Consider the following 144,179-nt stretch of genomic DNA (forward strand, 5'->3'; position numbering starts at 1 on the left):
TTCTTGTCGCAATACTGAGGCTCATCGAGTAGTTCCACCAAAATTTGATATCACTAAAAATATGAAAAGCCTTACCTAATGTTGTAACTCAACAGACGTCTGGGAAAAAACAATTTAACTTAGTTCATATCAAATAAACCACTGAGTACCGATTCAAGACTTCAATAAGATATTAATATGACTTGATAGAAGCAAGACAAAGGAAACAAAAAATTATTCATGCAAGTGAATGTTGAAGGAAACAAAAGCTTCAATTCCAAAAGTATCACCCCAAAACTCTTGATAAGGATAGTCAAATTTGTTAGATACAAGACAATAGCATAATTGTGTTAGTGAAATGGATTGATGTTGTTGGTAAATGGTGGTGAACTGTTCAATAATTAGAGATTGTTGAAGGTGTTTTAATGGTGGGTCTAGTGATTGATTGAGGATTCAAAGTTATATGTTTATCTATGGAAGTTTCCTTCATGATTTGAACATGCAAATTGAATGAATTATGAATCATTCAGGACATGCAAGTTGTGCTAGAATTATGGATAATGACTTGTCCTTGATTTAAACATCATGTCTCTTTGGATTGTATGGATATAGAATTTTGCATAAGTGTTGAGTAGGTTTTTAAGAGCATGAGAAAGAATCTTAACAAGGTTTGGATGGAGCAGTGAAGAACTTGAGCTACGTTAAGCCCTAGTCACACAGAGGAAGCATCATCATGGTTGGTGAAATCTTCTAGCCACATCGAAGGCTCATTCACAGGGCAGTCACAGCCAAAAATACTATCCACTATCCATGTGACCATTCCTATAGGTGAAAATAAATAAAAACAATCAACAAAACCAAGGTTTTTCCCATGGATTTGTGTGCATAGAATGGGTTTGATATGTTCAAACACCCTGTAAATTAATACTTTGGGTTTTTCCTAAGGTATTGAGGAGCTCGAGTGAGTATCAGAGGAATAACGAGATAGAGAAATTGGGTGTGGATCTAGATAAGCTCTCTGTAGTGATTTTTCTTGGAACTTATGTGCACTATGGTGATAGGAGTCTCATATCTGAGAGATATTGACATGCTTTGAAGAGGTAATGATTATATATTTTTGTAGGTGTAATGGAGGATCAACAAAGCTAATTTTTAATTTAAATTTCATGACAGGTTATGAAATAATTTTGCAGTGTTTCCATAATGGTTTTTACATGGATGCCCACGGGGCTTTGGATTGACAGTGAATGGGTGCATTGTTAAGGCAGTCCTTGCGATAGGTCACCAGTTCAAATCCCCGTGGGTGCTTAGGAAGTATTATATAGAAAAAAAAAATGGTTTTTACATGGAAACAGAGAAATCTTGAATTCCATGACTCACCTTATATGCAAGGATCTTGTTATGTAGTGAGGTTAATTTGACAATGTTGTGAATGGATTGTTATTTTAAATTACAAAAGGTATATATGTGTTCATTTTTTACTATCAATTAGACAATGTGTAAGAAAAGTTATAGTTGGAATTGAATAACAATATGTATGGAAAGAACTTGTTATGATGACTAGATGGTTATTAATTTTTTAGCACAGTAATTGAACGTGATCTAATCCATAACCAGTGCAGTTGCAGCCATGAAATTTTCATTGTTTGCAAGGTATACACACACACACACACAAAGAGAGAGATAGAGAGAGAGAATCGATAGTGATACTCTCTTCCTTGATGACATTATATGGTGAATCTTATTTTGATAACTACTTGAGGATGTGTTCATGGTTCATTTTTAGGATTTTTTTGCAAAAAAAGTTATGGACTTGATTAAGTTTCTAGAATGACTTTCTTGTTGATGGATGACTTTAGATATGCCATGAAGATGAATGGAAAATTCATAGGAGTTAGTGTCTTAATGTATTGAAATGTATTCACCTCTCTCATATGGCCTTATGTTTTGAGAAACAAGTTCATTACTATATTAATTTGTTGGACTAAGATCATTGTAGTATTATAAATTTGTATGCGAAGTGTAGCATTCAAATGATTTATGAGGAGAACATATATTAACAGTATATGAAAATAATTGTATGGTGATATCATTTCAAGCAGAGATTAGTTTTTCAGTGATTCTTGTATGTATTTTGTGACTCGTATGGTGACTGAGTTGAGAGTCATGTTGACAACTTCCTTTTGTTCACAAAGTTCAACATATGCAAATATTTATGACAGTATGCAAAGATTATTTTGATGTCACAATAATGTCTATATGAAAGGGTTAATGTGTACTATGAATGGATTGACCTCTTTTCACTTGACTTGTAGATGATGACACATCTATATGGAAAAAACTTATATGGTTGATAATGCTAATATGTAGTGATGTTACATGTTCAAATAGATAACAATTCTTGTTGTGTTCTATCTTCAGACATTGGTTGGAAGTAGTAATATGAAGGATCTCGTGAATGACGAATCCTTTATTGTTTATTTTCAATTATATGATATTGATATTATTTATGGTTGATCTGAGTATTGTGTTTTGCTTGGCATCTAATATCTAGTTGAAGATTGACATGTGAATTGAATATTTTACTACCTTTGCATCTGGTAGTGTTTATGATAGATTTACTTCACATGGTGATTATGATGGATGTTTTATCATCTTAGAATTTGATAGTGTTTGCCAGTTTTTGATTCACAAGCATAAGATTTGATTAGGCTTGGTACCTGAAAATGTTGATTTGGCTTGGTATGACTTGACAATATCGTGGGATGGTTGGCATGGTATTGCCAATATTTTTGAGAGGATTTTATTTGGTATATTGGTTTTATTTTGTGGTTTATTTATAGATTCAATGATTTATATTATTGGTATTCAATGATTTAGTATATTGACATTCAGTTTGGTATCTTGGTTTTGAGCATGCTCTTAGGTTTGGAGGGGATACATGGAGTGAAATCATTTTACTCGAAAAATTTAGGGTGAAGATCAAGAATGTCTTGATGATGGATCCGTGTTGGGATTTGAGACATTGACGAAGAATGTTTTTTATTGTGGTTCTCGAGTTACTAAATTAGAAGATATAAATCATAGTTGTCTTAAATCTTGAATCATTTCCCTATGCGGAGGGGATACATGGAGTGAAATCATTTTAATGAAAAAATTTAGGGTGAAGATCAAGAATGTCCTGATGATGGATCCCTGTTGGGATTTGAAATGTTGACGAAGAAAGGTTTTTACTATGGGTTCTCCGGTTACTAAATTAGTAGATATAAACCACATATGTCTTCAATATAGAATCATTTCCCTATGCGGAGGGGATACATGGAGTGAAATCATTTTACTCGAAAAATTTAGGGTGAAGATCAAGAATGTCCTGATGATGGATCCCTGTTGGGATTTGAAACGTTGACGAAGAATGGTTTTTATTGTGGGTTCTCCGGTTACTAAATTAGAAGATATAAACCACAGATGTCTTAAATCCAAAATCATTTCCCTATGCGGAGGGGATACATGGAGTGAAATCATTTTACTCGAAAAATTTAGGGTGAAGATCAAGAATGTCCTGATGATGGATCCCTGTGGGGGTTTGAAACATTGACGGAGAATGGTTTTTACTGTGGGTTCTCCGATTACTAAATTAGAAGATATAAACCACAGATGTCTTAAATCCAGAATAATTTCTCTATGTGGAGGGGATACATGGAGTGAAATCATTTTACTTGAAAATTTTAGGGTGAAGATCAAGAATGTCCTGATGATGGATCCCTATTGGGATTTGAAAAGTTGACGAAGAATGGTTTTTACTGTGGATTCTATGGTTACTAAATTAGAAGATATAAACCACAGATGTCTTAAATCCATATTCATTTCCCTCTGTTTTGGGGATACATGGAGTGAAATCATTTTACTCGAAAAATTTAGGGTGAAGATCAAGAATGTGCTGATGATGGATCCTTGTTGGGATTTGAAACGTTGACAAAGAATGGTTTTTATTGTGGGTTCTCCAGTTACTAAATTAGAAGATATAAACCACAGATGTCTTAAATCCAGAATCATTTCCCTAGGTGGAGGGGATACATGGAGTGAAATAATTTTACTCAAAATATTTAGGGTGGAGATCAAGAATGTCCTAATGATGGATCCCTGTTGGGATTTGAAACATTGATGAAGAATAGTTTTTACTGTGGGTTCTCTGGTTACTAAGTTAGAAGATAAAAAACGCAGATGTCTTAAATCCATAATCATTTCCCTATGTGGAGGGGATACATGGAGTGAAATCATTTTACCCGAAAAATTTAGGGTGAAGATCAAGAATGTCCCGATGATGGAGCCATGTTGGGATTTGAAACGTTGACGAAGAATGGTTTTTACTGTGGGTTCTTCGGTTACTAAATTATAAGATATAAACTACAGATATCCTAAATCCAGAATCATTTCACTATGTGGAGGGGATACATGGAGTGAAATCATTTTACTCAAAAAATTTAGGGTGAGGATAAAGAATGTCCTGGTGATGGATCCCTGTTGGGATTTGAAATGTCTACGAAGAATGGTTTTTACTGTGGGTTCTCTGGTTACTAAATTAGAAGGTGTGGGTCTATGACGCAGGATCATCAGAACTAGCCAGAAATGTGGAAAATTGTCCACATGTTGTGGCTTGACAGGGTGAAATTCATTGCTGTGTGTAAAAATCCAGTTTGCTAAGGAGGTAGATTTCACAAATAATTAGTTATTATTGTAATAAGTGTGTCTATATTATTGATAAGGTTTGTTATAACAGGTGTGTGTGAGCACTAATAGATAGGAGTTTTATTTGTTAGAATTTTTTTAGTGTGTGATTTGTAGAGCGAAAGCTCAGAGGGAATAAAGGATGGTGTTTCTGTTGTAGATTATGTGTTTTATGTCACTTTCAGCGCTGTTGAACTTGGTGAGATCGAAATACGTTAATACAGGAACCCGGAGTTGAGTTAAGTTCAGTTTTGAACTGAATCGACGAGAAAGTCTGTATTGGCGTTGTGTAAACCGGCAGCAATCAAGGGAAGATATATCGTGTTAGTTGTAATGGTTCGGCGTAATTGACATTGGAGCGGAAGTAACAACATGTCCCATCCTATCGCAATAAAACCGGAGGTAAGATTACATTAAGTTTGAAATAAATGCAGTTCCAAAATTATTGCATCGGTGATGTAATTTCTACGAGGGATGAATGACATGTCACTCCAGTGAATCGGCGATCCCAAATGGTGCATGCATTGGTGTTATCGAAAAAAAAAATCATTGGTGAGTCGTGACAATGGGATATCGCGTCCAAGATCAGTAAAAAAAGGAAAAAACGCAGATCTCTTATGATATACAGAAATCTCCCAGGTTGCAATTAGTTTCAAGGTCACGTCAAAATTTATGGGCATTGATATATGGTATAAGAGCGTGTTAACGCAGACGAATAAAAGGAGGGGTTGTTATTTGTCAATTGTGTTGTGAATGCACCATGTGTATACCGCAAACGTTTTTTGTTAAAGCAATGGTTTGTCTCCGTATATGGTCACCATATGTATACCGCAAATGTTTTTTGTTTAAGCAATGGTTTGTACATGGTTTTAAAAGAACTGTATGGCTGCTCCCTGTATGAATAACATTAAACATATCATTTACAACCTTAATTTCTCTGTATATGGTTTTAAAAGAACTGTATGGCTGTGCCCTGTATGAATGAAGAGAGGAGTTCAGTTCCTGTGTTTTAGTTTGAAACAAGATTGCTATTTCGGCATTCTGGCATTTTAGAAGCCAACACGATTTATTTGTTTTGTATACTGATAGCCATTGCTTGCAATAAAAGAAGAGTGCGATCGGAGTTCAGGGGCATCATTTTGGTATCAGATCCAAATTAGACAGGTGGTTGCAGCAAAGATGCTGCCAAGGAGAGGAATTGGTCGAGGGAGACCAGAACCAAATGCATTTTTGATAAAAGAAGTGCGGAGATTGCGTGAACGAATGGAGACAATGGAGACAACCCAAAGAAGAGCGCCTGACGAGGGAGCTGAGAGTTCTTCAAAAGAATCTGATGGAGATGTGGAAGCAGAAGAAGAGAATGACAACGTCAAAATCATCAAGATGCTGGCAAAGGTTGGAAACAAACCCAAAATGGAGATTCCTATGTATGAAGGGAGTCTGAATGCCGAGGAGCTCATGGTTTGGATCAGATCCATAGATCAGTACTTCGATTATGAAGACATTGAAGAAAATAAAAGGGTAAAATTTGCAGTGACTAGATTGAGAGGTCATGCAGCCATCTGGTGGGACGAGTTACAGACATCAAGAACGAGAAAGGGGAAATCTAAGATCAAGCAGTGGGATAAAATGGTAAGCAAACTAAAAGCCAAGTTTTTTACTAAAGACTATCATTTGAATATTTTTAAGCAGATGAAAAATTTGAAGCAGAAAGGAATGTCTGTTAAAGAATATACTGAAGAATTTTACAGGTTAAGCATCAGAACAGGGCATGTAGAAGATGATCTGGAGAAGTTAGCCAGATATGTTAATGGGCTAAGGTATGAGATCCAAGATGAGATTAGTCTGTTAAGTTTGAAAAATGTTGAGGATGCCTATCAAGTGAGTTTTAAAGCAGAGGAGAAAATACTGCGGAAATAGAGTCAAAGAAATAAAGGAAAGAGCTCAGCAAGAGGTAGAGGATTAGCCAGGTCCAGAGGAACACAACATCAGTTCGAAGTAGGAAGTTCAAGCAGTAGATCACCATAGATGGTTGAATCTAGTAGAGGGAGATTCGCACCCAGAGGAAGAGGGTGAGGAAGAGATGTTAGGTGTTATACCTATGGAGAATGGGGACATATGTCGCGGGACTGTCCTCATAACAAATCAGCAAGCCAGAGGGGTGCAAATGTGGCTGAGGCGGGGCCGGAACCACCTCGACTTGTAGAGAAGGAAGAACCACCAGAAGAAGGTGAATCATTGTTGTTCAGAAGAATTTTGCTGAGATCAGAAAAGGAGATTGGAGAACCTGTGCAAAGAAAGAACTTGTTCAGGACTACATGCAAATCAAAGGGTAAGTGCTATAAGGTTATAATTGATAGCGGGAGTACTGGCAATCTTGTGTCTACAGATATGGTGGAAAAGCTTGGGTTAACAAGGAAAGCGCATCCTGCACCTTACAAAGTATCTTGGCTTTAGAAGGGTCATCAACTCATTGTGATAGAACAGTGTAATGTGGAAATGTAGATTGGAACATATAGAGATGTGATTTTATGTGACATAATGCCCATGGATGTATGTCACCTGTTATTGGGGAGACCATGGAAATTTGACCGAAAGGCAATTCATGATGGAAGAAGAAATACATACACCATAGAAAAGGATGGGGTTAAGCATACGTTGCTGCCAATGAAGAATGATGCTGATAAAGAGCTGCCTGAAAATAGTATTATGTTGGTGAGTTGTAAGGAACTGGTACAGGAGGTTGATAAAAGCGAAGAGGTGCATTTTGCTATCGTGGGAAGGCCAAAGGAAATTTTAACCTCCACAAATTTAAATGATTTTCCTAAAGAAATTAAATCTTTGTAAAATAGTTACATGGATATCATTGTGGATGAATTGTCGAATGAATTACCACCGGTTAGAAGTATAAGTCACCATATCGACTTAATACTAGGAGCAAGTCTGTCTAATAAAGCTGCGTATAGATTAACTCCTTAGGAAAACACAGAAGTTGCAAGACAGGTTCAAGAGCTGATGGACAAGGGACTGACTCGAGAAAGTCCGAGTCCGTGTGCTGTGCCAATGGTGCTTAGTCTGAAAAAGGGAGGAGAATGGCGCATGTGCACTGATTCCAGAGATATCAACAAGATAACAGTCAAGTATAGATTTCCTTTGCCCAGGATGGATGATTTAATGGATTGTATAAGTGGATCCAGGTACTTTACTAAGATAGATCTAAAAAGCGGGTATCATCAGATCAGAATTCGGGAAGGCGATGAGTGGAAAACATATTTCAAAACCAACAGTGGACTGTATGAGTGGTTAGTGATGCCTTTTGGGCTCACTAATGTGCCCATCACATTCATGAGACTAATGAACGAGGTTCTGAAAGAATATGCAGGTAAATTTGTTGTTGTTTACCTTGATGATATTCTAGTTTTCAGCAAAAGTAAAGAGGAGCATTTGGAACACTTGAAGTTTGTTTTGAAAACTCTACAGAAAGAAAAACTACTAATCAATCTGAAAAAATGTAGTTTCATGAAAGAGGAGCTGGTATATTTCACATTTGTGATTTCCAGAGATGGTTTGAAAATGGATCCAGAGAAGGTACAAGCAATCAGAAAGTGGCCTACTCCTAGGAGTGTGTTCAAGGTAAGAAGTTTACATGGACTTGCTAGTTTCTACCAAAAATTTATAAAGGGATTTAGTCAAGTTTGTGCACTAATCCTTGAGACAATCAAGGAGGTCAATCAGCCATTTTGATGGACAAAAGCAGCTGATAGGAATTTTAATTTGCTGAAAAAGAAGATAATAGAAAAGCCTATTCTAGCATTACCAAATTTCGAGAAAGTATTTCAAGTGGAAACTGATGCAAGTGGAGAAGTAGTTGGTGCAGTGCTAAGCCAAGAGCAAAGGCCGATAGCATATTTCAGCGAGAAGTTAAATGGTGCAAAGAAAAAATACTCTTCCTAAGACAAAGAATTTTACACTATTTTGCAGGCATTGAAAAAGTTGAGGCATTACTTGTTGCCGAAGGAGTTCATCTTATATTCAGACAACCACGCTTTGGAGTTTATTAATAATATCGCGAAAGCTAAATCAGAAGCATGCTAAGTGGGTGGAATTTCTGCAAAGTTTCACTTTTTTAATAAAGCATAGAAGTGGTAAGTCTAATAAAGTGGCAGATGCATTAAGCAAGGTAAGTTTTCTTTTGCAAGAATTTAAAGTGGTTGTTGTAGGTTTTGATGAAATGATAGAAATGTACAAGGATGATGAGGATTTTAAAGACATCTACACTAGAGTGCAGAATCCAATGAGCCATAATAGAAGTCAATGGGTGGATTACCTTATTCAAGGAGGCATGTTATTTAAAAGAAACAAATTATGTATTCCTAAATATTCAAGGAGAGAAAACATCATTAAAGAGAAGCATAGTGGAGGATTGTCTGGCCATTTTGGACAAGACAAAACTTTCGCTTAGGTGAATGCTTTTTATTATTGGCCTAAAATGCAAACTGATATTAAAAAGTTTGTTGAGAAATGCAGGGTATGTCAGTATGCCAAAGGAAGGAGTCTGAATATAGGTCTATATCAGCCATTGCCCATACCAGATCGACCATGGGATGCAGTGAGTATGGACTTTGTTCTGGGTTTACCAAAAACTCAGAGAGGAAATGATTCTATTTATGTTGTTGTAGACAAATTTTCAAAAATGGCCCATTTTATTTCTTGTAAGAAGACTAATGATTCCACACACATAGCCAATTTATTCTTTTCTGAGATTGTAAGACTGCATGGTTTACCTGTGAGCATTGTATCAGATCGAGATACTAAATTTGTAGGGCATTTCTGGAGGACACTTTGGAAGAAGCTGGGAACTAAACTTAGTTTTAGTTCAGCCTACCATCCTCAGACGGATGGACAAATTGAAGTTGTGAACAGAAGCTTGGGAAATATACTAAGAAGTATGGTACATCAAAATCCCAAACAGTGGGATTTGGCATTAGCTCAAGCTGAATTTGCATACAATGGCACACGAAATCGAAGCACAAGAATGAGTCCATTCCAAATCATCTTTGTAATGCATCCGAGAGGAGTATATGAGCTAAGGGACTTGGGGAAACAACAAGCCAGAAGTGCAAGTGTTGAAGATTTTGTCAAACAAATGCAGAAGCTACAAGAAGAGGTTAAAGGTAAACTACAGGAAAGTAGCAAGAGATACAAGCACAGAGCAGATTTGAGAAGGAGAGAAAAAGACTTTCAGGTAGGAGATTCAGTCATGGCATATTTGAGGAAAGAGAGATTTCCTACAACGACTTATAATAAGCTAAAACTGAAGAAGATAGGACCCTGTAAAATCAAAAGGAAATTTTCAGCCAATACATATGAAATTGAGTTGCTGGAAGGGATTGGAATATCCCCCATTTTTAATATTGCAGACTTATATCCATTCAAAGAGGCAGAAATAGAATTACAGACTGAAGCTACAGGTAATGAGGTTCAAACTGTGGATTGGGAAGAACAGGTACCAAAAACATCCAAGAAAGAAGTTGAAGCTATTTTAGATCAGAGGATATCCAAGAAAACTCGAGGACAAACATATTTTTAGTATCTTGTCAAGTGGAAAGAGTAGCCAATGGAAGATTCCAGTTGGTTGACAGCAACTGAATTGCAGAAATACGGCATAAATCCTGAAAGTTTAAAGAACCAATCTTTTCTTCTCCGGGAGTTTGATGCAGGAGCATTGGAACTGGCCAGCAATGTGGAAAATTGTCCACATGTTGTGGCTTGAAAGGGTGAAATTCATTGCTGTATGTTAAAATCCAGTTTGCTAAGGAGGTCGATTTCACAAATAATTAGTTATTATTGTAATAAGTGTGTCTATCTTATTGATAAGGTTTGTTATAACAGGTGTGTGTGAGTGCTAGTAGATAGGAGTTTTATTTGTTAGAATTATTTTAGTGTGTGATTTGTACAGCGAAAGCTCAAAGGGAATAAAGGGTGGTGTTTCTGTTGTAGATTATGTGTTTTATGTCACTTTCAACACTGTTGAACTTGGTGAGATCGAAAGACGTTAATACAGGAACCCGAAGTTGAGTTTAGTTTAGTTTTGAATTGTATCGGCGAGAAAGTCTGTATTGGCGTTGTGTAAACCAGCAGCAATCAAGGGAAGATATATCGTGTTAGTTGTAATGGTTCAGTGTAATTGACATTGGAGCGAAAGTAACAACATGTCCCATCCTATCATAATAAAACCGGAGGTAAGATTACATTCAGTTTGAAATAAATGCAGTTCCAAAATTATCGCATCGGTGATGTAATTTCTACGAGGGATGAATGACATGTCACTCTAGTGAATCGGTGATCCAAAATGGTGTGTGCATTGGTGTTATCGACAAAAAAAATCATTGGTGAGTCGTGACAACGGGATATCGCGTCCAAGATCAGTAAAAAAGGAAAAAACGCAGATCTCTTATGATATACAGAAATTTCCCAGGTTGCAATTAGTTTCAAGGTCACGTCAAAATTTCTGGGCGTTGATATATGGTATAAGAGCGTGTTAACGCAGACGAATAAAAGGAGGGGTTGTTATTTGTCAATTGCTGTGAATGCACCATATGTATACCGCAAATGTTTTTTGTTAAAGCAATGGTTTGTCTCCGTATATGGTCACCATATGTATACTGCAAATGTTTTTGTTTAAGAAATGGTTTGTATATGGTTTTAAAAGAACTGTATGGCTGCGCCCTGTATGAATGATATTAAACATATTATTTACAACCTTAATTTCTCTGTATATGGTTTTAAAAGAACTGTATGGTTGCGTCCTGTATGAATGAAGAGAGGAGTTCAGTTCCTGTGTATTAGTTTGAAACATGATTGCTATTTTCGCATTCTGGCATTTTAGAAGCCAACACAATTTATTTGTTTTGTATACTGATAGCCATTGCTTGCAATAAAATAAGAGTGCGATCGGAGTTCAGGAGCATCAGTCTACTTCGCAAATTGTTGGAAGGTGTCATGTATTTTTGATGGTTGATTGAGATAGGTGGAACTAATATAAAAATTTTGAAATATGATCCACGAGGGTGCTAAGGGTTGTATCCTTGAGTGAGGTACTAGGAGCATCCTTCCAGTAGGAGTTGGTAAACTTGATTAGAGAGTAAGAGCTTCCTTCCAGTAGGTGTTGTGGAATTTGTGGAGGTTGTAGCCTCTTTCATGTAGGAGAGTGTGTCCTGGAAAGAGTCTACGCCAATACAAAATATAAGAATACTTTCTTTATAATAAAATAAGAATAAAAAGTGAGAGTGGCTGTGATTTTCTCCCACATTGGGTTTCTACCTAAAATCTGGTGCCCTCATGTATTAATTGATGTTTTTTGAATTCTTATAGTTTGCATGCTTTGATAATGAATAGTCCACATGGCGTATAAAAAATACTCCACTAATGAAGTGATTGTTCAAGTTAACTTTTAAATGAATGAATAACTTAAGGAAATTTAAATTGGGCATGAACTATTGGTTCTGCCCCCAGTATTTCTAACAATTGGAATCAGAGTAGGTCCCTCAGAAGAAGCTTGATCACTAAATGGGGATATAACAAGATGAGAAGTCAAGATGGATTATATTCTACCATGACACACTTGTTTAATGTAGCTAAAATTATGTTTTGGAATTTTGGAATAAGATCGTATTTGTAGTCACTAGGAGATGATGTATGGGGAAATTTTGAAGTTGGATACCAATATCTAGACTCCATTTTCACATATGAAGAAGGAAATAAGTGGCATGAGATCAATGCAAAGGCATTAAATTCAATGTTGGGAGGTCTAGTAGAATCTAAAGTCATGAAATTCATGTAGTTGAACACTAGAAAAGTAATATGGGATAAGATTTTCTGGAGTTATAAAGGTGATACTAAGGTAAAAAGTGATAAACTTAAATGATATAGAATTCGGTATGAGTCTCTTAGAATGCATGGTGATGAAAGCATTGTAAACTATTTTGTTAAAGTGGATGAAATTATTACCACAATGAGAGGTCTTGGCGATTAGATTGAGGATGTAATGATTATCAAAAATATTTTGAGATTCGTAAACCCAAATTTTGATGCGAATGCTTTTTCCATTAAAGCAATGGGAGATTTGAATAGTCTTACTCTAGAACAACTCCAAGGGATCTTGACATCATATGAGATGAGAACAAAAGGGAATACATTGGAGATGAGATAATATTCATTCAAGGCCACATATAAAGGAAAACAAAAGGTTCAGCCCAAATATTCTAGTTACATCTTAGATGAAGAAGAGGCTAAATTTGTAAAGAAGTTGCAAGTAGGATCTGGAAAATTCAAAGGAAAAATTCCTTTTAAGTTTTTTCTTGTCGAAGAGTATGCCACTATATAGCTAAATGTCCATATAAAGAAAATGATGATAAGAAAGGAGAAGGAAAGGAAGCATCCAAGAAATAAATCAAGAATAAATTCCCTTTAAAGAAAATCCTTTACTCTAATGAAGACAATGAAGACACATCTGATGATTAGGTAGACTCAAAACCTAATTCCAACACTAGCTACAACATACTTATGTCTCTTTAACGTCAGTTGACTAGTGAATAATAGAATTGTGAAGAAGATTAGTTAATGAAATAATTAAGAGTAATGGATAGACTAAAAAATGAAAACAAAGAACTCGAAACTAAAGAAAGTAGTGTTGTGAAAGAAATAAACTTGTTAAAGTCTCATCTAAAAGAACCCAATAGAAGAGGGGAAGTCTAAATGAAACTAACTCAAGAAAAGGAGAGGCATTGTGAAAAATTATAATAAAAAAGGGAAGATTATGAGGAAAAAAATTCACAATCATATTGTAATATTAAATAGGTTAAATCATCTGAATAAATAAATAAAATTATTAATGAAAAATATTCTCCTATAATTAATACACGTCGTGGATACAAGATTTCAGATCCATAAGGTAATGAAAAGGACTAGCATAAGGTTGTTTAAAGGAAAACCAAATGAAGTCACTCATCAGGAAGGAAAACATCAAGATCAAAGACAAGATCAGTCCCCATGTATAAACTATGGTTTTATAGATATTGTTTTACTTGTAGCTCATTTGGGCATGAGGACACTAATTGTATGTCAAGTAGATGGAATGGAAGTAGACAAGATTATGGTTACATGAGATGGTATCACAACTTTGGACACATGATAAATAATTGCAACAAGATTTGGAGGAGGAAGGAGAAACAACCAAAGACATAGGGAATAGAACCCCTATTATAGTCCATTTGAATTAGAATACTTCTAACGATGATTTCATAACTAAATGTGAGGTACATAGACTCATGGAAAGAAAAGGATGATAATCAAGTCCATAGGATCAATGCTGCATGATGTTAAGGGTAGCCTTGCATTGATGATAATTTCATATGTTGTTGATGATTTATGATACTAATTTCAAACCTCTCATGTAAAGGATAATACATGAAATGTTTAGCGGGCACTACACATTGGCTATATTAACTCATTGTCGGAATTATCGTTTTGACATAGGCTTATTACATAGTGTTGTTCCGATGTTTGAGTATGATGAGTAATGCATCTTTTGGGATTAGGATTGGTGATGAGGAATTGGCATGTGTTCAGGGGGGATTCTCTTATCACTACAAGAAAAAAGCTCATTGGTGAGGGTCATGCTTATGACAGACCTTTAAGGTCCGTCACAAATGTCGTATATGGTGACGGTCCTTAAGAAAGTGTTGTTGTAAGTGCTTATAGTGATGGTCCTTTAAGGTTTGTCACCAAAGCCATTTTCAATGACACTTTTGGTGAGGGTCGTTAAAGGCCCACCACTAATTCTCTCTTTGGTGACACTTCTAGTGACGATCTTTTATTGACCCTCACCAATGCTCTTTTTGGTCATGGTCAAAAAAATTTCATCATCATCGATCATTCCAATGAGTTTTTTATGGCGCTATGTACTTGTTACTATATATTTTGTCTAATGATTTAAGACCATTGTTGTGGATTACTTTTCATTATGTGTCCAAGGCCATAGTGGTTAGAATAAGTCAAATTGTTAAGAAGTAATTAATGTGTATCATTTCCCTCAAGCCATAAGGATATAGTTTTCCTATGAGTCAACACATGATTCATCTCTATTAGGTTTATTATCTACAAAATTCCATTTAGATAAAGTTCCACTAGTGTGTGTAGTAACTATATTATTTAATACACAATCAAGCTTTGTCAATTCTATTAATTAGAGAGACGTAACAATCCTCAACACTCATGGCACACCTTAAAATGATTTGGAACACACTAACATTCCTGGGCACCTCTCATGTTTTCGAACATTTTTGTACCTGGAACATCTTTGTACCTTGAACATCTTGCCATGAGTAGGACGCCCAAGCACATGTTGGCATGCCCTAGGATATCATAGAACTACCCTAGCATGTGTTGGCATGCCTTGTAGTCCGTAGCACACCCTGGAATACCTTGGAATAATGTTTCACTGACATACATTAGCACTTGGCACACATTGGCACTTGGCATGTATTGGAACATATTATTAGTGTGCATAACATGCCCCTTTTGAAAAACATAAAGTCCCAACTTATTAACCGTCTTATATGTTCATTTCCTTTCGTTTTAGCTTGGTTAATATTCCTTTCGTTGCCTTGAAACTCCTTGATGCATATTGGCATACTCTGAAACCCTACACATCCTAGCATGTCTTAGCACCTGGCATGCTTTGGCATGCCTTGGCACTATTTGGAACATGTTAGCATAACTCAGAACTACTTATCGCACTCTATCACTTCTTGAGATGCCATGATATTCCCTGGCATGCCTTATCTATGCTTAGCATACCTTGTCACTCCCTCCTTGGCATGAAAAATAGAACTCATTCACACTCCCTGACACACCCTCATTTTCATTCACTTCCATGCATTTTGACCGAGTGCTCCCTTGTATTTTCATAGTACTCCCTAAAAATCCTCAACATGCATTAGTACTCTCTAGCACACTTTAGCACTCTTCGACGTGTTATTCCACTTCATAGCACGCATCACACTCCCTGGCACACATTGGCACTTGGAAAGTTTTAGCATGTTTGGCGTGCGTTGAGATGACTTGGTATACTTTGACATGGTTCAATATTATAGTTATTTGAGATCAATTATTGGAAATTATATGAGAAGCAATAGAGGAATATTTGCCACTTAGAATGCACCAACCCTTGGAACTTAGCACCTAGTGTTGTTGTGCCTAGTATTCCCCTCATGGAAAAGGTAAATTGATGACTTATTAACACTATTATGTGTTCATTTCCTTGTAGTTTAACTTGTTCCGCCCTTTTGTTTCCTTGACAGCCCCTGACATGCATTTTCACACCCTTGCACATCTTGGTAGGCCTGAGCACTTGGCACATCTTAGCTTGTTTGACATGCCTTTGTACTATCTAGCACATGTTCGCATGCCCTAGCATTCCTTAACACACCTTGGAAGTCATGCCCTCATAGCTAGTATTACATTTTTCCATGACTTGGGAACCTATTGCTACCTATAAAACCATAGCACCAACATTGCGGGATAACCACCCGGTCCAGACCTTTGTACATCTCATTTTATGTTTCGGATGGTGGCTCTGCATGGGGGTTATGGGACCAGTTGTCCAATCATGTGTGGTTTGATGAATTAATGTTTTAATGTATATCAGAGATGGTAAGTGGTTTAATCTATGACTTTAAAATATACAAATATTCCTACATAACCTGGGTAATCTAATAACAATGTGATTCTTGATAATTCTTAACAGATAAACAATCATATAGATGCTTTACTTATCTATAGAAAGGTGTATTTAAATAATGATTTCTTTATTTAAGAAATTAAACAAAGTAATTATGAAAACATATCACATGACATCGTAATACTAATCGCTGATATATATCTCTAATTGTAACAATTCTAAATCATTCAGAAATGACTGAATATAGAATTATTTGAAGCATATGAATACATCAACAATAGAAAACTTAAATGAAATGCTAATTAAATCAAGACAAAAAGAACAATGATAGAAATATCACATTCATTTGAGTCTTGATCTGTAAATAACATTCTGGTTCCACCTCTTTATTCTAGAACCTTCTAGGAGATACAAAAGTAGAGGTCTTGAAAAATTTCTTTGACAAAAATCTGAAACCTTGACCCATTGCTTATAAAAAAAAAGTTTAGAAGTGCAGAAGTGCAACTTCTCAAGTCTAGTTTTTTGTACAACTCGAGGACCCCTTCTGTGATACATTGAAAGGGTTTATATCATAGAACTAAAAAAAACTGTCAACATAAATCCTTAGAGTTTTTGGAATGGTAAATATGCGAATCTGGGATTTTTATTGCAAAAATAGTAGTGCGATTGCCTTCAAAAAGGATTCATTGTATCTATTTCTTCTCATGTATCCACAACTAACAAATTGAGAGCATGTTTTGAATTTCCGGAGGATGACTCATACTTGAGTGTAGTTGTTGTCTTGTCAATTTAGTGTCCTAAATTGCTCTAGATAAATTATCAATTTGGATATCGAAAATTGATGAAGTGTGGTGCACCATATGTGCTTATTTAACCCTTTTTCTTGCTTTGTTGTTTTATAGTTTATGTTGTTTTTGGGGATTTTGTTTCTTATTCTTAAGGAAAGCCGACAAAATGTCTATGAAATGAAAACAAAAATGATAACAACTAAATGAAATCCAAGAAAGAAAAAATAAGACTACTGCAATTAAACTAAAGGCAAAAGTAAAACTTGAAACTACTTTTAAACTAATGGTTAGCCAATAATCTCATCCATAACCATAACATTTCGCCAGTTAACTTCTAAATAAGTCATAAGCTAAAGGCTCTGGAAATATCATCATATGGCATGAAAGAAATGACATTAAACTATCTAATTTCACACTAATGAAAAGCAAAACCAATAATCTCACCTATAGTTATAATATTTTGCCAATTAACTTCTAAATCATTCTTAAGCTAAAGGCTCCAGAAATATCATCATATAGCATGAAAGAATGACATTAAACTATCTAACTTTACACTAATGAAAAGCAAAGCCAATAATCATAGCTATAATCATAATATTTCGCCAATTAACTTCTAAATCATTCTGAAGCTAAAGGCTCCAGAAATATCATGATATAACATGAGAGACTAATCTAATAAGCAAATACAAAAAACATGTAAAGAAAAACTAATCTACAATCAAGCAGTTGAACACACTTGCATGAATCAAAATTGCATGAATGGAAAATATAATCTATCAAACTTGAAGGCAACCAAATGACATACTTGAATGAAATCAAAGCAAAACTGCAAAACAAAATCTACTCTACTTTACGTTCTAATATGATCCATGACATCTACTTCACATCTCCTTCCATGTTGAGAACATCAAAGTTTTATTCAAATTCTTCAAAATTACAAAGTACAACAAAGCTCTCCAAAGCTTTCCAAAGCCATCAAAGAAGAACTACAAAATCCAAGCTAAAGAGCTACCAAAAGCTACAAGCTTAAGAACTAAAAATGAAGGAGATAGATCTCCTATTTATACATAAAGATGAGAAGTCATCTCATTAATGAGAGTCCATGAATCTCTCCCTCTACCTCTAGAGTCATAATCAAAGTAGGCACTGATAAGACACATGTCTTCTTAGAGTTTCAATACAATTAGGAAATGTGACACATATATCTGAAAGTTTGGGTACCATGTGATTAACAGCGTTGGTAAGGCATTTGATGGTCATCTGTCGATTGTGCAGCTTGACCAAAAAGGGCCAAAATGCATCCCAAGTAAGGCTTTGTACTCTGCTGAGTTGTCCTTCTTTGGTGGTTAAATCCTGCTTCCATTGATTTTCTAACATTTTCGCTTTCGGGAGCTTTCCATGGGAACTGTCAAAAATCAAATTAACTCCATTTAAATTATCTTCTACCAGCTCTATCACATTGTTCATTATAGCTATCATCCTCAAAATAGCCGTTTCTATCTTTCTTAACTGTGTTTCCCATTCTGAAAACAATACTTCTTCATGTGACTCTTTAATTTTTGGTAGGTTAGCAGCTCTGCCTTCCGCTGTGCTTTGTCATTTGAGGAAATTTGAGACCTTTTCATCTGCGTCCTCAAATTCTAATCTAGTATCAACGGCCTGATCAATCAGTGATGCAGTTATGATGTATAATGGGTCGATAAGTGATATTTTATGGAAAAGGAGATTCAGCTATTGCGCTCAGGCCTTATTAGCTTCCAGAGCTTCCTTCTAGAATTCCTCGAACTTAGGATAATATTTGAACTATTCTGCATATAGTTGAAGCTGTGAGATTTCCTCCTCTTTTGCCTTCATTCCTTGTTGATGTGTCAATTGAAGTTGTCCGAGCTGCTGGGACAACTATTGTTGTTTCTAGATGGCATGTTGTTCAATATTTTGTTTCTCTAGGTTTAATTGAACTTTGAGCTGCTAGTTCCCCTATTTTTATTCGACCAACTGTTCCTCAAGCTGATTAATCTTCTATTTTTCTGTTGTTGTTTGCACTTCAAGCTAGGCAATCCTTTGATCTTTTTCTTTGATTAATAGATTAACCTCAGTGGCCTTATCAATTGTGGCAGTTATGTAAGCACATACATATCGGGATAGCTTAGTCAAATCCTCAGAAGGGTTGATCTCCAAATCCTTCCACACAACATTCATAAATTTTGATTAAGGAGCTATGGATGATGTTTGGCCAATTTACCTATTTTTCCTCTGTTTCCTAACTACATCCCTGTGCTTAGGACTGTAAAATACATGCAAAGGTGGTATCTCCTCAATATTTAATTTAATTTCACCCGAAGGATTTTCAGGGATTATTTCAACTTCTTTCTAAGCTATGTCTCTACTACGTGTCCCTCCAATCATGCTCTCAGTAATGATGGGCTATTGAGTTGTAGGTGATCCTGATGCAATATTGTTTTGGGGGTCGCTCTAGCTTTGACCTGTTGATCAAATTGTTCCCATTCTATTATCAAGATTGGGTCAATATTAACATCTGTGACAAGGTGTTCACTAGTCTTTTCAAAATTTTCCCCTTTTCGGGAAATCTCTTCAATATTCTACTACCTGTTGTGTTCTTCTTGCTGAATAGTAGGGGTAGTATTTAATAAATCTAGGGGCAATATCTATAACCTCCTTGTCTTGTATTCCATGAATTCATCCATCTTTGCAGCTCCTAGTTTGAATCTTGCTGGATGAGTTACTTGTGAAATAACTCTGCAGAAATGAATAAATCATCAAACTCATCCTCCTCATGTATAAATTTAGAAATTTTCACCTAACTGGTGAATTGTAAGTGACCTTGTTTGGATCATACTATCCCTTAGGAATTACTACTAGACTCAAGTCTTTTGTTTTCTCTACCTCTTTCTCAACATGTTTAAAGTCATGCAGTGTGTCAGTGCCATAGTAGAAAGGAAATGGAGGCCACACCAGTTAGTTAGAGTCTTTGAGGTTTCTAGTCATTCCCTTCTCCACTATTTGGTATGTTGTTTCCCTAGATAATAGCTTTTCTGGGATATAGAGTGGAAGGACATGAGGGTTTGTTATACTCCCAAAAACCCTAATATAGGTGAAATTTTCCTCCTCAAACCAATTGCTAATGGAAGTTAAGTCAATGCTGACTTCGTCAGGGACCCGAGGAGCAAGTTTGTTAAAGATGGCTTGATGAACAGGTAAAACAAAACCATGACAAATTTTGTATATGTCATTCTTATATTCAGACTTCCATAGATACTTATGATAAATATGAATGGGTGTTTGACCTTGAACAATCCATTTCCAACCGAGAATAAGAAAGTCAGAATTGAAACATATACTGTCCATTATCTAGGCGCTCATATAAAATGGGGGCACGACTCTGGTCGTGACAAATCTATTTCTTCTATAATCTAATATTTGACTAGCCATTTTATCTGATAGAATAGTTTCCCAATACATAATATAAGAGTTGACGGTTGCTTCTATTAGTGGGACCATTTCTATAGAAAACCTAGCAGAATCTGAGCTTCCAAAGAGCCTACATACCATTGCAGCACCATAACAATAGAGAGATGCTAAGGAGTCCACATAGTACAGACCAGAGGATTTGTGCTTATTATTGTTTGGAAAATGTTTACAATGTTTGATAGGGTCTAACTCTAGGTCACTCTCTTTAGCGAAAGCTTCTAGAAATGCCTTATTGTAGTGCCAGTGGGGATCCAAAAAATGGTACATCTTCTTAAAATCTTCAGGCTTGAATGTCTCGAACATATTCCCATCAGTTGTGAAGAAGGTTCTTTCCATTATATTAATACTTTCGATCACCCATCTCATTAGATCATTATATAGTAAAACTTTGTCTCGGGCTGCTATTTTATGGAGGAAGGAGTTGGCCAAGTCATTGAGCGTGCTCTCTGTTTTATCAGTTCCATCCGCTGTTGCTTCTTCCACTACAACAAGGGCCTCTACCTTCCAATATTTCTTAGACATCTTGCCTGATTGTGTGATTTTTAGTAAGCTCTGCAAAATGAGAAAGAGGAGCGTGACAGTCGAAAAAATCGAACAGACATAATACAAATTACAAACCAAACATAGTTAAGCACATTAGGTGTATGAGATGTTATGTTGTACCTAGCTATCTCGGATGAAATCTTCAAAGGATGTACCCATAACTGCTCCTTAATGTTTTGTTGTAACTTCCAATGTGAAACTTTAATGCTTAAACCATATGTTACATCGCAAGTCTTCTAACAGTCTTTTGTAGAATAAGTGTTGTGACTCCGCAATTTGCGATCAGCGATGGTGTTATTTTAATATTTGCGTAATAATTGTGTATTGGAAATCGGGAGTTACAAGTGCCATACTCAAAATATTTGTTTGCATAGTTGTGATTGTGATGAGTGCTAAGCTGGCATTGGGAGACAATGGATTTTAATCTTGGCAAATCACGTTATTTCTTTGTTTATCAATTTATCCCTTTACTACATGTATTTATAATATTTATCACTTTATGTTTATCGAGAGCATGCCATATGATAATTAAACCGCATCACAATTCTTAGTGCAGTATATTGGATGTTTCTTTATGAATCAGTGATATGCAATTTGTGATAGCCTTATTGCATCGCAAAGTTTCAATCCCGCTTTAAGTCATCCCGTGGGATTAACATTGTGCGAGGTGTGAGAGTTTTATTACATCATGTGTATAAAACCCTTACCTTGATAAAAATTTGCAATGAGGATTTTATTATGACTATGATCACATCACAAGCTCTTCAAATGGATTTTCATGATTTCTAAAGAAATGTGGTTTGCGATGAGCAGTTCTAACTATTCTAAAAGCAATTTTCATATGACTTCTATGGAAAATTTATTTTATTCAAAATTTTATTTGTTTTATCTATATTCAAAAGGGGACCCATTTCTTATTTAGCATTTGAACACTAAGAGTTCTAATTGGAAATGGGGGTGTTGTTGCATAGCACAACATTTGGCGATTCACTGGGAGAACCAGTTATCTCTGAAAAATAATGAAATTTGTAAAACTTTCTTATTTAGAATCAATGGAGGAAAAGATAACTATCTAATAATTGGTTAGATAAAACTTTACTCTAAAATAAATATATATGAATTTTGCAACCTCTTGTACAAACCCTTATGATAAAATAACATTTTTTTGTTTTCTTCAAGCTTTGATTGGTTGTTAAAGATAAAATAGGGGGCTCCTCCAACTTAGCCTTTTAAATTTACTCTTTTGTCACAGGTAGTGCCTCTACTACCAGCGAAAATCTATAGTCTCGACAGGGTTACATTTTAACCATCACTCATTCATTCTCCCATCGATATAAGAGTATCCCTTTTTTGAAGATAAATCCAAAAGATATGTTTACATGTATTTTTCATTTTTTTCTTTTTTATTATTTTTGGAATAAAAATGATTCGAATCAGATCCACAATCGACTATCGAAGAACCATGACTGTATCTGGACGAAACAAATCCTTGAAGAATCCAAAACAACAATCGAAAAAACACTAAACCAGTGGCCATGGCAGCTGGCATGGAATGATGAGGACATCAGTCAAAGCGCGCTGACCAAGGCCCATGGAGACTACGCAGGAGGTCGATGTAGCCCCTGTGAGTGCTGGAATGGGAAAAGGAGCATCACTGGCCGAAATGGAAGAGCCTTAAGCACTCGGTAACGTTGGGAGCTAGAGGACCATGGGCCGAGAAATGAAAAGCGCCAACGTACGATAGTGGGACCCACGGCCTGGAAACAGGCGGTTTAATCGGGGTGCCCTTGAACGGTAAGAGGTTTTGGAGGAGAGCGGAGCAATCCCACTCAGCGATCGACGCGTGGCAGGGGAGGTGAGAGAAAAACCACTGTGATTGTGCGTTATCAGTCGAGCAAGTCAACCGCGCTTGACGAGCGTATGACGTTGGATCTGGAGGAGCCCAGATTGGACGGCTGAGATTGTGCCTGATAGATAGAAGTAGAATCGGTAGCGAATTAAGTCGCGATTTAAGGGGATTTGGAATCCGTTGACCGCCACGATGGAGAAAGAAACGAATCAACGAACAAGCTGGCACTGTTTCGATGGAGACACGTAATTGCTTCCTGACCGTTAATGCTAATGCCGAATAGGGAAATCCAAGCACACAAGCGGTAAGCGAATTGACGTAGGCAAGAGAGGAATCAAACGGGCATGGAGATCGAATGGCTAAAGCCATGGATAGAGACAGAGGAATGAGAGATTTAGAGATAGAGACGTGTCCAAGCGACCAAGAGAGATCGTGAACAGTGAACCCTGAGAGGAGGACTGAGCACACAGAGCAGTAAAGTCAAGCAGAGGAGACAGAGGGCCGAGCTGACCATAGGCAACATCGAGCGCTAGAGAGCTTGAAGATTCAAGCCTTCCCATAGAGGAATCTATCCGGATTGAACACCATAGTTGGCTCTTTCCACCATAGACCAAGGGTCACATAATTGGTAGGAAGAACGAGAGTGTGTGCTCCGAGTGTCTTCGGGAATCCAAGAACTACCCTGCCAAGAAAAATCTGCTTCAGGAGAACTCATATTGAGTCCCTGCATTTTAATTTCTCTGTTGAAAGATACAATAAAACAAGGCCACCATTGAAGCTAGACCAGATACGTAGCCCTGGAGAATAGGGTGAAATCCTTATTAAAAATTGTTTGTGTCTTTATGTTGCTTACTGTATTTCTCTATTTTATTTCCATTTATTTTATGTTTATTGGCAATCTAATCGATTCGTTGTTTCAATAACATAGAACATACACACACACCAGCACATGGGTCTGTAATACCTTTTGTTTAATAGATATTCAACTGAGGTCACTCATAGGGTGATTATCATATCAAGTGGTATCAGAGCTCTAGGCTGTAAGGTTAGACAAGCTTGTGTTGGTTTAGCTGTGAATGCTCACTAGATCAAAGCTCAAATTAGGAGAAGGAGAGTTGGTGGAAACTAATCGTGAAATTGGGAGAGTCTATTCTTGAAAGGCAATGTCAGAAGAAGGTTCTATAGGGCCAGACCCTCAATTCATAGAAATTTTCCTAGCTATAAAGTCTATGGTAGAAGAAATGTATAGGGACTTTAGAAAGCATAAGGGTGAAGATTCATCGGGCTCTAAGCAAGATAAAGAAGAAGATGAATATCATTCCCATGACCAATCAAAAGGAGAGTGAAAAGAAGAAAGCTTCCCTACACCTCCTAGTAGCCCTGTGCATAATAAGAAAACATGTTTGATTAAGTTAGATGTTAAATTTGATTTGCCTATATATGATGGAGAGCTAAATGCTGAAACGTTGGACAATTGAATTAGACAAATTGATTTGTATTGCAGAGTACAAAATATAAACTCAGACAAGAGTAAGATTCAGCTGGAAATCCTTCGCTTAGGGGGCACTGCCTTGGTTTTGTGGGAAGGTTGAACCCGGGCTGATATGAGGAAGCATGGTAAGACCATCTCTGTCTAGAGTGAATTTGTTACTGCAATTAAAAAGAAGTTCTATCTATTGGCCTACATGCAACAAGCCATGATGATTTGGCAAACTCTTCAGCAGTTGAAAGGGAAAAGTATACAAGGGTATACTGAAGAGTTCAGAAAGAGATCATTGATGTTGGGTATCTCATTAGACTCACCAGAAACTCTTTTGAAGTACATTGGTGGTCTACACAGCTACATGAGGCATACCATCCTCATGTTTAATCCCACTAGTATAGATGAGGTATCGGTACAAGCTACTCATCTAGAAGCTAGAGGAAAGAATGGAAATCCAGAAGTTGGGGGACCGTCCCAACCCACTATAAGCAAGAGCAAGTAGAAAAGAAAGGAGAAGTGGAAAGCAAGGAAGGCTAACACTGCACAAAAGGAAAAGTTTCATGCAATCACTGTAAAAAGGAGGGGTATGATGATGAGCACTGTTGGACTCTGCATCCAGAGATGAGACCTAAGAAGTCTGAGGGCAAGAAGAAGAATACTGCTACAGTTATTCAGAAAGATTTGGGGTCAGACTCGGGAGATGAAATGATCATTACAGCCACAGGTATTAAAGGTAATAATTCTAAAGCATCTACTAGTAATTCTACTCAATCTGTCATTGATGAAGAACATGAGAGTAAAAGACATGAGCTTTTCCATATTCGAGTTGTTTCCAAAAATCAAAAGATTGATACTTTGTTTGATAGCGGCTCACAAGTAAATCTCATTTCTGAGGCAATTGTAAAGAAATTGGGATTAGCAACTACACCTCATAAGAAGCCATACCCATTAGGATGGTTGAATGATAAAGCACAACTACAAGTGACTAGACGGGGCAAACTCAAGTTTTCTTTTGGGTCTGCATTTGTAGATGAGGTTGAGTTAGATACAATTCTTTTGGATATATGTGGAATTGTTTTAGGAAGTCCTTACTTGTATGATAGAAAGGCTATTTTCTATAGAGCCAAGAACAAGTATCTACTTGTTAAAGATGGAATCGAATACTTTGTAAGATCTCATAAGCTCAAGAATAATTATACTCTCATAAACTCAGGACAGATGAAAAGAATGATAAATTCATGCAAACAATTCTTACTAATGGTTGTAAAGGAAAAGAAAAATGATAAAACCAATGTATTTGAGGGTTGTAATTCTGATCAGCAAGCTAATATAGAAAAGATTGTTTCAGAGTATGATGTCTTATTTCAAGAACCTCAAGGTCTGCCACCCAAAAAGGTAATAGTACATGATATTATTTTGCAGCAAGATGTTACTTTTCCTAACATTGGGATGTACAAGTTATTTACTTCAGAGAATGTTGAGATCAAGAAGCAGGTGCAAGAGTTGCTGAAGAAAGGGTTCATCAGACCTAGCAAATCACCATGTGGGTCACCAATCGTTTTGGTGAGAAAGAAAGATGGCTCGTGGTGAATGTGCATTGATTATCGAGCACTGAATAAAATAATGATAAAAAATCGTTATTCCCTTCCTCGTGTAGAGGATCTTTTAGATCAATTGAAGGAAGTTGTTTATTTTGCCAAGCTGGATTTGCACAGTGGATACCATCAGGTCAGAGTTGCAGAGCAGGATGCGTGGAATACTTCTTTCAGAACAAAGCAGGGATTGTATGAATGGCTAGTTATGCCTTTTAGCTTGACCAATTCCCCTGCTACTTTCATGAGATTAATGAATGATGTACTCAGACCTTTTCTTGATGATTTTGTTATTGCGTATCTGGATGACTTTCTGATTTTTAGTAAAACTTGGGAAGAACATTTAAAGCATGTTAAGCAGACATTAGATGTTTTGAGAAGAGAAAAACTTTATGTTAAACTCTCCAAATGTGAATTTGGCAAAACCTCTATAAATTATTTGGGTCATATAGTATGGGGAGGTGAATTGAAAATAGATCCCTTTAAAGTGGCAGTCATTGTAAACTAGCCTAAACCCAAGTCTGCTATAGAAGTGAGAAGCTTCTTAGGAGCAACACAGTATTGGAGGAAGTTCATTGCAAATTTTTCCTCAATTACAGCTCCCTTACATGCTTTGACAGGATTGAATAAGGTGTTTCAGTGGGGAGGCAAGCAGGAGAAAGGCTTCAATACCTTGAAAGAGAAAATTAGTACAACACCTGTACTAGCACTGCCAAATCTACAAAGACCATTTGAGATCCAAACTGATGCTAGTGACTATGCCATGGGAGCAGTGTTGACACAGCATGGTAAACCTATATGTTATCATTCTAAGACATTTAATCCTACAGTAGTCAACTATCCTACATATGATAAAGAATTGTATGCATTAGTTCAGAGTGTGAAAAAGTGGAAACATTACTTAATGGGCAAAGAAATAGTAATGCATACTAATCATCAGCCACTTCAATATCTACACTCCCAAACTAAGTTGCAACATTCAAGACATTACATATGGATGGGTTTTCTACAACTGTTTCATTTAGTCATCAGATATAAAAAGGGCATACATAACAAGGTTGCAGACATGTTATCTAGACCCATTATAAATGCATCTACCATACTTAAGCATAATTTTGTGCTGCATGAAAGCTACATAGAACAGTATGCTCAGGACATGGACTTTAAAGATGTATATGCAACTTTGAGTCAAGGCAAAAGAGTAGAAGAATTGGACTATCATGTGAAGGACCGACTCTTATATCATTGTGGAAAACTCTGCATTCCACAAACTGAGAGAGCAAAGATAATTAGGGAAGCACACACTTCTCTGATATCAGGTCACTTTGGGGTAAGTAAAACAGTTGCACAGCTGCAAAGGTTCTGCTATTGGCCAAGAATGAGTGAGACAGTTTCTAGATATGTAAAGGGGTGTGCTATGTGTTCTAAAAGAAAGCCCAACAACAAAAAACTAGGCTTATACACTCCCTTGCCAGTTCCTTCTCACCCTTGGGAAAGCATTTCCATGGATTTCATGGGAGGACTACCTAAATCTAGGAAAGGTCATGATTATCTATATGTTGTTGTGGATAGGTTCAGCAAAATGTGCATTTTGATACCCTGTAGTAAACAGATTACAGCTGAACAAACTGCAAAATTATTCTTTGAACATATATGGGTTCATTTTTTATTACCCACTTCTATTATATCTGATCGAGACACCCGATTTGTGGGAAAGTTTTGTTCCAGACTGTGGGAACTGATGGACACCAAATTAAAGAAAACCACAGCCTTTCATCTACAAACAGATGGCCAAACAGAACTAGTTAACAGGACAATGATCCAATTACTGAGAGGATACTACAGAAAACACCCTAAGCTTTGGGATGAACACTTGTGTTATGTGTAGCATGCTTACAATAGAGCCAAACACTCTTCTACCCAGACATCTCCTTTTGGGACCTGCTTTGGTTTCATACCAGTGTCTCCCTTGGATTTTTTCTTTGGTAAAGATACCATGGTTGATAGACACAGTGATGTCAATAGGGCAACTAGGTTCATTGAACAGATCCAGGAGATCCACCAGGCAGTATAGGAACAGCTGGAAAAGAGACAGGCCAAGTACAAGGCTATGCATGATAAGCATCAGATGGAGCATAGTTTTCAAGTTGGAGACCAAGCCTGGTTGTATACCAGCAAGGACAAGATGCAAGGCGAAGGTAAGAAGCTAAAACCTATCAAGTATGGACCCTTCAGGATACTTGAGAAGATTGGTGAAAATGCTTTTCACCTTGATCTGCCAGCTTCCATGCACATCTACTCAATCGTAAACGCAGATTGCTTGATGTTGTTTGAACCTTCAATGAATGAGGACCCTGAAGAGCAGAGTCAATTGCCTTCTATTGATGACCTGCTACCTGAATATCTTAATGAGTTGCAGGAAGACATAGTGCTGGAAAGGAAGGTAAGGACGACGTGCAGTGGATAGGTGGAATACCTCAGGATTGGGCTTAAAGGTTCGAAGTCGAGCAGTGCGAAGTGGATTGAGATTGGACAAGTGAGACAACAATTTCCTCACTTAGTCAATGCTTGAAGAAAACCAACTTTTGGTGCTCCAAAAGCTTTTTAGTAGGGAGTTCGTGATCCAAATCGGATCCATAATTGACTGTTGAAGAACCATGACTGTATCGGGATGAAACAAATCCTTGAAGAATCCAAAACAGTAATCAAAAACACCCTGAACTAGTGGCCATGGCAGTCAACGTGGAACGACAAGGACCTCGGTAAAAGCACACTGATCGAGGCCCATGGAGACTACGCAGGAGGTTGATGTAGCCCCTGGGAGCCCCGAAATGGGAAAAGGAGCTGATTTTCGATGTGCGATTAGCGTCTAGCGCTAATCACGCATCACTAGGCGAATAGGGCTGAAATGGAAGAGCCTTAAGCACTTGGTCACATTGGGAGCCAGAGGACCATGGGTGGAGAAACGAAAAGCGCAAATGTAGATGGTGGGACCCACGACCTGGAAACTGGCGGTTTGATTTGGGTGCCCTTGAAGGGTAAGAGGTTTTGGAGGAGAACAGAGCGATCCCACTCAACGATCGATGCATGGCAGTGGAGGTGCGAGAAAAACCACCGTGATCCCTCATTATCGGTCGAGCCAGTCAACCGCGCTCGACTTGCATATGACGTTGGATCTGGAGGAGCCCCTATGGGACGGCTGAGATTGTGCCCGATAGATAGAAGCAGAATCGGTAGGGAATTAAGCCGTGATTTAAGGGGATTTGGAATCCGTTGACTGCCACGATGGAGAAAGAATTGAATCGATGAATAGGCTGGCGCTGTTCTGATGGAGACACGTGGCTGCTTCCTGAGCATTCATGCTAATGCCGAACAGGGAACTCCAAGCACACAGGTAGTAAGAAAATCGACGTAGGCAGGAGAGGAATCGAACAGGCATGGAGATCGAATGGCTAAAGCCATGAACAGAGACAAAGGAATGAGAGATTCAGAGATAGAGAAGAGTCCAAGCGACCAAGAGAGACCATGAACAATGAACACTAAGAGGAGGACTGAGCAGAGAGAGTAGTAAAGCCAAGCAGAAGAGACAAAGGGTCGAGCTAACCACAGTCAGCATCGAGCACGAGAGACCTTGAAGATTCAAGCCTTCCCATAGAGGAAACTGTCCAGACTGAGCACCATAGTTGGCTCTTTCCACTGTTGATCAAGGGTCATAGAGCTGGTAGGAAGAATGAGAGTCTGTGTCCTCTGTGTGGCTTGGGGAATCTAAGAACCACCCTGTAAGCAAAATCTGCTTCAGGAGAACTCATGTTGAGTCCCTGCATTGTAATTTCTCTGTTGAAAGACACAATAAAGCAAGGCCACCACTGAGGCTAGACCGGAGACGTAGCCCTAGAGAATAGGGTGAACTCCTTATTAAAAATTGTTTGTGTCTTTGTGTTGCTTACTGTATTTCTCTGCTATCTTTCCATTTATTTTCTGTGTATTGGCAATCAGATCGATCTGTTGTTTCAATAACACAAAACGCACACACACCAGCATATGGGTCTGTAATACCTTTTGTTTAATAAATCTTCAACTAAGGTCACTCATAGGGTGATTATCAGATCAAAAAGTCATTGTCCTGGTTTGGGAGCCAGATGATGACAATGCCATTCACAGGTTGTAATTGAATTGAATAAGCCCGCCCGTAATGAGACCCCTTGTCTTATGATTATAAGACATTACCCTGTTTTGATATGCACTATTCGTAATTTCAGTTTATTATTTACTATGATCGTGGTAAGCAGGCTCATCATGAGAGCTCTTATCTATTAAATCAGATATATTTGAGAATTAGACTCTGAAAAATCATAAACCTAGTGTATGGGGTGAATGAATTACAACTTAAGAGTTTGTGGATGACAATTTAAGAGTTGTGGATTGTTATATGGAGAAAGTCTTTACCTCTTTATAAATAACATTTCTTAACTTTATAAAAATTCAAAATGATTTACTATATTTTCAAGGTTTTCAACAAAATTAAAGTGGTTTTCAGAGTTTCATGTTATATCTAATTTCCAAACTATAATCATTTCCTTAAAAGGCTCTATTTTTGAAAGAAAGTTTTCACATTATTCTTTCAAAGAGATTTTCAATAGTGAAAAGCCAATGGGAGAGTATTTGAAAAAATATTTCCTAAAAGAAACTAGCTTGCATAAAGAATATCTACAGGTAAGAAGGGGTTACCTTCGTAGGAGAAGAATTTCTTTAAGATAAGCCCATTCACAGGAAGAGAATTTGTGTTTCTTGATAAATCTTGCAGTAGAAACATTGATGAGCCTACCTTTTCAACGATTTGAAATGGTCCAAACCACATATTTTAAAATTTGGTATGCTTACCTTTGTTTTCATGTGCTTTATCCTATTTCAAAACGAGATCACTTGTCTGTAATGATTTTGAGCCAACAAAACTTGCATCAAAAGAGGATTTAATGATTTTTTGATGTTTATAATGAGTAATTCTGGCCTTTTCTCTTTCCTCATCTAATTTAAGGATTTTATAAAACCTCAATTGAATAGAGGAAGAATGGATTTATTTAATAAATTGCACTAGGGATAGAGATGGGAGTGGTAAATTTGGAGGTATTACAGCTTCTTTCCCATACACTAAATAAAAAGGAGAAGTACCTATCGAGGCCTTCTAAGTTATGCGATCTACCCATAATGCAAATATCAAATATTTATGCCAATTCTTTTGGTTTTGATCAACAATTATTTTGATAATCTTGATGATATTCTTGTTAGTTGACTCTGCTAAGCCATTTCCTTGAGGGTAGTAATTTGCAGAGTATTTTAACTGAAAACCTCTCTTAAGAGCAAATTCAACTATGCTATCTCCAGAAAAATAAGATGCATTGTAAAAAATAAGCGCATTAGAAAAACCAAACCTTGTAATGATGAATTGATCAATAAATTCAATAATTATATTAGAATTGGCTACATTTAGAGGAATTGCTTCTACCCACTTTGTGAAGTAATCAGTGGTTGTAAGGATGTATCTGTGTTGCTTGGAAGAATGTGGGAGCATTTCTCCTATAATATCAAGTCCCCATTTTTCAAATGGTTGATCAATGTTTACTAGTTGTAGAGGAAAGGTTGGTCTCCTTTGTCTTCCGCTAGCAGTTTGTCATATCTTGCATTTCCTTACATATTCATGGGCATCTTTAAACAAAGTTGGCCAATAATATCCAGCATGTAGTATTTCGTGAGTTGTAGTGTCTCCTCCAAAGTGTCCACCTACTAGGCCATCATGTGATTCCTGTCAAATAGTATGCACTTCAGCTTTTCAAGGCATCTTAATAAAATTGAACCATAATGTTTCCTGAATAGCACATTATCAATGATTTCAAAGTGTTAGGCTTTTAATCTTAAGGAACGTTTGTCTTTGTAATTTAGTTTAGGGGGAACATATCCATTTTTCAAGTAAAATATGAGATCGGTGTATTGAGATTCTAAATTAGTGATACTTATCTCATTTACTTGTGCAGTATTATCTGAATATTCATGATATGGATTATTGGAAGCTCCTACCAGTAAACTGCAAAAACCTTGCCCTCTAACAATTTTCGCTGGTTTAATATCAATATCATATTCTAGTAAAGCAGTGACCCAGTTGGCTCTCTTCTCTCCTACTTCCCTTTGAACTAGCAATTGTCTCACTGTAGAGAATTGGACTATTACTTTAGTGTGTGTTTTTACGAGATATGGTCTAAAGTGTTTGATAGATTTAAATACAACAAAATATTGTTTTTCAACTTCTGAATAATTGAGGTTAGTAGCTTGCAAATTATAAATAAAGAAATATATGGGTGATTCTACTTGCTGGTCATTGGTTTGTGTTAAAACAACAATGTAACATGTTTCAGTGGCTAGAGTATACAAAATAAAATGACTAGAAAAATCTAGAGTATTCAATGCAGGAGCATTAATGATTGCTTTTTTGATTGAATCAAAAGATTATTTCTCATTATGTCCCCATTTGAAAACTGAATTTTTCTTAATCATAGATTGCCAAGGTAAAATTGTCTGAGAAAAATCAGGAACGAATCTTTTCACAAAATTTATCTGCCCCAAACATGATTGAATAGATTTCTTGTTATGTGGCAAAGGAATATCAGAGATATCTTTTATCCTGTCAGGATCAATGCATATGCCATCTTTGGATACAATAAAACCTAAGAGATTACCTTCATTAAGAGCAAAGAATGATTTCTTGGGATTTAAAGAAATCCCATATTTTTTACAACGTTCAAAGATCTGTTTTAAATCAAGTAGATGACTGGTCCTTTTCTTAGAATAAATAGTTATGTCATCTAAGTAAATAAGGACTGTTCTATTGAACAAACCTTTGAAGGCTATATCCATGGCTCAATCGAAAGTAGCTCCAACATTTATCAAACCAAAAGGCATTTTCTGATAAGCATATATTCCCCATTTAGTTCTGAATGTAGTCTTTAACCTATCATCTAGATGTACTAGTATCTAATTATATCCTGAAAAACCATCAAGAAAAGACATTAACTCTGAGCCAACAACTAATTGAAGTATCTGTTCCATGGTTGGCAATGGGAAATTATCTTTCAAACATGCTTTGTTGATATTTCTAAAATCTATGCAAATTCTAATCTGACCGTTCTTTTTCCTTACAGGCACTAAGTTTGAAACCAATTTAGAATGTCTAATACGAAAAATTATTTTAGCCTTAAGGATTTTATTCAGCTCTGCTTTGATTTGACTTCCAAGATTTGGGTGAATTTTCCTTATCTTATTTGTATAGGTTTCTCGTCAGAAATCATTGGAATTGTGTGTTGAATGATAGAGGTATCATAAGTTTCAGATCTTCGTAATTCCAAGTGAACACATTCTTGTAGTTCTTTAATAACCTGATGAAAGCAAATATTTCCTCTGATGTAAGTCCAAGTCCTAGATTAACATTCTAGTGTTTGGCTTCAGTGCCAAGATTTACTAATTCAAACTTTAAAGTAGAATTTTGAAGTTTTTCATTAGTGACCTTTTTGAATCTATCCTTAATATCATAAATTTCTTCTAGCTTGACCTACGAATAGGATTTTCAGTGAGTCTTTGCTTTAATTGAAGATCATGATCACTTTCATTGATAATCTACTCATCATAAGATGCTTCAAAAGTTGGGAAATTTAATATATCGTCATCGTGATTAAACACACACCAATTGGTGACATTATCTGGGACAGATGGTCAAAAAATTAATTCAATTGAAAATCTATGTGGACTATAATCCTCAGATGGAACAAGATTAGAAGCCACATTCGCCAAAAGGTCAACTGTTGCATTCTGTGATCTAGGAATATGAGATATATCAAATGTTAGAAAATGAGTTATCAGATCTTGAACAAGCGATTGATAATGTTTGAGATGACTGGAGAGACAATGGATAGTATTTCTTACTTGCTTAATAACAATCTTAGAATCACCAAATACTTGCAGATATTGGATATTCAGGCCTATTGCTTTATAGATCCCTTCAATCAATGCTTCATATTATAGAGTGTTATTGGTACACTCAAATTCCAATCTACATGATAACATGGTTTTTTCTCCCTCTGGACTAACTAAGATACATCTTGCTCCTGCACCATCATTGGATTTTGATCCATCGAAATACAAAGACCAAAATAGAGGCTTATTTACAGGATTATTTACAAGTTCATTTACAACACTAACACACTTTGAGGTATCAGTATGAGAGAAATTTTCAATTTGCGATATGACACTATTAACAAGAAAAGGAGATTGCTGAGCATTAAAATTCCGAAAAAATGACTCAGCCGAATAGCTTCCAAGAATATTATTATTGAAGGCTACAAGTTGATTCTATTTTTCAAACTCAGTTACTCTATGAGTCAAATGCTTTTCGTGATCTATTCTAATTTGATTTGGCTTCCCATTATAGGGAAGCCACATGTGAGACCAATCAGTTGAAATATAATTGTGGAGTTTTTCAGACCAATCTCTGCTCCAAATCAAACCATTAAACTTAGTGATGTCAGTGATTAATATATCAATTCTTTGGACAACCCTGGGATCTGCTACTAATATGATAGTAACTGGATTTATCTCTCCTAAAATTTGTAGCTTAGTTCGATCTAATTGAACAATGTGAACCGCGGACTTCATGCGCTCAATATTTAATTTGGAGCAAATTGAGGCTGGCATAATATTTGATAAAGCCCCTAAATCAATTAAGCAGTTATGAAAATTTCTATTGTAGATCTCACAACTTAAGAGAAAAGGAGTAGTATGAGAATTCGACCTATCACCAATTAAAAGAACATCAGTGGCATCTACCTTATCAGATGGTGGCTTACCTGATCCTTTAGTAGCCTTGGACAGTATACTAGTTGGAAGAGCAGAAGAAGGTATAGAATTTAATTCTTTGAGAAAAAACTTATGTTGATGATTGAGCTTGTTATGTTCATGAAAAGAAGTATTTGCTCGAGTCTTCTTCATATCTTCCACAATGTTATAACCCATGGAGTCTGAAACTACTATCATTTTGGATGATCAGGGAGGATTGGAAGATGATGGTTGATTGTGAGGACATGCAACTGGAGTTTTCTTTATGGGAGTTTTGTCTTTAGTAATAGGACTTGAGTTTTTCTTCTTAGAAATTACTTGATTAGGTTGAGCTATACTTTTGCTTCTGGTATTTGCTGGGAGAGCTTCATTTTCACTTTCATTATAAGTATTGGGTAAGATAAAGTCCCACATTCCATGACATTCAACTGTTTCATCTTCATCCATTTCTTTAGCTGATAAAACTGTGTCTTAATCATCATCATATTCCAGATTAGCTTTGGCATTAGATATCGCATTAGGTGGTTTAGGATCAGTCGACTGATTTCTTTTAAAACTCCTAAAAGCTTTTTTGGTAGAAGTTTCAACAACCCTTTTTTTTATTTCAACCATTTCATTAGACATAGTTTTAAGAACTTTTTGTAAACCTTCCATGTCATATGGATCCTTGACTGCTTTCTTCTTTGAATCATCTCTTAAGGAAACTTTTTTGTTTTTCCTTTCTTCTATAGCATCTTTATTTTCCAAAGCTATGATACGTTTTTCAATAGTGATTGCTTCCTTCATATTTTCTATTAATGTTTGTTTAGTATCTCTATCAACCAAAATGGCTATGTTTGAAGGCAAGGCAGAGATATACCATTCTTTTTGGACTTCCTCACTAGGCTTGGATGTGGCATGAGTTTTATTCAATAGCTTATTGAAGTGTTAGTTGAAGTCTTTGATGGTTTCCTTTGATTTGGATTTGAGATTGGAGAGATCATTGATCAAAGTCGCTATAGACTTATCATCTCCAAACTTGGTTAGAAATTGTTGCTGAAAAGCATGCCAACTATTGATAGAACTTGGTGGTAATGAAAAGTACCATGATCCTATTGCTCCTTGTAGAGTGTATGGAAATAGTCTAACAACAACATCTTCTTCAGTTACTCCATTCAAGTTGATGGATAACATGAAATTATTTATATGTTCTTCTGCCAACAGGCCAATGTCAGGGTTAAATTTTGGTAACCATTTTTCAGGATGAGCTAGCAATTGGCTTAAAGGTGCAGGCATTCTGACCACTCCTGGATTGGTCCATGGCCTTGGTTGAGGTTGATTATATATCATTATGGAGCTAACAATAGAAGAGGGTGATGAAGGGGTAGAAAGTGATTGGGTAGAGGATGGTGAAGTTCCTATACCTGTTTGGAATATGATTTGAAGTTGGGAAAGGGATGAATGATCTTGTAATGGTACGGATGGAATAGATGGCGATGATGACAGATTCTCACTGTTAGATTCAGATGGTGTTTTCCTAGCCCTTTTTCGACTTGGTAGAGGAAATTCAATTGGTGGAATACCAAGTTTTTCACTTTTCGATCTAGTAAGTTGATGCGATGGGATATATTGTGAGGTTACACTGCCTTGGGATAACTCGGATTGTTCTTAAGATTGGAAATCCTTGTAGTTTATGGATCAAAGACTATAATTTAGGGGGTTGAGGAGAAGAATTATGTGATGTGTTTAGGATTTCAATAGTGGGTGTTGTATTATATTTTTCAACTTCTCGCTTAGGAATAGGAGATTTCGAATGCAAAGGAGAAGTGGGAGGAGATGGTGAGGGAGTTTTACTCTTAGAATGGCCTATGGATTGAGATTTACTCGCCATTCACAGTTAGGCCATCCTTCTAGCACAAAAAATGTTGATGCCTCTAAAATCGTAGCAGCAACATTGGGGGATAACCACCCAGTCCAATCCTTAGTACAACTCCTTTTTCGTTTGGGATGGTGGCTTCGACTCGAGGGTATGGGACTAGTTTCCCAATAATGTGTGGTTTGATGAATGAATGTTTTAATGTATATAGGATATGGTAAGTGGTTTAATATATGACTTTAAAATATACAAATATTCCTACATAACCCGAGGAATCTAATAACAATGCGATTCTTGATAATTCCTAATAGACAAAAAATCACATATATGATTTACTTATCTATAGAAAGGTGTATTTAAATAATGATTTCTTTGTTTCAGAAATTAAACAATGTAATTATGAAAACTTATTGCATGACATCATAATATTTATCGCTGATATATATCTCCAATTGTAACAATTCTAAATCATTCGGAAATGACTCAATATAGAATTATTTGAAGCGTATGAATACATCAACAATAGCAAAATTAAATGAAATGCCAATTAAATCAAGACAAAAAGAACAATGATAGAAATACCACATGCATTTGAGTCTTGACTTGTAAATAATATTTTGGCTCCACCTCTTTATTCTAGAACCTTCTAGGAGATACAAAAGTGTAGGTCTTGAAAGATTTCTTTCACAAAAATCTAAAACCTTGATCCACTACTTATAAAAAAAAAATTTACAGCCGCAGAAGTGCAACTTCTCAAGTCTAGTTTTTTTTACAAATTGAGGACCCCTTCTGTGATACATTGAAAGGGTTTATATAATAGAACTAAAAAAAATTGTCAACATAAATCACTTAGAGTTGTTGGAACTGTAAATATGAAAATCTAGGATTTGCATTGCAAAAATAGTAGTTTGATTTCCTTCGAAAAGGATTCATTGTATCTATTTGTACTCGTGTATCCATAACTGACAAACTAAGAGCATGTTTTAAATTTCCAGAGGATGACTCATCCTTGAGTATAGTTTTCCCGTGTACATGGCATCTGAAAGTTCAGGTGCCATGTGATCAACAACGTCGGTAAGGAATTTGATGGTCATCTGTTGATTGTGCGGCTTGACCAAAAAGGACCAAAATGAATACCATGTAAGGCTTTGTACTCTGTTGGGTTGTTCTTCTTTGGTGGCCAAATCCTACTTTCATTGATTTTATGTCATTTTCGCTTTCGGGAGCTTTCTATCATTTACGAGTTCTATCACATTGTTCATTATAGCTCTCGCCCTTAAAGTTGCCCTTTCTGCCTTTATTAACCATGTTTCCCATTCCGAAAACAATACTTCTTTATGCGACTCTTGAATTTTTTGTAGGTTAGCAGCTTTGCCTCCCGCTGTGCTTTTCCATTTGAGGAAATTTGAGACCTTATCATCTACGTCCTCAAATTCTAATCTGGTATTAACTACCTGATTGATTAATGATGGAGTTATGATGCATAATGGGTCGATAAGCGATTTTTTATGGAAAAGGAGATTGAGCTATTGCACTAAGGCCTTATTTTCTCCTAGAGATTCCTTCTTGAATTCCTCAACCTTAGGATAATCTCTGAACTGTTCTGTATATAGTTGAAGCTGTGAGATTTCCTCATCGTTTGCCTTCATTCCTTGTTGATGTGTCAATTGAAGTTGTTTGAGCTGTTGTTGTTGTTTCTGGATGGCATGCTGGTCAATCTTTTGTTTCTCCAGTTTTAATTTAACTTTGAGCTACTCATTCCCCTATTTTTCTTTGGCCAATTGTTCCTCAAGCCAATCAATCTTCACTTTTTCTGCTATTGTTTTCTCTTCAAGTTGAGGAATCCTTTGATCTTTTTCTTTGATTAATACATTAACCTCAGTGGCCTTATCAATTGTGGCAGCTATGTAAGCACCTGCATATTGGGATAGCTTAGTCAAATCCTCAGAAGGATTGATATCTAAATCCTTCCATATAACATTCATAAATTCTAATTGAGGAGCTATGGATGATGTCTGGTCAATTTTCCACTTTTTCCTTTGTTTCCTAACTACAACCCTGTGCTTAGGACTGTAAAAGATATCCAAAGGTGGTATCTCCTCAATATTTAATGTAATTTCACATGAAGGATTTTCAGAGATTATTTCAACTTCTTTCTGAGCAATGTTTGTACTGGGTGTGCCTTCAATAGCACTCTCAGTAGTGATGGGATGTTTAGTTGTGGGTGATGTTGATGCAATACTGTTTTGGGAGTCGCTCTGGCTTTTTATCTGCTGATCAAATTGTTCGCATTCTTTTATCAAGATGGGGTTGATGTTAACATATATACTAAGGGATTCACTGGTCTTTTCAACCATTTCCCCTGTCTCGGAAATCTCTCCAATAGTTTGCTCCCCACCATGTTCTTCTTGTTGAACAATAGCGATAGTATTTAATAAATCTAGAGGAAATGAATGTAACCTCCTTGTCCTATATTCCATGAATTCATCCATATTTGTGGCTCCTAGTTTGAATCTTTCTAGATGAGTTACTTGCGAAAATAACTCTGTAGAAGTGAATAAATCATCAAACTCATCCTCCTCGTGTATAAATTTAGAAATTTTAACCTAACAAGTGAAATTGTAAGCGACCTTGTTTGGATCATACAATCTCTTAGGAATTATTGCTAGACTTAGGTCCTTAGTTTTCTATTCCTCTTTCTGAGTATGTTTAAATTCATGCAATTTGTAAGTGCCACAACAGAGGGGAAATGGAGGCCACACTTGTTTTTCAGAGTCTTTAAGGTTTCTAATCATTCCCTTCTCGACTATCTGGTATGCTATTTTCCTAGTTAATAGCCTGTCTGGGATATAGAGTGGACATACATGAGGGTCTGCTATACTCCCAAAATCCCTAATATAGGTGAAACTTTCCTCCTCGAACCAACTATCGATGGAATTTAAGTCAATGCTAGCTTTGTTAGAGACCCGAGCAATTTTGTTAAAGATGGCTTGATGAATAGCTAAAATAAAACCATGGAAAATTTTGTATATGTGATTCTTATATTCAGACTTCCATAGATACTTATGATAAATATGAATGGGGGTTGGATATTCAATACTCCATTTCCAGCCCAGAATAGGAAATTCAGAATTGAAACAGATAATGTCCATTATGTAGGTGCTCATATAAAATGGCGGCACGACTTTGGTGGTGACAAATTTGTTTCTTCTATAATCTAATATTTCAGTAGCCATTTTATCTGATAGAATAGTTGGCTAATCCATAATAAAAGAGTTCACTGCAACTTCTATTAATGGGACCATTTCTATAGAAAACCTAGTAGAATTTGGGCTTCCAAAGAGCCTACATACCATTGCAGCACCATAACAATATGGAGATGCTAAGGAGTCCACAAAGTACATACCAGAGGATTCGTGATTATGCTTGTTTGGAAAATGTCTCCATTGTTTAATAGGGTCTGACTCTAGGTCATTCTCTTTAGAGAAAGCTTCCAGAAATTCCTTTTTGTAGTGCTACTGGGGATTCAGAAAATGGTACATCTTCTTAACATCTTCAGGCTTGAATGTTCTGAACATCTTCCCATCGGCTACGAAGAAGGCTCGTTTTGTTATATTAATACTTTCTATCACCCATCTCACTAGATCATTATATGATAAAACTTTGGCTTGAGCTGCTATTTTATGGAGGAAGGAGTTGGCCAAGTCATTGAGCCTACTCTCTATTTTATCGGTTCCATCCGCTATTTCTTCTACCACTACAACAAGGGCCTCTTCCTTCCGAGATTTGTTTGACATCTTTTTGGAGCATAACAGTCGAAAAACCTAAATTGAGATAATACAAATTAGAGACCAAACATATAAGTGAATTAGGTGTATGAGATGTTATGTCGTACTTAGCTATCTCGGATGAAATCTTCAAATGACGTACCCATAACTGCTCCTTAATGTTTTTCCATAACTTCCAACGTGAAACTTTAATGCTAAAACCATATGTTGCATCAAAAGTCTTGTAACGGTCTTCTATAGAATAGGTGTCGTCACTCCATGATTTGCGATCAGTGATTGTGTTATTTTAATATATGTGTAATAATCGTGTGTCACAAATCGGTAATTACAAGTGCCATACTCAAAATATTTGTTTTCATAGTTGTGATTGCGATGAGTGTTCAGCTCGCATAGGGAGACAACGGGTTTTAATCTTGAAAAATCATGTTATTTATTTGTTTATCAATTTATCCCTTTACTACATGTATTTATAATATTTATCACTTTATTTTTATCAATATCACATCATACAATAATTAAACAACATCATGATTCTTTAATGCGGTATATTGGATATTTCTTTATGAATCAGTGATATGTGATTTGCAATAGCCTTATCGCATCACAAGATTTCAATGGAGTTTTATGGACACTTCATTATGAATCAGCGATATGTGATTTGCAATAGCCTTATCGCATCACAAAGATTCAATGCCACTTTAAGTCATCTCGTGGGATTAACGTTGTGTGAGATGTGATAGTTTTATTACATTATGCGTATAAAAGGCTTACCTTGATAAAACTTTGCAATGAGGGTTTTATTATGACTATGATCGAATTGCAAGCTCTTCAAATGGATTTTCATAGTTTCTAAAGAAATGTGGTTTGTGATGAGTGGTTCTAACTATTCTAAAAGCAATTTTCATATGACTTCTATGGAAAATTTATTTTATTCAAAATTTTATTTCTTTTATCTATATTCAAAAGGGGAACCATTTCTTATTTAGCATTTTAAGACTACGAGTTTAAATTTGAAATGGGGGGGTTGTTGCATAGCACAACAGAACCTTACATTCCCTAGAACACCTTGGCACTCCATAGTTGTCATTCCCTCATAGATAGCCTTAGCTTTTTTGCCACTTGGGAACCCAACCAATTCATTAGCAAAACAATATTGTGCCCAACACAAGTCTCCTTTTTTCTGAATTTGTTTTGTCCATACCTTATCACAATCATAGGATTGCCTCCTGCAAGTCCTATTCTGAACTTCTCCAAAACACTTCATCCTTGGGACACATGGAATTCACTAACACTCCTTAGCACACACACATCTTATTCCTTCATTTCCAAGCATTCTGACCTAGTTCTCCCTTGTGTTCCTCTGACACTCCCTAACAAGTTCCTCAACATCCATTGACATTTTATTCCATGTGTTAGCACACCTTTTCATTCCTTGGCATGCCCTGACACTACTTATCTCTCGTGCGCTAAGAACTACCCTTACTTTTTTGAAGACTTGGGAACCCAACCAAGTCTAGCCTCGACTACAAAAACTTAACCAAGTTATAGTTACTACAATTAGACTATGTCATGTTCACCTAAGAACTACCTATAACACATCTTAGGTTACTCATTCCCAATCTCAACACATCCCACTTAACAAGTTACCAATTCAAGGCTCGCATCCAACCATGGCCATAAAACAACTGAGAAACATTGTTTACATCTTGACATGCCATAACACTAGGCACACATAACAATCCCTTATCCCTATGTAGCGCGTGTTACCATCCCCTACATTTCATCACATGCTTTTCACTCCCTATCGCACCCTAGCACTCCCGGACATGCCCTGGCAGTCTAACATGACTTAGTACTGCCTAACATATAACCTTGTCACTCCCTCCTTAGAAGACTTGGAACTCATTGACACCCCCTATCACACACTCTTATCTCTTCATTTTCATGCATTTCGAACTAGTTCTCCCTTATGCTTCTGTGGCACTCCTTAACATTCATTGTCATGCATTGGCACACCCTGGCACCTGACACATCTTGGCATGTTTCCCTAGCACTCTAGCATTCCTTGGCACTACCTAATGTATATTGTGACTCCCTCCTTACCACACCTATAACTCACTAACACTCCTTATAAAACACTCTTATTCATTCATTTCCATGTATTAGAAAATAGTGATCCCCTTTGCTTCCTTGGCACTCCATAACACTCCTTGGCATGCATTGGCACACCCTAGCACCTGGCACATCTTGGCATGTTACCCTAGCCTCTAACATGCCTTGCCTTGTTACTTTGTCAGCACACTTGTATCTCACTGACACTTCCTGTCACAAACTCTCTTTTTTTCATTTGCATGCATTAATTTAACCTAATGATTTTTGTGTTTCACTGGCACTCCCTAACACTTCCTACCACATGTTGACACACCCTGGCACTTGGCACATCTTGGCTGCACGTCTCCGTAGCAATCGTGCATGACTTAGCATAGCCTAGCAAACCACATCACTCTCTCCTTAGCACACTTGGAATGTGTTGAAACTCCTTGTCAAACACTCTTATTCATTCATTTTCATGCATTTTGACCTAGTTATCCCTTCTATTTGCCTGGAACTCCCTAACACTCCTGAGCACACATTGGCATACCTTGGTGCTTGGCATATCTTAGTATGCTTCCCTAGCACTCTAGGATGCCTTGGCATTGCATAACATACCTTTTCACTCCCTCCTTAGCACACCTGGAACTTGTTGACAATTCATTTCCATGCATTTTAAACTAGTGTTCCCTTCTTTTCCTTGGAACTTTGCCCTAACACTCCCTAGCATGCAGTCATGCCACACCCTGGCACCTGTCACATGCACATCTTGGCATGCCTTAGCAGTTGGCTTGTCTTAACATGCCTGACATGTTGGGTCCCTATAATACTAGCGATTACCCCATTACTATTTTTGTTGTACCCCTTATTAATATTGTTGTGCCCTATTATCCCCATATTGTTATTACTATGCCCCAAAGAATCCCTCTATTGTTATTTTTTGTGGCTTTATATTATTATTGTTAGTTCGGCTGGGTTATATTGTGACTCCTTAGGCTCCTATAAATAGAAAGGATGTTTTGTCATTTGAATCATCGAAGAATTGGTCATTTATGTAATGTAAAGGAGGTTTCCCCCTTAAAGAGGCTGAATTATAAGGCGTTGATCTATCTTTTCTATCTTTTTCTTGAGCTGGTTTCATAACATTTGGTATGAGAGCTTTGGATTCTAGGGTTTCGCTACTCCAAATAGGTCATCGTGGCATTTTCACTATAAATTTTTTTCTGCGACATTTCAGAGGTTGAAAAAAACCCATTTGAGAAGAAATCGCGCTGAACATTGGGTACGAATTTTAGAGTTGTTCACACTATATTTTCGGAGATATGATCTGAGGAAGTTGATCTTTTTGCAGACTCTAGAATTACATTCCAAACAGGTGACCTGGGGAAAAGCATCATAACTTTCTCTCTGGGGATCATATTGAAATTTTGTAAGAAGGTACAGAAAGAGGACGGACTATAGCTTCTTGTATGTATTTTTCAGATCCAAAGGTCGAAATAGTGACCCGTGGAAAGTCGTACAAGTTCGCTCTACCGAACTAGCCTATAATCAAGTCACTGTGGGAGATTTCGCCTAACTCTTCCTTGGAGAATCCAATTTGGGTCACACTTGTGGCATTGGAAAGAGGACACAGAGGGCTACTACAAATTAGAAATTCAAATATAGATGATTGGAAAGTACAGAGATACATCAGAGGCAACATCTAGCTCCTACAAAGTGAAAAAAGGCGTGTAGATTTTCTTAAATTTTTGCTTAAGCTTGGTTTGAAAATTTATTTTGAAGGAATTCAAAGGGCATAGTAGAGCATTATTATTGGTAACTAATGCCCCGAGGAAAGAAAATGCAAACACCTAGTAAGGAACCTAAAAGCTCTAGCATGACTCATGAAGAAGAGGAAGAAATGCAACATGATATATCAAAATTACAAGACCAAGTGCAACAACTGTCCCTTGCAGAAAAAGGAACAGAATCTAAGATGGATGGTTTAAAGAAAGGCATAGAAGATAAGATGGATTGTTTAAAGAAAGGTGTAGTAGCTAAGATGAATGACGTGGAAGCTAAGATGGATTATTTGAAGATAGATTTGAAGACAGACATGGAAGAATTGAAGATAAATATGAATAAGTTGCTACAAGAAAGGGTCACTAATGGTGAAAGGGTAGTAAAGGAAACTCATGATGAGAATAAAAGAAATGTTAATCATGATTCCATAGACTCTAATGTTGGATCAAAGACCCACCATATTCCAAAAATCGATATGAGGAAGTTTGATGGCGAGGATCCCACAACATGGATATTACAGATGGAGCAATTTTTCGATCTCAATAATGTGAAAAACACACAAAAGGTACGTACTGCAACTTTATATTTGGAACCAAATCAATTTGTATGGTATCAATGACTTTTCTCTTGTAAACAATTTATCAGTCGGGCAATTTTTACGAAAGAATTGATAGCACATTATGAGGATACAAAAAGAAACACTTTTTTTAACCAATTGATAAGTCTCAAACAAAAGGGTTCAATAATGGAGCACATTGAGGAGTTCCAAAAATTGAACATAAGGGTAAAAGATATGCCAGAGGAGCATAGTATTGATGTGTTCATAGGGTCTTTAAAGGATAATATCCAACATGATGTTCGCCTTTGGAAACCTGATTCGTTAGAGAAGGCATTCAGGTTAGCAAGAAAAATGGAAAGAAAAATTATGGCAACCAGGAAGCATACCATTCACAACTAGTCTTCCACAACCTATAAGGTTGAAACCACAACAATTGGAAGAAAAAAGAGCAAAAGGGCTTTTTTACAGTTGTGATAGCAAATGCACTAAAGGTCATAAGTGTGCTGAGAAGAAATTATACTACATAGATTCTGAAGAGGAAGAAGAAAAGGAGCAAGAAAGGTCAAAAGAAGAGGATATACTCCAGGAACAAAGCATAGATAAAGAAGAAATGAATCCAACCATATCTTGTAATGCATTGGCAGGAATTACCACTCCTCAAACCATCAAGATAGAAGGAGAAATCAAGAAGAAAAAGGTAATAGTGTTGATTGATTCAGGAAGTACCCACAATTTTATTCATTGTAAGGTAGCAAGAGAATTGAATTGCTTCTTATATCCAGCAACAGAGTGTCAAGTGATGGTTGCAAATGGAGGAACAATAAATTGCTCAGGAATGTGCCATAATATCAAGCTATCCATGGGAGAATATGTATTGACTAGCCCAATGCTTTCCATTCCAATGGGAGGTGTTGATGTTGTACTAGGAGTCCAATGGCTACAATCGTTGGGTACAATAGCTTTTAATTTTCAAGAACTTTTCATGAAATTTTCTGTGGAAGGAAAGGAAGTTGAATTAAGGGGTATTGCAGGGAAACCGGGAAAGATAATCAGCTCTAACGGTATGACAAAGCTTCTAAAAAAGGAACAAAGAGGTGTAATTGCACAATTATGTTCGCTAGATGTGTCCACAGTGGAATCATCTATTTCTACAGATCTCCAAAAAGTCTTGGAAAATCATTCCAAGGTATTTGAGACTCCCAAAGGTCTCCCACCTATTCGTGATCATGATCATGCTATTCATCTAATTCCAGGAAGTGTTCCTCCAAACATCAGGCCGTACAAATATCCCTATGCCCAAAAGAGTGAAATTGAACGTATGGTTGCAGAAATGCTAGAGGCTGGTATAATTCAACCAAGTCAAAGTTCTTTCTCTGCTCCAGTCGTATTGGTGCACAAGAAGGATGGATCATGGCGCATGTGTCCGAATTATAGGGAGCTCAACAAGCTCACTATTAAAGATAAGTTTCCCATTCCTGTCATTGATGAATTACTGGATGAATTGCATGGATCAATTTACTTCACCAAGTTGGATCTTCGTTCGGGATATCATCAAATCAGAATGAAGACTGAAGACATTCCGAAAACAGCATTTAGAACTCATGAGGGTCATTATGAATTTTTGGTCATGCCTTTTGGCCTTACCAATGCACCTTCAACATTTCAAGGTTTGATGAATTCAATTTTCAAACCATTCCTTAGAAAATTTGTGTTAGTATTTTTTGATGATATACTAATCTACAGCAAGTCTTGGAAGGATCATGTTGAACATGTTGACAGGGTGCTACAACTATTGAAGGAGAAACAATTATATGCAAAAAGATCCAAATGTTTCTTTGGAGTACAAGAGGTGGAATATCTTGGTCATATTGTATCTCATGAAGGAGTTAAGGTAGACACTAGCAAAATTAAAGCCATTAAGGAATGGAAAATTCCCACATCCATAAAGCATCTACGAGTATTTCTCGAGTTGACAGGGTATTATCTCAAGTTTGTTAAGAATTATGGGAAAATAGCAGAACCTCTAACAACATTATTGAAGAAAGATGCATTTTCATGGACTCCAAAACAACAAAGGCATTCGAACATTTTAAAGAGGCAATGTGCCAAGCACCGGTCTTAGCTACACCGGACTTCACAAAAACCTTTATTATGGAATGTGATGTTTCAGGAAATGGAATTGGTGTTGTTTTAATGCAAGATGAAAGATCCATTGCCTTTGAAAGTCATCCAATCAAGGGAAAGTTTTTAGACAAAGCTATTTATGAGAAGGAAATGTTGGCAATACTGCATGCACTAAAGAAATGGCGACCCTACCTAATGGGAAGACACTTCAAGGTAAAAGCGGATCATGATAGCCTTAAATACTTTTTAGAACAAATATTATCCTTTGAAGAGCAACAAAAGTGGGTCAAAAAGATGTTGGGTTATGACTTTGAAATCATCTACAAAAAAGGGAAGCAAAATGTGGTGGCAGATGCACTCTCAAGAAAGGATGAGGATGTGGAAGCATTGTTGTGTGCCATTTCTATTATCCAACTAGATTGGATAAACGAAGCATGGGAGGAATGGAAGAATGACGAAGAAGTGTGGGAACGTATTCAAATTTTACAACAAGATTCTAGTATGTCTGATACATTTAGCTGGAAAAATGATTCGTTATGGTACAAATATCGCTTATACCTCTGTAAGAATTCCCAGCTAAACAAAAGATTCTTATGGAATTGCACACTTCTCCCATAGGAGGGCACTCAGGATTTTTACAAACTTACCACAGGGTTAAGAAGGAATTTTTTTGGGATGGCCTTAAAGCATATATTCAAAATTTTATGGCGGAATGTTTGGTTTGCCAACAAAATAAAGTTGAAACAATTAAGACACCAGGTCTATTACAACCTTTATCCATTCCAAGCCAATGTTGGGAGGAGGTTTCAATGGATTTTATCACAGGTTTACCCAAGTCTGAGGGAAAGAGTGTCATCATGGTGGTAGTTGACAGACTTACCAAGTATGCACACTTTTGTGCATTATCACATCCATTTAAAGCCAGTACAGTTTCTATTGCATTTATGGAAACAATTCAAAAGCTACATGGAAACCCAAAGATTATTGTAAGTGACAGAGATCCCATTTTCGCTGGAAATTTTTGGACAGAATTATTTTCTGGTCTTGGTACTCAGTTAGATCATAGCTCATCTTATCATCCTCAATCTGATGGGAAAACTAAGATAGTAAACAAATGTTTGGAAGGATATCTTCTTTTCTTTGTATCTGATAAACAGACACAATGGGTCAAATGGTTGCCTCTCGCTGAATGGTGGTATAACACTTCCTTCCATACAACAACAAAAATGACCCCATTTATGGCACTTTATGGGTATCAGCCACCATCCAATCACATCATATTTAAGAGAAAATTTGAAGGTTCAAGCAGTGGAACATCACATTCAACATCAACAACAAGTCCTCCAACTCTTAAAGGATAACCTCGTGTTGGCACAAAATAGAATGAAACAACACGCAGATCAACATCGTAGGGAAAGAAGTTTTGTTGTAGGTGATTGGGTATTCCTATCGCTACAACCATATAAGCAAACGTCCCTCAAGCAAGCTAAGAAGTATAATAAATTATCACCAAAGTATTATGGTCCATACAAGGTGTTGCAAAAGATTGGTACTATGGCATACAAATTGGAGCTTCCTACAACTTCTCAATTGCACCCAGTTTTCCATGTTTCATGTTTAAAGAAGGTTATAGGTGACAAGCTCCCAGTTCAAACAATATTGCCAGAACTTGATGAGGAAGGAAAATTATATTGGAACCTGAAGCAGTCACAGAAACAAGAACTTGACAGCTACGAAATCGATCAATTTTAGAGTATCTTATCAAGTGGAAGAACTTATCCGCTGAAGATTCCACATGGGAGGATGAGAATTTTATACAAAAGCATCCAGAACTTCTCAAGCGTTGAGGACAACACTGTTTTGAAGGAGAGGGGCATGTTGGGTCCCTATAATACTAGTGATTACCCCATTATTATTGTAGTTGTACCCCTTATTAAGATTGTTGTGCCCCTATTATCCCCATATTGTTATTACTATGCCCGATAGAATCCCTCTATTGTTATTTTTTTGTGGCTTTAAATTATTATTGTTAGGTCAGATAGGTTATATTGTGACTCCTTAGACTCCTATATATAGAAAGGAGGTTTTGTCATTTGAGTCATCAAATAATTGTTCATTTATGTAATGTAAAGGAGGTTGCCCCCTCGAAGAGGCTGAATTCTAAGGCGTTGATCTATCTTTTCTATCTTTTTCTTGAGCTGGTTTCATAACATAACATGCCTTCAAATTGTCTAGCATGTGTTAGTACTTCCTGGCATTCACTGGCACACCTTGGCATGACTATCTAATTGTCGCTGCCTCATATATAGGTTTACTATTTTTGTAACTTGGGAACCCAGCCAAGTCATTGGCAAAACAATGTTGTGCCCAACTCAAAGTATCCCTTTGTTTGAAACTAGTTTAATCAACCCTTGATAATTGTAACCATAGGCTTGCCTCCAACAATTCCTATTTTTTCCTTCTCCTAACACACTTTGTCCTTGAGACACCAGGAATTCATTGACATGCCTTGGCACACACACTTATTTGTTCATTTCCATATATTTTGACCTAGTTCTCCTTTATGATGCCCTAAGACTTCCTAACATTCCTCAACATGCATTGGAAATGTTCAACATGTGTTAGTATTGTAGAATTTTCTCTACAAATTAGCTAGCTCACTGATATCATACAGAAATTTCACCTGTAGATCAAATTGATATATGCGATGTACTAAAGCATAATACTAGATCTTCATCTACCATAAACTTTACGAAAGCTAATCAACCATGAGCAACATTAAGCATGAACACATATAACTGACAAGAAGGAATCAATCACACATAACATAGAAGAATTTATCCAAGAAAAGCACCAGCCTAAAAACCCATCTCTGTATTATTAATCAAGTGGAAATCCTCAACAACATACAAAAATAATCAGCTCAAAAGCTATCCTGCTCTCTCTATACTCTGATGATGTAGCTCATGGACTATCTAGCCCTGTATATAAAGGCTACACCTCAACTCAATGCTCCTATTTCCTTGCGCAGTTTTGATTAGGGTCCAATTACGAAACACATTTAAATTGGCCTGATCATACCTGCTATCACCTCAGGTCCAACTACGCAGTCATAGAAGGAAGAAGCTTCCTTCCCCATCCAAGGAATACCTACTAGAAATATCCTAGCATCTGATAGTACACTGTCACACATCTGATCTCGACTGGGTCTCTGACGGAAATGGCATGCATCAGTTATCCATGAGTGAATACACAGTTATCTGAAAATAATAGTTGTCACATGCATGCAAGCATCAACAAACTATATCTCATTAATTAACAACTTGTTAAATTAATCTAACTGAACTTGACTAAGTTAAATTAAGTCAACTAATCCTCGTGATATAGAACTCATCCTTAATTCCTCAATCAGTGGAGCAAATTAAGAACACATTCCCCAACTAGTGGAGAAATAATTGCATGTTATCGTAAAGACTTCAAGTTTGCTTTTCCTTAACTAATTATCTCATGGAGAATTAATTAATTAATATTCCAAACTGCTGGTAAGACCAAATTCAAATTTACTTCCTATAGATAGACCAGGGACTACTATAAATAGGAAGGCACCGAGAAATGCTATTTTTAGAAGATGTTACCTTTAGCAGTTTCACCTCTCACCCAACGTGGCCAAAATGCTCATTGGCCAAACTACTATTTTTAGAAGTGCTACTTTTAGCAGTTCTATTTTTAGCAATTTCTAAATTTAGCATTTCTTATTGCACACTTTTCAACACTCCCTCTCAACAAGAAAGGCTTCCTGTCAAAAACGATCCTGTAACTCTGTAATGTTCTGCATGCAACACATCTATCAAGTGCGGTAGCTCCAGCAACACTCGGAACAAAAAATCTCCCAACTAACCTCTCTGTTGGGCTAGAGACATACTCTGATGTTGAAGCTCTACCTACTGATGACAAGTTCTCCCTCTCTGATCTCTGTGCTACTACAACATCTCCATGCATCTCACACCGTTGCACCCTTCTCTGTGCTACCCTGCACTGTGCAACACACTTGTGCCTCTTGTATTGTTGCAGCCTGCATTGCTCTATGTTGTCCTAGGATTCCCTGCATTGTAGCTCTCCATACTGCTCCATCCGCATCTGTCTCTACCAAATCAGTAAGTTCCTGCTACTCCACATCAGGGCTCCCATAGCAAGGTCTCATCCAAGAGGTTAGGTACCTCAAGGATCTTGCCCCTCCTCCTTGGGACAATCACTTTGTATTGCCCCACCTCCTACCTGGAGGTATGGTTGCATGTGATCCCTCTGCCCACCTGGCTAGAAGCTTCCCCCTACTGGAGGTCTTTGCATGAGTAGATGTCTCTACTCAACCTCCACTCACTTCCCTTGTTGTGGCTACTCCACAACCTCGTGAAGATGTTGCACCAACCGTGGCTCCTCCACAACCATTTGAGACTTCTTCTGGCACTGCATGTTGAGAGGTAACATACCCTCCCTCTCAACCATCAAGTCTCCATCAATTGCATTGTTGCTTAAGGCTTTGCATGCATCTTGAACCTTAAGATCATATAGATTCTTGACCCATGAACCAATCTGCTTCACCTATATAGTGATGATGTGTCTAAGGAAAATCTTTCCCTTACTAAAGACTACATCATAGCCTCTATCTTCTAGCATCAAGATCGACACCAAGTTTCTCTTCAGTCCTGGTAAATACTTGACATCGTTCAAGGCAAGGTGAGCTCCATGCTCCCTTTGAAAAATAGCTGTGACTACACCTGAGACAATATACTTCTCGTCACTACCCATCACTATGAGTACCTTGAGATCTCTTGTCGCTGGTCATGTGGAAAGAATCTCCACTGTTAAGATACTAACCAATTCCCACCATGGATGAAACCATGCATGTGAAGAGTGTGAAATCCAACTCAAACTGTGAAGCAAGTGCCTCAGCTTCAGATCCTTCCTCGGATCCCTTCTTGGATTTCCTCTGTGGACAATTTGCAGCATAATGGCGCACCTCATGACAACGAAAGCATCACACTTTTGATTTGTCAACCTTCTTCCCACCATTGGAAGAAATGGATTCTAAAAGAGAAACCTTCTCCTTCCCATTCTTTGCCTTACTCGCTAAGGCACAGTTCTCCTCATCCTCCATGGATGAAGAACCATCTCTGGAGCTCTGTCTGATCTCCTCCTGCATCAAATTTTACCATAGTCATTCCCAATCTGGCAGTTTCTTCCTTCCTATTCCATCTCTTAGGAAGGCCAAGGAGTGCTAGCCTCACCATATCATCATCAACTGTCACGAACCCTACACTTGCAAGCTCATCCTTGCATGTGATGAGCTTGGTCAGATACATAGAGATCATCTCATCCTTTTCACACTTGATCTTTCAAAGTTTGTCCTTTAGTGCCAGCTTCGTTTGATCACTGCTATTCTGGTATAAATCTTTCAATGTTTTCCACATTGCAAATGGAGTCTCCTTCCCATGGAGGCTCAACAAAATGTGATCTCGCACTCCCTCCAAGAAAATTCTCCTAGCTCTAGCAACACTCTTCTTCCATTCCGCCAGTTGAGTAGCATCAGTAGGCTTAGGGACTTCTTGATCAATGAAGCTCTTAAGGTCATTATCTTCCAATACTACCTCCATACAATCCTTCCAAGCTATATAGTTTGAGCTTCCATCAAGGGCATACTCAAGCCTCAAAACATAGAACGCCATCAGTGAAATAGGTGATAAGAACTTGAGATCTATATCTCGAATAAGAAACTTCAAATTCCTTCTTGTATATTTTTCTTCGTTGATCGCCTGTGCTTTGATACCATGTCGAATTTGCTCTACAAATCAGCTAGCTCACTGATATCATGTAGAAATTTCACCTGTAGATCAAACTGATATATGAAATGTACTAAAGCATAATACTAGATCTACATCTACCATAAAATTTGCGGAAGCTAATGAACCATGAGCAACATCAAGAATGAGCACATAGAACTGATAAGAAGGAATCAATCACACATAACACAGAAGAATTTATCTAGGAAAAGCACCAGCCTAAAACCCCATCTCTGTATTATCATTCAAGTCGAAATCCTCGACAACATACAAAAAAATCAGCTCAAAAGCTATCCTGCTCTCTTTGTACTCTAATGATGTAGCTCATGGACTACCTAGCCTTGTATATAAAGGCTACACCTTAGGTCCAAGCTCCTATTTCCTTGCATAGTTTTGATTGGGGTCCAATTACAAAACACATGTAAATTGGCCTGATCATACCTGTTGTCACCTCATATCCAACTATGCAGTCATAGAAGGAAGAAGCTTCCTTCCCCATCCAAAGAATAGTTACTAGAAATATCCTAGCATCTGATAGTACACTGTCACAATCTGATCTCAATTGCGTCTCTGACAGAACTGACATGTATCAGTTATCCATGAGTGAATACACAATTATCTGAAAATAATAGATGTCACATGCATGCAAGCATCAACAAACTATATCTCAGTAATTAACAACTTGTTAAATTAATCTAACTGAACTTGACTAAGTTAAACTAAGTCAACTGATCCTCTCAATATAGCACTCATCCTTAATTCCTTAATCATTAGAGCAAATCAAGGACACATTCCCCAATTAGTTGAGAAATAATTGCATGTTCTCACAAAGACTACAAGTTTTCTTTTTTTTAACTAATTAACTCATGGAGAATTAACTAATCAATATTCCAAACTGTTGGCAAGACCAAATTCGAATTTACTTCCTATAGATATACCAAGGACTACTATAAATAGGAAGGGACCCAGAAATGACATTTTTAGAAGATTCTATTTTTAACAGTTTCACCTCCCACCCAAGGTGGAAAAAATTCTCATTGGCCAAACTGCTATTTTTACAAGTCCTATTTTTAGCAGTTCTATTTTTTAGCAATTTCTAAATTTAGCTTTTTTTGTTACACACTTTTCAACAAGTATGCCTTTTTATATCTTGGCATGCCCTGCCACTCCTTAGCTATAATGCCCTCACAACTACCATTAATTTTTTTGGGACTTGGCAACCCAACAAAGTCTTGCCTCCACTACAACAACTTGACCAAGTTACAGTTACTACAACTAGACTATGCCTTGTTCACCTGAGAACTGATTATAACTCATCTTATGCTACTCAAGTATAATTTCAGCTTATCAAGCTTAACAAGTTACAAGTTACCATGTCAAGGTTGACATCCAATCGTGGCCATAAAAAAATTAAGCAACATAGTTTACATCTTGACATGCCATAGCACCTGGCACATCTAACAATCCCTTGGCACTATGTGGCACATGCTAGCACCTGTGGCGCGATAAAAAGTTGTATTTTAAACTCCTAATTATCTTCACATTAATTATCAACCCAGGGACGACTTTTTATTTCAAGAGTGTACTCAGTCTGAGGCGGCTATTTACTTAAGAGTAATGTTTTGCAGTATAGTGCTTAAAACCCAAAAGTAAATGAATGCTTGAAAAAGAAATCTAACAATAACATAAACTCAAATGCTCTGAAATCCAACTATTCACTCAGAAAACATCAATTGAGGATACAACAACCATTCACTGAGCAAACTATGACTAAATTACTTTAAAAGAATAAAATCACACAAGGAAACTTATCAGTCAAGGGTGCGGAAGCAATAACCCATCCCTCTAGAAACTGATGGAAAGGAAATTAGAGCATGGACCATAGGTCTGGGAGCTAAGCAGTGACTTGTTGGCTCACTACAGCCTTAGACCTTCTCTCACACCAAAGCAGCACATGCAAGTAAATGGAACGATAGAAAGTAAAATGGAATAGCAAACAGGAAATGGAACAACAATCAAATAAACTAAGTCTCGCGAGTCAGAACTAAACTCACATTCTGCAATAAAATAGCAATCTTCTTTCTTAAGGCAAACTGGATGGAATGTACTTTATGGAATAGCACTCATTGATGAATTAGCAAGAATCAACCATACATACACACGACACGCTAATATGGTAATCTGACAATTAAGGTGAATATGACTATGTTTCCAAATAGAATAATATCACTTTTCGGATTCCAATAATCAGGATTTCAAATGAATCCAACAATAGTAATATTCAATACAAATGCTCTGTAACAAAAACATGCAATCAACTCTCAAAAGATTCACTCATACAATACAGAGTCACTACATAAATTTCCTAAAGAAACCATTAATGAATTAATCGTAGCAGAGGATGGAATAGCATATGAAAAAGCATGTCAGATTACCGAGCAATAAAGATAAGCAAACCACGCAGAAATGAAAAGCATATAATATACAGTAGCAGCAGCATACTCCACCAGAGGCTGGGCCCTTAGTCGCCAGCGGACGCTGCTGGGTTACTTCAGAAGGAAAAGAATGAACAACAACTCTCAAATCATGTATTAATCAGCAAATTGTGGAATCATTACAACAACAAATGCTTGAGAATTACAGCATGCAACAATCCCTATCCTGTCATGGATAATCCACCATTATTCTTCATCATTTTTCTATCATTCTTCCATCATTCAAATTCCCCTGAAATCACCCCTGAAGTCCTCCTATCTCTGATCTCTGTTTTCATTTAAATAGAGAGAGATTAGAGAGTAATTACAATAGAGATAACTACAACATGATTTATATTACAAAATTGGTTTGATTCTAACCAATTGATCAACAAGAAGATATATTTCCTTCCAGCTTTCAACAAGAGCAAGACGAATTTGGATTTGCAGCTGAGATTTGGAGGATGGCCGCAACAACAAACCTGAGAAAATCGTGCTCAAAGAACCTTGCGTTTCTCTCAGGACAAGCCGAATTTGGGCAAACCGTTCATTGACAAAGTTAATTGGGCCCGTTCTGGACAAAACCCATGTTTCAGATTTTCTAGATTCTGCTCCATTTGCTCAGAATCTCAACCGCAAAACTGTCACTCCTTATTCCAGCGCATTTCTTAGTTGGCGCTTTTTAAAAATCAAATATTCAATCTGAAAATTATTTTGGAGGCTAAGAATGGTAAATAATTTTATAACTGATTTATTAAAACTATCATTGATAAAATCATGCATAATCATCAATTTATTAGAAATAAAGAGAATAAATAATATTCATTCATAAGAGCATAAATCATTTATAAAATGGATTTAAATGATAAATTATAACAAATGATATGATGAATAATAGTGGAAATGGGTGGGATAAGTGTTCAAAATTGATAATAATAATGGCATATTAACGACCCAACATACCCCCACACTCAATATGTTGCATGTCCTCATGCAACGAAAACTGAATATATTGCATATCCTCATGCAACCCAAAGACAGAAACCATGTGTTAACCAAGCAAATATGTTCATCTCAGCTCATGAAATGGATAGAACAAATGAATTCTTCCTTAATTAATGAATATTTACTTTTAGTAATCTTGATGAAGGCATAACAATTTTTACATTGACATTCAATTATATGTATATATGAAGTTGCAACAAAATATGATATAGATAACAGCAAACTTCATTAACCATTTTGTCAAAAACTACAACCCAGATTTTGTTGAAATGTTGCAAGTAGATTTGTAATATATGAAGGTTTCTATGATCCAAAAATCAGATCGTTTTGATGCATGGATCATGAGATATAAACAAAATGGCTGTAGGTGAGAGTGCATGATTTCCGAAATTTATGAACCAATATTTCTTGAAATTGTGCGGGTTTGTATTGATGATACGTATGTGTTTTCCAAAAATTACAAGAATTGAGTTCATAGTTTTAAAAATATGTGGAAATCAATTTCTGCACTGTGTAAAAATGAAATTGTATGCCTTAAATAAGGAAGAAAGTAGAAAACATCCATCATGCATAGCAATTCCTCCCCCTCTCTGAAAAATTAGCATGTCCTCATGCGATGCTAGAAAACAAATAGAGGTGGTTGCTACCAGCTGTTGAATTCTATGCTTGGTGTAAAACAACATGAAATAAGGGAGGTGTTGAGAATGAATAAGAATAGCAATGGATGATAAAGAATATGAATGACATGGTCATAAGAAAGAAATGAAGGAACACTCCCCCACACTCGGAAATGATATGCTGCTGAAAAATGGGAAGTGGTAAAAACTATGAAATGAAGGATGGTAAATAATGCTCAAAATGGATGTTCAGTAAATTCTCCTAAATTCGTAATAAATCAGAAAATTATGCCATTTTACCTCAAGTTTTACCTCCAAAAGAAAAATGTGGAATGGCATATATGTATTGGTAGTTGTTGAAGCTGATGTAGGCAGAGTTGGTTCTGAAAGTGATGCAAAAGGTGGAATCTAGGGAAGCACATCATGTCTGAAGAATTGTTCACGTTCGCGAGCCTCTACTGTGAAGTGCAATAGTGTGGTCATGCTACGAATAGAATTTCCCCTGCATACTTGTTGTTCTCCTGTAAACAAAGCACTATTTTGCATACAATGTTCTTGAATCCATAGTGTTAGCCTTGAATAGAAATAGATAAAATGCATGCAAAATTTCAATTAGAAAAACTTATGTATACATGCAATACTAATATGTTGTCAAATCAACAAGGTATGTCAAAGTGCAGTAATCATATCGCATGAAATCCCATAATGCATACATTCCCCCATCCAATTGGAAAATGGGTTCCATAACCATAAAGCATATGAAAGGGGTGGTGCTGACGGCAAGGCAATGGAATGAACAATATATCAGTAGGGGAGGCAGAGTACACTTATCAATGATAGGACGGTGAAAGGTATGGTTATATTGAGAGCAAAGTGTGTAAAGATAGTTATGAATAAGATATAGGATGCTTTGGAGTGATGATAGTTTATGCAAAACGAAAAAGGACAACAATATGCTAAAAAGATGCTTTGCTGACGGTATTCTAGCTGAAAATGATGTGATTCATCATAAAACAATTTTTCATGCATAAAGGTTCAAAATGGGGAAAAAATTAAGGGAATAACTTCTCTGATAAAAAGGAAAATAAGAAAAGGGTATTATAATAATAATTGACGATAAGATATAACTTCAATACCATAAGCAGAGCCGCTGCTGCCAGCAGGCGTCCATAGCCTCGGCAGGGTTGCTTTTTAACCCATATGAGCCAGAATCCTCAATTTATAACTAGAGAGTTTCAGTGTTGTTCTATAGAAGAGATCAATGTGCTGGCATGGTAACCAGATAACCACACTGCCATTCACTAGGATGTAGCAAAAGTGATCAGGCCGGCTCGTGATGAGACCTCCTGTTCCAAGGATAATTTGGCTATCCAATGGATCATAACCCTGGTGTGGTGGCCATAATGGGAATGTCACTTTGTTACAACCTTATGAACATGGTAGGCTGGCTCATAATGAGACCCCCTATCCTCCATCTGCGAACAAAATTTTGTTATTATTACACATTTTTATGATAAAAAGAGGGAGGCTCAATACTCCTTAAGAGCAGGGATGGTGGAAGAAGTTGAACATGTCAATAGAAAAAAATATACCCATAATCTCATTTATTACAGACAGAGAAGATTATAACCAAGAAGGGTGGAACCAACATGGTCTTAAGATGATCAATCAGTATCATGTACAACAGAAAACAATGCAGTAAAGTATATAAATAATTGTGTCCATTTTGAAAATAAGCTATCATCAAGGAGCTGTCCTGTTAAAGATCATAACGTGAATGATATTAACTCGCTTCAATAGAATCCATAATTCTTGTCCTCATAAAAATAGTGTACTTCATGCCATGAAGGGGAATTAGTAAAATGTGGTTGAGATGGATTAGGAATAATCTCACAAGAAGAAAGAAGGGTTGCTCTAGAAAATAATCCCAAAGTGTTGCTCTTTTGCATGAACAACAAAAACACTCAAAAAATGGTGTTCCGTGTAGGGAATAGCAAAGGAAATGCACACCAAAAAGCAAAAATACACATAAAAAAGTGTGAAAATGCAAATGTCGTTCCTTTGGAAAAAGGAACAGCAAAAACTAAAAGTGTTGTTCCTTTAGAAAAGGAACAACAAAAACTCAAGTGCCGTTCCTTTGGAAAAGGAACAGCAAAAATCAAAAATGTTGTTCCTTTGGAAAAGGAACAGCAAAAACGCAAGTGTCGTTCCTTCGGAAAAGGAACATCAAAAATCAAAAGTGTCGTTCCTTTGGAAAAGGAACAGCAAAAAAGTGTCGAAGTGTTGTCCCTTTCGAAAAGGAACATCAAAATGTGAAAGTGCAGAAGTGTTGTTCCATTTCGAAAAGGAACAGCAAAACGTGAAAGTGCAGAAGTGCTGTTCCATTTCGAAAAGGAACAGCAAAACGTGAAAGTGCAGAAGTGTTGTTCCATTTCGAAAAGGAACAGCAAAACGTGAAAGTGCAGAAGTGTTGTTCCATTTCGAAAAGGAACAGCAAAACGTGAAAGTGCAGAAGTGTTGTTCCATTTCGAAAAGGAACAGCAAAACGTGAAAGTGCAGAAGTGTTGTTCCATTTCGAAAAGGAACAGCAAAACGTGAAAGTGCATAAGTGCTGTTCCATTTCGAAAAGGAACAGCAAAACGTGAAAGTGCATAAGTGCTGTTCCATTTCGAAAAGGAACAACAAAACGTGAAAATCCAGAAGTGTTGTTCCATTCGAAAAGGAACAACAAAACGTGAAAGTGCAGAAGTGTTGTTCGATTCGAAAAGGAACAACAAAACGTAAAAGCGCAGAAGTGTTGTTCCATTCGAAAAGGAACAACGTGAAAAAGGAACAACAAAATAGACAATCATAAAATGAAAGCATGCAAAAAAAACAAATTAGCTGTTCACGGCATTGATGCTAAGGATGAGTTACACTTTGAATGAAGCAACACCTGAAACACAAAATATAACAGAAATTAGAAAGGAAACAACATTTTATTTAATTAAGTTACAACAACTATGATATTATGTAAAAAAAATGATCTTTTTGAAAAATGTTTTGGCAGCAGTGACAAGACATGAATCTTCAAATCAAAATCAATTCTTCATTTGTTCTATTATGAATCCGTTGGGTAATGAGTTGAATGAAATTCCTTTGTTTTATTAAAATTTGTTTCAAGAATCACTCGTCCATAAATTGACGTTCTTTTTCTCCGAGGACCTGCAAAAAAACGAGTGTCTACCTGCAATAAAACATTAAATCATGGAGAAATAGAGGTGCAAGACTCCCATAATCCAAGAATTATGCAAAAAAACTAACAAGTAGTTACTCTGTAGAACAGATCCATGGAGAAAATAACAAAGTAAAATTTATTTATCACCTGCGGGAAAGCAGTGGTCGACCATACTAACCAGCAGTGTTTTAATCACAACTTCTTTGTTTTTCGTCCAAATTGAGCGATTCCAAAGCCAAATGAGAGCTAAATCAAAGTTTTATCTCTAGTAGAAACAGGTTTTAGAAATTCAATGATATGATATGTCAATTTTAGTTAGAACAACCTGCATAACATAATCATTTTCGATTACCCAGCATAGACCAACAGTTGATATTTCAAGCATAATTTTCTCGTTTGATGTCAAATTCAAAGGATTCAAATTGGAAATGAAAGTATATTCATTTATTTATTTCCAATAGAAACCGGTTTTGAAGAGAAGAAGAATTGATAGGTAAAATACTGTAAGGAACAGCCGGAAAGACATAGTTTTAAGGGTGCTGATTTACAATAGACAGTCAGTATTTTGATCATAACTTCCCCATATGATATCAAAAATGAGTGATTCTAATTGCATTGTAAGCTAGATTCATAGGGGAATCTACCATAGAAACAGGTTTTAAAAATTCATTCATTTAGGCCTCCAAAAACTGACTGTCCCAGCTCTGTTCCTGAGCTGCCCACTAGACACCCTGTCAATGTTTTGTTTCTAACTTTTTCGTTTCAAATCCAAATTGAGTGGTTCAAATTGGGTTAGAAATTAGACATCAAGGGATACCTAGGGTAGAAACATGTTTTAAAAATATTCACTTTTGGTCCCTCAAAACATGATTGTCCCGACTGTTTTTTCAGAAATCTCATCAAGCCCGCAAGCCAAAAAAATGATGTTCAAGCATTTTTTCAAATTGGTGATAAAGATGAATATAAGTGTTTGTAGAATTGTTATTTCTATTATAAATCATCTACATACACAAATGAATTGAAACATTTATCATCGATGTTGATTTCAATAGCGTGTTGCAACAAAAGAAACAACTAGTTTTATAAAAGAAAAAACAAAATGCATTTATTTATTCCCTTATTTATTTTATTTTCTTCACTAACCTATTTTGATTTGAAAAATGAATATTACTACATATATGAGTACTTCCAGTGAATCAATTTTCTAAGTAAGGCTTCACGTATGCACATACCCAAATTTGAAAAATGCATGTTAATGGATATTACGGTATGAGAAGCCAACTTCCCTTCAAAAAATGGTATCAAAAATTGTTGAAGCATAGAATGATGTTGCAAACAAATGATGGAGTGAAACCAATCTTCAATATATCCTTTACTTTTTTGATTTCGCATAGCCATCATATCATGAAGTTCTTGAGCTTTTAAAATAGCTTGTTGATGCATAGTAAAAGAAACCTCATTTTCTTCCATAGCTTCTACAATTTTTGCATTTGAAACATTCTGAATCTCATTGTAGGTTTTCTCTAATAACACATGTGAGATAGAATGGGTGGGAAGGGTGGGTAAATTTTTCAGTTCAACATTGTAAGTATGTTGTATTGGTTTATTATGGTGAGGGTGTGGAATTATTTGAGCAGGAAAATGTGTAAGGAATGGAGCATTTTAATGATATGGTTGATTGGGTTGTGTGAATGGTTTTGATGGGCAAGCAAGATATTATGGAAGAGCTGGTGGAGAATATGGAGAATGTGCTTGTGCTACAAGATGGGGGAGAGTAGTCATGCAATCATAAGGTGAACCATGCCAAGCTTGTAGAGAAAATTGCTGGTGGTTATATTGAGATTGACATGGCTGCCCTAACACATTAGTATTCCATAATGGATTATGCAAGTAAGAAAGTGGAGAGGGAGTGTTTTGAACCATACCTGTAGGCCATGATTTCTGTGGTTTTGACCTTGTTGCAGCTCCCTTACCTCTTTGATATGCTACTTCCATCCTAGATAAGGAAGAGTGAGTATCTGCGAGATGCTCCTTTCGGTCCTGAGGGTAAAACACTTCATCCAATTCTTGATTTTTATGAACCAGCCTTGGAGATTCCTCTTGAATACCTTATGTACAACTCACAAACATCATCATATGGTAACTGAAAAACATCACCTTTTCCTATCAGATTTAAGATTTCTAAACATTCCTCTTTGATTCCTTTAAAAAGGAGTGTTTTTAAGATCTCTTTTTCCAAATGCTTATGCTTTGATTTTTGAAGGTTATAATAAAATCGATCTACATAATCCTCCAAACTTTCATCTTCCCATTGTATCATACCGAAAATATCTTCATTGGATTTGCAATAGTCTTGGTACTTCTTCAAGAATATGTTCTTCATGTCCTCCCATGTTTGGATGCAATTCCCACCTAGGCTCATGAACCATCGGAGAGCTGCTCCTTTTAGAGTAAGAGGAAACACTTTCAATCTTTCATGATTAGTACAATAATCATATCCTCTACAAAGTATTTCGAACTCAAATAAAAATGTATCTGGATCTTCATTTGCTAAACCATGAAAATTTGGTAAAGATGGGGGAATTATGTGCATTTGTGTCACTTCTCTTAGATCTTTGATAGGAAATTCAAAAGTAGAAACGTGAGCCATTTCTTACCATAATATAAGATGTTCTTCATGTGTTTTCTTCGAGGCTCCTTCTTCAAATGTTCCTGTCAATCGGTTAGTGAAATGGGTGGTGCTTACATCACCACTTGCGTGAGATCATGTGATTCATTTTTTTTAAAATTTCTTTCTTTTTCCTAATCATTCAAAAATTCAAACATCTATTTCTACCGTAGGTTCTTTAACAGTCCTGCTGGAAAGTGGACGGGGGAAGAGGGCTTTTACATGCTCCGTACGCAGGTTCTTACCTTCTGTTTTTAAGATCCAACTCTTCCCTAGCAGGCAATCATCAAATTCACACTACTCTTTAGAAATGGCTACACTCTTCCCTGACAACGGCGCCAAAATGTGGAGCGATAAAAAGGTGTCTTTTAAAATCCTAATTATCTTCACATTAATTATCAACCCAGGGATGACTTTTTATTTCAAGAGTGTACTCAGTCTGAGGTGGCTATTTACTTAAGAGTAATGTTTTGCAGTATAGTGCTTAAAACCCAAAAGTAAATGAATGCTTGAAAAAGAAATCTAACAATAACATAAACTCAAATGCTTTGAAATCCAACTATTCACTCAGCAAACATCAATTGAGGATACAGCAACCATTCACTGAGCAAACTATGACTAAATTACTTTAAAAGAATAAAATCACACAAGGCAACATATCAGTCAAGGGTGCGGAAGCGATAACCCATCCCTCAAGAAACTGATGGAAAGGAAATTAGACCATGGACCATAGGTCTGGGAGCTAAGCAGCGACTTGCTGGCTCACTACAGCCTTAGACATTCTCTCACACCAAAGCAGCAAATGCAAGTAAATGGAACGGTAGAAAGTAAAATGGAATAACAAACAGGAAATGGAACAACAATCAAATAAACTAAGTCTCGCGAGTCAGAACTAAACTCACATTCTGCAATAAAATAGCAATCTTCTTTCTTAAGGCAAATTGGATGGAATGTACTTTATGGAATAGCACTCATTGATGAATTAGCAAGAATCAACCATACATACACACGACACACTAATATGGTAATCTGACAATTAAGGTGAATATGACTATGTTTCCAAATAGAATAATATCACTTTTCGGATTCCAATAATCAGGATTTCAAATGAATCCAACAACAGTAATATTCAGTACAAATGCTCTGTAACAGAAACATGCAATCAACTCTGAAAAGATTCACTCATACAATACAGAGTCACTACATAAACTTCCTGAAGAAACCATTAATGAATTAATCGTAGAAGAGCATGGAATAGCATATGAAAAAGCATGTCAGATTACCGAGCAATAAAGATAAGAAAACCACGCAGAAATCAAAAGCATATAATATACAGTAGCAGCAGCATACTCCACCAGAGGCTGGACCCTTAGCTGCCAGCGGACGCTGCTGGGTTACTTCAGAAGGAAAAGAATGAACAACAACTCCCAAATCATGTATTAATCAGCAAATTGTGGAATCATTACAACAACAAATGCTTGAGAATTACAGCATGCAACAATCCCTATCCTATCATGGATAATCCACCATTATTCTTCATCATTTTTCTATCATTCTTCCATCATTCGAATTCCCCTGAAATCACCCCTGAAGTCCTCCTATCTCTGATCTCTGTTTTCATTTAAATAGAGAGAGATCAGAGAGTAGTTACAATAGAGATAAATACAACATGATTTACATTACAAAATTGGTTTGCTTCTAACCAATTGATCAACAAGAAGATATATTTCCTTCCAGCTTTCAACAAGAGCAAGACGAATTTGGATTTGCAGCTGAGATTTGGAGGATGGCCGCAACAACAAACCTGAGAAAATCGTTCTCAAAGAACCCTGCGTTTCTCTCAGTACAAGCCGAATTTGGGCAAACCGTTCTTTGAAAAAGTTAATTGGGCCCGTTTTGGACAAAACCCATGTTTCAGATTTTCCAGATTCTGCTCCATTTGCTTAGAATCTCAACCGCAAAACTGTCACTCCTTATTCCAGCGCATTTCTGAGTTGGCGCTTTTTAAAAATCAAATATTCAATCTGAAAATTATTTTGGAGGCTAAGAATGGTAAATAATTTTATAACTGATTTATTAAAACTATCATTGATAAAATCATGCATAATCATCAATTTATTAGAAATAAAGAGAATAAATAATATTCATTCATAAGAGCATAAATCATTTATAAAATGGATTTAAATGATAAATTATAACAAATGATATGATGAAGAATAGTGGAAATGGGTGGGATAAGTGTTCAAAATTGATAATAATAATGGCATATTAATGACCCAACAACACCCTTTACATTCCTTGGTATGATTTGGCACCCCCTAGCACTCCCTATCACTCCCTGATATGCCTTGGAAATCTAGCTTGCCTTGGCACTACTTAGCATATAATGTTGCCACTCCCTCCTTAACACACCTTAAACTCACTGACACTCCCTACCACACACTCTTATTTGTTCATTTCCATGCATTTTGAGCTAGTTCTCCCTTATGTTTCGATGGCACTCCCTAACACTCCCTAACACCTGACACATCTTCGCATGTTTCCCTTGCACTCTAGCATTCCTTGGCACTACTTAGCATACCTTGTCACTCTCTCCTTAACACAGCTAGAACTCACTGGCACTCCCTGTCACATACTCTTATTCATTCATTTCCATGCATTTGAAACTAGTTCTCCCTTGTGTTTCCGTGGCACTCCCTAATGCTCCTTTGCATGCATTGGCACACCCTAGCACTTGGTACATCTTGGCATATCATTGCCCTAGCCTCTAGCATGCCTTAGCACTGCAAAGAATATATTGTCACTCCCTCAACACACCTAGAACTCACTGACACTTCCTATCACAAAATCTTATTCATTTATTTCCATCCATTATTTTGACCTAGTGGTCCCTTGTGTTCCCATGGCACTCTGTAACACTTCCTAGCACACGTTGGCACACCCTAGCAACTGGAAAATCTTGGTTGGATTCTATCCTTGCACTTTAGCATGCCTCACATTGTCTATCATATGATGCCACTCCCTCCTTAACACACTTGGAACTCATTTCACTCCCTGTCACACACTCTTATTAATTCATTTCCATGGATTTTGACCTAATGCTCCCTTGTATTTCCCTAGCACTCACTAACACTCCTTAGCATACAATGTCACACCTTGGAACTTGGTACATCTTGGCATGCTTCCCTAGCACTGTAGCATGCCTTGGCACTACCTAGCATACCTTTCACTCGCTTGTTAGCACACTTGGAACTCGCTAACACTCCCTATCACACACTCTTATTCATTCATTTCCATGCAATTGAAACTATTGTTCCCTTATGTTTCCTGGCACTCCCTAACACTCCCTAGCATGTGTTGGCACCACACTCTAACATCTGGCACATCTTGGCATGCCTTAGCACTTGGCATGACTTTTCATGTGTTGGCATGAAAATGGGAACATGGAAGAGACCCTGGGTTCAGGCACAAGGGGTCAACAAGGCTCCGTTGTAGTCTAGAACAATGCCGACATTTTCACCTTACTTGGAGAGGGTGAGTCTCACCCGAGGCATGTTGTGACTAAAGTGTGAGGGGGTAGAATGAGGCACCAAGGGAATCACAACCCGCAACCGATCTTAACTCATAACAATCAAGCACCTACTATAATCCAACCATACTATTCTACTCACATTACCTTAGGAAATCATACAACATATAGACAAATATTTTAAAATCTTAAAGAACCAGTATAGAACTCAACAATACATCATAGGTGCAAACTTTCTCTTTCATTACACTTCATAGAAATAAATACATAAATAAGTATAGAAGGCTTGAAGCCTGATCATCAACAACAAGAATGACCCAACCCACAGATCGGAGACCAACAAAGCAAGGGTGTACCTGCCTTCTGCAACTCAGGAAGGTTGCATTGATTCTCGGCTCACTTGGTTCATCAACAACTAGTAATCACCAACCCTTTCCTATCCTTTCTTCTGCCTTTTATCCTCTGCTTTGCACCTAGACTGCCAGCTCCACTTATTTCCTTCTTGGTTGACTCTGCCTTTGGCTGCCTTTGCTCTCTACTTGCTAGGTTTCTCTTGTTCTCCCCTACCACCTTTTTACACCTGTCAGACCACTACTGGTTCCTATTCCCCCCCTCGTTGTTAGCTATGTAACTCGACCGACCATCCCCGCCACCTGTTCTTGTCTTGTCTTCCCGTAAAATCTTAGAATGAAGGCCCCAACAACATGCCTAACAAGCATTGGAACTATCTAGCATGTGTTAGCACTTCTTGGCATTTCCTAGCACATGTTGGCACTCCCTAATTGTCATGCCCTTATAGACAAACTTACCTTTTTTGCGACTTGGGAAACCAACCAAGTCATTGAAAAAATAATGTTGTGCCTAGCCCTAACACTCCCCAACACTCCTTGGCATGCATTCACATTGTCTGTCATGTGTTAGCACACCTTTTCATTCCTTCGCATGCCTAACATTCCTTAGCTATCATTCCCTCACAACTACCCTTAAATTTTTTGCAACATGGGAATCCAAACAAATCCTACCTCAACTATAGCAACAAATTGACCAAGTTACAATTACTACAACTAGACTATGCCTTGTTCACCTAAGAACTTCCTATAAATCATCCTAGGCTACTCTTTTTGAATATCAACTCATACAATTTAATAAGTTACGAATACAAGGCTCACATCCAACTATGGTCATAAAACAACTAAGCAACAAATTTTACATCTTGACATGCCATAACACTTGGCATGCCTAACAATCCCTTGGCACTATGTAGCACGTGTTAGAATCCCCTACATTTCTTGGAATGCTTTGGCACTCCCTAGCACATCCTAGCACTCCCTGACACTTAGCACACCTCATACTCACTAACACTCTCTGTCACACTCTTATTCATTAATTTCCATGCATTTGAAACTAGTGCTCCCTTGTGTTTCCCTGGAACTTGGCCCTAACACTCCCTAGCATGTGTTGGCACCACATCTTGGTGCTTAGAACTTCTTGGGATGCCTTAGCACTTGGCATGTCTTGGCATCCCTAAAATTCCTTGGAACTGTCTAGCATGTGTTATTACTTCCTGGCATTCCCTAGAACATCTTGGCACTCTTGAGTTGTCATGCGCTCATAGATAGCCTTACTTTTCTTGTGACTTGGGAACCTGGTAACGAAGTCATTAACAAAACAATGTTTTGCCCAACCCAAATTATTCCTTCCTCTGAAACTACTTTGTACACGCCTTATCACAACCATAGGCTTGACTCCTACAAGTCCTATTCTAAACTTCTCCTAACACACTTTGTCCTTGGAACACCTGGAATTCGCTGACACTCCTTGGCACACACTCTTATTCGTTAATTTCCAAGAATTTTTACCTAGCTCTCCCTTGTGATGCCTTGGCACTAGCTAGAATACCCTTTCACTCCCTCCTTAACACTCCTGGAACTCACTAACACTTGATTTCCCTGCATTTGAAATGAGTTCTCCCTTTTGTTTCCCTCGCACTTGGCCATCACACTCCCTAGCATGCATTCACTCCAAACCTTCGCACCTGACACATCCTAGCATGCCTATCATACCTTGGAACTGTCTAGCATGTCTTAGTACTTCACTTGTAAATAAATAAAAACGTCATTTCATTAATAGATACAACTGGTTATTTAAGTTGTGCAAGCTATGTCAATTAAGAAATCAACAAGTTTTCTTGTTTCAGTGCTTGGAAATGGTAGTTTTTTTATGCTGGACAGTTACATAATAAATGGCTTTGAACATATCAAGTTGAATATATGTTGTGGACTATGTTGCATAACATGAATTTGCATGGGTAGGAGTAAGAGAATTTTGCTCCAATTTTCAATACTCCACAAACTCATCCAATCATAGCGTAATTTCAGTCATTTGTTTCTCTAGAATATGGTAATGAATTAGCTCAAGAATCCAAGGTTTCTAGTCTTCCAAGACTTGAGTTTTCCTTTTTTACGAGTTAATCTAAACAACTACAGATATATTATCTCGACAATTGTTATATTTCTAGCATGTACTCCTAAAACATGTAGCCGAATTGGTACATCTCAAAAAAACCATCAATATTAGTGTTACCAAATCATAAAAACCATTAGTCATGAAATGAATCAATCATCAAGCTTCAACATCATATCCATCTAGGTCTTTGCATCTCCATCTGAAGTTATCATGGCTCATTTTCATTTTCCAAGGGACTATATTGGATGTTGATCAGTATCACCAGGTTTTATGCACAACCGTTATGCTTCTATACATCGAGTACCCATACGGAAGATTCCTTATTTCATCTAGTATTTAACCAAGACATACCATCCACATGATTCCAAATATATTTCTGCATCCAACTCTTCCTACCATATCTCTGTATACATGATTTCTAATTTCTAAAGAAGAGCTATTATCTAAAGATGTGCATACCTCTTTCCTTCATTTTTTCATCTAGTCAAGTTCTTTCACGAACTGCCTCTTTCTTTGAAGAAAATTTCTATGATGAGGCTCCTTTCACAATATGATAAAATACTTCAATTATTCCAGCATGCTGCAACTAAACTAGTAAACTCCTTTGATGCTTGATTCCATAATATTCTAGATTGCATCCATAAACTTCTAGTGGAATATAATATTTCCAAGGTTCTTCCATATATTGCACAACCTTCTCATCAAGGATCCTTGTGATCCTTTCTTGCTGTAAGACTATTTCAATAACATGCCATGCTCGCAAGAGGACATCTTTGAGGTAAAAAAACTTTGTCAATGTATCATCATTGAGGAATTTTGATTGTTGCAAGAAAGGAAATGTCCTTATCACTGCTACAGTGATATGAAACATAAATAAGGATCCTTTAAAAGGGAAAAATGGTGGTTGTTACCATCTCACATGGATATGCACAAATTTTCTTTTCAAGCAACTTGGAACAATATCAATGTATTTACTCACTGACACCAACACGATGCACATGCATATCTTCCTTGGCAACAATCCAGTAAATAAGCCAACAAATGAATTTTAGTGTTGTTTTGAAACAAAAGAACACTGGTAATGTGGCATTGGCATTTAAATATCAGTTGGGTGATTTGGAAAAGAAAATGGGTCTATGTTTGTAACCCACAAATTGCATTCTACTATACAATTTACACACAAAAATTCACCAACCAAGGCAAGCACACAACATTTATATGGCCACGTAATAGACATAAGGATGCTATTATGAAATTCCAAATGGGAAAACCATCATTTGATGGGAATTTTATTATGCTCAAGAAATTGCTAGAAAGGCTGAGATATGCAATCTCAACAAAGTTTTTGGTGCATTCTTACACACTCACTCCCTATCACACACATGGTGCCTAAAGAGGCATAGAAAGTGTGAAATGCAGTGTAATATATGTAATTGACTAGTAATTTTACCTTCTTAGGTTGTTGAAGAATTGGAAATTGAGTAAGTTAAATTTTTCTTATTTTTTTATCTGCTTGTTAGACACTAACAAGTGAAAATTCTCCAGCTTGCTCACTCAAACACATTAATATGGAGGTCCTTTAATGCCTTAGCCAAGGGGGGCCAAGGGTGTAGTTGTAGGGGCATTGGGACCAAATTTGGGGGTTCATAACATTAGGAAAAGTGGAATGGCATGACCAAAAAGGTTGTGGGGGGGGGGGGGGGTATGTTATGGTGTATTGAATGAGGCAAGGGGGCACAAGGGTAGCATCGACGTTAGAAATCAAAGCTAAAAGCATGGTTTACTAAGATCTATAGTCCTAGCATTAGAGAATTAGAAGGGGGTTTAGGACTTAATTTAATAGGGTCTAGGGGTACTAGAGGGAAGGTAGTAAGCGCAATTGATAGGGGAACCCCCAATAGTGTGATAAGGGGATTAGGAGTCCAATTATCACAAACCACGAGCCCTTAACCCATAACCAATAAATTCCCTGTCCCCTTAACCCCTAATCCATAATCGCTTAACCCCTACACTCACAACTCATAACCGATAAACCCCTTGACTCATTGAATCTTAAGGCACTAATCCCTAACCTATAATCCATGAACCAACTCCTACGCCATAACTCCCCATCCTCTTAACCTATGACCCTTAACTCCTAACCCTTCACTACCTAAACACCTTAACTACTAACCCCTTAACCACTAACACCTAAATCCCCCAAATATTAATTCCTTAATCGCTAAACTCAGTTGTGTCAATGTAGAATAATCTACATAAGGGAAAATAGAATGATATTATCCACATCAATGCTTGAACTAGCCTTAAATTAGCCATGAGTGGTGAGCCAGGAGGTGAATGTGGGGCACTATTAAAGTTACATCATGTTTAAATTCCTTTTAGATTGTGAGGTTGTTCTCCAATAGGGTTGAAGCATCCTCACAAGGAAGCATGGCACATTTTTGTTGGGTAGTGATTAAAGTTGTAACACAATTCAAGTGATTTACACCTCTAATGCAGATGGAATCATTGGCTGTTTGTGTTAGGTTGTTAGGGAGGTATTTTTAGAAAATACATTCAATTTAATTAGACTTCATCTTTTCACAGCCTCGACTCTAACATGGATTTGTACCAGGAAAATTTCATGCAAATGAAAGGGGACTTTTTTGTTTAACTGCATACACACAAGAGCATCAGATGCTGCCCTTCAGATCCCCCTTGGTGCATTCAAAGTGGGTTTACACTCACATCGAGTTGAAACTAATCATAATGACCTTCCTCAATCTTCTTAATAACATCAGCTAGCTTTTCCATATACAGAAGATAGAATTAAAGGATCACCTCATCTATAGATGCCCCCATTTATTATGAGATTCAAGGGATGCTCTATTGTCTTTATCAACATTTGGATGGGTCATTATTTATATTCTTTAAATACATGTTGAGAACTTTTTATGAGGGAGGTCCTTTAATTTAGATCTTTATATAAGGCCTTATGTGGCCTTCCCTTATAAAACTCTTCCAAGGGGGTCACCTCCTTCCATGTTGCCTTCCTACTTTGGGCCTAATTGACAAACCAAGATTCAAACTCCTTCAATTACCAGATTAGCAAGGCATCATACCTCTTCTTTACCTCGACCTTAATTCAAGACATATTTATTTAGAGATACATTGAGGATTTCCCACTATAGATCACAATTTGGGTTTTTAGAGGATATTTCAAAATTTTGATTGTGTTAAAATTGGAAACGAGGGCCAAATTCCACCGTGGGATAGATCGTTTGATGGAGATGATGATTGCATTAAATTCCTCTTTTCTAGAGGACAAAAATTGATATAAATATCATCTCATTTAGACAAGCGAAAGTGTGAGTTTTGAACACATGTACAAATTTTTCAACTCAGCTATAGCAACGTGTAGGCTCAAGAAGCCCAATGGATGCGCCTCTTCACCCACAGTGAATTGTATAAATACAAGTGACCTCACACCTCATTTGGAATAATCATCACTCACACATTATTCTCTCTCCTTCTCTCATTGGTTTATACAAATATTGGGCAACTTGTCTCTCTCTCACGTGTGGAGAAGGACGAGTTTTCAAGGCTGAATTGCAGGACCAAAATTTCAAGCAGCAGACCAAGTTTGACTAGCATTGACCAAGGAGTTATTGATCAGCTTTGGCTGTGATTTTTGGAGGATTTTTTTGTCTCTTTAGGCCACATTTTTGGGCACAAAAATTGAGGGAATATGGGCAGGTTGACCAGTGCTAACTTCATGATTGAGTGCAGTTTGACCATAGAAAATTATAACAATTTTCTCTCATATTTCACTTAGTTTTACTGAGCTATTTTAGGCTGAATTTGACCTCTTGATCAGGTTAAGTTTTGATTGAGGATAATTGATTCCTGATTTGACCAATGTTGACTTTCTAGTTATGGCTGAAGTTTGACTACACAAATTGACAAGACTATTTTGACTTTGAATTGGGCAAGTCAATTTGACTTTTGTACTCTCTCTTTTTGTTGAAATTGTGATATAATAATAAGAAGAATTGATCAAAGGGTTTTCCCAACATTGGGGTTTTTCCCTGGCATCCACCAAATCTGGTGTCCTCTTGTCTTGGCTTGTCTTTTGCATATTGTTTTATGTTCTATCTACTTTTACTATCAATGTGATTAATGGTTAATGTGATTGCTACTAGAAATCTAAATTGAAATTGCTATTGGGCTGCTTAAGGAACATTGAAGTAATTGTGCTAAGCATACAACATACCATTGTTAACTAAAATTAATAGATTATCATCTCAACCCCTATGATTCCTATCACATTGATCATTTTCCATCTAAGGTATACAAATCTATATGTAATTAATGTATGTATCATTGGTTTGATCACACCTTGCCTTAGCCATCTAGGACACTAGGTGTAGGAAGGGCTTCCTTTAGCTACCATATTTAGCTAGATATGTGTGATCCATGTGTATATGATATTATGTCCAATGTGTACTATTTTTATTGTGTTCACTTAAACACTCTATTCTAACTCGTAATGCTTTGGATATAAGTTTTAATCTGAGTTTTTCCATGGTGTTTCATAATTTTGCTTAGAGAAGGGTGTCATCTTGATGGGTTGGGTATATTCTTAGTGATTTGAGTAGATGCTATACATTAATCTTATTGTACCCTTTATTTCCTTTAGTCAAAATTTATCCCATGTCTCTCTTAACAACACATGTGAAGGCCTTCTAAGCTATGACTAACTTCTAATAAGGTATTTTTAAGCTCTAAGTGAACTTCCTAAAAAATAATGAGCTACCTATAACTATTTAAGTTTATTGATAACATTATTTACAGATTTAAGTATATTTTCACTTCCTTAAAGATTGACAGATATTTCCTTCACGTGTAAAAGTCATATCCATTTTCCCTCCTTATATGAACATATTTACATATACTAAAGGAACATCAAATAATTTTTATTGATGCCTCATTAGACTAACATTATTACTTATACTCAACATAATTAGATATAACTTCTATGTGAGATGACCTCCTTTTGCTAAAATAAAAATAAACTTAATGAAAATCGAAGAGACCATAGCCACTGCTTTTTAAGATTTTACGACCTACTAAAATCTAATTTGGTGGCTACTCTAAAATCAAAATGGGCATATTAAAATTTATTTTCCCACCGCACTCAGTTCGCTCTTTCTCTACTCATAATTTTTATGATTTCGCAGCAAATTCCATATCCTTCTATGATATTCAATTATTAGCCGCACTCAGTTCACTCTTTCTCTGCTCGTAATCTTTATGATTTCGCAGCAGATTCCTTACCCTTATATGACATTCAATTCTTCGCTACCCTATTGATTTGACTACATTTTTTGCATGTATTGATTATATCAGATCTGGGTTCACTCTTTTTTGAGATTTAATTGAGACATTCTTTTCCTGATTTGGATTTGGAGCCTTTCACTGCAATTAAGAGCAGAAAACATGTCATCTACATATGAATATAAATTTACAACCTTCGAGAACTACGAGATGTATGGATACTTCTAAAAGGTTAGATCATTGTCCCATTACAAATTGATTTTCCACTTGTCAATTGTGCAATGTTAGCATAAAATCTCACATTAGAGAGCAAGTAGCAATGTTGTCAATTCATTTCCAAGCATGAAAAGTCATTATATGTTTGAACATTGTAGTGCTTGAGTTTATTTATGCTTAGGTTTAGATGAAAAGCTACGTGCAAGGAAACGGAATTAGGATAATCAAGGTACTAGGATTGCATTATGGAGGCATGGATACCTCTAATGACTTTGATTCCTTTTTGCTAAAAGGCATGGATCAAGAGAGAGATGACAATACTGTAAAATTTGCAAAAGGATGGCTTTTGTTGAGTGGAAGAACAAGTCTATAGTAGAGACTGCTAAATCTATGGTTCATGACTTAGATTTTCCCATGTTCGTTTGGGAAGAAGCTTGCTATATTGCAATCTACATACTAAATAGGTGTCCATACAAGGTGTTGATGGAAAAAACTCCCAAGGAAGCCTTCACAAGGGAGAAACCATATGTTTTTCATTTCAATGTGTTTGAGAGTCTACTTTATATTCATGTTCCATAGGAGTAGAGGATCAAGTTCGAACCCTCCAACTCGGAGGGTATTTTAGTTGGCTACAATGAGTCTTCTAAAGCTTACAAGATCTATGTTCTTTCCCAAAGGAAGATGGTAGTAAGCTAAGATGTGAATCTAGATAATGATACATGGACTTCCAAGTTCCAAAAGCACCCAATATTAATGAAGGAGAAGACACACTTCCTACCTGTTCTGTTGATCTATGTGTTTCAAGGAGACTACGTGCATTTAAGATAGGCTCTAGCATAGGAATATATATTGTTCTGCCTTCTCATATAGGAAATAAACCTAGGTGGTTTACACAGACACTACAGGAGGAAATAGAGAAGGATGGTGCTTCATATATTTCCATTTAGGTAAGCCATCCTCCTAAAAGGATCCCTAGTTATGTTGCATTGATGTCTTCCGTTATTGATATAAAAAATTATGGTTATGAGGAAGCAAGAATAAAGCAGGTGTGGCAAGATGCAATGGTGGAGTGAAACTCCATCATGAAGAATGATGTATACAATATGGGAGATAATGTCAATACCCAAAAAAAAACAATGGTGGATTGCAGGTGTTGGGTGTTATGTTAACAGTGAGGCCTCTAGACAGTTGAGTCTCAATGTGTGGTGGCCTTGAGAATGAAGGCACAACTAGTGAGCAGATTGGATTGCAGAGATTCAGTGGCTAGATGGACTTGGAGAATTTATAGAGGCAGAAGATATAGACCGAGTGATGAAGGACTGAGCAAGTATTGGGTACGACCGAAATGAGATGAGAGAGCATGCGACAACCAAGAGGACATATTGGTTGTCGATGGACTGACACCAAATCCCAGTTTTCTATCTTGTACTAGTGGATGTATGAGGGTCATCATCCATGGTATGGGAGCCCTACGTTGTTGTATTATATGTTGTTTTATATAACAAAGTTGGGTTATTGTACAAAATTGTAAAAAATTGTCCATATTTTGTGCATGTGTGATTTACTGTTGTTTATATTCCGTTGTGCATTAAAGTTTGTATTTAATAAAGGTAAAGTTTGTATTTAATAATCAACAGTATGAAACAATTAGTTATTAATAGGTCTATTTCCTAATTATAATTATATAAATAAATGGTCAGTTAATTAATATGTAAGTTATTTTTTGTCATATTTATTTCCAAAAAATGTAATTGTTTGAAATAACTACCAAGACCAATAAAACAAACATTAGTTATTAATCTAATATGAAAAAACCATATAAATTTTTTCCTTTGATAATTGAAATCATAATATGGAATAATAAATAACTATATATGTATAATATGAATTTAATTATATATATAATTGTAAGATCGAAAACCTTAAATCAATAATGTAATATGTAATAATATATAAATATAAATATTCAAAATTAAATATAAATATATAAATAATTAGTTAATTAGTTATTATGCAAGCTAGTTTCTTGTCATATAATAGAATAAATTGTTAGAATTAACTCCGAAGACCTATTAATAAACTAATCTACTATTAAAACTAAACAAATAAAAACATAATATATATATATATATATATATATAGATATATAAAATAAAAGTTTATTAAACCTAATAAGTTAAATAATGGGCCAGTAATTAAGATTAAGGAATCTAATAGTATAGAGAAGAGGCAAATTTCTCTTAATTAAACAACAAGAACTAAAATAGAGAAACGAGAAGGAGAACAGGAAAACAAATGAACAAGGGGAGGAGGGGGAAACAAGAAAGACGCAGGCCAGGGATGGGGGGGAAGGGCAGGGAAGTGGCTAGGAGGAAAGGGCAGAGATCCAACAATTGCTAATTTTCCAGCTATCATCTCTATTGTTAATTAATTAAACCCAAGGGTTTTATATTAAACCCAAGGATTAATATTATAAGCCCTATGAACAATATTGCAGCCTAGGAATATGAACCTTTAGATTAATAAACCAAAGGGATTGATATTATAAACTCACATGAATAATAAACCCAAGGGAATAATATTATGCCCAAGGGAATACTATTACACACAAAGGAATAATACTATAAATCCAACGTATATATGTTGTAGGATAGATATTTAAACCCTAGAATTATCATGGTTGACCATAATTGATTTTCATATGCAGTCACCCTTTGTCATAAAGAAATGTTGGACCATGGTTGGTTTTCATATTGAGAAAATCTTTGTCACAATGTGACATTGGACTATCATTGACCATGATTATAAACCAAGAGGATTTCTATTAGACCCAAGGATTAATATTATAAACCATATGAATAATATTAAACGCTAGGAATAAAAACCCTTAGATTAATAAACCAAAGAGATCGATATTATAAACCAAAGGGATCAATACTAAAAACCCAAGGAATTATAAACCCAAGGGATTAATAAGCCCATGAGATTATTAATATTATAAACCCAAGGGTTGAATATTATAAACCCAAGGAATTAGTAAATCCATAGGAAAAATATTATAAGCATGAACTATCAACAAACCCAAGCGATCAATGTTAAAAATACAATGAATTTATAAACCTAAAGATTGATATTTTAGACCCTAGGAATAGATAAACACCACACAATTATTAATATTATAAGCCCTAAAAATTAATAAACACTAAAACTAGTTAATATTATAAACCCAACAACTTTTGTAAATTTATTATTATTATTATTATTAATTAAAACATTTTTAATTAATAATATTTAATTGTTTTTATTAAAAAAATAAAAAAATATTGTTTTTTTTTATTTTAATTAGATGTTTACAACGGAGTTACCCAAAGATTGATAGTATAAACTATATGAAAAATATTATATTATAAAAATATAAATTTTTAGATTAATAAATCTAAAAAAATAATATTTCAACCCTAATAAATCTAAAAGTAATATTAAAAATCCAAAAAATTATAAAACCAAAAAATAGTATTACAAAAAAATAATATTATAAACCTAAAATATATAAATCCCAAACCTTTAATTATAAACCCTTTAGTTATGGAGGTTACCCAAGTTCACCTAATTAAGATTCACACCCCTTAATTAGAATTGCAAGGCATTTAATAATTCAATCTCTGTGTCATGCACTTAAATTACGGTCACTCCCTGTCATTGGAAAACTAAACGTAATTTATATATCTACTCCTGCAGTAAAATTCTTTTAGTGAACCACAGGAGCCAAATTGTATTGCTCCATGGAGTAGTCTACCCAGGCGAACAAATTGCCTGGTTTCTGTTGCTGCCCAAAAGAACATCTGGCTCCGGGCACCAGCAATTCCTCTGCCACCCTCCGCGAGCTCAGCCCAGCTCTGCATTAATGTCAACAACGGACAGGTTCCTAACATACATTTTTATTTCCATCACGTCTTGCCACACGAGAAGTTAATTCACCATGGAATTTGAATTACTCCAAAAACCCGCGCGCTGCTCCATCACCAATTCGACCCGGCATCCCCTGCAACTCACCAAGTCATGAGGTAACCAGAACATTCTGGAAAAGTTGTTGTTGGGGGTTGCACTGCCAGCGGTCACAAAAATCTAATGAAAGTTCTCCACTACATTTCTTTGGAGTCTATGATGGACATGGAGGTGCCCAGGTTAGCTTCATTCCTAACGCAATTCATGGTAGTTAATTGAATCCGAGTTTTAAAAGTATTTAACATTTTGCAAGCCTCTCAGATCCTTATATGCGAGTTTTTAGTTTTGTATTCGTTATTCTGTTTTCAAGAGATTAAAGTTGAGAAGGAATATCTGCAGGCTTCCAATTTCTGCAAAGACCGCCTCCATCAGGCACTGGTTGAGGAGTTAGACGCAGTAATGAGTGGCGAGGGATTCAGCATCGATGGTAGTAATAGCAACTGGAAGAGACTCTGGGAAAGGGCTTTAGTTAGTTGCTTCAAGAAAGTGGATGTTGAAGTTGGAAAGGAGCCTAATAGAAGAGATGACTTAGGGGAGGGAAACCACATGGAATGTTGTTCAGAGCCCATTTCCCCTGAAACTGTGGGAACTACTGTTGTTATTGCTATTGTGGGGTCATGTCAGGTTATCATTGCTAATTGTGGAGATTCAAGAGTTGTTTTATGCTGTGGAGGAAAGGCCATTCCACTTTCAGATGATCACAAAGTATGCCTTGTTTTCCTTGGAGTAACGTTATTATTGACCATAGTTTATCATTTTGTCAAACATTTCCTTGCATCAACACATATATGCTCTCTAATTTGGGGATCTAACCCAATATTTTTGTGATTGTAGCCCCAGAGAGTGGACGAGATGGCGAGGATTGAGGCAGCAGGGGGCAAGGTTATTTGTTGGAATGGATATCGTGTTTTAGGAGTGTTGGAAATGTCAAGGGCCATTGGTATGATATGTTTGTGGCAAGATAACAAGTACATATGTGTGCTTTGGTGCTTTCCTGGTACTTGATATATCTATTATCATTTCTAATACTTGCAGGTGATCGCTATTTGAAGCCATCTATTATTCCTGACCCTGATATTACATTCATTGAACGAGTAAAAGAAGATGAATGTCTGATACTGGCCAGTGATGGATTATGGGACGTTATATCAAATGAGGAGGCGTGTGATATTGCTCGAAGGCGCATCGCTCATTGGCATAATAAGAATCCAGTTTCATCTTTAAAATCAATGGATCAGTCAATGGACCCTGCAACACAGTCAGCTACTAATCATCTCTGCAAGCTTGCTATTCAGCGTGGCAGCTCTAATAATATAACAGTTTTGGTTGTGGTCTTGAAGGAAAAAAGGAGGTGGGCACGGAGATGTTAAAACCATGAAGCGTAAAGTTACTCATGCTGCATTGATGTTCCTCCAAGGAAAATTGTACCATTAGAGTTGTTGATATCCCAAGGTGATTGCTTTCATTGATATTTTTATTTTTTTTGGATGGGTAAATACTGGAAAGTAGGAAGCATCCTGTTCTTTTACCTGATGGGAAATTCACTAGACAGGAGACCAGTTCTTGATAAGAAATGTTCAGAGGTCTTTAAACAATTGTTGTAATATAGCATTTTCCTTGGCCCTTTTATCCTTGGGCAATTGACCGAAATCTTGACCAATATAGGATGATGGGCACAACATTTGAAAGATTTTGTCCTTCCAGAATCTTGGACGAAATATTGACAATTTTCAGGTAAGGACAACAGATTCTTTTGGATATGTTCTTTGCTTCAATTCAGTGGTGTCATTCCAGATACTAAAACCATGTAATGCAAATCTGCGCAAGTGAGAGATAAATTGTCAACTTGAAGTTTCATTTTGTAGACTAATATTGACTTAAATGTCATGACAATGACCCTAAAATGTAAGGTCACTTCTCTGTAACAACCATCCTGATGGACATATATTTTATCTCGTCTAATTCACTTCAGCTCTTAATTAGGAGAATGGGTCTTTGAAGGACTGGACCTTTGAAAGGCCATGAAAAAACTCCATAATGATTTTAATGAAACTACAAGATATATTAGCGATGAGATTATCTGAAGTGTATTTACACATTCAATGAAATACAATATACGTGTATTTTTTTACAAGCTTTGCTAGTTATCTACTTATGTGAAGCATTCTGGATACAAATATCTTAAAGATATTTTTTTCTAAAAAGTTCCTCTGTTCCTAAGGAATAGCTCTATTAGGCAAATGGTTTGTGTTACTTGAATTTAGTTTTAAGATAAATTGTTCCTTCTATGATTTCCATACATCTATTTATATTTTTTTAAATCTAGGGGAATCGGTAGCTCGTTGGGATTACCTGGGTGAGGCCTAGGTTCAAAGCCAACGACTGCCACTATAATCCTAGGCCATTGCTGGCAGCTTGCGAGCCAGCGCATACATCTGTTTATATTGCATTTATTAATATTTGGATATGTAGCACCATTGTTGTCTGTTTAGGGAATATTACCATATACCAGATTCTACAATTAGTTTCCAGGGCCAACATACAATCTTTAATGCCATTCCTGAAGTTATATTTGAGCATGTACCATGTAGCTACTTTATGAGTGAAGTAGGTGCTGAGAACAGGACAAGTTTTCCTGGTCCTTGTTTATCCCCATTGTTTCAAGATGCTACCTTCTAAATTGGAAGTGATTTAAAGTTAGCACCAACCTTTTAAGTTTGGACCTGACATGCATCCCAAGGTAGCCGAGCTTGAGGTTGTATATTTCAAGTTCCAATATTTGATATGTTGGCTATTCATTTGAACTAGAGATATGCATCCTTGACCTTGACATACAAATCAGACCTGGATTTAGATTGTCTGAGCTTGCCTCATATGCAAAGCATTACCCAAATTCAGTGCACCCTTAACACACATGGGGATGTACAAAAATACAAAGAGTTGATGGATCAACCCCACCCAGATTATAAAATGGATCTCACTTCTCTCAGTACAAAAACCATTTTTACTGGACAATCACAATTTCATGGATGTACAAAAATACAAAGAGTTGAGTTGATGGATCAACCCCACCCAGATTCAGTGCACCCTCAACACACATGGGGATGTACAAAAATACAAAGAGTTGATGGATCAACCCCACCCAGATTATAAAATGGATCTCACTTCTCTCAGTACAAAAACCATATTTACTGGACAATTACAATTTCATGCAAATCTTTTGTCCATTTCTTTCCCTTGTCAGTTATTCCTTGATTCGTTGGTTCAGGTTTTTTTTCCTTATCTTGCACTCAGGCTTCTGGAGTTTTGGTGTTTGGAATCGATTTACAAATAGTCCCACCCATGTTCAGTCACAGGGCTTACCATAAAATGCATGGGTAGGTTTTCTGCCAAAGATGTTGGACACCCAAGTCACTTCCTCGCTATTTTTTGGTTTCATCTTATGTAGGTTATAAATGTCTATGGTAGGTACGTTCTCTACTCGTTTTTGTGTTCTCAGTTTGTTATTTGTTCAAAGGGAACATGAACAGAATGGTAATAGGTGAGGGTGTAGTTTTTATAACTGTCAAAACAACCAATTTGTGAAATGACCATATATGCAATGGCTCCAATTTGGTGGCTGCAAGAATGCACAGATGGTTCATATTTGTTTACTTATGCTGTGATATAAAATATTTTTTTCTAACAGATGTAAACTAGTACCAGTTTTGACAAGCATGTAAGATGCAGTAATCTGAAATTCATCAAACTAAACTCAGAAGATAGGTTGATCATACGGTCCACATTTAGAATTGCACCTGGCTTATGAATCTGCACGCATCATTTGTAATAATGTGATTTAATAATGATCCTTCAATATTTGGCTTTTGAAATTTTTCCTTCAAAGATTGTTAAAAGTCTCAGCAATTAAGATTTTTTCCAACAAATTATTTACAAATAGGCCTTCAAACAAGATTTGTGAGTTTCAGTTAGCAAAAGTTAACTCTATTTATGTTTTCGTCATAATTTGGGAGGCTTTAATATAGGAGTAGTCTAACCAGTCTCTGATACTTCACAATTATCATTCTCACTACAGTCATCTCCAGTTCCATCTGAAATATTATCATCCATGGGAGATATTTCTTTGTTTTCTTCCTGTTTACAAGATCAAAGCAATGCCATCAATAACTCAGATACTTAGGTTTCAACAACTAGTGAGAAAATCAGAAAGGCCTTGTCTAACTATTATAAGTTTCTGAATTTTGGCCATAATAATCAGAAATAACAAAGTCCCATGGGATGGCCATGCATTTTTTAGGGATATAGAGGGAATTATTAATTTTCAATTATCGATTTTCACCATGCGTTTGTAAAGAATATGGATTTTAACCTCGCATTTATGAAGCATATAGGTGGATTTATTGTTTTTGAAGCTATGGGTTTGGCATTATGGACAGATTCATTACCTTACATCAAACAACTTTGAGAGGTTTTATTCTTTTAAATTTATGAAAAGTTGACATTACCTTATCTTAAAGATTGCACCTTGGATGCGGTCACTTTTTTCCTTTCATGGTATTTACATTTTGTAAGGGTAACACAGGAAATCTCTCGACCAAAAAGAAATGGCGTCGGAATTTTTTTGGCTAAGAATTTGGCGATTATTTTTTTTCAGAAAAACGGATCATATAGGTGTTTGAATTGTCTTTTTATGGTGGAAATGGATTCAGAACCATCAAAAACCACCTAGATACCCAAAATCCTAAAGTTTGACAGTTATAACCCAGCTTTCCCAAAATTTCTACCGGATTTTGACAAAAATAATGACTACTCTAAAGGAAATAGGTTGATTATGTAAAACCAGTGAAAAGACTTTTTACAAACAAATATATTTATAAAGAAAAGGCAAGTGCACACACAACCACAAACCTAAAACAAGAAGGTGTATAGTAGATCGCCAAGAACCAAGCAGATCAACAACCATTCAAAACACTCATATTCAGTAGTCATATAAACATCTCTTAAAACTTTCATCGTATAAGTCTCCAAAATCTAAAGATTTCTTCTAAACCACATTTGAGAATGTTCTTGAAAAAAAGAAAATTGTTGGTTAAGAAACTTTACATACCAGAGTGAACCATGAAAGTAATAACACTCACCTCAACTTTTCCAATCGTTACATTTATTTTTTTAAGGTTAGCAGAACATTACATATTACATATGTTCACATTGTTCAGCCAAAAAATATTTAGAAACAAAATCCTCCTTCACAACCATTGAATGAACAAGAAAGATTTAGAAACATTGGTGGGAAATTTCCCATTCCAAAATATTGTCTGAGATAATTTAATTAGGCCAAAATTACATAAATACAAAAACATTTATATTAATAAATTTCCATACTATGTATGAAATATTTTAACTCTTATGAATTGTAACGTTTTAGTTGGGTTAACATACATGTTCAATGAAATATTCTAGAAAGATTGTGGAATCACATTCCTCAATCTATTCACTAAAAAAAGTGGAGGGTAAAACCTAAACATAGATTTACTGATAAGGAGTAAAACCTGAACAAAAAATGTCATGGCCTCGCTGATAATTCTATGATGGCTGTGTGTGAGAATACCTAATCCAGATTCCAGACATAAAATATGTATTGTTTAGCAAAAGTGGGCACATATCAATTCAACTAGTCCAACTCAAATTTATATGTTTTATAAGATAGAAATTTTATATCTGTTACACAAACGATCAAATCAGGTCAATGGGACCCAGAGGTACATCAAGCTACACTGACCATGTGGGAGCGATTAGGCATCTCCTAGAAGGGTAAATTACAGAGGTGAGTTGGACACCCCAAATTTCTATGTCGTCCATCTCCTTTATGATTGAATAAATACTGTACAAAACAAAATCCTATTGAATAACAAAGACATTTACATTTATTTTGATTCTTGTCTGCCAAAGAATATGTGTACAAGTAAAACCCAGGCCCTACATGAATTGGTGGAAAACTAGCAGTTGCTTCACTAGTGTGCTGAAGTGACTGAATTTCCAGTCTCGGGCAAGAGAATTGTTTGAGCAGTTCTTGAAGAGTCCCCAATATGAAGGATTCTAAGAAGAGAACGAGCTTTTTTCTTTCTTTAGGAGTACTAGATGTGAGAATATTATACAGAGAAGGCATTAATGATGGCAATCTCAACAAACTATTTACAATTTTTTCACTTCCACTACAACAAAATGATAACAAAATAGAAATAAATTGTCCTTGCATTTAGTTGAAGATGAACCCAATCTTAAATGGTTACTATTAGAGGGATTGTAAAGGTTTCGCTAACTACAAGTAATCCTCTTCGCTCTCTTACAAGAACAGCCAGAATACCAACTGCACATTTTCTAGTTTTTATCTAAGAATCCCTTTGTAGAGGAAAAACTAGTGCAATATTTGGAGGAAGTGGCGTGGTCACATGGGAGATTTAGCATAGTAGACCATCATGATGGATGTGATTTCTTGGAGAAATATTGAAATTTCCTTACTTATGACACACTGATCATGAGAAAGATTTGCTTTGATTTAAAAAGACTAGGTCCTTACTATCATGATAAAGCCACAAGCACAAGATCTGAAATACACAGAAGTCAAGCCAAAATAGAGTTGTGATCTGGGAAACCTATTAGGATGAAATCCAAGGTGGAGACAGGAAGAGTGACTTGGTGATTGAGAAATAAGTGTTATTAATACTAAATTTCTTATAATATAGTAGAGAAACCTTTCATCACTTATCAACAACCAACGAACAAATCACATAGCATATCAATATCTCTCCAGAAACAAAGATGTGAGAAGGTGTTTGGAAAGATCAAACAACATCATGATGTATTAATGATAATCACAAAACCATGAACCAATTACTTTTCTCAAAATACATGTGTCCATGTACATGGAATACATTACATTTGTCCATAAATTTGTCTCCCATACAAAAAACCGTAATCATTACATGTTGGGGAAAAATAAAACATTAACAGGTTCTTTTTTATTGAAAAAACCATGCTATGATAGACCCCAAAAAAATGATAACAACAACCCATTCGCACAATGGGGATTTATATTGATGGTGATCAATGATTTCTGTTGCAGTGGATGGTGATCCTATGTCATATTTGACATCTACATATGTGCTTAAAAATGCTCTGGACATTATATCAGTGGACATCTTCTCAATATCTGCAGAGAGACTGATGGTAAAATGTTGAAATTGACAACTCCAATTTATTGCTTCCTTATGAAGAGGTTTTAAATTTTTCGTCCGAACCTGATAGATTCCTTTCATCTTATTACATATCAACTCCGAGTTAGTGAAGACTCCAATATCATTGACATCATGTTGTTTTTCCTCTTTTAACCCTTCAACAAGGGCAATGTAATATGCTTCATTGTTTGTCATCATTCCAAGCACTTCTCTCTTTCCATGAAATAAATTATTTGTTGTCGTATTGTAAAGGACAAATTTAATCACTGCTCGACCTGGATTTGGAAAGTAAGACACTTCAATGCAGAAATGCCACTTTTGCACCATTTTTTACACTTCAAAAACTTGAAAAATAAGATAACAATAAATTCATGTTAAACAAGTAGACAATTCTCTATTTCCTAATACTCAACATGTTTTTCAATCAAATATAATTAAAAAATGCAGATAATTTGTGTTCATTTACACTGCAACACTTTCAATACTGGCAACTATTCTGCAAAAAACATTTTTAGCAATCACCACTTTATATAGATGAAATGCTCATTATAGGACCCAAATACATCTATGAGTTGTAAAATAAATGATACTAAGTTAGGCTTCTCTGGTTTTTGAATGCCATATAAAAACTAAAAAAATATTTATCCTTACCGACTGTCCATAAACCAAAAACCACATAACCCTAGACTAACAGAGCATTATCTAAGCAAAACATGATTCATGTATATGCCTTATGTGTGACAAAAATGCCATTTCTCATATAACATCACAAGAAATTTATTCAGCCACTATACATGAACGGTTCCTTCACACTACACTTGTTAAAGGTTGAACTTCATCAACAACATTTGGAACAACTTTTCTATTACAATTGGGGGATAGGGTAGACTCTGAAGCTATCTTTGGGTTGAAGTAATAGCACTCCACCACTCTCCTACCAATATTATGGGCAGTTTTGTGTTGTGCCTTATGGATCATTGATGTCTAGGTGTCGTGCCTTGTGGATCATCTTTGGGTTTGATGTGATAGCATATTCCTTAGTTTTGATACTAACATTGCAAGCAGTTTCTGTGTAATGCCTTGTAGAGCATCTTTGAAATTGGCTCTGGCTTTGGATTTTGCATTGCAAGAAATTACTGTTGTAATGCCTTATAGAGCATCTTTGAAATTGGCTTTGGCATTTGGTTGTCATCTATGTGATGTTGCAAGCTATTTTCAAACTCATGTGAAATTTTGATGTTGCAGTGCATGCTGATGGCAATGTCGTGAAAATGGTTGTGGGGAAAAAGTCTGATTTAGATCATATAAGGGAAGTCCCTGTGGAAGATGGGAAGAAGCTTTCCGAATCAGAGGGGTTGTTATTCATTGAGACATTTGCTCTAGATAATACAAATGTATTGTTTGCATTCCAAATTGTGTTCAAGGAGATTTACACTAATGTGAGCAAGAAAATGTTGAATTCAAATTCCTATAAGTCTCAATTGTCTGTCAATAGAGTTAATATTATCGATGTATATGGAGATGGGGATGGAGTGGAGCCACCTAAGACAAAGAATTCTTGCTGCTGAGGATTCAGAGAAAAAGCTTCTTTGTTTCTGGGCTCCTTGAATATTATTTGCTTCATATGACCTTTTGTTGATTGAGATCCTTAAGGTTACCTTAGGCTAATATAATTTCTTTTGTTTATTAGGAAAGTTTCAATATGTTGGATAATTTTTTTTTTCAATTTTAAAAAGAAAATAGTAAGGGTCCCCAACTGGGCTTCTTAGGCTTGAGCCATAGGTGCTGTACACAAAGTGGAATAATAGTGATGTATTAATTAATGCATGCAAAGCAATCTTTTTTAGAATGTTTTAGTCAAATTGATCTTCATTTTGTTTGAAATGATTTAGGGAATCTGGATTCCTGGATGGAGGTTAATGGACAGTTTGCAGATGCCCAGATCTATTGTTTGGCTCAATGTTGTAAGCATTATTGCTACATAATTCTAGGAATTCCTTCTCTAATTGTCCTTGAAGCAAATTTATGTATATGGTATTAGCAAATTAATGAAATCCCTTGTCATATTTTCTTCTATGGTTGCCTTTGAAGCATGTTTATGCATATAGTGATAGCAATTTAATGAGAGCCCCTGCCAGATTTTGTTTGGGGGCAATATATTACCAAACCTAACATGCAAAAGCCTCACGATTTCATAGCAATTGGCATTGTAATTTGTAACATGAACTTGACTTCCCAGATCATGCTCAGGAAGTAGGTAAGATATCTCATCCTTTAATGTAATAGAAATTATATTTCTGAATAGTATAGTAGATGATTGTATAGGTTGCATAATGTAGAATTGTAAGCAGTACAAGTGGCAACATAAATGAGATATGTTTAGCTATCACATAAAAGAAAAGTTCTTGAACCTATCACCCAAAGATAGCTGCGGAGTCCACCCTAGATTGGTGGAGTGCTATTACTCTACCCTTTGTCTCCAACATTATTTCTATCCTTTTGTCTGCTAATTTTTATCATTTGACAACCTCTGTGACAATGATGTTAAAGAAATGGGTTTGTTCTTCACTGATTACCTTTTGTTAATCTTTATCCTGCTGACTTTCAATTCCAAAGCATGTAAGAGACCTAATGGTTGTGTTGAGAATCCGAGACCTAATGGCTATGTTGGGAGATTGGCTATTGTTGGAACTGACTAGCCATTAGATAAGAGAGAGCAGGACATTTTATCTGGCAAGAATTGTGATAGTTTTGATCATCACTGCAATGTGAAAAAGTATGAGAATTGTGGTTCGAGTGATGTCATTAACACCCAGAGCCTTCATTCCACCGCTGCAAGCGGAAGAAGGTAAGAGATGTCTATTGTGAAATTTCTAAATGCTTTATCGGTATTTTAATGTTTGTGGTCGTATTGGTGGCTTATTTGGTTTTGAAAGCAAGAGAATTCGAATTTTTGCAGTAGAAAAGGTGGCAGGGGGGCTTCCACAAGTAAAATCTATGGTGGAAAAAGGAATGATGTAATTTCTATAAGTATAGATGTTTTATTTTTTGTAGATTGTTAATTAGTAGACATCTTGTAGTACTAATTCATGGAATTTTCCATTACATGTTTTTATTTTTTGCATAAAAAATTTGAAATGTGGGAGATGCTTCACCAAATAATGGTGATTAGCTAATAAAATGCCCAATTCACTGAAAGCAGTTTACAAAACTATCCTCGCTTTTCATAGGATGCATATGTATACTACTGTACACAGTTTTAGAAATATATTTTTGAGAAAATTGGCAAGTGTTTCGGAAAGGTTTGTTTATGTAGAAGTCTGGTTTTTCACTACAAACTCCTCAGTGTATTAGTTTTACATCCAGAATAACTTGAACAATAAAGCCATGGCTGAGGGGTATTTCTTCCATCAAAATCACCCAATGCTTTCACCCAACCTCATCCACAAAAGTCTAGGGCCTAATGAAATTAGAAAATAGTTAGCTGGCAATAATGCTGAATAAGAATTGCCTGATTTATGCAGGATAAACCCTACTTCAACAAAATTGAATTGGCTCTGTTCGAGATGATTGTTTTTGCTTCTTTTTTCTTCTCTTGGTTCTTTGATGTTAATTATTATGTCCCTCTTCAATCCCATCATTTTGTCTGACCAGCCTATAGGTTGAACATATCCTACATAAGATCTGAAGTCTTCCTCACTCTGATAGATAAGACCACTTTTCATTCATCTTCATTTTCCAACTTTTATAATTGAAGACTACTCGAATCTTGTTTGTTGCTTGTGCCTTTATGGTAATAATAGGTAAAGGGTTCTTTTTGGTTGTTTTCTAAAAGCGATGAGATTATTGTTACCCTTCTTCAATAAAAGCAATAAATGCAATATAAACAGATGTATGCGCTGGCTTGCAAGCTGCCAGTGATGGTCTAGGATTATAGTGGCAGTCGTTGGCTTTGAACCTGGGCCTCACCCAAGTAATCCCAACGAGCTATCGATTCCCCTAGATTTAAAAAAATATAAATAGATGTATGGAAATCATAGAAGGAACAATTTATCTTAAAACTAAATTCAAGTAACACAAACAATTTGTCAAATAGAGTTGTTCCTTCAGAACAAAGGAACTTTTTAGAAAAAAATATCTTTAAGATATTTGTATCCAGAATGCTTCACATGAGTAGATAACTGGCAAAGCCTGTAAAAAAATACACATATATTGTATTTCATTGAATGTGTAAATACACTTCAGATAATCTCATCCCTAATATATCATGCAGCTTCATTAAAATCATTATGGAGTTTTGTCATGGCCTTTCAAAGGTCCAGTCCTTCAAAGACCCATTCTCCTGATTAAGAGCTGAAGTGAATTAGATGAGATAAAATATATGTCCATCAACATGTTTGTTACAAAGAAGTAACCTTACATTTTAGGGTCATTTTCATGACTTTTAAGTCAATATTAGTCTACAAAATGACAAAGAAGTAACCTTACATTTTAGGGTCATTTTCATGACTTTTAAGTCAATATTAGTCTACAAAATGAAACTTCAAGGTGACAATTTATCTCCCACTTGGGCAAATTTGCATTACATGGTTTCATTATCTGGAACGACACCACTGAATTGAAGCAAAGAACATATCCACAAGAATCTGCTGTCCATACCTGAAAATTGTCAATATTTTGTCCAAGATTCTGGAAGGACAAAATCTTTCCAATGTTGCACCCATCATCCTATATTGGTCAACTTTGCGGTCAATTGTCCAGGGATAAAAGGGCCAAGGAAAATGCTATATTACAACAATTGTTTAAAGACCTTTGAACATTGGTTATCAAGAACTGGTCTCCTGTCTAGTGAATTTCCCATTAGGCAAAAGAACAAGATGCTTCCTACTTTCCAGTATTTACCCATCCCAAAAAACAAATCAATGAAAGCAATCACATTGGGATATCAACAACTATAATGGTATAATTTTCCTTGAAGGAACATCAATGCAACATGAGTAACTTTAAGCTTCATGGTTTCAGCTTCTCCATGCCCGCCTCCTTTTTGCCTTCAAGTCCACAACCAAAACCGTTATATTATCAGAGTTGCCACGCTGAATAGCAAGCTTGCAGAGATGATTAACAGCTGACTGTGCTGCAGGGTCCATTGATTGATCCATTGATTTTAAAGATGAAACTGGATTCTTATTATGCCATAATCGATGCGCCTTCGAGCAATATCACGCGCCACCTCATTTGATATAACGTCCCATAATCCATCACTGACCTGTGTTAGACATTCATCTTCTTTTACTCGTCCAGTGAATGTAATATCAAGGTCGGGAATAATAGATGGCTTCAAATAGCGATCACTTGCAAGTATTAGAAATGATAATAGATATATCAAGTACCAGGAAAGCACCAAAGCACACATATGTACTTGTTATCTTGCCACAAACATATCATACCAATGGCCCTTGACATTGCCAACACTCCTAAAACACGATATCCATTCCAACAAATAACCTTGCCCCCTGCTGCCTCAATCCTTGCCATCTCGTCTGCTCTCTAGGGCTGCAATCACAAAAATATTGGGTTAGATCCCCAAATCAGAGAGCATATATGTGTTGATGCAAGGAAATGTTTGACAAAATGATAAACTATGGTCAATAACAACGTTACTCCAAAGAAAACAAGGCATACTTTGTGATCATCTGAAAGTGGAATGGCCTTCCCTCCACGGCATAAAACAACTCTTGAATCTCCACAATTAGCAATGATAACCTGACATGACCCCACAATAGAAATAACAACAGTAGTTCCCACAGTTTCAGGGGAAATGGGCTCTGAACAACATTCCATGTGGTTTCCCTCCCCTGAGTCATCTCTACTGTTAGGCTCCTGTGCAACTTTAGCATCCACTTTCTTGAAGCAACTAACTGAAGCCCTTTCCCAGAGTCTCTTCCAGTTGCTATTACTACCATCAATGTCGGATCCCTCGCCACTGATTATTGCGTCTAAATCCTCGACGAGTGCCTGATGGAGGCGATCTTTGCAGAAATTGGAAGCCTACAAATATTCCTTCTCAACTTTAATCTCTTGAAAATAGAATAATGAATAACAAAAATTCGCATATAAGGATCTGAGAGGCTTGCAAAATGTTAAATACTTTTAAAACTCGGATTCAATTAACTACCATGAATTGCATTAAGACTGAAGCTAACCTGGGCACCTCCATGTCCATCATAGATTCCAAAGAAATGTAGTGGAGAACTTTCATTAGATTTTTGTGACCCAACAACAACTTTTCTAGAATGTTCTAGTTACCTGGTTACCTAGTGGTTACCTGGTGAGCTGCACGAGATGCCAGGTCGAATTGGTGAGGGAACAGCCCGCGGGTTTTTGGAGTAATTCAAATTCCATGGTGAATTAACTTCTAGTGCGGCAAGACGCGATGGAAATCGGAATGTATCTCAGGAACTTGTTAGTGGTCGACATTAGTGCGGAAGGTGGCGTTGCTGGGTGGAGCTTGCAAAGAGTAGTGGAAAGCAGAAGAATTGCTGGGGACCAGAGCCGGAGGTTTATCCAACGACGATAAAAACCGGGCAATTCCTCCGTCTCAGTAGACTACTCCATTTCTCCTGTGCGTAACTCTCTCTCTGTAATGGCGGCTTCGTTCACTTCGAAACCGGCATGACTCACGACCCAAATCCCTTATCCATATAATTGCACCTGCGATCACTTCAAAACCGTCATGACTCATGACCTGACAATTTAGAATCATGACTCATGGCTCGTGACCCAACATTACCACTAGACCTTTCACTGAAATCCGTAAAAAGAAATAAGCTATGAATCTGTTCCAACGGACGCAATTTACACCAGAACGTAAGGCGACAAAAGTGGAACGTCATCCAACGTGATTTGTTGTAAGTGGAACGCATTTCCACTCCTCCATTCGCCATTTGCTTAAAAGTTAATCCCTCGAGCGTGGAATAACATTAATAATTATTAATCGCTGAATGTAATGTTGACCTTATCAATATATGTATCTAGTATATCAAACCAATATTTATTTACAGTAAAAAGTTTACTCGAATCAAAATATTTTTAGAGTAAGAAGTTTTTAAATGTAAAAAATGTATATGTATCTAGTATATCAAATCAATATATCTACTTAGCTTTATATTAACTATGAATAGGTGTATTCTTGACGTATTCGTTGGGATACATCATTAACCCGAATTCTTTTGGTGGTTTCACTTACTTCACCGTTGAAAAAGTATTTAGTAATAAGATCCCCATTTACCAAAAAATTATTAATAATTGATTTTCATTCCAATTTTAGGTTTAATAATGATTTAATTCATAAATAGAATGGTCACTTGAGATTATTATAATCTTGTTTAGATGTCATGTTTGGAACTACTTATAGTTTATTAAGTTGAAAAGAAAATTACTTTTAATTTTCTAAAGTAGGGTGGGTGAATTATTTATAAAATCATGATTTTATTTTATTCTATAATTATTTATTATATTTATTTATTTTGGTTAAATATATATAATAATTTTAATATCTTAATATTATTATTTTTTAGCTTTTTATTACAACATAATTTCTAATTAAATTTGAATATAATAATATTTTTATATTATTATTAATAATTTTGAGGGTGACTTTTTCTCAATACCTTAAACGCTTAATAAAGACATGACATCTTTACTCTTAGCCCATTAAGACAACTACTGTGATATTCTTATTTTTTGAGATTATCTTGTTCTTTTAAATTAAGTATCTAGTTAAAGTCATGGTCTCAATTAGTGAATGAATCTTTCATATCATATATTATGATATATAATGATCATATCATAGAGTTTATCTAAATAATTGTAAATTATAAATTATAAAATATTTTTGAATATTCTCATTTCTTTACACTATTTGATTCTACATCCTTAGAGTTCACTAAGAATATAAGATATGAAGAGTTGTGAGAATTTCTAGTTGGAGTTTAGTCTTATCCCAATGACATGCATCTATTGATTTAGAATTATGTCTATAATAATATTTTTAGATTTCATTTATCCTTGTTTGATTTAATCTTGTGATGAATATCAATTATGACATATCCGTATGAGATACTTTCTCTCGGGTATTATTGAAATTCATGAAATTGACATAAGCGATATTTTTAGATTTGATTACCATAATAATTTTTTTAGCAATAGTAATTGCCATACTAATATTATAGAAAAATAATTAACAATGTTTAATCTTTCAATGAAACTTATGGCATCCTCAACATAAAGACTATATTTTCAACCTAAAGAGAAAGATGGTGGCTATTTTGGCTAGAGGCATCATGACAAATCCTATCTCTTCGAAACAACATGTGATAGTGCACATGTTGCACATGTTATACTAGGAAGGGGATAGTGAAAAACTTTCATTAATACCCACATTAGAATTAATTTCCTTTCAAATCATTCTAAGATTCCCTAAAAATGGTACTACCATTGTCGTATAGCCTTACTGTAATTTCTTTCAACTTGAAAGGAATTTCCATATCTTTTGTTTCTTAGGTTATTTCTAAGCAATGCATCAAAATATTTTATAAAGTCAACAAAGTAACATTATATGAGTTTCGTTATACCATAGACATATGTGTAATTTCTTTCATGCTCAAATTCAGGTTGATAAGTGTTCAATTTAAAAATAAAACTAAAATATTATCTAAATAAAAATTTGATGTTTGTTATAATAAAGACCGAAAATTAATATACATATTTAGTTAATTTTGATTAAAAAAATTATAAGATAACAATAATCTCACTCCAAGTGTTTTATCTTCATTATTGGGCCAAGACACAATCTATGTCGGGATATCTTGTAGTGTCCATAAATGAGTCTAGACATTTACATATCAACTCAATATGAGAGATATGTTGTAGTGTACTGTAAACGTTTAAACGTCAACTCAATATGGTATAGATTTTATAGTGTAAATTAAATGAAGCATTAAATGAAGCAATAATAATAATACAATACAATATTGGCTTTCCTAAAGAAAAATAATAAAACTAATAAACCTATTCAATCGTATTTGTTATATTGTGCTTTTATTTTTTAATAATAAAATTATAAAAAAATGTTCAATTACTTTAAAAACTATTGATTTGATATTTCCAAATCAATATGTAAAACTTGTGTGTGTGTGTGTGTGTGTCCATTTGACCATAGAAACTAAAATAATAATCCATATTCATAACCATTATATTTCATGAATTCAAATTTAAATTTAAGTAATAAGCATATAAAAAAATGAATTTATAATAAACATTTTTTCTAAATTATCTATCAATATATCTATTTATATCATCAATGCAAATTACATCACATTAAAAAATTACATTAAAAAATAATAAACATTTTAAACAAAAATTGCATATATATATATATATATATATATATGAGATTGATAGTAGGAATGATAATAGTTGACTTTCATTTTTTGAGGGGGGTTGAGAGAGTTGGTGGTGGAATGACCAAAACCCTAGCCTCCCCAATGCCCACATTCATGCCTTGTTGTCAAGGCAACCACATTTTTATTTATATTTCCTTAGAGGGTGACATTGAATTTTGCAGGTTCTCTCTCGACACGAATTATTGGCAGTGTGTTGTGGGATTCAAAGTTTTTTTTCCATCACTCTCCTCATCGTCATTCTCATTGCCTTTTCCTGCACCACTATCTTAGTAACTAAGTCATATAGAGTTGTTTTTGGCTCTGTATTGGGCCTCGTGGCCTTCTCTTATCGTTAGGGTTTTGCCTGCCATTGCTCTAGGTTTGTGAGCATGGTTTTGTGTTCTCAACTAGTTGATTTTCATATCCATATTTATGAATGAATGAAAAGAAATAAAAATTTAAATATAATGTAGAAATATAACTAACAAACAAAACTTTAATTAATTAATAACAACTACTTAAAATTGTTTACATGTAGCATGTAATAAACTAGCTCAAGCAATGGTAGCTTATCTCTGGAAGAGATGTGAAGGGTATATTCCTTTTGAACTGTGTTACAATGAGGCTCAGGGGCCTCTTCATCATAAAGAAGAAGTTTTAAACCCCAACCCTAAGAGATGAAGCCCTAACGATTTTGGGCCTCGTTGGGGTGAGTTACACTGCCAACTTCCGGAGATCATAAGTCTGGCATGTGATCTTCATTTTGTAATTATAATTCCTCATTTCAAAGAACTCCATGAGAAGTAAAAAAATAATAATTTGTGAAATTAGAATTTTCCCTTTTATTGTCTCTATATTTTCCTAGAAGATGTCTTTTAGGACCTCAAATCGGCTCTAGAAGATTAGGACTTGAAAAACTAGGAAAATAGAAATTTATGCTAGAATTATATAAATTTAAAGGAAAGATTGTTGGTGATCTAAGTGGAATAGGAGGGTTACCACCAATATCCAACTAGATTAGTCCCCCCCATCCCCCTTAAGAAGCAATGGTCTCAATTTCTTTGAGTGCCTCCATGAGATGGGCAACCTTCTAGTCTCTAGTGAACCACTTGCCATGTGTAGGAGCTCATCATCTTGAACAACTTGATACAGTTGGATCCTCTATTAGTGATTGTTCTTAAGCTATCTATCTATAAAATAGTGTAAATGATGGACAAAGGTGGTCCACTAACATAAAATACAAGGAGGGATTCACTAGTGTAATGGTTGCAATGGATTTTTTTTAGCTCTACGGTCCTTGCTTTCATTTCTTTGTGGCTTCTCCCTCTTCTAGTGGGGTGATGCCACTCATCGTTCTTTGCTTTGGGTTTGCTAGTTTTTTTATTCGAGGCTTGTCGTCGTTTTCTCCTTTGCTCCTCTTAATGTTTCGACTTGGATTGTATGCAGCTAATTTGGGCCTTTTATGTGGCCTTCACACTCGTCCTTCATTTTCTTTTTCTATTAGCGTTTATAGAGATGATCTATTAGGTTTGGCTTTCTATTGTTGGGCTTAATATGGTTCTCCTCTTAGGGTTATTCGGGGGGTCTATGCATCATATTTCTTGTTTCATATATTGGCATGTATCTTATCAAGATTGCATACACACATGTTGTGTCTACAAAATGTAGGTTTCTTTCTCTTAATAAAAATTATGGATTTTTCTTCCGACATAAAATGTAACTTTATGTATTATGAATCCTTTTTATATATATATATATATATATATATATATATATAAAGTATTATGAATCCTTTATCTATATATATAGTTGCACAAAGAGGTGCATTCTGCAAAAGTTGAAATATATCTTTAAAAAAAAATATATTCTTTAAATAAAATAAATATGTTTGTTATAATACACATATTTAGAAGATATTAACTCTTGCTTGGGGAGAGAATGGCGATAGCGATAGCTAGGGTTTGCTTAAGCAGGGCTCTTTCTGCAGCCGCATCGGCCCCCAAGCCAGCCGCAGAACCTGAAAGCGATCCAGTGTATGGATTAACAGTAATCGCTGCTGGGAAGTCGTCTGCGCCCTCAGAGAAACGGTTAACCTCGCCTCAAATATGGCCAGTTCAGTGCGGCCGCGTACCTGCAGGGTTTTCGATCACATGGAACCGAAAGATATTGGATTGGGAGCGAAATACAAGTTTCCAACGCGACTATGAGGCGAGGGTTTCAACGGAAGCACACCGTTCTGCGTGGATCCGCGAGGAGGGTGTTCTCTGGCAAGAGATCGAAGGCCCAAACTGCGCATCTGAACAAGGAAGCCGTCGGGCTGTATGGCGTTTAGGGGCCAGGGCTCGTCAAACCCAGAACTCATGGGAAAACGACAGGAGGGGATTGCATGTTGCAGATCTGCGTTCCCCTTCATCGCATGGACCCAAACTTTGTAGTTTTGACTTGGATCTACACGATCTAGCCTTTATCCGAGTACAACCTGACCCCAGGCAGCAGATCGAAGGCACCAATCATAGATCAAGCAGTTTTTCGGCAGATCTAGACAGGCACAAGGACAAACGAATCAAAACAGAGCCAGATCTGGAATTTTTCCTTCAGCGAGAGTAGGTAACAGATGCTTGTTTTCAGATTCTGATTAAACTACCTCCGGGGAAAACTCGCCTAGTTTGGGTTCATGCAGGAGACACCCTTTTGCAGTTGAAACAAAAAATATAGGCAGAATTGGGATACCCAGTCCAGATCCAACATCTGGTCAGTGGTAGGCAGTCCCTCCATGACTGTAGATCATTGGAAAGTTATGAGATTGGGCCAGGATCAACCATTACGTTAAACTTCAGATTGAGAGGAGGGGCTCTGCCTCAGGGACAGACAAGCTCCTCAGGGGGAGACAAAGGGAAAAAAACTGCAGCCCAGCACCAACCCAAGGGAGGATTATCCTACAAAAACATCTTACAGGGCAGCAGGAATTCAGGGCCCTCCCCAGACCAAGGCGGACACATACCCAGGCCATACATAGTAGATCAGTCAGAGCATACCCCAGCTTTAAACTTAGATTCGTCAGGGATTGATGACTTCGTTAAGTCCTATGAAACGCAAGCTCTAATTTGCCATTTAAACAGCTTCTGGCCTAAACCCATGGATCTATTCCACTGGATCTTCACCAGCTGGACCATGGAATGTGATATTCATCTATGTTCGAAGGGTTTCTTCATAGTAAGATTTACATCCAAGGAAGTCAGAGATACAGTCATCAGTGCTGGGCCATGGTTTTGGGGAACATCGGGGCTGTTTATGACCCCATGGTTCCCAGATTTTGATCCAAATAAAATGACTATAACCAAAATGCCAGTCTGGGTTAGATTATACAATCTTCCACTGCACTTTTGGAATGAACGAGTGTTGGAAGGCATAGGGAAGTATATCAAAACAGACCTAGAAAGGATCGATGAAAGGATCTACACTTTCGCACGTATCTGTGTGGAAGTAGATTTAAGTAAAGGGCTACCGGACAATATAATGCTAATCTACAAACAACAGAACTGGTTACAGGTACTAGATTATGAAAACACCGCTTTCAGATGTAGGCTCTGTAGGCAGACAGGACACTTACAAAGCTCATGTCCAGAAGCTAAGAATAAAAAGAAGCAGAAAGGGAAGCAGAAAAAAGGATGGCAATTTTCACACTCAGATTCAGAGGACGAAGAATCAGAAGCAGCAGAGGAAGAGATCCCAGCAGAGAAGACCGAGGTATCCCAAGAAATGGAGAATCAGAAGGAAATCCCATCAGACAACAAGGCAGAGAAGTATAGCATGGATCTGAGCACGGGAGGCATCAAACGACACCACCAATCAGATACTTCAGATTCAGACAAAGAAATTGGCCCACAGAATGCAGAAACACAATTAGTCATTGCTTCGATCGAGCCCACTCCAGGTGAATGGCGTAAGGTCGAAAAGAAAAAGGGGAGAAAAACTTGAAGCGTGAGTCCTACTCACTGCCGGAATTCAGTTTTTTGCCTCTTTTCTTCTCTTTCCTCCCTTCCTTTCTTCTTATTCTTTGTGCACGTTAGTCCTCTAACGTTGCGTGGGGTGCGAAAGCACTCGAGCCCTTGTGGCAGCTTACGGAATGCTTCAATGCATCTGCTAGTGTAACTTTTCATTAACTTTTTAATAAAAAGTTACCGTTTTTTTTCCTTGGAAAAAAATAATACACATATTTAGTTAGTTTTAATTATAAATATTATAAAACATCAATAATCTCATTGGTACTACGTCGCTAGATTCATTATTGATATTACGACTAGTATGAAGGAGACATAAACTATCAACTATAAAGAAGTGCTCCTAGATGCAACAGAGTCAATTAACTAATTGTCAAATTGGACACCAGTATGAATATTATAATTTATTTCATTGCAATGGTTCATGCTGTTCAGGTTGATATATGACTCGTGGATGCAAGAAAAGAAAACGAGTTTATTTATTTTGAGATGAATGTAACATCAAACACCGAAATTTATTTTAAAAGTATCGATTGAAATAAACAACAATATTCTAGTATTCTTTTCTATTTTATTTTCATGTACCTAAATTTGTCGTACCTATAGGGAAAAACCTCTTGACAACAACCACTTAGCAATAACACAATTGGGACATTATTTTCTAGCGCAACTAATCTTATCCCACTTACATGAAATTAAGGATCTTGTGCAATTATACTATTTTTGCCAATTTGGCATATGCATCTTAGTGGTCACACGATATTAGGACCATTTAAGCAAGATGATTGCGATATTGAATACAATAGCCATCCATCCATGGCAGTGAAGTAGAGTAACACGATAGTTTGACTGCCTGATAATGCCCATTATTATCTTTTTGATCATTAGGATTTTGTATCTTATAATAGACAAACTGAACATAAGAAGTGACGATGATGGTTAACATCCACTAATACCAATATTGTCTATCCAACCTTAAGAATGTAAGTGATTAACATAGAATCTTTAAAATATTATTTCTATGATCATAAAGAAGAGAGAGAAGTGCTATGAGATCACTTTGGTTTTGATGACTTAACATGTCAAGAAGGTCGGTTGTATGGAAAATATTTTGAATAGGAGAACATAAGTGAGTAAGGGTCGTGCAATTGATGACAATATTCTTTTCATCCTCAAGTCTCTTAGTATCACAAAGGGGACAAATTATTTTGTCCTAAGTTGTGTTGGAAATAGAGCAACATGCAGTTTCAGTATCAATCTGATGGGAAACAGTTCTTATCTTTGCAATGCTAATTTTTTTCCAAGCATTGTTAAATACAAAAGTATTTTTGAAGAATTAGGACTTTCTTGCGTAATAATCATGAATACCACAAACACTATTTTGAGGAAATGAGAGCATCTATTCTAAAATTCAAATCGTAATAAGTTGAACCTATTAAACATAACTCATTAAGGTCTTCTATTAATTCTAAGAATACAGATACTATTGATTCCATAAGCCACCGCATATTTGTTATTAGTTTCCCCACTCCAACATCCTCACAAAAATGATGCAGGCATAAAAGTCAGTTTTTATAGATACATTAGGAACATATATCCCAAAATAGATTAAAAATTTCGAGCAATGAATAAATGAAATATAAAACACACTACCTTCATACATATGCTACATGACGGATTACCGAAAACATGGGCATTAGTCGATTGAGAGCATGCTAACATCAAATGTAGTATGTATGAAGTTTAAACAATACTCATCAACATTACTAGTATATTAATCCATTTTGTTTAAATGTTTTTTTTCAAAATTTTAAACAATTCAGGAAAATAAAATGATAAATACCTCAACAGTTCGTCATTGCACCTATTAAAACAATTTATAATATGCGACATATAGTTAATTGTATCAAGTCTATATGATATGCATACGATTGAAAGGCTTATATTACATAATTAACTACCTGAAAAAAATTGATATGAATAGAACCTGAACACAATTGGTATTTTAAAATAGTGGTATATATATATATATATATGATGCATATAAAGTCACATCCTATTCATGAACAATCAATGGTTTTTGAAATATTACATTGAGGCAGATTGGTGGAAATCAATCCACCCAGAGATATAGATAGAAACAATAAACCATCCTAAACATGTTCCTGCTCGACTGTTGGATTTCTCACCTATCATTGAGTCCCTGAATGCAATCTCGCCCATTTTCTGATCTTGGAAAACAGATCCATAAATTCCGAATTGTTAAGCAATTCATTTTGCATTATCTATTGTTAATTCATGGTATTCATTTTAAAATATTCCAAATTTTGCATTAACAATCATTAATGTATAAGATGTGCAGATTTTCCTCCCTGTAACTATGACAGATGTTGTTTCTAGTTTAGCAAAAGTAGAGGTTGGAATAACATTGCAAGTATAGATGGAAATAATTGAAATCACTAAAATATAATACCATAATGGAGAAAGTTTTTTTTATTGTTTTTATTATGTCTTAGATTAAAATTAGATCTTACTTTCTAGAATGTTGTTGTTATCTACCCAAAATAATGTAATCATTTATATTCGTGGAAGGTTGTTTTGTTTCATTAGCGAAAGCCAGTGCTGTGGCAGCGTCAGGGGTCCTCACCTAAGGACTGCAAGTTTCCTTCATTCAATCAATATGTTGTCTTCGTATTGTTTGAGTTCGTATCAGAGAATTATGGCTGTTGTGGCGGCCGAGGATTGTATTGAATCTGTCATGATCTAAATGTCCACGGTCGACAGATAAATGTTTCCAAATTCCAGTGAGCCGACTGTCGAATGTGGAGGGCCCGAGCCCCGTGAGTTAACTGTGGTCCCACCTGTCGTGAGCCATTTTGGCTATTTTTGACCAGGGTGTATGAGAGAGATGGTGCACCTCTGTGAGAGAGGCAATGCACCTGTAGGAGATCTGGTGGACGGTGTACTGTAAGAGATCCGTTGAGCGATTTGTTAGACTCGAATTGTTGGACGTGGATCATTACAGCTATTAGAGGAAGAGATGCGTGTACGCTGTGGCCTGTGAAAACCGCTGACTTAAAAGACCTGACTTAAGTGTCAAGGAGGTGCTTTGGTGGACCAAGGGATCAAAGGCGATGTGTTCGTGGTTCCAAAGGGTGTCTTGCACTTCGCTAAAAACGTGGGAAACACGAATGCAGTTACTATCAATGGACTTAGCAGCCAAAATCCAGGTTTTCTGTACCTTCCCTTTGCCACCTTTCACTTCCAAACCTGCTGTTGCGTTGGATATTCCATCACTACAGGACAAGTATATCAAATCAGGAAGAGACTGGGATGTAGATGATAGGAACAAACTTGGCTGGTCGTGGAATCGGTGTGAAGGCGTGTTGTCGTGCTGATAGTGAATGAGTGATAGAATTCTATGAGCTCTCGTAGTGGATTAGTCGCTTGAAGGTTGTGAATTATCCTGGAGACTGCCGAAGATTTGCTTGAATCAAATAGTTGACTTAATTCAGGATCAGGAGGAAAGTTCGTTGATAGAAGGAAAACTTCTGAATCTATTTTTTTTGCACTGCTGGCTACTCCCTTGTATTTAAAAGAGCACATTTGGGATTATTTGGATTTAAAGCCTTTGCATATATTCCATAGGAGAATAGAAGGAAGCTTGATGCTTAAGAAATTAAATGCATCTTTGTAGGATATTTTTCAGAATTTTAATCTTATAAAATGTTTGATGCCTCTACTCACTAAGTTTTTTCCAGTAGAAATGTATATTTCCATGAGTCCGTAGATGAAGGCAATAAGGACAACCACTATGAAATGTGACCCATCATTTTTGAAGTTGAAGAGAATAATGCAGAAGTAAGAGTAGAAAACAATAAGAAGTAAAAGCTTGAGGAAGAATTTAGTATATTAGACATCATCAACAATTAGAGCCAAAACAGAGGTGTAGAAGTACCTTCAGAGAACATGGGTAAAGATAGTGATGTGTGAAGGAGATCTACTCTATAAATTTTCCTACCTTAAAGGTATAAGGACTATGCCCTGATGAGTAGCATTTTTAATGTCACAGAACCCATGAGTTTTAATGAAGATAATTAACATTAACAATGGAGAACAACAATGGAGGAAGAATATGAATCTACAATTAAAAATAAATCTTGGGAATTAACTGAACTACCTAAAGATAAAGAGCCCATTGGATGTAAATGGTTGTACAAACCCAAACATAAAACAAATGGCACTATAGACAAATATAAATCTAGATTGGTGGAAGAATGGTACTCACAAAAGAAGGTTATTGATTATGTAGAAACATTTACACCTGTAGCTAAATTGAGTACTGTTAGATTGTTAATTTCATTAGCTAAAAATTATCATTGGAATTTGCACCAATTAGATATAAAATTTGCTTTTCGGAATGGTGATTTAGAAGAAGAGGTGTATTTGACACAACCTCAAGTGTCTGTGAAAAAGGGGTAGGAACATTTAGTTTGTAGATTAAAGAATGATTTGTATGGGCTAAAGCAAGAGCCTAGGTGATGGTATGAAAAAATAGATTCCTTCTTTATTGAGCAGTGTTTTATGAGAAGTCAAAGTGATCGGAATCTGTATACCAAATTTGATGTAAAGCGACATGTAGTAGTAATTTCTTTGTATGTTGATGATTTAATTATTACAGGAATTTCAGTCAAATTAATAGATGAAATTAAGGTGAATATGTCACAAGTATTTGAATCAAAGATCTTGGTGAGTTACATTACTATCATGGTCTTGGAGTTTGGAAAGATGTTGGTAGACTTTTGCTTCTGAGAGTAAGTATATCATAGAAGTGCTTAAAAGTTTTAAAATGGATCAATGTAGAGTTGTTTTTGTTCCAATGCAACAGAATATGAAAGTTCATTTTGATGATGGCTTAAAGTGATTGATGGTATATTGTATAGATAGTTAGTTGGAAGTATGAATTATCTTACTGCAAACAGACCTCACATATCATACTCAGTTAGTGTGCGAAGTCAATTTATGATGAGACCTCTAGAAAGCCATTGGAGAGAAGCCAGCAGTTGTAAAATGTGACAACCAAAGCTCAATCAAGTTGGAAAACAATCCAATGTATCTTGCAAAAACAAAGCATGTTGATGCTCAGTTTTATTTTGTTAGAAGAAGATACAGTCTAAGGAGCATTTTATTGAATATTGTAATACTTATCAAAATGTTGCTAACATTTTCACAAAGCCCCTCCAGAATATAATTTTTTTGGTATTTAGGTTGATATTAGGTGTGGAAAAGAATCCTTTCTCCATGAAGGGGGAACTTGAAAATAATGGAGAAATTTTGTTTTATTATTTTGATTATGTCTTAGATTATGTCTGAGATTAGAATTAGATCCTATTTTCTAGGACATTGTTTTGATCTCCAAAACATAATGTAATATTTTATATTTGTGGATGTATGATTGTTTCATTAATGAAATTCATCCCCTTAGTAGCCTGAGGGTGTCCTCACCTAGGGATTGCAAGTTTGATTCATTCAATCAATATTTTGTCTTCCTATTGTTTGAGTCCTATAGAGTGCAGAAAGAGAGAAAAAATCTTGAAGCTTTGGCATGATAAAAATAATTTAGCTTGTGGTGTAAATTTGAATTAGATTTCATACTCATTATGGTATGAAACCTAAAATACAGAGCATGTTTTTGGAATTCTTAAGGTTTCTCAAAACAAGGTTCTAATTATTGTTATTATAAACAAGCTATAAACAAGCTTGTAAAGCCAACTGCAATCGAAAGTTGTCATAACAACAACCTTTAGTTAGTGCAATGGTCACCTTATAGTTAGCATTAAATTTGTCATCATGAAAAAATGGCATTCCATCTTAGAGTTTGTCGATTTTATGGGTGACACTAAGATATATGGCACTAGAAAAGTTTCCTCCAATTCAATGTTAACACTATTTTTTTGAATGATTATAAAAAATAAATTATTTATTTCTAAAGTTGAACATTATAAATTCAAGTGGTGAGTGTCCAACTAATATCAATCAACACGAAAATTTATTTCTAGAGTCTTTCCTAGCGAGGGACTAATAAGATATTTTGATGTCAAAATAAAATAAGATAATTTTATATTTTCACATTTGAGGTTTAGAAAAATGTATAATTCTTAAACATTTTAAATCTCTTTCAATACATACATGTTAAGTAAAATTTTCAAATATACATATTAACTAATTCATTTAATATTATTTTTTCACACACATGCACACACTAATTAAATATTTCAATGCCAAAAGAGAAGAGGTATTTAAAATTGATAAAAAATGTTCAATTACTTCCATATAAGAATAATAATGAGCAAATATGTCATTCATTGAATTTTTAATATAAAAATAATATGGAACATTTCAAAAATATTAATAAAAAAGAAACTCCAACGTGGTTTTAAATAAAATACTTCAATCAACATGTTATGTATAGTAATCAACCATCATTGATGTATATTATATATCATGAAAGTTATACTTTCCATATATTACATAAAGTACTTAAAAACAAACCCTTTTATTTTATATTTTCTCTCATTGTTCTGTATATTTTCCAAATCCAATAAATATGTATTAGAATTGTTAACTTGTATAGGGCTTTCTTGACATTATATCGATTTATGCATTCAAAAATGCAATTTAAATAGTGAATATATAGGTGGGTGTGTGGGGTGGGGGGGGGAGAGAGATGCAAGTACGAGCTTAATATGGGAGAGTTCTTATAGTTTTTGTCAAATGAAGAATTATATAAAATAATAATACTAAGAAAATATAATGTTAGCTCCATTAAATAATATAAAGTGATTTAATCCAATCCAATCTATTAAATTGTAATTTTAATTTTATTAATAGAATTATATTTCTTTTTGTAGAAATTTAAATAATAATACTTCAAGTTAGTGACCATCATATTTCAAAGAATTTAATTAATAAATATATAAAACTTAATAAAGTTAATCAATCCACATATAATAAAGAATAAAAATGTTTCTAAATCTAGAAATATGAGATATAGATATTACATATAGTTGCTATAAAACTAAGATCCATTTGACTATATAAATCAAAATAATAGTTTTCATTTCATATATCGAGTGTTGAAAGGAATCAAATCTCTCAAAGCGTAAAGCTTTCCTCATGTTTTACATTCATGAGGGGTGTTCCATCATGAGAGATTTGATACCTCTAAATTCTTGATATATCTAGAGTTAATATGGACCTATGAAGGTTGATATTATAACCAAATATAAAGGAGATGTAAAAACATTTCACTCTAGATTTGAACCATAAACAAAATATATCCATCTTTGTGTGAACTAACATAATTTTATATCCACATTAAAAAGCAATAAAGCATTTGAAAGTAAAAAATAATGTCGAATGGGAGGAAACAACTGAAATTAAAAAAAAAAATTACTCCATAATAAAAGTAATCAAAGGGAGATGTGTCCCCATGGAGGGTGTAATATAGCTGGCCTTCCCCTATCACCCTAATATTATGAAATCTCACATATATGGGCACTACAACATAAAACATAAACTATCTGCAACAATAGATGCCCAACAACCACCTCGGCAATTCAAGTTTGATTCATGCCTAAATTAAATCATCAATCGAGGCATTGGGTTAGCATTGTGTTGCATAAACAAATTTTATAGAGAAATTTGGTGACTCTTCACACTCTTTCAATCATGATTGAACATATATTCTTTTATTTCTGGGTAAATCCTGATTATACTTTCTAAAAGATGACATTTGTGGGAACTCCACACCTCAGGTTTCATGGTCCTCTCTCTCATTTTTACAGGAACTTGAGGGAGAATTCCCTTCATCCATGTATTGGTTGGGACTTACTATTTTATAGAAAAGTCAATCACTAATAAATTTCAAGACATCTCATTATGACATATTTCAATCCTTTTCCAAATTTTATTTTCCATAGAATTGTTGGGATTATAAGTTTGATTTGTGTTATGAATTTAATCCACTATTGCATTCAACAATTAAATTTCAACATTGTATATATATATATATATATATATATCTTAACCATCAGAGCATTATAAAAGAGGTTTAAACCTCATGAGACTTTATACATTCTAGGGCTCAGTAAATCAGTTGTCAAGATAGACCCATAGTAGCTATAATGTTAACAATATGGTCCATGAATAAAATATTTCAGTACTCATATTCAGTAAAATATTTTAATGTCAACTATATATATAATGGAAGGAAAAATGACATGAACATGATTTCTATCTCTCATGTGAGATAATAATCACAATGGATACTACTAAGGCTCATGCTTAGATTCACAAAACTAACAATCAATTACATATATAGAATTACAATATACTTGAGCAAAACCCTACAATATACAACTTAATTACTAATGAGTAATAATTAGGACAATAAACCTTAACTAAAGATACTAATATCTCATAATATCATATTCTAGAGGTCTCGATTATTCTTAAAATACCCCTTGATGTAAAAAAAAAAAATATTTTCTTCTCACACCTAACTAATTCCTACAAATTTCAAAATTTTCCTTTCAAAGAGGCTTTGTAAAGATGTTTCTTGGTATCCTAAATTGCCCTATTTTTTACCCCATTTCCATCAATATCAACGTCTATTTTACCTTAATATAAGACCCTTCTTTCCTGCACTAGTACAAGATGGTTACCCTTTTGCTACACATGCTCATAGTTTATATTACGATTTGTTACGACACTTTATTAATCTTTTTATATATATTTCACGTTATTTACATATTTCTTGCAACTCATATTGATTTCCTAGAAGTAATAATGGAACGTAGTGTTAATAATGTATGAGTTGACTAGTGTCAGAAGACTCCTGCACCAACACTGTCTGAGATTTCCAAGAGCTATCTTCCATGAGGAAAGATCTCGATCTTCGACTCCGAGTCTAGCTGTTGATGAACAGAAGCTGGTGGTGAGCATCCAAGGATTTTTCTCCAAATAAAGATTACATCCCAATGAAGCTCATGTGTGTTATAACCATTGGTCAAGTTTGTAATTCGGTTTTCTAAGTCTGTTCGGGTGAGAGCCTGAACAAGAATTATTTGTAATTAGTGTAAATGACCTAGAGCCAAAGGATATATATGATGTAGATTGTAGATAGGAAGCTAGCAAACCATCGGTTGTTATTTTGGTTTATGTAATCTGGTTATCGCCTCACTTTAGCTTTGGGGCTGGACTGCTTTGTAATGTAATTTTCCGAATCAAGTAAATACAAGAGAATCACTATGGTTTGCACATGTAGTGATTAATTTTGTCTTTGATGTATTCTTTGAAGTGGTGATCGCTTGCATTCCTTGGAAGGGGAAAAAGTTGGTTGTCTAGGGCCCAACAAAACCAGCTTGTTGTCCCCTCTCGCTTTAATTATTTGGAAAGACGGTGTGGTTATTTCTTTGTAGCTGTGTGATGTAATAGCTTAATAGCTAATCTTTAAGTTCTGGATTAAATTATCTTTTGTAGCCTATGTGTGGAATGGATCTGTGGTTTGCAGAGTAGTTGTGTTTACTTTTGTTTATAAGATATCTTTCACGCATTTACTTTACTCTTGTTTTATGTCTTAATTCATTTTCGAAACGGATCGTGTAAGGAACTCTTTCCTACACAAGTGCATGTTGTTGCTTGCACCTTGGCATAGTCATTCATTGTGACAAACAATGAATCACTTACCTACATCTTATTTCCCATTATTTTGCAAGTGAATGGATCGATTAATAAATTAACTATTTTTGGTATTAAAAGTTCATCTCTAAAAGATCTGGAAGTAGTTATATTAAACCACATTATTATACTTGCAAAGAATGTCATTATTGTGGGTGAAGTACCAAAACTGGTTGACACATGCAAAGTACTTAGGCTATTGATTGACTCTTTTGTGACTATTTTTATCTCATGAAGTTTATTTCCCTTACGAAGTTTAATGAGTTGAAGAATTTTTTTTTCACGGCTAGTTTACTTTAGAATTTCATTTATAGTTGCAATTCATTTTCAATAAGTCTTTTAGCTTTCAAAAGTAATCTGGAAACTCAGTAAAGGGGACTCTGCTTCTGTGCAAGAGCAAGTCTCTTGACAAAGGAAAAGAGTGCTCCAAACCCTGAGGCATAGGGCACCTTCACTCAGACATAAGTCTTCAGTAAGGAAGATTGAATATACTCTTACACAGAAATACTGTACCTGCACTAGTGCAAGGATAGGTTGTTTGTGTGGGAGAAAGAACAAAAGGAAGGCGAAATTCTACAAGGGCCCACTTGTCAAATTGCTTACCATCCATTTGAAGTTGGACATAGCATTTCATTCCAACATTTAAGATTATTTTTGTCGTGTTGAATTTCTTTACTTGCAAATTGTCTTTTACATTATGGCACTAGAGTTGCCTTGGTGTGAATTTCCTTTCTAATCGTTTTCTATCCGATTCTGCAAAGAATTTCCTTTAAGAAGTAGGATTAGAAATAGGAAAAGTTCATACCATTTCTGGAACTACCTGTGCTTCGTCTCTAAGTTTACGAAACCTACGGGTTGACAATTAAGTGTTGAGGAGTTCGCTCAAGAAAAATTCCTGTACCCAACATTTTCGCTCCATTGTGGGGGAGACGATTTAAATTGGTAAGAATTTTCCATTTTTTTGCAATAGGGGTAAGTATGCTATTATTTTTTTTTGGATTGTGCTTCTATTGTTTGAAGGAGTCTACAAGTGTCAATTTATCTCTAAAACTTGTAGTTTTTATTTCAAATTTTGTTTGTCATTTTTTATGAAATGAATGCCTAAAAGAGGTAGGGGTCCGAAGCCCACTAGGGGCGAAAGAAACACTAACAAATCTGAAACCAAAACTCATATTGGGTCTTCTTTTATAGGCAGAAAGTCCAAACAAACTCAAACTCATTACGCAGGAACAATCCACCTAGGCTCTAGTTGTAGTAGTGCAAGTGTGACCCAACCCATAAAGGGGAAGAAGGCGACTGTTGGAATCCATATTCAGCCTTCTTAGTGTGTTAAGAGTGGTTCGTGTGGAATAACAACAATGGTAGATATGGAAGGGCATGCAGAAGGTAGTGGTGAAAATCAGGTAAATTAGGAACAATCTACTTTCGAATTCCCTATTGTGAATCCTAATATACAAACACAAATGAAAAATATTTCACCATCAGTTCTTCCTCAATTCTATGGTAAGGTACATTAAGATCCAGAATCTTTCTTATTTAAGTTTGATATTTTGTGTAGAAGTTATGATTACTTATCTAATGCCCAAAAATTAAAGTTGTTTCCTACAACTCTCAGGGACGCAACACTCTGCTGGTTCATGGGACTAGGGGGAAACACTATAAATTCTTGGGAGTAAATGAAGAAAGTCTTTTTATCAAAATATCAGAAATATTGTAAAACTAGAGATATCCAAGATGAAATATTGACTATTGTGCAAAATGATGATGAAATGCTAGAGGACTATTTGGAGAGATTCATGTACATACTCCAAAGTTCAAAGCACAAATTTGATCTAAGTACGATTAGAACCTTGTTCTTACGTGGGCTTATTGATGATTCTAGGAATAATATAAATATGTTAGGACAAGGGGATATTGCTAAAAAACCTTTTGATCAGGTCCGTGACTTGTGCATGAAATTCTCAAGGAACCAATATAGATCTGCTAAAGGAATTTAAAATAGAAACATGAAAACTGAATCTAATAATGCTATGATTATTCGATTAGAAAACAAAATGGACAATATGAAAATTGAAATAATGAACATTGTTAGTAAAGAAATAGACTCTTTGAAGTTTCAACGAAAACTTGTAGAAGAGCAAGAAACATTGTCTATTTTCTGTTAAAGATGTAGAAGGAAGCATCCTCTAAGAGAATGTCCTCTAGATATTAAAGAAAGTAATAAATGTGCAATTTGTGCAGATAACCAAGCTACAGAAAAATGTTCCTCCCACCTGGGCTGAAAGTTGTATTTGAAGGGGGGCAACCTGAAGCTAAATCGTTGCATGCAATGGGAGCACAAAGGAATTGGCCTCAGGTAAGTGTAGGTATGGTTCCTGAACATCCACCACATTTTTTTAGTTATAATGCACACTCATATTCCTATCCTAACATTGGTCACTTTCAGCATTGGCAACATGGAAATCAATATCAATATGGACAACCCTCCCAATCTTGGAAAAAAGGATGGAGACGACCAAAACATTCTCATCATTCACATAATTCCTATCATGCACTGATGCAATCATATCCTCCTACATATGCACCTTATCCAATGCCTCAACCATCATTACCTCAGTTGAGTCAACCTATGCCACCATTAACTTTACCTCCACCATTTTGACCTTCTTAGATGCCTCCTCAACCTTTACCCAACCCCAATAATAGAGCAGTACAAATGATGCAAGTTGGAGTAAATGATCTTTAATTGAGATCAGGGAAAGTAGTAACCTCAAAAAATAAAAAGCAGCCCATGGTGATTATCGATGAAAAAGGAGAGGAGGAATCTCCTGACCATTTTAGGAGAGATGACACCATTCAGCATATCCTTGTACATTTTGAGCCATCGTCAACTTCCTCCAACTGACCTCCCTATCTAGAGAGGTTAGTTGTGGAGAAGAAAGCCCAATTCCTAAGTCTAGCATGGCTTCTGATCTTAGGAACCCTTTCATGAGTTATCCTTGCTCTAAGCTATCAAAGAGATCCCCATCTATACAAAAATCGTTAGGGATCTCTGCCTCAAGAAGATAGGAAGGAGAATATTGGAACCCCAAACCATTCAATTTGTTGTTGGAGTAGCAAAGTTGATGATGGGATGTATGAACATGGAAAAATATACCGAGCCTGAAAACCTTGTTGTCTATGTTTAGATATGTGATGTCCTTATCTCCAATGTACATATAGACCTAGGGGTAGCCATTAATGTTATGACCAAGCAAACCATGGATCAACTTGGATTGGTCCATATTCGTCCTACTCCTACTGTGCTTGAACTGGCATATAGATCTAAAATCAAGCTAGAAGGAGTATTGGATGATGTCGTTGTTTCCTTATATTCTTGGGAATATCCCACAGATTTCATTGTGCTTTAGCCAAAGAATCTTGTGGGAGGGCATCCCTTGATCGTGGGATGACCATGGCTTGCTACAAATGATGCTTGTATTGGATGTCATTATGGTGATATGTATATTTCCCATGGAGATTCTAGAAAGAAAGTCACCTTATATCTACCTACTAGACCTATTCAGGAGCTCTGAGACACTCTATGGTTAGACTATAGTAGTGATGAGGAGACCCAACATGTTTCCTTGATACATCAGAATGTTGAGTCCTCATAGGAGAGTGAGATTCAAGACTTCCTAAGCAATCTAGACACCATTACTAATTTTGAGTCATTGAGTCAAATTTTTAGTCTTGATTTTTAGGAAGGATATGACTCTCCACCTCCATCATCGCCATCTCTACCAACACCTTTGTGTACTCTTGAGCATGACACTACTCTTGTTGAGATTAGTCCAGGTAAATCCTTATATATCAGTTCAGACATGGACCCTTCTCAACGAGAGAAGCTTGTGAATTTGTTGTGAAACCATCTCGATGCCTTTGCATGGGGTTATGAACATATGAAATGCATCCCTCCTAAAAATTTTACAGAGCATATCTATATTCAAGATGGAGCCTGACCTGTCGGACAACCCCAAAGGCGAATTAACCCAATTATAAGAGATGTTGTAAAGGAAAAACTATAAAAAATCTTAGATGCTAATTTTATCTATCCCATTTCTGATAGCCAGTGGGTGTCTCCATTAGTGTTAGTCCTGAATAAATATGGGAGATGGTGCATTTTCATTGATTATAGAGAATTAAATAAAGCCACTCTCAAAGATTACTTCCCCCTTCCTTTCATCGATTAGGTACAGGATAGCCTTGCTCGTAAGAAGTACTTTTCTTTAATAAATGGCTTTAGCGAATATAACCAAATACAGATAGCACCCGAGGATCAAGAAAAAACCAATTTTACATGTCCATGGGGTACATTTTCTTACCGAGTGCTTCCCTTTAGGCTATGTAATGCCCCAACTACCTTTCAAAGGGCAATCTTGGCTATTTTTGCTGACCTTGAATGCGTAGAAATCTATATGGATGCTTTCTCTATGTTTGGTCATTCATTTCAGGAAGCCCTCAAGAATCTAGAAAAGTGCTTCTTTGTTGTGAAGAAGCTCATCTCGTCTTGAGTGACAAGAAATGCAGATTAATATGCAAGGCGGGAGTAGTTATTGGCCATCTTATTTCCGACAAAGGTACCTAGGTTGACCCTACAAAGATAGAAGTTGTTTCGAGTCTTCCTATACCCAAAACTCAAAGGGAAGTGAGAGGTTTCCTATGACATGCAGGCTACTATAGGAGATTCATTGAGAATTTCTCAAGGATAGCTACCCCCATTTTCTGACTTTTGGCTAAAGATAGTGAGTTTTCTAGGTCTACAGCTTGCCAACACTCCTTCGAGACATTGAAGGAAAAATTAGTCCAGGCACTAGTTTTGAGAGGACCAAACTGGTCGCTACCACCATATTTCCTCTGATGCCTTAGATACTACTATTGGCGTAGCTTTAAGACAGGAAGAAGACAACCAATCTTATGATATTTATTTCATTAGTAAAAAATTGTCACCCGCTGAACTCAATTATATTGTTACTGAGAAATATTTTTTAGTTGTAATTTTTTCTACTAATAAATTCAGACATTTATTATAGGATATGAATTTTTTTTACATACTGATCATTCTGCTAGAAGATATTTGATGAATAAACCATTAAATAGTGGTAGGGTAACAAGGTGGTTACTATTATTATAGGATTTCAATATTACTATTGTTGATAGACCAGGGAAATCGGATGTAGTAGTAGATTATCTTTCAATATTAAATAATCTTGGTGAAGCAATTCTTGCTAATGATGATTTTCTTGACAAACATCTTTTTGCGGTGTCAACAAAATATCCATTGTTTTCCAACATAGATAACTACTTAGTCATTAGAAAATTACCACCTCACTTATCCACTCGTGAAAAGCAGAATGTCATTCATAAAAGTGCTCCATATTCCTAGATCCAAGAAGACCTCTTTTACATTGGAGCAGATCTCATTATCCGGAGATTTGTGAGAGAAGAAGAGGTGTTTGATATCTTAAAATCTACCCACAATGAACCGTGTGGAGGTCACTTCATCGATAAGGGAACTGCATAAAAAGTGTTACAAGCTGGCTATTTTTCGCCTTCCTTATTCAAGGATGCCAAACAATATGTCAAGTGGTGTGATAGCTATCAGTGAATTGGCCAGCCTAACCAAACCAATGAAATGCCTTTATGTCCTCAAGCTATGATTGAGCGTTTTGAAAAATGGCCTATTGATTTCGTAGGACCAATAAATCCCTCATCATCAAATAAAAAACATATCTTGGTTTGTACATACCTTGTTACAAAATGGGTAGAAGCGAAAGCTGTTTCTTGTGCTACTCAAAGAGCTGTTGTTGATTTCTTCTGATTGAAATCTTTACTAGATTTTGTGAACCTAGAGAAATTGTTTCTCATAATGGATTGCAGTTTATTTCTAATCTAGTATAGGGTGAAATGGAGCAGTACAAATCCAACACAAGAAATCCACACCATATGACCCGCAAGAAAATGGCCAAGTAGAATCCACAAAAAAAATGATTGAATCTATCCTCATAAAGACAATAAATATGAACAGAAAGGATTGGGCTAACAAATTATCAGAAGCATTGTGGGCCTATCGGACCACTTGGAGAAACAGCATGGGACACACATGATATGAGCTGGTGTATGGGAAACAAGTCGTCTTGCCGATAGAATTCTAGATCAAGACTTTCAGGACTGCAGTCCAATTGGGGCTAGATCTCTCTGAGGCACAACAACAACACCTTATGCAATTGAACGAGTTAGATGAAATCCAAAGGGATGCTGTTCAGCGTAATATCTTGGTTCAACAACAGTGTGAGAAGTGGCATGACAAGTTCATTAAAAAAAGCAATTCCAACCAGGTGATTGGGTGCTCCTTTACAAATCAAGATTGAAAAATTTTGAAGGAAAATTCCATACACGCTGGATGGGGCCCTATGAGGTGGTCAAAGTGTTCGAAAATGGAGTGGTAGAAATCGAAACTATTGATGGATGGAGTTCTGTGTTCCTGGTAAACAGGTAGAGATTGAATGTATATTTTCAGCCCCTTACTAAAGGAGATTTTATGCAGTAAGTCCAACAACCATTTGAAAAGGAGTTGGTAGGTGATAGCACTGACCTGTTAAAGAATTGATTCCTTCTTGTCCTTATTTAAAAAATAAATAAATAAATAAAAATAATAATCAAAGAAAAGTAAAAAGAAAAAAAATGACAAAAAAAAGTATAAAAAGAATTATTTTTTCCTGTAATTGTGAAAATGAGTTGACTGACATAATTGCGGAGGGATCAACGTGAAAACCAACATGCTAGGAGGAAGATAAAATTTTTCATAAAAAGTGAATGTTACATGATTTTTAAATATGCTGGCTGCCACCAAGAAGAGGCAGGTTCACGAAATTGATCACTTACCCAAGTTTGGGGTAATTAGCATCGACATTTTTATCCAAGTAAACACTTACTTCCCATTGCAGTTATTTTTCCTGCACCACGACAGGTAGATTTCAAGATGAAAATCTTCTTCTATTTCCCATTTTGAAATTTCGCACTAGTTCTTTTCTAAATTCCCCAATGAATTACCTTCCTCTTTCTTCCAAGAAACTACCCTTACCCAATTTGTAAAATCCCCCTTTTCCCTTAATTTTTATCCCACATACCATTTCATTTATCTCCCTTGGCGATACTGTTCTAAAATCCCTGTTGTAATATTCCTTCCCACTCTGTTTTTTTTTTACCCCTTTCCCACTTCTTTATTCCCTCATAAGTTGATTGCAGAATTTGATGTAGTCATTGAGAAGGCATGTCGAGAAGTGCCAAAGGATGGCAAATAATTTTTTCTTGTATAATGAGGCAAAATTTTTAAAGTCCAGCTACAGAGGTATGTCCTATCAGAATTTCAATTTGGTAAAAATCTCTCGTGCAAGCACACCACAGTGCAAGTAGGTCTAGTACAAAAATACAATTGACTGTGGAAGAAATTTACACAATCTTGAAATGGTTTATCAAAGATTTATGGGCTTGTATTTTTTGTACATGTGTTGATATGATAACTCATTCCATGTTTTAATTGATGCTTTGTTTCATTAATTATTAATATATGCACAAATGTTTAATGTGCGAGATGTGTAAGATTGAAATGTAATTTTTCTTAATAAATGTTGAAAATAAGTCTCATTGAATTATGATGCTGACTGCAGAAGGGTACTCCCTCCGATATCTTGTTCTCACGATCTTTGCAATCATTCAACACTACCTGACCATCATTAACCTACCTGTGATCTGATCGTTCTAGCTATTGCATCACCGCCGCATATACCGCCACTACATCAACTGATCATGATTCACCTATAATGAAATGACATGAATCTACACCCGAAGTGGAAGGGATTGTTCCATCATAGCCGGGTAAGCATGTCTACAAAGATGGAAGTCGAGGATCCTCTGGCATAGAATTATTAGTGAATGTTGGTGTTACCCTAAATTTCTTTCGAGGGTGTGATCAGTGAAGTGGAAGAGGTTCCAAAGGGCACCTGTGAGGACTAAATCTGTGTCGCTATAGGAGATTGAAAAAACTACCGAATACAGGAACAATATTGCACTTTTGCGAGAATCTGGGTTCCTGGCATTTCTCCAAAAATTTGACAGATTTGACATAGGCGTAGTGCTAGAGTTTGCATGAACGTTCAAGGAAGGTCGAGTTAGGGTCGGGTCCTTAAAATTTAAAATCATTGAATAGTTCATTTCGCAAGCCACAGGCCTACCACTTAGAGGTGAGCGCTGGTTTAAGAAAGAGCAGTTGACAAAGAAGCACTGGCAGCAGTTCATGGTCGATAAGAAGAAAGAGGTCGATTGGAAAAGGGGACTACCACAGACTGCCATGGTCGGGAAATGGAAAGATTTACTGTTTGTATTACAAAATTTTGTCATAGGCAAAGGACACTATACCTTGGCATTCATATACCACCTTCGATTGTTGTCACCTTTCGAGGTGTGGAAATTGATTAATTTCCCTTACTTCTTGCTTAGGAGCCTCGAGAAGATGGAGAAAAATTTGCAGAGTGGAAGTGCAAGCCAGGTTGCAACCAAACTATGCCATCATGGACTCATTACGATGCTGGTCAAGAAGAAGTTAGACAAAAAGGGAATAGCATGGGAGGCATTTCTGAAAGAATTCCAAGCAAGGGGTTCAGAACAACCTGCTAGCACAAGTGCAAGTAAAAAAGAGAAAGGCAGAGACATTGTCTCCTGCCAAGCGGCGATGTAAAGGCTCACCAATGCAACCAGAGAAGAGGGCCATTGAAAACACTCCACCTGCAACAAAGAAAAGGAAAATTAGGCCCTTGACGAGGAGGAAAGTTGTCGGTCAAGGGACAAACTATTCAGATTCTCTAATTGTAATTGATGACTCACCCCAAGTCTCCCCCATAGTTCGTAATCTCTCACTGCCCGTAGACATAGTGGCACACACTATGGAGGATGAGGAGAATGTAGAATATGATGTGTTGTTGTCAACATTTGTGAGCAGGCTGAGGAGTATGAAAAAAATGTCGACACCAAACACCGACGAAGTCCAAACATAGGAGGATGAAGAGCAACAGCATGAAGAGCCTCTTAACAATTTTAGCAAACCAGATGTGGATACCTTTAATGATTTCGAGGACCAGGGCATTGAAAACCCTATGGTTTTTGAAGGCCAGGTCATTGAAGACCTTGTGGGTTGTGAAGATTAGGGTACTGAAGACCCTGTGATTTCTAAATATCAGGACATTAAAGACCCTGTGATTTCTAAATATTAGGACATTAAAGACCCTGTGGTGTTCAAAGGGTAGGGTATTGAAGTCCATGCAGTGCTAGAAGAAATGGGAAACAAAACCCCTACTGATTTGGAAGGATAGGGTGTGGAATTCCCTAAGAAACTGGGAGAGAAAGTTGTTAAGAGCCCTGAGGAATTAGGCACAGAGGGTAGTGAAACCCCTGGCACAAAGATTGGTGAGGGTATCCAAACCCTCAGTGACAACAAAACCTTGAGCATAGAAACCCTCGATGATGCCTTAATGATCAGGTGCTCATGTCCCAAGTGTCGTAAAATTCTCAAAAATGAAAGTGCTCAAAACTCGTTCAAACTTGAACAACTGGATAGAGCTCGTCTTCCTGATTTCGACACTGTGAATGGTTCAAAAAATGTTCTCCATATGAGGAGGTTATGCCAAAAAGAAGAATTGCCCAATAACATTGAAATTCTGATTTTTTTTCAAAAAAATTTAAAAGAGAATATTCCACAGAATATTCATTAGAATATTTTGTTTTGGGCAGCAAATGGCAAGCTGCCACGTGACATGCCCAGAGAGCGCCACATGGCCAAGGTGAGATCAGCAAGTATGTTGGGCGCGTGTTTCAAATTTTATGAGTTTTGAGTATTGAACAGGCAACGTACAGTCCAAAAGTGACACGCCTTACCGTTGGGCCAAAACGGCAGAACTTCAATGCAATGCAGACCAAACATTATTTAAATGTTAAAATGGTTTTGGGCGGGAAATGAAGGGGGCCAGCTCTAAGCGCTAGCCCCCCCATACCACGTGACCAATGCCAGAACCTTGGGCATAAACTCTAACCGCCAGCACATAACGTTTAATGTTATGTAACGTGTTCACATTAACGTTTAGTTCGGGAGTTAACGTTCAGTTCAACGGTCAGTCAAAACAGTTTCGCACGGAATCCCATGCAAACAGCCAACCCGGAATTTTTGGTCACATGCCCATTAATCACAAGCAGTTAGACTGGCGGGAATATTGGCGGAGCGCCAAATTTGGGCGGTCCCGCCATAATTGGCGGGCCTATCTGGACTCTAATTACAGTTAGCTGGAGTGATTCTAGGCCCAATTGGGGGAAAACTTCAATGAGCCATAACTTTGGCTAGGGAAGTCCTTTTTGGACGATTTTTTTTTTGATTTTGACTATTCAGATGATTTTGAAGCCATTGGCATAGGTTAGAGAGCAACCAGAGGTGTTTTGTAGGTGTTTTTGCTCCATGGAAGTTCTAGGAGCCACTAGGGCCTAGTATTGTGGGAGCTGTATAGGGTTGCAGGTACCCATTGGAGGAGAACCAATAGTCATTCCTGACTGATTTGAGTGTTCTGAATCTAGTTTTACAGTCTATTTCACCTGTTGAGGATTTTATTCAGCTGTATATTCATTTTGAGCTTTTAATCAAAATGAGGACATGCCCAGTTGGGAGCCTTGGACCCAGCAGATGTAGCCCAGGAGGGGTGAACTGCTTTATCAACTTCTTTTGCATCTGTGGTTGAGTTATTTTGTGAAAAAATTCGTTTTAGTGTGTTAAACAGTAAAATGAACTAATTCTTCTATACTTAAATGGGTCATGAATAGCTGAAAATTTCATTTGTTTTTAACTGCAAGACATGTACATCTTTTAAACATGTATGTTACTGAATTGAATACCTTGCAAAGCATTTACAAGTAGTTTCAAATTCAGATCAAGTTGGTATCAGAGCAGGTTGTTGCTTCTTTGTATCAAAAGCAGTCAAATAAAGCTATAGACAGAGCCTGACAAGAGCCAGGAAGCCTTCGAAATGCTCTTGTTATACAATTGCAAAGTAGATAAATGCTCTTTTCAATCAATCTCTGGTGTAGTTGTCTTTTGATTGTTTTTGTGCAAATATCTTCTAAATGTCGTGCAAGTATTGATGCTTACCAGGTTGAAAGTTAAAAGAGGGGAAGGACAGTTGACTAGAGAACGAGAGAATCCTTACTCAAGGAAGGCCAGAGAGACATCACCTCCACCTTCAATTTCACCCTCAAGAGTCTCAGCAGAAGCTTCAAGAATGTCTGAACAGGAAGGAGAAATTCTTGCAGACGTGGATCCAAAAGAAGAAGAAAGAGTCTTCAGAAAGGCTTTCTTGGACCTCACTGAAATGGTGAGGATATTGTACCAAGAAACAAATGACAAATTGGTTGGAGAAGGTCCAAACATCCACATGAAGGAGAGGGCTCTTCAGGAGGTAAGAAGGATGATGATCATTCCAACAAAGGACATGGAGGAAATGGTGATCCACCACCCCCATCATCACCTTCTTCCTCTTCATCCTCATCTTCTTCTTCTGTGCATAAGCATAGATCCTCTGGAAAAAGTCCTTTTTTGAAGCTTGATGTAAAATTCAAATTACCTATGTTTAATGGTGAAGTGAATGCAGAAAAGCTTGAGAACTGGATTAGGAAGATGGAAGTTTACTTGAGGATCCAGAATATGCATGATGATGCCACCAAGATTCAGTTGGCTTCTTTGAGAATGGATGGAGCAGCATTGGTCTGGTGGGAGGCCAAGACTAAAGTCGAGATCAAGAAATTTGGTAAGGTTACCTTAACATGACCTGAATTTTTGTTAGCCATTAAAAAACAATTTTATCCTCTTTCTCAAATGCAGAAAGCCATTATGAATTGGCAAAATTTCAGACAACTTAAGGGTCAGAGTGTCCAAGACTACACCCAAGAATTTAGGAGAAGAGCTCTCTTTTTAGGGGTAGATTTACAGACCCAAGAAACCTTGCTAAAATACATTAGTGGCTTGCATAGCTACCTTAGACACACCATCTTGATGTTTAAACATACTAGCCTGGACGAGGTTTGTGTCCAAGCTACCCATTTAGAGGGGAGGGGAAAGAACACATTTGAAGAGGGTAGAAACAAGCCCCTATAGGGGAAAAACAAAGAGAAATCCTCCAAGGGAAAGGGAAAAAAGAATGCATCTATCAAACAGGAGAGTGAGAAAGTGATTTGTAAACACTATTCTAAACCAGGCCATGAGGGGAAAAATTGTTGGAAATTACATCCTGAAAAAAGACCTCAATTTAACAAATCCAAAGGGAAACAAAAAACTGCTACTACTACATCTACACCACAAGATTTAGGGGATGATTCAGGTGATGAAACCAAAATTGCAGCCATGGGTTTGAAAAAATTGAAGGGAAAAGAAATTGAAACTCAAGCCAGCACTAGTACCTCAAACTATCATGTACAAGCTCCTAATGAGGAAGAAAGAATTGAACTGTTTCATGTGAGGGTGATTTCAAAACATACTAATATTGACACACTTTTTGATAGTGGGTCACAAGTAAACCTTATATCAGAGGACTTGGTCAAGCAGCTTAAACTTGAGATCGTTCCACATCCGAAGCCATATCCACTTGGATGGATTTGCAAGGATGAAAATTTACAAGTTTCAAGAAAGTTCACATTGCGCTTTGCAATTACTGCACATTTTATTAACACATTTGAACTTGATGTGGTACCTTTTGATATAGCAGGAATTGTTTTGGGAAGTCCTTACTTGTTTGACAGGAAAGTTATCTTTCATCGCCATGAAAACAAATATCATATTTTCAAAGATGGCAAGGAGTTCATTGTTAGAGCTCATCGCAAGAAGACAAATATAGTGATGATGAATGCAGGACAGGTAAAAAGGTTGGTCAATTCAAGTAAGAATTTTGTTCTTCTTATGATTAAGCCCAAGATTGATGTGAATCATGAGTCATTTGACAATTGTGATCCAAAACTTAAATCAGGTCTATATGATGTAGTTGATGCATACCCTGAGATGTTTTAGGAGCCAACAGGTTTGCCTCCTAAGAAGGAGATTCAGCATGAAATCCATTTGCATCTAGATTGTCCTCTTCCAAACATAGGCATGTACCGCATGTCTATTATGGAGAATGCTGAAATAAAGAAGCAAATCAAGAACTTGTTGGATAAGGGTTTCATAAGGCCAAGTACTTCTCCATGTGGGTCACCGATTGTACTGATTCCAAAGAAAGATGGCACTTGGCGTATGTGTGTTGATTTCAGGGCCTTGAACAAGATAACGGTAAAGAATCGTTACCCACTCCCAAGGATAGATGATTTGCTAGACTAGCTGAAAGATGCTCGATATTTCACTAAGTTAGACTTGCATAGTGGATATCATCAAGTAAGAATTCAAGAAAGTGACATTTGGAAGACAACCTTTAAAACCAAACAAGGACTCTTTGAATGGCTTGTGATGCCGTTTGGTTTGTGCAATGCACCTGCAACTTTCGTGCGGGTAATGGATGATGTCTTGCATCCTTTTATTGATGATTTCGTTATTGTCTACTTAGATGACATCTTAATTTTCAGCAAGTCTAGAGAAGATCACATCATGCATGTAGGAAAGTACTTGATGTTTTGAAGAAGAATCAGTTATTTCTTAAAATGTATAAGTGTGAATTTTGAAAAACGTGTTTGGTCTATTTGGGACATATAGTAGGAAGAGGCGCTCTGAGGATTGGTCCTACTAAAATAGAGGCTATTGTGAATTGGCCTACTCCCAAATCCATAACAGAGGTAAGAATTTTTTTGGGTGCAGCTCAATATTGGAGGAAGTTCATCTCTAACTTCTCTTCTATAGCAGCTCCTATGCATGCAGTGACAAGTGTGAAGCATACTTTCCAATGGGGAGGCAAGGAGCAAAAAGCTTTCGAATCTTTGAAAGAGAAGATTAGTTCAGCTCTGGTCCTTGCATTACTGGATTTGAGACAGCCATTTGAGATACAAACCGATGCTAGTGATTATGCTATGGGTGCAGTTCTTCTACAGCATGGTAAGCCTATTGCTTTTCATTCTGAAACTTTTAATGGTGCTGTTGTAAATTATCCTACGTATGATAAGGAGTTGTATGCATTGGTACAAAGCGTCAAAAAGTGGAAAAACTATTTGATGGGCAAATAAACTATTATACATATCGACCATCAGCCCTTACAGTACTTGCAATCACAAAGCAAGTTACAACAGTCACGACACTTCAGATGGATGGGCTTCTTGCAACAGTTCCGTTTGGTAGTAAGGTACAAGAAAGGTAATTTGAATAAAGTTGATGATATGCTTTCAAGGCCTATTATTGGTGCTTTTACTTTACTTAAGAATGATTCCATTGTACATGATAGTTACATAGAACAATATGCATCTGATGATGACTTTAAAGATGTGTATGCTAACTTGAGTAAAGGGAATCATGTAGAGGAAAATGACTATCACATGCATAAAAAGTTGGTGTTTCATTTAGGCAAGTTGTGTATACCATAGGGGAAGAGAATAAATGTCATAAGAGAAGCTCATTCTTCTCTTATTGGTCATTTTGGTCTAAGCAAAACAGTTGCACATCTACAGAGGTATTGCTATTGGCCTCGCATGGTTGATTCTGTTTCAAGGTTCATAAGAAGTTGTTCATTATGTGCTACAAGCAAGCCTAGTAATAGGAAGCTTGGCTTGTATACTCCTTTGACAGTACCTTCTATACCATGGGAGAGAATCTCTATGGATTTTGTAGGAGGTTTGCCAAAATCTAGAAAGCAGCATGATTATTTATATGTAGTAGTTGATCGTTTCAACAAAATGTGTATACTTATGCTTTGTAAGAAAACTATAATTGCTAAACAAACTACTGAATTATTTTTTCATCATGTATGGATTCACTTTAGTTTTCCTACTTCCATTATTAGTGACAGGGCTTCTAGATTTGTGGGGAATTTTTTGTCCAATCTATGGGAGATGATGGACACAAAGTTGAAGAAAAGTACTGCTTTCCATCCACAAACAGATGGACAAACAGAAGTTGTGAACAGAACCATTGTGCACCTCTTGAGAGGTTATTGCAGCAATCATCTCGAGCTTTGGGATGAACATTTGCACTACATACAACATGCTTAAAATCGTGCCAAGCACTCTTCCACAAACACCTCACCGTTTGAAGCTTGTTTTGGTTACTTGCCAAAATCACCTCTTGATTTCATTCTTGAGAAAGATGTCATAATTGACGGGCATAGTGATATTGAAAAAGCTCATTTATTCATTGAAATAATTCAGCAAATATAGCAGAAAATTCACGAATAGCTTGAGAAGAGTCAAGGCAAGTACATGGAAAGACATGACAAACATAGATTTGATCACAAGTTTCAAGAAGGGGATGAGGTATGGTTGTACATTAGTAAGGAAAGGATGCAAGGAGAAGGTAAAAATATGAAGCCTATTTGTTATGGTCCATTCAAAATCCTCAAGAAGGTTGGAAATAATTCTTTTCAATTAGATTTGCCTTCCTACATGCAAATGTATTCTGGTGTCAATGTGGAGAACTTACGTTCGTATGAACCTCCTTTGATTGCTGATCATGAAAGTGTTGTTCAACTACCATCTATAGAATATTTCTCGCCAGAATTCTTAGATGAGTCGAAAGAAGATACAATCCTTGACAGAAGGACACGCACTTCAAGGAGGGGCAATGTAGATTATGTTCGGGTTGGTTTCAAAGGCAACAAACCGAACAAGGCAAAGTGGATGGAGGTGGACAGAGTGAGGGAGTTGTACCCTCACCTCTTTAACAGGTAGTTGAAGGGTTTTGGGGTCCAAAAGCTTCCCAATGGGGAGGGGTGATCAGGTGCTCATGTCCCAAGTGTCGTAAAATGCTCAAAAATGAAAGTGCTCAAAACTCATTCAAACTTCAACAACTAGATAGAGCTCGTCTTCCTGATTCTGGTACTATGAACGGTTCGAAAAACAGTCTCCGTATAAGGAAGTTATGCCAAAAAGAAGAATTGCCCAATAACATTGAAATTTTGAATTTTTTTCAAAAAAATTTAAAAAAGAATATTCCACAGAATATTCATTGGAATATTCCATTTTGGGCAGAAAATGGCAAGCTGCCACGTGACAGGCCCGGAGGGCGCCACGTGGCCAAGGTGACGTCAGCAAGTATGTTGGGCGCATGTTTAAAATTTTTATGAGTTTTGAGTATTGAACACGCGACGTACAGTCCACAAGTGCCACACCTTACCGTTGGGCCACAATGGCAGAACTTGAATGCAATGCGGACCAAACATTATTTAAATGTTAAAATGGTTTTGGGCGGGAAATGAAGGGGGCCAGCCCCTAAGCGCCAGCCCCCCCATACCACGTGACCAACGCCAGAACCTTGGGCATAAACTCTAACTTCCAGCACATAACGTTTAATGTTATGTAACATGTTCACGTTAATGTTTAGTTTGGGAGTTAACGTTCAGTTCAATGGTCAATCAAAACAGTTTTGCACGAAATCCGATGCAAACAGCCAACCTGGAATTTTTGGTCACATGCCCATTAATCACAAGCAGTTAGACTGGCGGGAATATTGGTGGAGCGCCAAATTCTGGCGGTCCCGCCATAATTGGCGGGCCTATCTGGACTCTAATTACAGTTAGCTGGAGTGATTATAGGCCCAATTGGGGGAAAACTTTAATGAGCCTTAACTTTGGCTAGGGAAGTCCTTTCTCGAGGATTTTTTTTTTTTGATTTTGACTATTCAGATGATTTTGAAGCCATTGGCATAGGTTAGAGAGCAATGAGAGGTCGTTTGTAGGTGTTTTTGGTTCATGGAAGTTCTAGGAGCCACTAGGGCCCACTATTGTGGGAGTTGTATAGGGTTGCAGGTACCCATTGGAGGAGAACCAGTAGTCATTCATGACTGATCTGAGTGTTCTGAATCCAGCTTTTCAGTTTATTTCACCTGTTGAGGCTTTTATTCAGATGTATATTCATTTTGAGCTTTTAATCAAAATGAGGACATGCCCAGTTGGGAGCCTTGGACCCAGCAGATGTAGCCCAGGAGGGGCGAACTGCTTTATCAACTTCTTTTGCATCCGTGGTTGAGTTATTTTGCAGAAAAAATTCGTTTTAGTGTGTTAAACAACAAAATGTACTAATTCTTCTATACTTAAATGGGTCATGAACAGCTGAAAATTTCATTTGTTTTTAACTGCAAGACATGTACATATTTTAAACATGTATGTTACTGAATTGAATACCTTGCAAAGCATTTACAAGTAGTTTCAAATTCATATCACTTAAGGCAGAATTTTGATAGTCTTGACCTTGATGTTGATTCCGTGGAAGAAAAGGCATTCACACTCAAAGATCTCACTACAACATGATCCACTCTCTTCCTTAATAGCAGAATAATGGACATCGAGCAACAGGTCCACGACCTGGAAGTTTTAAAGCATGTCGTGAAAGAGCAGTGTTAGCAGAAACAAAGTGAGGTGGAATTACTGGAAGAAGTAAAAAAGATGAAGTAGCAGGTAAAGGTGTGGAAATACTGGGCTTCCAGATGCTATAGACGCCTGAAGAAGGTAACTAAGTAGCTGCGAAAAGCCCGGGACAAGAAGCCTAAGATAGTAAAGACAGGAATAAAAATTGAAATGCAAAACTGATGATCCACCACTCATTTTTTTGAAGTTTTTTTGCATAGGTAAAACGTTGTGTGAGGAGACACAACAACATAGGGATGGGAGGATGTTGGTATCCTAAATTGCCCTATTTTTTACCCCATTTCCATGAATATCAACCTGTTTTACCTTAATATAAGATTGTTCTTTCCTGCACTAGTACAAGATGGTTACTCTTTTACTGCACATGCTCATAGTTTATATTAAGATTTGTTACACCACTTTATTAATATTTTTATATATCTTTCACATTATTTACATAATTCTTCCAACTCATATTGATTTCCTAGAAGTAATCATTGAATACAGTGTTAATAATGTATTAGTTGACTAGTGCAGGAAGATTCCTGCACCGTCACTGTCTGCGATTTCCAAGAACTATCTTCCATGAGGATGGATCTCGATCTTTGACTCCGAGTCTAACCACTGATGAACTGAAGCAGGTGGCGCGCATCCAGGGTCTTTTCTCCAAAGATAGATTACAGCCTAGTGAAGCTCGTGTGTGTTATAAACATTGGCCAAGTTTTTAATGCGGTTTTCTAAGTTTGTTCTGCCGGGTGGCCTAAACAAGAATTATATGTAATTAGTGTAAACGGCCTAGAGTTGAAGGATATATATGATGTAGATTGTAGATAGGAAACTAGCGAACCATTAGTTATTATTTTGGTTTATGTAATCTAGTTATCACCTCGCTCTAGAGCTGGACTACTCTGTAATGGAATTTGTTGAAACAAGTAAATACAATAGAATCCCTATAGTTTGCACACACAATGTTTAATTTTTTCTTTGATGTATTATTTGAAGTGCTGATCACTTTCGATCTTTAGAAGGGGAATGAGCTGGTTGGCCAGGGCCCGACCAACCTAGCTCATTAACCCCTCTCACTTTCTTGATTTGCAAAGATGGTGTGGTTATTTCTTTGCAGCTGTGTGATGTAATAGTTTAATCACTAATCTTTAAGTTCTAGATTAAATTATCTTCTGTAGCCTCTGTGTGGAACGAATCCATGGTGTACAGGGTAGTTGTGTTTACTTTTGTTTATAAGATATCTTTCATGCATTTACTTTACTCTTGTTTTATGTCTTGATTCATTTTCGAGGTAGATCGTGCAAGGGACTCTTTCTTGCACCAGTGCATGTTGTTGCTTGCCTGCATCTTGTTTCCCATTATTGTGCAAGTGAATGGATTGATTATACAAGTAACTATTTTTGGTATTAAAAGTTCATCTCTAAAAGATCTGGAAGCAGTTATATTAAACCACCATATTATACTTGCAAAGAATGTCGTTATTGTGGGTGAAGTACCAAAACTGGTTGACACATGCAAAGTCCTTAGGCTATGATTGATTCTTTTGTAACTATTTTTATCTCATGAAGTTTATTTCTCTTACGAAGTTTAATGATTTGAAGCATTTTCTTTTTCGCAACTAGTTTAATTTAGAATTTCGTTTACAGTTGCAATTCCTTTTCAGCATGTCTTTCAGCTTTCGAAAGTAATTTGAAAACCAAGTAAAGGGGACTCTGCTTTAGTGCAAGAGCAAGTATCTTGACATAGGAACATAGTGCTCCAATCCCTAATTCTTAGCTCACCTTCACTGAGACATAAGTCTTCAGTAAGGAAGAATGAATATACTCTTACACATATATATTGTGCCTGCACTAGTGCAAGCACATTGCAACCATGCAAGGATAGGTTGTTTGTGTGGGAGAAAGAACAGAAGGAAGGAAAAATTCTGCAATAGCCCACTTCTCGGACTTCTTACCATCCATGTGAAGATGAACATATCATTTCACTCCAGCATTTAATATTGAATATGCTGTACATAATTTCTTTACTTGATGTACTTGCAAATTGCCTTTTACATTCTAGCAGTAGAGATGCCTTGGTGTTAATTTCCTTTCCAATTGTTTTCTATCTGATTCTGCAAAGCATTTACTTTAAGAATTAGGATTAGAAATAAGAAAAGTTCATACAATTTCTGGCATTTCCTGTGCTTCATCTCTAAGTTTACAGAACCCTCGGGTTGACAATTAAGTGTTGAGGAGTTTTCTTAGTCACAATTAATGCACGCAACAATGTTATCCATATTTTAATTACTATTACAATAAATTAGAATGATTTCCTTAGACTACATATTTTCAATGAGAAAATTATAGTGAGCGTCAATGTGTTTTGATCTTGCATGGTATACAAGATTTTTGGCTACTTCTATGGAGCTTTAATTATAATATTTAATAATTGTTGGAATTCTCTATTCATCTCTCACATCTTCAAGAACTCACCTCAACCAAACTAGTTAATGACTACCACTACCCAAATATTTTTACTCAACTTTTGTTGATGAAAAAGAAATAGTTAGTTGTTTCCTGCAACTCTAAGGCACAATCTTAGATCCAATTTAAAATACATATCCTAATGTTGATCATCTATCATCAGAATTTGTTAGCTATTTAGAATGAGAATAACCTTCCAACTCAACATCAAAATCAATAGTATATGTAACACCAAAATTTCCAATTCCTTTCAGACACGACATGATTCTCATCACTACATTCCAACATGTTTCAAGAGGATTTACCATGAATTAACTTATGATGTTGAAGGAATATCATAGGCTTGGCTTGCTCATGGTCAAATAAATTAGAATCGCCACGAGTTCATGATATAATGTACCATCCTTCTATCTCATACTCACTGTAGAGTTTGGAATTTTGTTTTAAATAAAGTGACACTAATTTACATTGATCCATATAAAACCTTTTTAGTAGCTCCCTTGTATATTTTCATTGTATAACTAGTGTCTCACCGACATCCCTTTGTATTTCAAGACATAATAAATAATGCAATTCACTAAGTTTTTCCATTTAAAAAACCTTTGAAAGTTATCCTTTAACATCATCAATCAACTAGATGAATTATGTGTTACAATAATATCATCAATATACATGGAAATCGTAATAATATTTCCCTTTTGATTTTAGTTCATACATAGTTTATGGCCACTCTTTCTTTTTAGAAATCTTTTTTTAATAAATAAAGATTAAACATTAACATACAAATATCATGGTTCCTATTTTAATCAATATAAATATTTTTTTAATTTGCAAACAATATTCTATTGACTCTTCTTTACAAGTCATTCTGGCTAAAACACATATACATATTCATTTTTCTCCTTATTCAGAAAAGAAAATTTAACATCTATTTCATGTAGTCTCCAATTATATTTTGCAACTAATGCAATCATTAATATAATTTTGTTTAGCTTAGGTACATGTGAAATACTTTCTTCATAATCAATTCCCTTTTGGTATGAGTAACTTTCTGAAATAAACCTAGATTTACATTTATATACACTTCCATTAGCATTAAATTTGAGTTTCAATAACCATTTGGATGCTATAGGTACTTTATATTTAAGAAATTATGTTATTCCCAACTATAATTTTTCATTACGAACTCATATTTTTCATTCACTACAGCTCTCCATTCTTTATGCTTATTATCTTGTTTAAAACTTGAATGCTCTATGGTTTTTTTACTTTAAGCATCAATGCATAATATTTATACCTTAGTTTTGTTTGAGATTGGCATGATGAACTCCTTGTTGCTTCATTAATTTCATCACTTCTCCTTCTTTGAGAATCATATTCTCCTCTTGTTGGTGTGTTATGGTTGTTATTGGTTTCCATGTCACTATATTCTTCCTCATGTTTATATTCATTATTATCATCTTCTTCCTATTTTACCTTGTTATAATCATAAGGAATATTCAATGCATCATGGCTATCCTCCTTGTGTCCATCATCTGTATGATTAGGAAATAAAACATCTCCACATGGAAAAACGTATTTGTCCAAGTCTCAAATAACACATATGTTTTATGATTACTAGAGTAACCAATGAAAATACAGTTGATAGATTTTGAATTAGGTTTTCTCCTATCCTCTTTTTAAACATGAGAAAGTGTTTTTTTTCCAAATATTCTTAAATGGATTACTATTGGTTTATAACGATAAAACCTCCATCTACCATAATTTTTTTTTATCTTTTAAAATTTTACAATCCCATCTTCAACTATAATGGATGATCCAAGTGTACCATTTTCATCTCATCCTACATTTATATAACCTCTCTCACTATAACTACTTCAAGTACTCTAATGCATTAGAAAAATTCTCTACATTTAATCTTCACATTTAGTTTTCCTTTATACTTAAAATTGGCTCAAGGCTTGTATTCCAGTGTAAGAAACTATAGTGATTTTTGTGCGTTATCCTTAATTACAAGGTTGATTTTATGGGGTTGTTATATGCCATTGACACATTATTATCCCGTGTAAGTTTCTTGGTATTGGATACCATTGTACATATTGCAACGTCATTATTTATAGGGTTAATATTTTCAATCTACTATGACCAAACCTGGGTAGTTTTAACTTCTGTTCGCATTATATATTATGTCTTGTTATAAATATACACATTATTAGATTGAGTCACCACAATTAACATGTGTCATATTACTGTTCTACTTCATTATAAATATCGATTATAATGAATTTGATTTTGTATAGGGTATAAAATATGACAACGTTATGCCTTTGGCTACACTTGGCGCCATGGTTTAGCAAAACATTACTCTCATTCACATTATTTTCCCGTGGATTAGAGTACCCTCCCTTCATCGACAGTTCATATGAAGCCTTTCAATTCAACGATGTAGATTTGTAAGGATTTCTCCCAAAACCCTTAACCCTAATTTTGGAAACTCATTGTGTTCTTTCCCTATGGTAACCACAACCACAGCGCCACTCTGCAAGAGTTTACTTGGAATATTTTAATGGTAAACCAGGTTATGAGCAATATGATTTCACCGATGTTCTTAAGGAGAGGTATTATCATTTTCAGCTTACTGGTCTCATCATAAGCAATCGTTTTATTTGCAATTTCCTCTAATTCCTTCATTAATTCCTTTCCTCTAATTCCTTCATTAATTCCTAACTCTTTCGTCTGTTATCAGTTGCAGCTAGTTACCATCGGTTTGTGTGGATTTCTTATACGTTATCCTTCACTTCAACCCAAAGATTTTTACTCCATTCAGGTCACTGACCACACCAACTCCCTTTGTCTTGCTCAAATGCTTCCTTAGAAGATTCCACTATGAAATATCTGGTTATGTAAACCCCTCATAGATATTACCAATGTGAGGTTCGATCACTATTAGTGATTGGAAAAAATCACCACGTAGTTAATTTGTTTGCACTAGTTCCTATAAAAATATTTCGATTGAACTTCATTTATATTTTGATTAAAAATTCTCACTCTCTCGAGGAATATCTGAGTATGTTATTTCATTCTCTTATTTTTTTCATAAGACGATAGCCCCATACTTAATTAAGTTCTGATTCGAGGTATAAAGGGATTTTCACTCGAGTTCTGAAATCCTGAGGTTTTATTTTTTAGTTTTCATATCCATTTTGACAACCCCCTATTCAAATTGTAGCCCTTGTATATATGTGTATCTACCCCCACTTGTCAGATTCATATTTTTTTCGTACGCTTCGATTTATTAATTAGCAGGAGCTTCGTTGTCGCAACTTATTCTGGTAAAGGCAAGTCCTCTTCCTTTTCGGGTGTGACTTCACCGGAGGGCTCACTTATAAATTTGTACATATATTGATATCCTTTTCAATTTCCAATTTTACACTCTCAAGAATAAAATCCCATTATGCCTTTCTTGGAAATGGCAGATTTGGAGTGGATCTGGTCACCTACTCGAAGGGTCTCTACTAAACTAGGGGTTGCTTTCCATTTTCCATTGGTCTCCAGGTGCGCTCTTCATAAATTCATCTCCTCTGCTTGTAATGTACCACTATACTCGGTTGTAAAATTTTGACCAGCATGGGGTTTTACTTTCCTATACGGATTCACATGAACCTTTTAGATTCCAACACTATTATGTTGACCATAAAGGGTTTGTCATATTTCGTATAAAATCGTTGTGCCGGTTATGTTCTTAAATCTTATTTTCTTGTAATTATTAGTACATCCCCATGTGAATGTAGACATTTTGTAGTTCACTCGACTTTATAATATTGCACATATTTCTCTTTTAAGTGTTTCTTTTTTTTTTTATTAATAATATGTACCATCGCTAAATATATACGGCCGAAATGTAATTTATTATATTTCTTCCTTTCATAATAGTATTGCTTTATATCTGAATCATTCTAATACCATGATCTATAATGGTTCCTTCAATCAACCTTGCCTAGATAATACTTAGAGGGTTGTGTATTTTCTTTCTGCTTTTCATGATTTATTGTTGTTATTTTATTTATTTATTTAAGGAATGAAAACTTTAATCCTTAATCTGAAATTATTGACACATTACTATTGGCCACAAAGGATTCTGGAAAATAGTTTGAGTTCATGAGAAGCCTTACTTTTGTAACCTTGAACTAATCCAGAATATATATATATATATATATATATATATATATATATATATATTTTTTTTTTTTTTTTCTTAGTTATTTTAATAAAATCATTTAATAATTTATAATAAAAAAATTGTACAAATTTCCTTATTTAAAGAGATAACGTACTCTCTTAAATAGAAGATTTTTGTATCCTCTTACAATACTTCATTATAGTTATACAATATTTATTTCATATCGTGTACAGTTACCCATGATTCTTAACTTAATTTACTTTTGCACAAACTCATATTCATAACCCATACGTTATTGAGTCACTTTATTCTCTTAATTCTAAGTTTCATGATAGCTAAAAGAAAACAAATCATTTTTTATCTATTTATATATATGTAAATATATTGGTTGTTTTTCTTCAACAATTGCAGAACTTAATCCATAATTATCCAACAAGAAAATTTAACCATGCATTATATGTTTCAACATCATGTCTCATTACAGTACATAGTGTATTTGTATAATTCAATTCCAATCATGCATACTTTACTTGGGATACTATATTTGTTTGCATTTATCAATATATATATATATATATTCCTATATATTCCTTTATATATATATATAGTTTCTTTTTTTTTCCTTTTTCCATAGAAATAGTCCCAAATATATACATGCATAACTAGAAGCTTATATAAAATAATGATTCTCATATTAATAAAAAAAATATTAAATCTAAGTTCATTATCTATGCATGAAACAAGAACAAAATTCCATATAACCTAAAGCAATACTTGGGAAGTATTAAGGAATAGAGCATGTTCCACCCAACTGTGAACTCACATTAGCATTCCCCCAAGCCAAAATCTTCTTCCCTTTAGGATTTCGACTGCTTCATTCTTAGGTGGATTCATTTTTACAAATTCTTGTTCCCCGAAATATTTTAGCAACGTCCTCCTTTTGGGCCTGTCAACCTTTTTCCTAGGCCTATCTATTTTTTCTTCTTCGAAAAATATACTTTAATTTTTATTTAAAGTGCTTTTCTCTCCTGTAGTGCTTTATTCTACCCCACTTAGTATTTCTCTCCAACTAAGTGATTAACCCAATTTATCTCTCATGTTATTTTAATTTAATTTCTTTTATTTTTCTCCTAAGGATTTTTAGGGAGGCTTTTAGGGAAGGTCCATCATGTGGTCTTTACCACCACAACTTTTTCTAAGTTGGCAAGAAGTCATCTAAACTCTAGTGCTATTTACGAAATATTCCCAAGCAATTTATTTATTATCTTAAATAGTAATAAAATAATTACATCATCGCATAAGTCTCATCATGGCTTTGATTGCCAACAAATACAATAATAGCTCAATGTCCAAAAATAGTAATTAAAAAAAAATGCTATAGAGGTATTACAATAGTCATAAAATTATTCAAAAGGAGTATTGTGATCCAAACTTTTAGTCAGAATACTAATTTTTCTAATAAAAAATAGTACTAACAACTCCAACCCGAAATGTATTAGTAATGTTTTTACCTCTTAAGATGCTCTTTGTACATTCTAATAGGGTTTTGTTCTTCCTTTTAGCTACTCCATTATGATGTGAAGTATGTGGTACAAGGTATTGTTATATAATTACATGGGATTTGCATTGTTTGATGAATGGATCTAAAGTGTATTCTTCCCCTTAACCTAATCAAAGGATCTTGATGTATTTTGCTTCTCAACCATATTTTTGAACTCTTTATAGTATTTAAATACAACACTTTTCTTTCTAATGAAATAAATCCATGCACATTCTGTAAAATCATAAAAAAATATCAAGAAATAATATCCTCCACGTAATGATCTCGTCTACATAAAACCACACACATATGTGTGAAAAAGTTAAAGGATAGTCCCCTTTACTCTATTTGCATGACTAGGGAACTCTTACCTACACATCTTGCCTAATGCACACGCTTTACATGAAGAATATTAATTTTCAAACATTGAAACTCTTTCTACCATACATTATTTTTGAAATAGCAAAAAATCATGATAACTAGGGTGGCCATACCTTTCGTGCGAAAAAAATATTGTTGTCATGGTTGTGGATGCGACCACTTGATGACTTTTTCTTGTCTCATCAAACTTATATAAACCTCCAACTCTAAATATTGTTGCAATAACCATAATGTGATGATGAATATGTTTCACTACACAATATGAATTAATAAATTGTAGTTTCAAACCCTATTTTGTTGTAGTAGAAACTAAGATTAGGCTCTTCTTAATACCAGACACATAGATCAAATTGTAAATATGTTTAACACAGTTTTTTGGAAATGACACAAACATATGACGATACCATTTAATTTGATGTGACCGATCATCCCTGGGATATATATTTGAACCATTATTAGTTTCAGAAAAAATTCCAAACCAGTGCATATTACAACACATGGATGGAAGCTCCAAAATAAAAAATCCATGTATTTAAATCATCTTTTTCAGTAGAGACTGTAGCATCTAAAATAAATATTCTAATATTTTTTAATTCATCATTCATTGATTTTCCTTTATCGTCAAAATGACAAGTCTACCTTGTGTTTCCATTTTTTGATTCATGATATTTCCTTTTCATTCAATGTCTAAAGTAATGTACAAAAATTCCAGATTCATGACATTTATCTATAACATTCCATATGATGGCTTTCCATGTAGTTGATTTCCTCCTTTACTTCCTTCCCATGGACTTATATTGGAAGTTTTTTTCCTTTTTTCCATCAGTCCTAGATCAAAACATTGACGTCTAAGGTTATTTTTCCTTTCCTCATCATGCAGGAGTATACCATCCAACTCGTAAAAAGTGGGAGCCTTCTCCCTTATTGTAAGACCTTTGATAAACATCTAGTAGTCATCTATAATTCCTTTCAAGGTTATAGTTACTAGGTTAATACTAGATACCATTTAACTTATATCTCCATGTTTAACTTTAATTTCTTTAATTCTTAAAAATAAATCATTGATGCTTTCATTTTCTTCTGTTTTAAAAGAAAGGAGCTTAGTCTTAATAAAAAATAGTTTATTTGTATTCTTCAACTCATACAAATATTTCAGCATTGTCCATGTCTCATTAGATGTCTTGTAGTATTTCATATGATGTATACTATTGTCTTTTACATACATTATCAGTAGCAATTTTCCTTAGTGTCTCACATCATCAAATCTTGAATTTATGTAGTTTTTTCTGTTGCGATGTCATCTCGATTAATATCATCACCACTTGTTATCAAACATACATGTTATCTTTCCATCAATATATGCATTTTAAACTTCTAATTCACATAACTGGTTCCTTCTAACTTGGTTTCTTCAATTTTCGTATGATTTATTTAAAGGATCATACGTTTTCAAACAAATAATTCCCCAACATTAAATAATTCGATAGATTTGAAGCTCACAATCATTCACAAGTAGGAAATAATGACCGCCTATTTTAAGGGATGAATAAAAAATGTTAAGCATATATATCACGAGTACAAAATGAGAGATTAGTGACCACATGATGAAAAATGTTAGTAACCAAAATTATTTCAAGTTAATTACTACTAAATTTGTGCAATTTTAAGTGACCCAACTAAAAATGACTAGCTTAAATGACTAATTTAGTCAAGGAATAATATATATGACTAGATAATAAGTGACAAAATTAAAAAGGAATAACTGAAATGACTAGTATAGCCTAAGAATAGAAATACGATCAACTAACAAGTACAACAAGTATATGTATTAGTCATTTATGCTAGTCATTTTTAATTGTGTCACTCTAGAAATTGGAAATTACAATTTTGATATTGAAGTTTTACATTTCAGTAAATTGTTTAATAAACTGAAAGTAACACATGCATCTGTGTGCACCTTCTTATACTTAACTGAGAAACGACATGCAATCTCATAGTACTAGAAAGTAAGGATGACTTCATCCTATTATATCTATAGCTGGCATACATGCACCCTAAATTATGGAAGCATATATATAGTTTGGCCTTATTTAATGTTGCACCCTCATGTACAAACCAACATACAACAAGGAAATTAATGATGTAAGAAATTGCTATGTGAATGATGTTGTTTTAACAAAAAGTGTCGAGATCATCCACATGTGTGCATAGAGTTATACAAGACTATCCAAAACACAGTCTCTAACAATCCCTCTTGTTGAGGAAACCCTTCTCCATCAATCCTAGTTTCTTCTTAAACATATCAAATTTTCACTTTTCCATCAAGATATCTACAACTCATTGATATATTTCAATATGGTCTAGAGCTACTACTCCATTTTGGATATTGCTGCTAAGAAAATGGTATTTATGTCAATGGGTTTGGTACAGTCATGAAATACTAGATACTCAAAGAATTGATACAACTTTGACTTCCATAGTACTAGGTAAACCTCCTTGAAAGTTATATACAACTTAAATTAAAAGGGTCTTTTATTCCATCTACAATGTTAAAATTTGAGGTAAAGAGGTTTTTCAATCTATTTATTAACTTAAGATTGGAGAATTATTTTAATCCTTACAATATAGAGATGATTTAACAATCTGGGCAAATGTTGGGTTTGGGAGATGGAAAATCCTTCAATCTTACATTAGGAAATGAGAGGAATTATGCATGTTCCAAGACCGAGATGGCTATGATATGTTGAATTCATGCCCAATCTAGAAATCGGTTGAGGTGGTGGGCCTCTTTGGTGTAAATTTTGTTATATGGAATCGATACATCTTTGATCTTCTATTGGTGAGGATTTTATAGGTCACCAAGAAGATGAACTCTATTGGAATGGAATTTAACGTGAGGGCTAAATTGTGTTTTAGATGTTTACAGCTACATTTCTCTTTCTTTTCAAGGGAACATGCATAGATGTTGGTATAGGTCAGTATGGATAGGAATTATGCACGTTCCAACTCATTTTTTTTTTTATTTATTCTTTTCGGTAGCAGTATAACAACAAGGAAGTTAGTCTAGTGCATTTTTTGTCCAGGTAGGATGGGCATTTACTTTGTTTTTCTAATCTTTTAACACTTTTTGTAAAATCCAAATTTTATTCATGTACCAGAGAACAATACTATGTATGAATCACAATTTTCTATCAGGACTATGGGAGGAGGAAGCCATTACAACCCAAATTATCATATTTGGAATGATTGTGGAATCTAAAGCGAATAGGTGATGGGTTGGTGTATTTTTCTGCCCGAAGGGATTGGCAATTGCTGTGTTTGTCTAAATATTTTTCACATTGTCATATACCATCGGAGATTATATTATCGGAATAGGGAATCAAGAATTATACCTTAGCGTTTTCGTACTACCCACTTCCATGAATGACTTTTTGTTTACGACCCAAGCTACAGTTCAAGGTATGCTACCAGATAGACCAGGAGAAGTTACCAGACAGCAGACACCAAATAGGGGATGGGGGATCAGTTATACGGAATTGGTTCATCAACCCTTAACTTAGAACCTTTTACCCTGCATCTATACAACCCCAATCTTAGTGGTGGTAGCATAGAGCTCTTCATGAATCCCTTACCAACATTATTTTGTCTGAATCACAATACTATGTGTGAAACACGATTTTCTATCATGAGTATAGGAGGAGGAAGATGTTACAACCCAAATTATCGTATTGAGAGGGATTGTGGCATTCGAAGTGAATAGGTGATGTGTTTACGCTATTTTTTGAGTTCTTTTTGAGTTGAATGTTTATGATATTTTCTTATTTTGGAAATTTGGTTTTGGGTAATTAGATATATTTTTTGTTACGATTGGTGCCGTCATGTACAAGAAACAACTGCAAGAGCTTTCTCAGAGGATTTGTTTCAATATACCTTCCTATTTTTGCATATGGGAAGGGCATGATCACACCCCTCATTTCAAGGAAATAGTCACATTCAATGGCAAAAAAATTTAAAACCTTAAATTTTATACTGTTTTGCTCCAGGCTGAACATGCAACTACAAAACATTCTCTCAACACTCTCTTGACAAGAGACCCTTCATAGTCTCTTACTACAAGAATCCTAGTAAGTAGACAATTTCTTATTTCTTTTCCAGGATGGTTTCAATATTAGATTGAAATCAATACAAAAACAAAAGTATTATCCATTAAATTCCCTAGGCACTGCCCCATTAACATTGTCTCTTGTTGTACTTTTGAGTCCCATTGAACTACGAACAATAATCAAATTTCTTTCTATAATCATTCCTTTCCCACACCCACCTTGAAGTAGTTTTATACATGTTCAAACTTTTAAACCCTTTGTCATCGTACCTGAAGGGTCATGTTAATGAAATTTGTATCCATAAATCGAGCAAGCTTTTTGAACCTACCCAGCCCAAAATGGCCAACACTGCATTGAAAATGATACATGTCCTTAGCTTCATTTAAAGAGTTGGTTATGTCTATATAACATATCACAAGTTTCACTAGATAGGCTAAGGGTTATAAGATGTAACCCTTGATGCACCATGAAAACATCCATGTTTTGATCCTTGTAAAATCGTCACAAACAGGACAAACTATAAAAGGAGAATAGAAGGGAGATGGTTTTTTAACCCTTTGTTATAATATCATTCATCCAAACTAGGTTCGTTGCCATGAAACAGGTGGGCATAATTAATGGCAGAGTAGTCAAACTACTATAGTTTCATGTGCTTGATTTGATTCGTAGTTTGTCCAAGTTTTAATGCCTTTATCCATTTTTGGCAGTTTTAAAGTCAGATGAAATAAATTTCATGGGAACCTTATCTTCTTTCCTAGAAGTAGTATGGATATTTGTTGCATCCATAGAATTTAAAAAAAAAAGGGTCAACCCTATTCTCTTAGCTGATACAGCTATATGATGTCTATTGTTGGTTATATCTACATTTAGAATTGAAATTGAGTAAGTCCATGGCACTTGAAGAATGCATGAGAGACTAGAATCAATATTTGGCCATCTCATGTGTCATAGTCAGTTGAATTAAGGGGATTTGAAATTTTGCTTATGGGACATTCAACTGAACCTAACCCCAGAATTTGGAATTGTGATGAGTAGTTAATTATTACCACTAGTAGGAGAAACTGTGGGTGAAAAGCATGTTCCCTTAAAACTTAAAAGTAGACATAATTGTTTTGGAGAAGGGATAAAATTAACAATTATCCAGCCTATGTTGCATGTAAGTCCCATGGAGGAAACTCTCTTAATCAAGATGGGACTTTCATTGCTATTGGATTTACACTCAATGTAAGATGTGAAATCTACTCCATAAAAGTTCATTATTGGTTTTTTAAAAAGTGGAGGCCATCAAAGTTGAAGATGACATTGTTCCATGAAACTTTGTGAAAAAGCTATGGAAATCTATAGTTAAAATGTCAAAAGATGCTAAATGTAACACACTTATAAATGTTTGTCTAAATAAGTAATTTTTAAGATGTGTTTTGATTTATACGATGAGTGTGAAAAAATGTATTACAAGAGATAGTCGGAAAGGATGGGGTGTCATTACCAATATATACAACAACGAGTTCACAACCGAGACATGTGCCGATGTTTATGTCCTATGTGGAAGTTATTGCGATGACCTTTCAAGGTGAAGCTGCAAAGTCAAAGAAGCAGGATGAAAAGAATTCTACAATGGTTGTGTGGTCATCCTTAAAGGAACGTATATTTATGCACATTACAGATATGATTTTCACTACGATGTATCTGATTTTAGGGTTGGTAATGTTATGCCCATTTTTTATTGTTTGTGTAGATACTGGATATTTATATCATTCCCATAGTTGCAATGAAACTCAAGCAAACATTAATACCGATAGCTTTCAACATTAAATTGAGAACATATGTGAAGCCCCTAGGCCCCTTATAGTTTCAAAAACATTTTAGTGGGTGATGTTACTCTAATTTGTGTGTCTAATGGCCTCAGCAAAAGATGAGGTAACCTCACTAGTAGAGGTTTTAAATATTAATTGCTAATTAGGTGAACATAAGTGTTGTTTATGAACGAAATTAAAAAGAGAGTGCTCATTATGAAATTAGCTTTAGTGACATGGCCTTGTACGTGCCAATTAGGATGGGGCTATCGAGTTTGGTAGCTAAAATTTCTTCAATGCTAAGGATCCTTGAAGAGGAATTGTTGACAAGATAGACTAGAAATCATTCACAAGTTATTTTATCAACTAGACCTTCAAGGTAATGTTTCTATAAGCATTAGAGTCTAGACATCATGGGACATGACAATGTGTACAAGGCATAAATGCAAAGAACAAGGAAGCTAGTTGTAGAAATATTTGTGAAGGAGAAATATTATCACATTAATAGAATCTCATTATCACTTATTAAACAAGAATAATGTAGTGATCTAGCTAAATTTTATGTACTATGGTTTTTGGGGATTAGGGTTTGAGGCTGAGATGTCTTTGTATCAACTAGCAACTAAATAAAATTCAAACAATATATATTCTCATGAACAACTCAATAATTAAAACACAATACATAACAAGAACTTCGTTGAATAAATTGTTCCAGTCATTAGAATAAATGCAATTTCAGTTAAATCATATGATAGGAGTTCATACAGTTTTTCATTCAGATAAAGAACCAAGTTATACACATTATGGTTTCATAGACTATTCAACATTCAACTAGAACCCTACGTATGGACTGATCTTAGCAAATTCAAAAAATAAATCCTTCCTCTGCAACAAATCTCTTTGACTTCATATTGACGTTCGTGTTTTTCCTTCATTGTCTCTACAAACAAATGGTTTTGGTTTTGATTCAACTTGACTTTGTTTTGTTTGTTTTATCTAGACTGTGGGTTACTGAGTTTCCCTTCGATCACAATTCAAAACCATTTGCATGCCTTGGAGTGTTATCATTATGTGTGCAAAACTTCTTGAGGACCCTCTGAACTTGTTTAGTGATCCTTGCTATAAATCAACCTTAGGGGATTATATTCTTTGAGAATTGGTATATAATATACGAGGCCACCATGTGTTATTTACAAAAATCCATATCCCCTATAAAGAGACATCCATCTTCATCAAGAAGTTGAACTATTGTGTGGGGAGGGCCATCTCAATCTTAGATTTTTGTTACAAGACATACTGCAACATCAGTCCTCAAAATTCCAAAATTTTTGGCTGCTTCAAAACTCTACGATATTGGATTATCCTCATATAATGGACCTTGATGACTCAAGAGTCAACTTAGATTTGCAATTCAGATAGATTTTTTCCCTTCCAGTCTAGGGACAATTTCAAAATACCTCGTTTCTTAAATGAGAGGGTTCCTGTAGCCAAACACAACAAACAAAGAACTTCACTGCGCTCCTATTACGCCCAAATCCAAGAACCAATGTAAAATTCTTATTGTTGGAAATAATAAGTGAGTGGGTGAATTAGTATTTGTTTTACATTTGTTACTTTTATGCCAACTAATATCACTTAGAAACAAAACACAAAATGAATAACTAGCAAATAATTTTTATTAACCACAATAAAAATAACTGAAATCCTCTTTTACAATAATACAAGTTATAATTAGTACAATAACACCTATGATTCCTTTAGAGCACCAACCCTAAATGAAGACTCCAATATCTAGTTCACCAAGTTCCAACCTACACTGTACACCAAGCTCCAACTTGGCCTATTTTAGGACTCCAATCCTCCTCGTCTCTGTCCTAATCCAAGCCTCCAACCTTATGCTTCACCAAGCTCCAACTTATTCTTCTTGAGGATTCCAATCCTCACTACAACACAGGCTCCAACCTGATCTTTTTCAAGCCTCCAATCCACCACTTCAAGAAAACTTAGGAATTTCGAAAAACTTCCAAAACATCTTTAATGAATTCCGAACATCATCTTCACATATTTCCAAAAGTATCTTCAACCAAGTGTCTTCAATGATTCTTCAACAAAGTCTTCAAAGACTACAGTAAGGGACCTTCTTTATGTGTGCTACCAAAGTCAACTTCAACAATTGTTTAAGTTATCTCCAAATCTCTTCATATGCACAAGGAATATTTTTTAGGGTTACTCCATAAACACTTCAATAATCCTACTACAATTTAGGTCTTCTCCATCAATTTCGCAAATCCAAGTCTTCAGTGATGCCTCCAAACATAACATCGACAAGAGTCTTCAATAAATATTCAATAATTCTTGTCCTAAGATACTTCTTCCAAGGCAATATAGGTTTCTGGATGATTTTCAAGGACTAGCTTCAAAATGTCACAAGGTTCCTCCAAATGAACCATTTAGTCTATTTCAAAGACGCCAAACTCTTTCTTTTCACTGATCTTTCAATAGAGACTAGTTGAACAATTGTTGCAAGGCCAAGAATATCACTTTAATGAGTTTTTTGTTCTCCTACAAACAGAGGTCAATAGGAATTTTATTGTCCTAGGGTAGAGCTATGGTTTAGGTTTGTTTCAAAAGGGTCAGAGGTCTATCACTACAGGCTGAAAATAGTGCCCTTCAACTAGGCCAAAATATTTGTTCCAATAATAATAATAAAAGAGTATGCCTTATCTCATGGACAAAAACTCACACCAAAAATATCCTGATCACAAGAAAAACATGGGTCTGATATTGGAAGATACTATAGGTACGCATATATTTTTTTTGTCCAGATTCAAGTTATGTCCAGAAAGTAAATATAGGTTTGCATCGGATGGATATTACATAGAGACTACAGTTCAAAATTTCAATAGATATGCATTGGTCTGAATATCTCCAAGAATAATTCTCATTGGTCCAGAAATCAAATCCTCGACATGGTGTGAAATTGCAATTCCTTTCTAAACAAGGTTGAGTTGCATAGGACTATAAAAGGCCAAGGTTCAAGCCTATAACAGACCGAATTTTAGGGTTGATTATAGGTC

General features: G+C 35.8%; 2 protein-coding genes across 2 annotated transcripts; one reads left to right on the forward strand and one right to left on the reverse strand.

The window, feature by feature from the left end:
- Positions 1-5,883: 5,883 nt before the first annotated feature.
- Positions 5,884-87,420, forward strand: LOC149157896 (protein phosphatase 2C 51-like). Its single transcript, XM_089433818.1, has 8 exons — positions 5,884-6,099; positions 78,375-78,533; positions 78,677-78,796; positions 78,957-79,322; positions 79,452-79,557; positions 79,653-79,968; positions 86,939-87,036; positions 87,098-87,420. The coding sequence occupies exons 1-8, from the start codon at positions 5,884-5,886 to the stop codon at positions 87,418-87,420; spliced, it is 1,704 nt and encodes a 567-aa protein (XP_089289944.1).
- A 3,596-nt stretch (positions 87,421-91,016) lies between these two features.
- On the reverse strand, positions 91,017-92,069 carry LOC149157897 (putative protein phosphatase 2C 6). The gene is made up of 4 exons (XM_089433819.1): positions 92,028-92,069; positions 91,509-91,900; positions 91,358-91,405; positions 91,017-91,203 (listed from the first exon to the last, which is right to left on the reverse strand). Exons 1-4 carry the CDS (start codon positions 92,067-92,069, stop codon positions 91,017-91,019), a joined length of 669 nt encoding a protein of 222 aa, XP_089289945.1.
- Positions 92,070-144,179: the final 52,110 nt, after the last annotated feature.

Source organism: Pinus tabuliformis, chromosome 5_2 (assembly GCF_031772625.1).
Source record: "Pinus tabuliformis cultivar Carrire ecotype Pingquan chromosome 5_2, CPIR1, whole genome shotgun sequence".
Lineage (NCBI taxonomy): Eukaryota > Viridiplantae > Streptophyta > Pinopsida > Pinales > Pinaceae > Pinus > Pinus tabuliformis.

Excerpts from the sequence above, each read along its gene's own strand:
- LOC149157897 (XM_089433819.1), bottom strand. The coding sequence starts at position 92,069 with ATGGAGGTGCCCAGGTTAGCTTCAGTCTTAATGCAATTCATG. Across the intron at positions 91,901-92,027 it reads CAGTCTTAATGCAATTCATG|GCTTCCAATTTCTGCAAAGA; the intron begins GTAGTTAATTGA and ends GAATATTTGTAG. Across the intron at positions 91,406-91,508 it reads CTTGTTTTCTTTGGAGTAAC|CCCTAGAGAGCAGACGAGAT; the intron begins GTTGTTATTGAC and ends TTGTGATTGCAG.
- LOC149157896 (XM_089433818.1), top strand. The coding sequence starts at position 5,884 with ATGCTGCCAAGGAGAGGAATTGGTCGAGGGAGACCAGAACCAAATGCA. Across the intron at positions 78,534-78,676 it reads TTAATGTCAACAACGGACAG|GTAACCAGAACATTCTGGAA; the intron begins GTTCCTAACATA and ends CCAAGTCATGAG. Across the intron at positions 87,037-87,097 it reads GAAATTGGCTTTGGCATTTG|TGCATGCTGATGGCAATGTC; the intron begins GTTGTCATCTAT and ends TTGATGTTGCAG.